Source organism: Meriones unguiculatus, assembly GCF_030254825.1.
Source record: "Meriones unguiculatus strain TT.TT164.6M chromosome Y unlocalized genomic scaffold, Bangor_MerUng_6.1 ChrY_unordered_Scaffold_25, whole genome shotgun sequence".
Lineage (NCBI taxonomy): Eukaryota > Metazoa > Chordata > Mammalia > Rodentia > Muridae > Meriones > Meriones unguiculatus.
The window spans coordinates 21,498,164-21,642,342 of NW_026843710.1; positions in this window are offsets into that span (position 1 = coordinate 21,498,164).

The following is a 144,179-nucleotide window of genomic DNA, read 5'->3' on the forward strand; positions in this document are numbered from 1 at the left end:
TTGTCAAATGCTTTCTCAGCATCTAAGGAGATTATCATGTGTGTGTGTATGTTTTTTTTTTTCTTTCACTTTGTTAATATGGTGGATCAAACTGATGGATTTCGGTATATTGAACCGCCCCTTCATACAAGGGTTGAAGCCACTTGATCATAGTGGATGATAACTTTAATGTGATCTTTTATTCGGTTTGCAAGTATTTTGTTGAGAATTTTTGCATCAATGTTCATGAGGGAGATTGACCTGAAATTCTCTTTCTTTGTTGGTTCTTTGTTAGGTTTAGGTACCAAGATGACTGTGGCTTCATAGAATGAGTTTGGTAGTGTTCCTTCTGTTTCTATTTTATGGAATACTTTGAAGAAAACTGGATTTAGCTCTTCTTTGAAGGTCTGGTAGAATTCTGCACTGAAACCATCTGGTCATGCCTTTTTTTTGGTTGGGAGACTTTCATTGACCATGTCTATATCCTTGGGAGATATAGGACTATTTAATTGATTTAGCTGGTCTTGATTCAGCTTTGGTAAGTGAAATTGATCAAGAAAATTTTCCATATCATTTAGATTTTCAAATTTTGTGGCATATAGAGTTTTGAAGTTATTCCTAATGATTGAATTTCCTCAGTGTATGTATTTATGTCCCCCTTTTCATTTCTAATTTTGTTGATTTAGATGGTGTCTCTCTGCCTTTTAGTTTGCTTGGCTAAGGTATGCCTATCTTTTTGAATTTCACAAAGAATCAGCTCATGGTTTCATTGATTCTTTGAATAGTTTTGTTTCTAATTGATTGATTTCAGCCCTGAGTGTGATTGTATCCAGCCATCTACTCCTTTTTTGTGTGTCTTCTCTTTCTAGTGTTTTTAGGTGAGCCATTTAAGATGCATGAATGAGCTGTCGCCAATTTCTCCTTGAAGGCGCTTAGTGCTATGAACATTCTTCTTAGCACTGCTTTCATTGTGTCCCATAAGTTTGAGTATGTTGTGCCTTCATTTTCATTGAATTCTAGGAAGACTTTAATTTCTTTATCTCCTCCCTTATCCAACTCTCATTTAGTAGCAAGTTGTTCAGTTTCCATGTGTGTGTACGCCTTGTGCTATTTCTGTAGTTGTTGATGTCCAACTTTATCCATGGTGATCAGATAAGATACAAAGGATTATTTTAATCTGGTTGTATTTGTTGAGGCTTGCTTGTGACCAACCCTATGTTCTGTTTTGGAGAAGATTCCATAAGGTGCAGAAAAGATAAATTCTTTTGTGTTTGGGTGTAAGGTTCTGTAAATGTCTGTTATGTCCATGTGATTCATCACCTCTTTTAGAGACACTGTTTCTTTGTTTAATTTCTGTTTGTTAACCTGTCCTTTGTTGAGAATGGGGTGTTGAAATCTCCCACTATTAATCTGTAGGGTTCTATGTGTGGCTGAAGTTTTATAAATGTTTCTTTTACAAATATGGGTTTCCTTGTATATGGGGCATAGATGTTCAGGATTGTGATGTCTTCATTGTGGAATTTTCCCTTGATGAAAATGAAATGTCTTTCCCCATGTCTTTTTATTAATTATTTTGGTTGAAAGTCTATTTTATCAGATATTAGAATGGCTACTCCTGCTTGCTTCTTGGGTCCATTTGTGTGGAAAGCCATCTTCTAACACTTTATCCTCAGGTAATATCTATCTTTGTGACTTAGGTGTGTTTCTTGCATGCAACAGATTGCTGGGTCTTGTTTATGCATCCATCCTGTTAGTCTGTGTCTTTTTTTTTCTTTTTTTGTATTATTAACTGGCCTTGCCTTTCTTTCACAAGTAATTTTGATTGAAGGTTATTTTGTTGGATATCAGAAGAGCTACAGAAACTTGCTTCTTAAGTGAATTTGTTTGGAAGTTATTTTCCAACTCTATGATTATTTTATCTTTGCTGTTGATATTTGTTTAATGTATTCTGCAGAAGTATGGACCCTGTTTTCATTTTTATATTTTGGTCTGTGTTAATATTATCATTATTATTCTTTCATGCATTTCATTGTAAATTCAATTTCCTCTACCTCTACTGCTCCAGTACCTCCTTGCCTTCCCTCCTTTCTTCCAGATCCAATCCTCCAGAGAGGGGCAGACTTCCCAGTGATTTCAACCAAACATGGTATAACAAGTTACAATGAGACTAGTCCAAATAATCTCATATCAAGGTTGAACAAGCAACCCAGGAGGTTGAAAGGGCTACCAAAAACAGGTAAAAGAGTTAGAGATACCCCCACCCACACTCTGCAGAGTCTCAAAAGAACACCACACTACACACTGGTATCATACATTTAGACAAGGTAGCTCAAAACCATATTGGCTTCATTTTTGTTGTGCCAACCTCTGTGAGCCTTGTTACTATTATTTCTATTACTTTTTATTGTTTCCCTGTAGTTGTTTTATTAAATTATTCTATTATTATAGTTTCTTTTAAATTTTGTATTCATTCATTTACTTTACAACTTGAGTGCAGCCTCCCTCTCCTTTCCTCCTAGCCACCCCTCCTAATCCTCTTCCCCAACGTCCCCTCTCCTTATACTCACAGAAGAAGGAGGTACCCCATAGGTACCACCATGCCTTGGCACATTATGTGTCAACAGAACTAGGCTTGTCCTCTCCCACAGAAGTCACACCAGGCTGCCTGGTTAGGGGAACAAGATCCAAATGACATCAGTGTTAGAGAGGATCTCTAACACTGTTGGGGGAACCATATGAAGAACAAGCGACACTTCTAATAAATTGTACATGGGGCTTACGACCAGTCTACACTTCGGTTGGTGGTTCAGTCTCTGTTAGCCCCCATAGGCTAAAGCCATTTGAGTGTAGGACTTTGTGTAGAATCTTTGACTCTCCTAGTCTCTCCATCCCTTTTCATTAGCTGTGGGAGAAAGCCCCCTCAAAGACATTTATGCCAGTCTCCTGTCTGAATGAATAGCAGAAGATTATTAATAGTGCCAAGATTGGCTCTTTCACATAGAATAGATCTCATGTTGGGCTAGTTACTTTTTATCCATTTCCACAATCTGCTCCATCTTTGTCCTCACACCACTTCTATGCTGGACAAATTTTGGGTTGAAGTTTTGTGGGTGGGTTGTTTTCTCCCTCCCTCCATTTCAAGTCCCACCTGGCAGAGGAGGTAGCCATTTCAGGCTCCTTATCAGCTGGGTCAAATTCTTAGACCCCCAGGAGCCTCCCTTGTCCCAGATTTGCACCCCTACAGATTTTCATTCTTTTCCATCCCCCTTCCCCTCACAATACCTGATCCTCAATCCCAAACCACAGCCCCCTCCATTCCACCTCTCCCATCTAGTTTTCTCCATCTATCTACATAAGAAACCCATTTTACTTTGGGGTGAGGATCTTTTTTTTTTTTTCCTTTTTTTTAAATTTTTCATCAATTACACTTTATTCATTCTGCATCCCCCCATAAGCCCTTTCCTCCTCCCCTCCCAATTCCACCCTCCCTCCTTCCTCTGCTTGCATGCCACTCCCCAAGTCCACTAATAGGGGAGGTTCTCCTCTCCTTTCTGATCTTAGTCTGTCAGTTCACATCAAAAGTGGCTGCATTGTCCTCTACTATGGCCTGGTAAGGCTGCTCCCCCACAGAGGGAGGTGATCAAAGAGCAGGCCAATCAGATTATGTCAGAGGCAGTCCCTCTTCACATTACTATATAACCCAATTCGACTCTGAACTGCCCTGGGCTACATCTGTACAGGGGTTTTGGGTTATCTCCATGAATAGTCCTTGGTTGGAGTATGAGTTTCTGGGAAGTTCCCTGTGTTCAAATTTTCTTGTTCTGTTGCTCTCCTTGTGCAGACCCTGTCCTCTCCAGCTCTTAAATATTTCCCTCCTGTATACAAAAGACAAAAGGGCTGAGAAAGAAATAAGGGAAACAACACCCTTCACAATAGCCACAAATGACATAAGGTACCTCGGAGTAACCCTAACCAAGGAAGTCAAAGACTTGTATGAAAAAAATTTCAAATCTCTGAAGAAAGAATTAGAAGAAGATATGAGAAGATGGAAAGATCTCCCATGCTCATGGCTTGGCAAGATTAACGTAGTAAAAATGGCCATCTTACCAAAAGCAATCTACAGATTCAATGCAATGCCCATCAAATTACCAACACAATTCTTTACAAACCTGGAAAGAAAAATTCTCAACTTCATATGGAATAACAAGAAACCCAGAATTGCTAAAACAATCCTCTACAATAAAAGATCTTCCGGAGGTATCTCCATCCCTGATCTTAAGCTGTACTATAGAGCAACAGTTTTAAAAACTGCATGGTACTGGCATAGAAACAGAATGGTGGATCAATGGAACCGAACAGAGGACCCAGAAATAAACTCACACACTTATGGACACCTGATCTTTGACAAAGACGCCAAAACCATACAATGGAAAAAAGATAGCATCTTCAACAAATGGTGCTGGTCTAACTGGGGTGAGGATCTTAAGCTGTCATCTAGAATGATCTTTTGCAAAGAGGCTCAGCTGAAATCTCTCACAGTTATAGTTAAGGGAAAATTTGGTCACAGGAAACACTGGACCTTAGCAGGTACCAGGTTTACTTAGAATTACAAAAGCAACATCTGTTCCCAGGAAAATGTTGATGATATACAGCAAGGTGGCCCTGAATGATATGCTGGGAACACACTGGATTAAGAAAAGTTGGTTGTATGTTTTGACCTGTCATGTGATGATGATAACTTACAGTTAGACAGTTCTGGGGAGCCACCATCCAAGGGAATCTTCAAGATGGGGAGAGTTGAAAACAATCACAGGTTTGTTTCTCGGCCAAAGTAATCAAATCTTCCTTTTTTTGGACAGTTCTTTTATTTTTTTATGTTTTGAGTACGTCTAAACAATTAGGTTCATTGAGGACTCTTGAGGCTCAGTCAGTAAGGATAGGAAGGCTACCTCTTGGTAGTAAAAATAAAATAATAATTTCAAAAGCTGCTTGATTTTGAAAATGTTTATGTTCGATGTATGTGTGTGTATTCCATTTATATATATATATATACATTCATTTTTATACTTATATTTGCAATATTATATATTACATACATATTAAATAGGTCTAGATAAGTTCATACATTACTGCCTATATACATTTCCAGTGTTCTGTATTTGGTGTGGAGAATCAAACTCTTCTGTTTGATTTAACCCCAGGGTAGATTACTTCTCCCTTAGTTTCCTGTAGTTCTTTCTGTAAGGATTTAAACCTAGTGAGCTTTTTCACTTACATTTTGTCTTGTTTCCCAGTTTTGTCCTTATTCAGGACATGTTGAAGACACCCAGACTGGGGACACTTCATGAATAACCACCCTCAGCAAGCTTTCTGTTCTATCCCTCACTTACAAAATGAAGCATGTGTCTTATGGATTGGAAATGTGCTGTATACAATGTTGGCTCATCTGCTATAATTTTAGGATACTGTAATATGATTATATAACTGCCCTCTTCCATTTTGTCCCTCCAAATATTCCCATATACACCACTTTGCTAGATCCAACTTTAGTACCATTTCATGTGTGATATGTATAGTAATACATATCAGTTGATATAACCTCCTAGTGTGTTGGTGGTTTTATTTTTATGGTCTATTGTGCTTAGGGTGAGCATTGTCATCCCCACTTAGGACACTGTCATTTACTAAAACACACACATGCACATACACACACACAGACATACACACCATGATTTAATGTATTTTAAAGTAGACACAATGTTATTTCAACAGTTTTTAGAAACTGATTCTTTGCCAGTTTCACATCACACACCCCAGTCCTCATCCCTCTGCCCTAGCATCCTCCCACCCCACCCAACACATACAAAACAAAGCAAAATCTCTCTCGGTGGAAGCTGTACTGTATCCCCTTTGTCACATAATATTCCCCTTTGTCCAAAAACCTTTTCTTACAAATGTCTGCAGGAATAGCCCCCTCACAAACAGTTGCAGTTAACATGAGGTGCCTCAAAATCCTGTTTCTGGCCCCGTGTCATAGCTGATTTGGTCTGCTGCAGCCACGAAGGACAACACATCTGCACTTTCCTTGCATGTGGTGGTGCCAGCTCACCCAAGTGCTGAAGTCAGTGAGGGGACATGGATAGGTCTCCTACTCTCAGGACCTTAGAACCAGTTCTCTCATGCTGCCCAGACTATGGGCAAGGCCATTTAACCCTCACTTGAGTGGTATGACAACTTATATCATTTCAGACATCCTTATTATGTTAAACTTCTCTTCCGATTTATCTCTCTCTCCCTCCCAAATTAAGACCCCTATTTTTAAAGTACTCTTTTTAGATTACTTGTGTCTTGTTGGTTTCCTCTTTATCTTGTTGGTTTTAATTTAACATAATAAATTTTAATGTTTTGGTTTCTGTAACTATTGCAGGTTATATATTCATATGGAATGATCTGATGCTAGGAACTGCAAAACTTGCACTCCCCATGCAGGGTCTCTGGACCGCTCCCTCCCCAAAGAGACTCACAGACCGCTGTTCTATGCAAAAGCAAGAGGCAGTTTATTCTGATCACAATGGGGGTCGCCCCTTCAAGGCAGGAGACGACCCCAAGCATACAAAGCACAGAGTTTTTATACCTAAAAATCAGGCCACACATGTATCTTTACATTGACTAGTCAGCAGAAAAGATAGCAGTTTTGGAGCTGGTAGCTTACAGCTTCTTCCAAGGGCAGTCCTCCCTGCCTCAGGTTTCTTATCTTAAAATAAGCTCATCCTGTCTTCTGAGGAGGGCTATCTGGTCTGGCCTCTACTCAAGATTTAGTATCCCTAATTTTCTGACTGTTCTTTCTTAGCTGGCCCTTATTCAAGGTCTAGTGTATTTTTTTTTTTCTAGTCTGGGATGGTTCCATTTCTCATTCCCCCCTTTTTCTTTGGCATAATTTTAACCCTAAAATTACAGGCTAGATTCAGCCTGCACCTCTACTTGTTGATACTGCTGTCAAAGCATAAGGACCTAAATGGTACTAATCCATTCTCTCATGAAGTTAAATACCTTGGTAAAAATGCAGAAGCCAAAGGATACAATCAGGAGAAGAATTAGCAAAGGGCTGAGCAAGGTTGAGACTAAAGTGTTCATCCATGGAGAGGAATTAAGCCAACCTTTAAACCACCCTAAGCTTTGGGCTTGTTTTTGCTTTTTCTTTTTTACACCCTCTTTGACCTTATCTAGGGTCTCAGTGACAACTCCAGTATGATCAACATAGAAACAGCATTCTTCTTTTAGGGCAGCTCATAAACCTCCTTGTTGCAGAAACAATAAATCTAAGCCCCTTTTATTTTGTAACACCATCTCTGATAATGACTGTAAGGAATCTCTTAGCTCTCTAATAGTGCTTTTTAATCTTTCTATGTCCTCATTAACAGCTGCCCTAAGTTCATTTAACCCACTATGTCAGAGGGCTGTAGCTGACCCTCCCACTGCTGTCCCTGCTGTTCCTAGCACTATCCCAAGCATTATGGCTAGGGAAATTTCCAAGTTTATTTTTGTTCATATCAGCGGTTCCCCCACAGAGTCCCAGTATTGAAAGGGCTCTTTATACAGGTGATTGGTAACTCAGGGGTTTACCTGGACCAGAACACAGTAGTCAGATGAATTGACAAGCACCTGAGTACTGACACAAGTAGTAATTCCTGTCACACAGGCCCACCATCCATTGATTGGTGGTATGAGGTACCCAGACAGGCCTGCAACATTATAGGTTTGGTTGCATAAAAAAATTATGACTGGGAGGGACCTTACCTACACAGAGTCCTTGCCCTTAAATGGCAGACAGGGAAAGTCTAGCCTCCCTTTGCATCCAATGGCAGGCTGTCGCCTCTTGGGTGTTACTTATTTTATCTATAAAGGCAATTCATTCATAATATGAGGGAGCAATTCCAAAGCATAACCAACAAGACTCAGTAACCTTTGGGTTGGTGTTATTTAGGACCTGAATGGTTCCCTGTGCTAGGGAAGTAATGTATGGTCCCGGAGGCTTAGGGGAAGAACAATCTTTACCTATTTTTGAGTTAGGAGTCAGTGAGGGGGTTACTGGATGTGGAGCCATAGTCTGGGGGTTTGATTTTACTGGGGGAACCAGATGAGGGCCAGCTTTATTTGGCCCTACTTCAGCAGATGGGGCTGTTATTTTTTATTTGATGGTGAAAAGTAACCCATCATCATATCTTTTTTATATATTAGTAGGCCCCAAGTGAACCCTGTCAACCAGTTAGTTGAAATCCGCTTTCCAGCGTCCATGAACCGGATTAGCAGGGGGTGGCACCAGGTGGTACATATTGGCTGATAAGACCATCTATTGTTTGGTCCCTGATCTGGAGGTTTGGCATGACTGTAATTAGCTTTAACAATAATGTAATCCCAACTGGAGGTAGGCTTCTAGTAAGTATGACCAGTGGTTTTACACCCCCAATTTTTGCAGTAGAAGTCATTTCCTCCCCCAGATTTGTTTACTAATTTAGGTTGCTGGTGGGGTCCTGGACATACATAAAAGGTTAGGTCTAGCAGTATACTGCAGTGGTTGGTGGTCCCACAGCCCCCCTCTCCCCCCAGGGATCTAAGTCCCTTCTCTCACTGAAAGACCCACTTCTAGAATCCCCAGTAACCACGTTGGGGTCTAGGTGGCTTTGCAAATCCCAGTTTGCAGGTGTTCCTAAAGCCATTTTACAAAGGTCGGGGTACAAGTCTGGCCACCATGTGAAGGGTGGGGCTATCTTTGATACAGACCTAATTATAATATGTCTCTGATTAGTTACTTCCCAAATCAAAAAAGTTTGGGATGGTGAGGACTGGAGCCCAAGCAAGTATTGTAAGTGCTTAACAGAGCCAAAAGCACCAGCAGTTTGTGGATATCACGGCTAACATTTTTAACAAGTATAAGTTTTAAGGGATTGTCATTGGGCTGGATTTTCCAGTCAGAAGTGGAGTAATCTGGAGCAGGCTTGATGTGTGATGCGTGGATCCAAGTAGTAATGCCTTCTACCTTCACGGCCATTGGGGTGGTGAGCAGGATGCAATAAGGACCTTTCCATTGTGGTTCCCCATTCTGACTACAGTGTCACCATACATAAACCAAATCTCCAACTTGGAACTGATGGGGCACCTCTAAGGTTCCTGGCGCATATGCACTGCCAACCTTGCTCCAGATTTTTTTTTAATAAGCTGTAGTCCCTTTAACCTGGACAACAAGTCAGAGTTTACTATTAGTTATGTCAAGAGGGTCTCCAAGGAGAGTTAAGGGAACAGGAACTCCATACAATAGTTTAAAAGGTGTAAGATTTAACAAGGAAGGAGTATTCCTGACCCTAAAAAGAGCCAGAGGGAGAAGTACCACCCAGTCACTATGGTCAATTTAGTAAGGGTCTCTTTTAGAGTTCTATTCATTCTTTCTACCTGTCCTGAACTTTGGGGTCTATAAGCACAATATAATTTCCAATTAATCCCCCAAAATCTGGCCAACTCCTGACTTACCTGAACAACGAAGGCCGGCCCATTGGCCCATTGTCTGACCCGATTACCTTTGGAACACCAAACCAGGGAAAGATGTCTTTTAAAATCTTCTTGGCTACAACCAGAGCAGTCTCTTGGTGGGAAAAGCTTCTAACCATCCTGAGAAGGTATCTACAAAGACTAGAAGATATTTATTTCCATACCTGGCTGGCTTGATCTCCATAAAGTCCACTTCCCAATGCATTCCAGGTCTAGTTCCCCTTAGCCGTTTTCCCAACTTTGGAAATCATTCCCTATGTTTACCTTTTGGCAGGGGGTCCATGCCTGAGCCACTTTTTCGGTTATAGCAGTGAGGTTTAGTATTCAGTAAGGAGATTGGAGAACAATTTCAGTCAATTTTCTTGCCCCTAAATGAGTCCATTGATGCATTTGTGCTATTAGTCTCTTAGCATCTTTCTGTGGCAAAATGATCTTACCTTTGGAATCAATCCATGCTCCCACATTAGCATCAAATGTCCCTTGTTTCCTCTGTATTTGCTCCAGGTCATCGTCTGAGTATTTTAGTTGTTCCTTCTCTGGCAACTCAGCAGTTAATATTATTGGAGTAGAACTTCCTCTAGCAGCTGCTTTAGCCTCCTGATGAGCCATGTTATTTCCCTTTGCCGCCTTGGAATTTCCCTTCTGATGTCCCGGGCAGTGAATTATGCTTACCTTGGTGGGCAGTAGTAGGGCATTGAGCAAGGCCAAGATTTCATTTTTATTTTTAATTTCTTTACCGGCTGATGTTAGTAGGCCTCCCTGCTGGTAGATAGCCCCGTGCACATGGACCGTAGCAAAGGCACACCTGCTGTCAGTGTAGATGTTTATCTTTTTGTCTTTTCCCAAAGTTAATGCTTGAGTTAAGGCAATTAGTTCTGCCCGTTGAGCAGAGGTGCCTTCTGGCAGCATTTGGGCCCATATTACCTGTTTCCATCCAACACCGCTGCTTCTGCTTTTCTTTTTCCATTTTTCAAAAAGTTACTCCCATCTGTATAATATGTCACCTCTGCATCTGGCAGAGGCTGGTCTTTTAAGTCCTTTTGCCATCCCTGTTCGTCTGCCAACACCTGCAAGCAATCATGCTCTGGGGGTTGTATCTCTGGATCTGGTAAAAGGGTGGCAGGCTTTAGTCCCCTTGCTGGGGCAAAAGCAATCCTGTCATTATTCAAAAGCAAAGTTTGGTAATGAGTCATGCGAGCAATTGTGAGCCAGCAATCAGGTGGCTGTCTGACCACACTCTCAAGGGCATGAGGGTAAGATCTTGTCCCAAGGTCAGCTTGTAAGCATCCTTTACCAATGTGGCGACTACTGGAATTATTCTGAGGCAGGTTGGCCATCTTGCCACTACTGGATCAAGCTTTTTAGATAGATAAGCTCCTGGTCTCTTCCAGGGTCCAATCTTTTGAGTTAACACCCCTTTAGTCATCCCCTGGTTCTTGGCCACATAGAGATGAAAAGGTTTAGTGACATCAGGATGTCCCAAAGCTGGAGCTGACATTAAAGCCTGTTTAATATTATCAAATGCAGCCTGTTCATCTTTTCCCCAGGAAAAACCCCGCTGTATGAAGAAATTCCCTCAGTTGTTTAGTAGTTTGTGGAGGGGAAAAATGAAACACAGCCTCTTTTCTAGCCTCTGATAATCATCTTTTTCCTTCTTTCAGTATATACCCCAGGTAACTGACCTATTTTCTACATATCTGGGCCTTCTTTGCTGATGCTCTATAGCCGAGTTTGCCCAATTTTTGTAACAGTTGGCTGGTGGCTTCGAGACAGGTTTTCTGACAATCTGCAGCTAGTAAGATGTCATCCACATACTGGAGAAGAGTTACCTGAGTATTTGTGGCCTGGAAGTGTGCCAGGTCTCAGTACAGGGCTTCATCAAATATGGTAGGAGAATTCTTAAATCCATGGGGAAGTCGAGTCCATGTTAGTTTACCCGAGACCCTGGAGTTGGGTTTTTATTCAAAAGTGAAAATGTCTTGGCTGGCAGGGCTAAGTTGAAGACAAAAGAATGCATCTTTAAGGTCTAGAACAGTATACCAGACTCTGTCAGGGGGAAGGGAGCTCAGCAAGTTATACAGATTGGGGACTGTTGGATGTAAGTCCATAACCTGTTTATTAACTTCCCTCAGGTCCTGTACAGGCTGATAATCATTGCTTCCAGGCTTTTGGACTGGAAGTAATGGAGTATTCGAAGCACATTGACATCTTTTTAAAACCCCTAGGTCAAGGAGTCATTGTATATGAGGACGAATCCCATCATGGGCTTCCTTAGACATTGGATACTGCTGCACTGCAACTTGGGCTGCCTGAGGTTTTAGCTCTACCTGGACTGGTGGTTGCTTTCTTGCCTTCCCTAAGCCAGCTGTTTCAGCCCAGGCCTCAGGGTATTTCTTTACCCACCAATCAATGTCTTTTTCCTCCTCTTTTAAATTTTTAAATAGCCGATATTCATCTTCCAAGTGAATTGTAAGCACGTGAATAGGATGCCTTCTTTTATCAGTAACCTGTGGGCCTTCTGGGTTAAAATATATGTGGGCTCCTATTTTGGTCAGGATATCTCATCCCAGCAATGGGTATGGGCAGTCAGGCATGACTAAGAATGAGTGGGATACCTTGCCCACTCTGAGGTCCACTGTTCTTTGGGTAGTCCATGTGTATTGCTTACATCCAGTGGCCCCTTGAACCCATGATTGTTTCTCTTTCTTAGCCCCTGAGTCTTTCAACAGAACTGAATACTGAGCACCAGTATCCACTAGAAAATGGACTGGCTTCCCCTCCACCTTGAGGGTTGCCCTGGGCTCAGGGAGGGAAACTGAACCCCATCCTCCCTAATTACTGCCATTGTTCAAGGTTAGGACCCGGGTCCCCATGGCTCGAGAATTTAGCTGCTTCTTCTTCCTTTTGGGGCAATCTCTCATCCAGTGTCTCTTTTCCTTGTAGTAGGCACACTGGTCCTTAGACAAAGGGCCCTTACATTTGCCAGGAACTCTCTCCCTTTCAGTACTAATTTCCTGAACCACAGTGGCCAGAATCTTAGTCAATTTTTTATCCTGCCTCTTGTCTCTCTCTCTTTCTCTTATCTCCTGATCTTTCTGTTTTCTCTCTTCTTTTTTCTTCTGTTTCTCAAATATAGAAGACTTTCTCTGCCACTTGCACTAAATCCTTTGACTTATCCTGCAGACCTTCTAATTTCTGAAGTTTCCTATGAATGTCCCTAGCTGACTGATCTATGAAAGATACAGCTACTGTTGCCTTGTGCTCATCTGAAGTAGGGTTATAGGGAGTAAACGGCAGAATGCTTCCACCAGTCATTCTAAGTAGGCTTCAGGAGATTCCTCCGGCCCCTGGACCACCTTATTCAAATTTGTGGGTCTTCAAGCAGCCCCACGGAGACCCTCCATTAGAGTCTGGTGGTAAACCTTCAAGTGCTGCCTACCCTCTGGTGTATTGTAATCCCAGTTAGGACACAAGAGAGGAAACCCATTATTAATCTCGTCGGGGAAAACTGTAGGCCTACCATCCACTCCCGGGACATTCTTTCTTACTTCTAGAAGAACTCGTCCCCTCTCCTTGGTAGTCAGGAGTGTCTGTAAAAGCTGCTGGCAATCATCCCAAGTGGGCTGGTGAGAGAAAAGGACAGATTCAAACAAGTCATTTAAGGCTTGGGGGTTCTCAGAAAAAGGGGGATTGTGGGCCTTCTAATCGTAGAGATCAGCTGAGGAAAAAGGCCAATACTGAAGAGGTTGATTCCCATCCCCATCTGGGAACCCATAGGCTCATAATGGGAGAGCCACCAAGTCTGGCTGAGTTGCTCTGCAGCTCCGTGTTCCAGCTGCTGGTCCCCCTTCATTCTGAGGGTCGGTTGGTGATTGCAGAGGGACCTCTGGTGGTGTCTGTGTCGCCAACTCTGGCGGAGTCTGCAGCAGCGGCACTGAGGGACCAACAGCTCCTGGTGAAGGCCCTATAAGGGGACTAGAAAATCTGCATGATAGCCCCACCCTAGGCCCCAAGGGAGAACTGACAGCCTCCTAGAGACTAACAGGGGAAACAGTCTAAGATCTTGCAGGAGAATAGGCCAAAGAGACTAACAGACCACTGTTAGACGCAAAAGCAAGAGGATTTTTTTTTCCGATTGCAATGGGGGTCGCCTCTTCAAGGCAGGGGTAGGGGCGATGGCTGGCAGATAAGGGGCGGAAGGTCAAAAAGGAGGAGATCTGCTTCTAGAGAAGTGAGCACTTTCTTTTTCTCCTCTTTTTTAAAGGCACAAACAGTTGTCCAAGGAGTCTCTGTGGGAAGAACAAAGGGGTGCACCCAGGGGGGTAGATGGCAAACAATGTCCCAGGTTAGGACATAGGGTACCTGATCAGGATGGCCCCCCTGTGCTTGGAGAGTCTTAGCCTTAACAGCAAGAATCGTGTCAAGGTGAAAGGTGCCCTCCAGTGGCCATCCAACCTGAAAGGCAGGCCACTCTGAGGAACAAAATGTTTGCCACTTTGCTTTTCTGACTTCCACTGAGAGGTTATGTGCCCTATCTCACACTTCGGAGAAATGGTCAAGCGTGAGGGATAAGGGTGTAGTCACAGTCTGTCCCATAATAAAATTGTGCGTCAGAAAAGTCAGAGAGGCAACAACAACAGAGACAAAAAGAGCCAGGCAAGCAATCAGACAAGGACACCCTTGTAGGTGATACCACAGTGCCCTAATGGAATGGCTTCCTGGCCTACGAAAATCAGACTCAGAAGGGAGGAGGATCCAACCTCCCAGCAAATGGAACCTGGAGCATCCTCCAGCTTCCCGCCACTCGATATTCTGATGGGTCTGTCAATCGCAATGGCCTTAGCAAACAAGCAGGATGGTTCAGACAGGCGCCTAACCAGAACCAAACAGAATCTGCAGAAACCTGAAATCTAAAAAACAAAATGATGGACCTGTTTCAGCCTGATCTCTGAGCTGGGTCTGGTGAGAGTCGGGAAGGACCTCATCAGTTTCCCAGCCAACGCACCACATGCAAAACCTGCACTCCCAATGCAGGGACTCCGTACTGCTCCCTCCCCAAAGAGACTAACAGACCATTGTTTGACGCAAAAGCAAGAGGAATTTTTTTTTTTTTCCGATTGCAATGGGGGTCGCCTCTTCAAGGCAGGAGATGACCCCAAGCATACAAAGCACAGAGTTTTTATACCTAAAAATCAGGCCACACATGTATCTTTACATTGACTAGTCAGCAGAAAAGATAGCAGTTTTGCAGCTGGCAGCTTACAGCTTCTTCCAAGGGCAGTCCTCCCTGCCTCAGGTTTCTTATCTTAAAATAAGCTCATCCTGTCTTCTGAGGAGGGCCATCTGTTCTGGACTCTACTCGAGGTTTAGTAGCCCTAATTTTCTGACTGTTTTTTCTTAGCTGGCCCTTATTCAAAGTCCAGTTGTTTTTCTTTCTAGTCTGGGATGGTCCCATTTCTCAGAACCTCACATAAGAACATTCACTGTTTGCCTTTCTGGGACAGTGAGCCACAGTCAATTTGATCTTTTCTACTTCATTGCAGCAACTGGGAAATTTCATGATTTTTCTTTATTAGGAAAGAGGATTTCATAGCTTCTAAGTACCTCATTTCCAGGACCAGTTTAACACATGTAGAACATTGATATTCTTAAATTTCTGAGTCATTGTGAATACAACTGCAATGAACATGGCTAAGCAAATGTCTGTGAAGAAGGATGTCAATGCTTTTGGCATATGCTAAAAGTAGTATGGCTGGATCCTCTGGTAGGATCATTTTTAACTCTGCACTCATTTCCACATAGCTTCACTGGCTTGCAAACCCAACAACAGTAAGCAAGTGTTCCCTTTATTGAATATCTCTTCTGACCACATTAATTTAACACTCCTAAATTTTGAGGCCATGGAAATGTGTATAGCATTACTATCCAAATGATTGAAACCTATGTTTCTGCCTTCCTTAATGCAGTGGTGGCTACGGAGAGTATAAGGAACTAAAGAAAATATCTCAGAGTAAAGATTTAATACATGTAAAAATTTCACACTATGTTTGTGCCTCTCCTCTGAGGAACAACAGATTGCTTACTGTCTAAAGAATGTATGACCCAGTACTAGGGTCTTCCTAAGTCCAACTCCAGAAACCCACTGCCATCAATCCTGTTACCTTCTTGATGGCCCACAGGTGCTCATCCATGACTGTCATGAGATGCCAATGTGACCTCTATTGATATTGTCATGATTTATCCAATCTTATACTGCCTAAGACTCCATGGTAAAATGGCATGGATAGCTTGAAACCACAGGTGGGTAGAGGACACCAGATGAGAAGGATCATTCTTCCAGAAACAACTGGTAGGTAACTAAACTTCTTCTAGCATCTAGGTACCTAAATTCATAGTCATCTTGACCTTTGCTCATTGATACACATTTTAAATATCTTTGTTTACTGGAAAATGGGTATATGAGGGAATTTTTCTTTTGAGATAGGAATCTAAAGTGCACAATTAAGAGCATGCCCATTGGCTGGATGTCCTAGTTGCCAGAAACAGAGTTTTCCACTGCAAATGTTGCGATATGTAAAGCATAGGCTTCAGAAGAGCAGAGATATGAATATATAAAAAGAAAGTTTGCACCAAGAAATGAAAAAAAAAATGATTATAAAATCTGCTGGGAGTCCAAGGATGGTGGTGAACAGATTGATGGGTGTTGGTCATTATGCCAGGAAATGAGCAATGGAAGAAGACTAAAGATGCCAGGCCAGACAACTTTACACTGAAAAACCATCAATCACAATTGATGCAGAAAACAAGATATTCCATGACAGAGACAATCTTATGCAATATGTATGTACTAACCCAGCCATACAGAAGGTAATAGAAGGAAATCTGGAAATCTTTGACACAAGGAAGTTAACTTCATCCTCCTCATTTCACCTCCCACCCAAAAAACAAACAAACAAACAAAAAACCAAGGTATAAATAACTGCAACAGCAACAACAACAACAACAAAAAAAAACAAATATAAATATGCAAACAAACACACTTCCACAAATTTAATTTAAAATTAAATTACATACCTGTCACTTGTCATTTATATCTCCCTCAATATTAATACAGACAACTATACAATAAAAAGACAAAGACTAAAAGAATGGACTTGTAAACAGGATCCATTTCTTTCTTCTGTATAGAAGAAATACACCTCAGCCACAATGATACATATTTTCTGAAATTAAAATATATATTTTAAAATGGTTTTCCAACCTAACAGATGCAAAAAAGAAAGCTCCAGTTTCCATCCTAATATCTAATGAAATAGAATAACAACCAAAATTAATCTAAAGGGGTAAGAAAAGACATTTCATAAACATCAAAGAAAAATCCCCCTAAGATTAAATCTCAATTTTGAACATCCATGCCACATATAACAAGCACAATCACACCTATAAAATAAACATTAATAAAGCTTAAGCCACACATAGTCCCTAATCATTAAAACTGGGATACCTCAACACCCCATTCTCAAAAAAGGCAGTTCAAATCAATAGACAAGAAAAATCAATAAGCAAGAAAAAAGAACAATAACATATGTTCTATATCAAATGGAACCAACAGATATGCAGAGAACTTTTCAAACAAATACAAAAGAATTTACCCTTCTGTTCATCTTTACATGGAATCTTTCTCAAAATTGATCATGTAGTTGGTCAAAAGGGAAGATTTAACATAATCAAGATGATGGAAATAATCCCTTGGAGCCTATCAGAACACAATGGAATAAAGGTAGACCTCAACATCAGAAATTTAAAAAGCCTACAGACTCTTAGGAACTAAAGAATTTTTTATTCAATGAACACAGGGACAGGGAACAAATAAAGAAATTAAAGATTTCCTAGTATTCAGTGAAAATGAAGGCACATAGTATTGAAAACTATGGAACACAGTGAAAGCAGTATTAAGTAAATAGTAAGTGCCTTCATATTGGAGACATCTCTTACAAGCAACTTAATGACACAAATGGAGGTCAGAGGGAGAAAGAAGATGCAGACATTCTCTAGGAGAGTAGATCCCTAGAGAAAACCTCAAGATTGAAGCAAATATGTTTCCTTATTATGTTAAACTTGTCCTCTTATTTATTTCACACTCCATCCCAATATAAGACAGTTGTTTTCCTATTACTCTTTTCAGATTACCCGCATCTTGCTTGTTCTGTATTTTCTTTGTTCTCTGTATTTTCTGTATTTTCTTTGTTTTAATTTAAAAACTTATAACATTTGGTTTCTGTAGTAATTCCAGGTAATGCATTCACATTCCATGTTGGAAACCTCAGATAAGAACATGCAGCATTTGCCTTTCTGGGTCAGTGCAGCAGAAAGAGAACCATTCAAATTATCAATGAAACCAAAAGGTACTTCTTTGAGAAAACTGAGAAGGTTAACGGACCCTTAGACAATCTAACTAGAAGGCAGAGAGACACTTTCCAAATTAACAAAATCAGAAGTTATAATGACAGGCACTGAGGAAATAAAAAAAAAAAAAATCAGTAATCCTACTTCAAATGCCGATATTCCACAATTTGAATAACTACATGAAACAGACAATTTTCTTGATAGAGACCACTTACCAAATTTGAATTCAGATGAGGAAAATAAAAATGTTCAATGAGTCTCAGTATCTACCTGCTAGGTGTGGTCTTTCAGAAGCACTCTGTGATAGGCTTCTGTCATGTATCCTGTTGTCTCATTCTTCAGATGTCCATTAAATTTACTGTTCTGAATGAGGATTGAGCATCTTGCCCGGGGTCATCCTCCTTGCTGAGATACTTTAGGTTTACAAATTTTAGTGTGTTTTATCCTATATTATATGTCTAATATCCACTTATGTGAGTATGTACCATGTGTGCCTTTCTGCTTCTGTGTGACTACACTCAGGGTGATCTTTCCTAGTTCCCACTCTCTGCCTGCAAATTTCATGATCTCCTTGTTTTTAATGGCTGAGTAGTAAGTATTTCATTGTGGAAAGATACCAAAATTTCTGTATCTATTTCTCAGTTGAGGGACATCTGTATTCTTTCCAGATTCTGGCTCTTTCAAGTAAACCTAGTACAAACATGTTTGGACAAATGTTCTTGCTGTATACCTGAACATTTTTGAATATTTGCCTAGGAGATGTATAGTGGGATCTTTTTTCCATTTTTTTATTTTAATTTTAATTAATTATACTTTATTTAATTTGTATCCCTCATAAATCCCTCTCTCCTCCCCTCCTAATCCCACTTTCTCTCCCCCTTCTCCATGCATGTCCCTCCAAAAGTCCACTGATAGGAGAGGTCTTCTTTCCTTCCTTCTGATCCTAGTCTATTAGAACTCCTCAGGAATGATTACATTATAATTATTTGTGGTCTGGTGAGGCTGTTCCCACTCAGGGAGTGGTGATCAAAGAGTAGGCCATTCCATTCATGTCAGAGGTAGTCCCTGTCACTGAACTACCTTGGGCTACATCTGTGCAAGGGTTCTAGGTTATCTGCATCATTTTCTTGGTTGGAATACAAGTCTCTTGAAAGACCCCAGTGCTCAATTTGTTTTTTGGTTTTGTTGCTCTCCATGTGAAGATCCTGTCCTCTCCAGATCTTACTATTTCCTACTTCTTTCATAAGGGTCCATGTACTCTTCCCAAAAGTTGGACATAAGTTTCAGCATATGCTTTGATAGTCTGCAGGGCAGAGCTTTTCAGAAGTCCTCTGTGACATGTTCTAAATTCTTTCCTATGTTCTTCTTCTTCTAATGTCCATCATCTTTACCCTTCAGGATAGGGATCTATCATTTTACCCAGAGTCCTCCCTCTTGATTAGTTTCTTTAGGTGTGCAGATTTTAGTAGGTTTATACTAAATTAAGTGTCTATATGAGTGAGTTTATACCATGTGTGTCTTTCTGCTTCTTCAGTAGCTCACTCAGGATGATCCTTTCCAATTGCCACCATTTACATACAAATATCATCATTTCCTTGTTTTTAATTGCTGAGTAATATTCCATTGTGTAAATGTACCACAATTTCTATATTCATTCTACAGTTTGAGGGCAGTTGGGTTGTTTCTAACTTCTGGATATTACGAATAAAGCTGCTTCAAACATGGTTGAGCAAATGTCCTTGTGTACTTGAGCCTCTTTTGGATATATGCCTAGGAGTAGTATACCTGGATCTTGAGGAATCACTGCTCTTATTTGTCTGAGAAAGCACCAGATTACCTTCCATAGTGGTTGCGGTGGCACACACAACTGTTAGGATTTGCTGAAGGAGGCAGAGGCAGGAGGATCACAAGTTCGAGACAAGCCTGAGATACACAGTATAGTTAGATCTTAAGGTATCACAATTCCTATTTTCCTGAGAAAGTGACAGATCATTATCAAAAGTGGATGTACAATTGTTACCCTCCCAACAGCTATAGAGCATTGTTCCCATTTCTCCACATCTCTCCATGTGTTGTCATTTGAGATGTCTTCTTAGCAAAATTTGGGCAGAATAATGATAATCTTATGAAGGAAGGTTAAATAGAAAGACACTGAGGGCACAGCAGTCCCACAAATTCTTCAATAGAACCAAAAAATATCACGGTTCTGGAGCCTTTTCTCACACTGATTTTCAAAATTAAGTTCATTCATGGAGATCATCTATTGCAGGGCAGCTCTGTCTCCATGTGGGTTTCCTAGCAAGGAGAACAGGGTCTGTTTCTGATATAAACTCAGTGTTTCGCTCATTGATGACCTCCCCCTGAAGGGGAAGGCAACCTTATGAAGCCACAGGAAAAGACAATGCAGCCAGTCCTGATGAGACCTGAAAAGCTGGGGTCAGATGGAAGAGAAGGAGGACCTCCCCTTTCAGTGTACTGTGGGAGGGGCATGGGAGGAGATGAGGGAGGGAGGGAAGGATTGGGAAGGACAGAAGGCAGTGGCTGAGATACAAAGTGTGTAAATTGTTTAAATTAAATAAAGGAAAAAAGAAAAAAATAAAAATAAAGGGAGAAAAAAATCCCATATCAGCTAAGGAAATAGAAGTTGTCATTAAAAGTCTCCCATCTGATAAACACATGACCACACATTTTATCAGCAGGCAATTAGAGCAGACTTTCAAAAAAGAGCTAATAACAATATTCTACCAATTATTCCACAAAGTACAAACAAAAGCAACCGTACCAATCTCATTCAATAACCAAGGTTGCCTTGATAATTAAACTGCCAATGATCAAAAAAGAAAGAAAGAAAATTTCCGATCAACTTCTATTTTGAGCAGTGATGCTACAATAGTCAATAAAATATTCACAACCCATATCCATAAACACATTAAAGGGATCATCCACAAGGACTATATTGTTTTTAATCCTATCATGCAGTTATTGTTCAATGATCAGAAATTCATCCACTGAATAAACATGATAAAGAAATCCACATGATTACCTTCTTAGATGCAGAAAAAAAGCATTTCATAAAACTAAACACACGTTCATGTTAAAAGACTTGGAGCAATCTGTAATTCAAGGCACATGCAGAGAAAGAGACCTTAAAACTCCAGGCCTAAATGGTATTTCTCTATGAAATTCTCTTTCCCCTTAGAGCTCTGGGAAGCCTGCAGGAGAGAAAGCAGTAAGAGTGTCATAAGTAGAGGGAATTGAGAACACAAGGAGAACAATGCCCTTAGAATCAGATCAGAGAGGATGCTGATGCCACCAGCCTTGATGAGACCTGATAAGCTAGGGTCAGATAAAAGAATGAGGAGAGCCTCCCTTATCAGTGATCCAAAAAGAGGGCATAGGTATAGAAGAAGGAGCATGAGTGGGACTGCAAGGAGAAGAGGGAGGGTGCTGTAGAGCAGATATACAATAAACAAATTGTAATAAATAAATACATAAAAAATAATAAGGAATGATGTATAGAGCTTGTCAGGAATGATGTCTACTTATTAGGGGTATTGCCAGGGTGTGGTAAGGATGAACTCAGTTTTCTTTTAGGGCGTTGGTAATGAGAATCTGATCACATTCCAATGAGTATATGAACCACACATACTTCCAATGAAGTATTTTAGAGTAAAACAAATTTTTAGTGTGACACATGGATAGAAATTTAAACCTGGATGCCATGGAAAAGGAGTGTAATGTATTTTATATGATATTTCCATATAATAATTAAAAATAATATGTTGACAATTTTTACAATGACTTTTAACATGGGGAAAATATTCTGTTACAGGAGGAGAAAGTTTGACTATATATGGCATACCTTCCAGGAAAACATTATGTAGCAGAGAAACCTAGCCATGAACTACTGGTTACCAAGCCACCTCAGACCCCATGAGCTCAGGTGACATGTCTCAACAAGCATTCTTGGCACTAACACTATCTTTAGAGGGCTTGTCTGTAGGACCATAGCAGGAAACAGAACTCCTCTTCTGTCCTCATCATATAACACATACACATTTCTCTGTCCTGAAGGCCAGTTTTAAATGTAAATGCTAGGATTGTTATGCCAGGTTCATGGGACCCTCAGAGACCACCAGGAGATGACTCCAATGCAATTGCAAGAGAGCTTTATTACAAGAGCCATCAAACTCGGGATCCAAGTCTCACTGGCACAGCAGTAGAGAAGTGGGACCCCAAGCTCTGAGTGAACAGGATTTTTAAAGGGAATGTCTATGAGCTGGGGGTTTCCATGGCAGCAAGCAGGAGGGCACAAGCCTTGGCATTACAGAATTGGGTGAAGTTTAGCAGGGCAAGGTGACCTTTTCTGAGGCACACAATCACAATGGCTAAGGAATATAATCACAATGGTTATTTTTCTAAACCACATCTGAAACATCGGGGAGAATTTTCCCACCAGATTCTCAACTGATTCCCACTGATTATTGCCAGGGAGTTTGTCTCTATTGTCTATGAAGCATTTATTCTGTTATATTTCCTGGAGGCTGTTGCTAGAAGAGTTAACTTTGTTTTCTGCCATGTGTACATTCTGTGAAACTTCCTGGTACCTGAATTCACTTCCCAGTCAAGATCTTTATTTCTAAATGGAGTTATATTTAGGCTATCTTAAGCTCTTCATTTCCCCCTTTCTATGTAACCGAAGAGGCCAATCTTGTGCTCTTACAGCTCAAGGTCATCTCCAAGCTGACTGCATTGGTTTTTTATTACCATGAACTGTATAGTTCCTAGTCTTTTCTAATATTTTAACAACTTGTCAAGCAAGCCTGATCCAAAAATGGCCAAAAGCAAAAGATTTTGCCCTTACGCATAATAACTCTAGCTTTGTACATCCAGTATTGTATTGCAATACCAGTTTCTGCACCAGCTAAGTAATACCCAAGATAATAGCTAATATCAGGGAGCCACCTTTGACTTAGCATTTCAGCCTGTAGGTGGTATTTTGGACTGGTGGTTTCCTCTTCTAAAACTACTTAAGCGCTGACAGTAGGAACGTTGTCTTCAGGGGCCAGGAAGGCTGAAATGCCAGTCAAAGGCTGGGCAATGGGGCATTCCTCAGAAATGTCTGGTTAGGTGGTCCAACCAAGAAGGCAGTGAGTAATCATGACAGCTTCCAGGAAGTTCAGATTCCAGCTTGCATTTTTAACCAGATGAAAATCTGCTGAGACAAGTTTAAACTAGAAACAGAAATTAAAATTTGTCTAATAAATGGGAAAAATGAGAAATCACAAGACCAGGGGAAACTCATCTGGGGTCTGTTTGAGCTATGTCAAATTCAGGTCTCATGACTTTTTGATTTCCTAAAACATTTTGTGAATAACAGGTAAAACTGCATCCAATGGAATGAGCAACAATTTAAGTGTATCCATGATCTGAAACTAACATTTTAACTGTGGATACAGCTGTTGGTAATCAGGCACCAATAGAGCTGGGCCACTATTTTTTAGATCTTCTTAGAAATTTATTTTTAGATCCCATCTCCATGTTACACTGGAAAGTTAGGTAGAAATACATTAGTGGCTTTAGTACTGCACTCTGGATGCTTGGACTTCCCTTAACAAAGCAACTAGAAAAAATAGATTTAAAATATTTTTAACTTCTGTATCAAAGTCTACCTCAAAAATGGCAAATATTAAAGATATAGTAAAAGTTTTGCCTTTTGAGTCAAATATACACATTGTGTTTAGCATGATGAAATACATTTTTATATTTTATCTCCAGAAAACCATCAAAGGGCAATTAAAATCTGAAACTTGTGACTCGGTATAAAACAATCAGCTTATCAGAACTCTATTAGTCAATGTCATAACTCTGGACTCCTGAAATCTTAAAATAACATAATCACAACAATAGCAGAGAGAGAGGAGAGAAGTCTAAAATATAAGATATCTCCCATTTTTAATATGCCTCAAATTATTTTTCTGTATCATTACAATTTATGTTTATATATTTTAAAACATCTATTTATATACTTCAATCTTTTTTGTATTTATAAACCCTGAAACATTTTCCCAAACCAAACAACATTTTCTAGATTCTCAAAACATAAACTCCTATATCCTCAGACCCTACATAAATTTCATTTTTCTATCTAGCCATCCATTATAAGACATAGATAATTAACATGAAACCTGTAGGCTAGGCAAACCTGGTTGCCTTCTTTAAATAGAAAACCTTGTACCTGGGAATTTTAACTAACTAATACATTAACCAATATATTAACAATGGTTTTAACTATCTTCTCTTTAATTGCAAGGCTACCATTATCTTAGCTTAGCCATCAATGTTATCAGAGACCTGAGAAGGATAAGTATGTACCAATCCATGTACCAATCAAAATGACAGTGACAACTAGTCAGTCCATCACTCTAGGCAGCTGTCCTTGGCTCCTGTGTTCTAAAGGCATCATGAGAAGGAAAGTCCAGCAATCAGGCACAGAAGATGAGAGACTGTTTCTGTGGAGAAATAAATGAGAGAATGGCCTCACCTCGCCCTTAGCAACTTGAAACATTGACTCTCCAGGTGTCCACAGTTTTGTCCACAATTTGGGCTGGGCCCAGGCAGTGGGCCAGTTGGGGCAGTCTTGCCCAGTGGCTAGCATACCATAATGAAGAGTCACATTTGCCCAAATCTTCTTGGAGACCTTGGGGAAGCTACTGCCAGGATTTTGGGACTCTGTCATAATAAACTTACACATGCTAAAATGCCATATTCATCAGATCTCTGACAAGATTGAGGGCCGGCATATCTGAATTATTTTTATCTCTCTTTAAATTATTTATTTTAAATTGCATCCTATGAAATAGAATGCCATAATCTCTAATTCTGGCATAATTTTTAAATAAATATTTTTAAACCCATATTTATTTTTAGTAGATCTATGTAGGCCAACTTTATAATTACCCATAAACAAAATACCAGATAAAATCCATTTTTATAACTAACTGCATTTATTAGGATTTACTTATATTTACATAATATAAATATATAGTTATATAGTTATTTATCTTTATTAGCATTACTTTAAATATCTCTCTGAACTAAAATCAAAGCAAAACTTTTAATCAAATACAATATATAGAAGGGCCAGAAAATCTTGTCATCCTATTATATTGTATTAAAACTGAACAGCAAAAAAACACAGAGGACAAAATTTTCATTGAGAGACAGCATTAAGTAATTTATATAGGAACTGGCAACCAGGCATATATTTTTATAATAATTAAAAATGAGTTGAATATAACCCTATATAAACCTGGGCTAAAAAGCATAAGAAAACATTTTGCATTGAAAAGAAACACTAGCCTTTCAAATGAAGAGCAATATATCTTACAGTTCTTTCTCAAATCATGCTTGCGGGTGTAAAAACCAAAGCAAATACAATTTATATCTTTTATAACAGTCTGTATATCTTAGGGTAGGCTTTTCCAAGCTCCATTCTTTTGATTTAGCCAGACAGTTTTTTAAATTCTTAAACCATATAAAAGTTTTTATCAGAATCATTTTTTTATTATTTTATCAAAACTGCAATTTTCATAATTGGCTCAAATAGTATAACTTGGTTTTATTTGGTAAAATTAACAAAACAAATATCAAAGTCTTTTGTTCTCCCCCAAAGGATTGAGAAACTGTTCCAAGTTCTCTGTTAGAATGCCTAAGGTCATTGTCTAAAATACCTGATAAACTTTAAAATGCTTTATTGCCTTAAATATAGTTTTTTTTAAAACCTGTTTTTGCAATATCAAAATAAGATACCCTTTTTAGGAATGAAGTCACAAAGTATAAGCATAATATTAAAAGGCAAAACCAAATTTTATCAATGCAAACAATTTAGTACTTTTAAAATCAATATTAAATGTATTATTTTGATGTTGGCTGCCGGCAAAAGAAGTTCCTATATATAAACACATGAAGGTGCACTTTTAATATTTTATATAAACATAGTTTTAAACCTTATTATTTTTATAATCCTGGTTTTTAAAACAGGACAGAAATTATGTGCAGTATTGATTATTAATATATTTAATAATAACATATATCAAGATATATAGAACCTAGTTAACGTATATATTCAAAACAAACAAACAAAATTACAAAACTTATTTTTATTCCCTTTAGCTGTAATTTCAAGGGCAGAATATCTTGTTACCTGTTAGATCCAATTTTTATGATCATAGATGCTTGCAGCCTTTTTTTTTTTTTTTTTTTTTTTACCTGAGAAGCTGCTCTTGCTCCTTTAAGAGCTGCCTGCTTGCACAGAAGACTTAAACATTTCTCAAAACTTGTTTTAATCCATTTCAGCAGTAGCATCAATCTTAAGGTTGGGTACTATAGGGGCTGGCATCCCATATGTAATCTCAAAGGAAATTAAACCTAGCTGGTAAGGGGAATTCCTAACCATATAAAGGGAAATGGAGAGGAGCATCACCCAGTCAATGCCAGTCTCCAAGGTCAATTTTGTTAAGGTCTCTTTTAATGTTCTGTTTATCCTTTCTACCTGTCCTGAACTTTGGGGCCTATATGCACAATGCAATCTCCAATTTGCCCCAATAAACTTAGCTACATTCTGACTTACCTTGGACACAAATGCTGGCCTATTCTTTCCTGTTTCTGTATATCTTGGCCAAATTAGTGGGCTGTCTTGTGATTGCCTTGAGACCTGCCAACAGAGCCTGATAGTAGACTAGGAGACTTTCCCTACCTGTAGTTGTGTTGTAATCACAATTGGGCATCTTATAGGGAAAGTAATAATCAATATGGGATTTGTAGTTGGAACTCCTGTAGTCTCTGAGACATTTTTGTGCACCTTTGAAATAATACATCCCCACTCCTCTTGGTAAACAAGACTTGTAAAAGCTGCTGGGAATCCTCCAGGGTAGGCTGGTGGGTAAAAAGCAGAGAACCTGGCAATCCGATTTCTCCAGTTAAACCTGTGATGTATTAGTATCTGGAGGGCCCCGTGGCCCATAAGGGAAGGACTGTAGAATCTGCCTCTGGTTCCCCAGAGGGAGAAGCTGCATGGAGGCTTTGGGTTCTTGGAAAGGAACAGGAGTTGGTTGAGGAGTGGGAGGAGGAGGAGATGGAAAAAATTATTTCCATGGGAGTCCTATCCTGTAAAACAGATTAAGGGGTGGTCTATGGAGCCAGGGCGGTGGCCTCTGGTTGCAGAGAGCCTGTGGAAGGAGAACTGTTAGTGAGAGTCAGAAAAGGCTTAATCTATGGAGGTAGATGAATAACTAGATCCTCCCAAACTACAATATGAGGCACTTGGTCTTGGTGCCTGCATGCTTTCTGAAAGACTCTATTTCCCATCGCAAGGCCAGTGTGAAGGTGGAAGGTTCCTTCTGGCAACTAGCTCACATTTTAGGTGAGCCTTTTTTTTTCTGAGCTGCAAAAAAAGTCATTATTTTTTCTTTTCTCACGTCAACTGAAAGACCGTGAGCACTAGTTTTAATTTCTCCAAAATGAGTCAGAGCCAAGTCAAGAGGTTTGGAGGTATTCAGTCCCATATTGTCAATCAGTCTATTCGTAAAGAGAATTCAGGAGAACGCAAAAGAAGTAAGGAAAACAATTTCAACAAATAGTAAATCACTCATACAGAAAAAAGAACCGGTTGTCTCAGACAAAAACGAAACCAAAGGCAATAACTTACAGCCTATACCCGGGCTAAAACTGAACTCACGGGAACTCAGTTTTGTCACGGGACAAAACTGAACTCATAGAAACGAAAACAGCTGCAGTTTTAAACAAAAGTAAAATCAAGCACTCTCAAGTAGACGCAAAACCACAAACAATTAATCACAAAAATTAAATAGTAACCCCGGGCACAACACCAACGGGGGGTGGGAACAATTAATCACACATAGAAACCAAGTAACATAGAAAACCTGGACTTCTCTGCCACAGAAGTTCCAGAAAACAGATCCTCACTCCAGTTCCCCTATCCCAGGAGTTCCAAGGAGGTAAAGACAGATTCTCACTCCAGTCCCCCTATCCCAGGGGTTCCAAGGAGGCAGAAACAGACAAAACCTGGACTTCTCTGCTACAGAAGTTCCAGGAAACCGATCCTCACTCCGGAGGCAGAAACAGATGCTCACTCCAGTCCCCCTATCCCAGGGGTCCTGAGGAGGCAGAAATTCCAGGACATCAAAATGTCTTTTGACGCCCCCACAGCATAGGCCCTGACACATCTGTCATACCTAATCTGGCTGCTCCAATAAGCACCTCGAGGCTTTTCAGGAAAAGAAACAAAGAATAAAGGCAAACAAACATTTAAAGCAGACAGACAACATAGAAGACATTACACTTATGCCCGGGACTAAGCTCTCCGGGTCAGGAGTCCTAGAGGTCCCGAGGCATCCCGGATGGACGAGCCCCCAAATGTTATGCCAGGTTCATGGGACCCTCAGAGACCACCAGGAGACTCCAATGCAATTGCAAGAGAGCTTTATTACGAGAGCTATCAAACTCGGGATCCAAGTCTCACTGGCACAGCAGTAGAGAAGTGGGACCCCAAGCTCTGAGTGAACAGGATTTTTAAAGGGAAAGTCTGTGAGCTGGGGGTTTCCATGGCAGCAAGCAGGAGGGCACAAGCCTTGGCATTACAGAATTGGGTGAAGTTTAGCAGGGCAAGGTGACCTTTTCTGAGGCACACAATCACAATGGCTAAGGCATATAATCACAATGGCTATTTTTCTAAACCACATCTGAAACATCGGGGAGAATTTTCCCACCAGATTCTCAACTGATTCCCACTGATTATTGCCAGGGAGTTTGTCTCTATTGTCTATGAAGCATTTATTCTGTTATATTTCCTGGAGGCTGTTGCTAGCAGAGTTAACTTTGTTTTCTGCCAGGTGTACATTCTGTGATATTTCCTGGTACCTGAATTCACTTCCCAGTCAAGATCTTTATTTCTAAATGGAGTTATATTCAGGCTATCTTAAGCTCTTCAGGATCAGGGGGAATTTTCACTTACCATCAAGGAAGACAGAGCTGCCATTCCACCCAGGTCAGCCAAGGCATTCCTACTCATAGAGGGTTGGCAACAGTAGTTTTGAAAAGTACCAGCTGTCAAAGAGTATATTACCCCTCATTTCTAATTTTACATACACTGAATTTTCTCTTTTTCAGCCCACACAGGAATTATCTGGTTTCCTTCTCTATTCCATGTTCTTAAAGACTGAATACCATAGGGAACCCTAGACCCTGTCAGCATATTATATCAAAAAGAATGTGAAGGTAAATAGGTGAGTACACCAGTAACTGCTTAGTTCAAAGTAAAAAATCTAGTAAATTTCAGATGCAAGACCATAGTAGGAGACCACCTTGTCATTCTGTATATCCCCCTAAATCTAACATCATTTATAAGCTTCCCTATTAGGAAACTGTGCAATTCAATAAACAGTAAATTTATATTTTCTACCTGACATTGTCACAGAGGTAAACAGGAGAAAATAGATAAAGGATTGAGATACAGGCTTGTTGGGTTTCACAAGAAAAAATTCATGTGTGTACAGGATCAGAGATAATGGACACTGAGGAAAGTTTGTTTATTCATCTCTATGGAAACATCAAGATTCTGTCAGTTGCAGATTGGCCAAGAGAGAGAACAATGTCACGAAACAGGTGAAAGCCAGTAAAAGACATAGGAGACAATTGTTATTCTCTCATGCAGGCTAAGTGGTCAGCCTGTATGAGAGAAAGGCTGAGCAGCCCTACATGTCTCAATCTGTGCTTCTGAAAGCACAGAACAAGGAAATGACAGTCCCTGTGTCCAAGACAATTAGTTCAGGAAAAGTGTCACATATTTCTTTCAAGTGTTCATTAATAAAGTCATGTTTCCTTGATATGTGACTTTAATGTTTTTACAGATTCCATTATTGTTTGTTAAATCCACAGAAATGTCAGTAGTACGTGATTTACTTATTGGAAAATCCTCCCTGGCCAAGGCAAAATCTTTGAACAAAAAGGGTCTTATTGGGACCTTGCTTATATTTTTACAGAGACCATCTTTGATTTCATGTCAGCAAGCAGTCATCTTGTTGTAGTCCTTCAGCAGAAGTGAGAGCTTTTCATACTAAATCATAAACAGCAGACAGAGAGAGGGAGATAGAGAAAGACAAAGAGAGAAATAGCTAGAGAGACAGATTCAGAAATAGAAAGACCAGAACCAACTGGAAAAAAAATATAAAGTGACAGAAACTGAGAGACAGAGAATCCATTCTGTATGATCACATTTATTGGATTATCAAACTCAAACCATTCCCTCCTATAACATAAATCCAATAGGAATTATATAATCTAAGAAGTTTGTACATCCTAATGCTACCCAGAATTTTTCTCACTGGGGACTTAAAATGTAAGTAGAGGAACTTCAAGGGGACTTTGCAATTCAAATTAGGAGGAATTGAAAGAAGTTGGAGGGATTTCTAGGCTAAAAGAACTTAGTTTGAGGGACAAGATGGAGGTGCCAGGTGAACACTGCATCTGAGGAGCAGGACAACATTTTCCATACAATGACAAAAAGAATGAACTCTGGGCCCTAAAACAACAGCAATCATGTTTCCTAGGTGATAGGAAATCCCCAGAATGTGGGAATCAGTCAGGTCCACCCTCATATCACCCATCCAGAACCCAAAAGAGATCCAGAGTCATGCATGCACTATGTCTTCAGAACGGAGCCGCACACTTGCATATCCTGATCACCTTCCCAGGCTGAATGTTGGGCACAAAACCCCCAGAGACTGGTAGTCCTGGTTGTGAGAAAAACCCAAAGGGAAGGAAGGCAATGGGACTGGCCTCAGGTCACCCACTCTTCACCTGAAAAAAGTCTCGCAGACTGGCAGGTGCAAGCCGCCATCACTGAACTGGGCTCCAGTGGTGAGCACAGAGAGTTGTTGCACACCCAGCTCTCCAGCACAGACAGAGCTGTGTGTCCCAGGGCAATAGAGACTAGGAGTCCCTATTGGGAGAAAACCACACAGGGAAGGTAGGAAATAATACTGATTAGGGTCACCCAGTCCTTCCCTGGAAAAATTCTCACAAAAATGGTGGGTGCAAGCCACCATCACTGAACTGAGGTCCCGCTAAGAGCACAGAGAGTTTTTGTGCACCCAGCTCTCTGTCACAGACAGAGCTGTGCACCCCAGGGCAACACAGATAGGGAGTCCCTGTTGGGAGTAAAATTAGGTCATCTAGTATATCACTCGAATTGGTCCCACAGACTGGCAGGCAGGCACAATGCCAGGTCAGAGACTTGCTCTGTACAAACTATGTCTCACAGACAGAACTGTGTGCCCCAGGGCACCAGAGACTTGGAGTCACTGAGGGTGAAATCCTCACAGGGAATGAAGCAAAGGGGAAAGACTTATGCCAGTCCTGGAAAACATCCTGCAGATTGTTCCAACCCAGGCACCTGCTGTGCACCAGCTAGCCTGCTGCTACTAGGATAGCAGTACTCACCTGTCACAGATTACTGCTTGGGTATTAGGGAACAGAGCCCCAACCTTAGACCTACAAAAGCCCAGGATCCCAATATCAACACCCTGATACTGCTCCAAGGAGCAACCAGTTATCCCTAACAAAACTGACCAAACAATAGGACACACAGGTTATAGTAGCAGCTCATTAAATTTACAGCAATAAACCCAGAAGTAGGGCAGCTGTCTCCAGGACTTCTCTGTATGAGAGGAGAGCCATCTACACTATAAAGGACCACTCAGGTCTCTACTCATGAGGTGAGCTGTGGCAACTCCTGAAAAACGCCACCCATAAATTGACCATACCTAAAAAGCTGAGGATGCTTCTTTCAGAAAAAACCATCTTCCTGCCAAGGGGATTCTCTCCACCACAGGATTCCAGGAACCACCAGAAACTAACTCCAAACACCTAAGGTTGCCCAATGGGTAGAGGCCACCATAAAAGCTCAATCAACAAAAGACAGAGCAATATGGCATCTCCAGAACCCAGTTATCCAGGAGCAAGTAGCCCTCGATACCTCAGCATAATTGAAATTCAAGAAGACCTAACATCTGTGCTCATGAAAAGGATAACAGAGGAAAAAAATTAAATGCATGAAGACCTAGAAGAAGATAAACTCAAACAAAGTATGGCCATCCCTAAAGAAATAGACAAAGTTGCGGGCAAAACGTTTGTGGCCTTTAGATAGGAATTGCTTAAATCACTGAAAGAAATAAAAGAAAGAAAGGATTGTTAAAAAAAACAGCTGAAGGAATTGAAGGAAAAACAGAAAAATACAGTAAGAAAGGTGAAGGAAATCAATAAAATGGCTCAATATCTGAAGATAGAATTTGAAAAATTAAAAAAATAAACACAAATGGAGGAAATTGTGGAAAGAAATTAAGAAAGAAAACAGGAAGTACAAAGGTTAGCATAACCAATAGCCTACAAGAGACAGAGGAAAGAACCTCAGGTGTGTAAGATACAATGGAGGAAATAAATGTATCTGTCAAAGAAAATGTTAAAAATAAAAAATTCCTGACACAGACTGCTACACTAACTCCAGGAGTCCTCTGTATAGCATAAAAATGTTCTATGAGAGCATAAAATTATGCAAACAGAAAGGAGATACAATTTCCATGGGAATAAAAGCTCTCTGGAGGAGGAGGGGCAAGATGGCAGCGCCGAGAGGACTCTCATTCTGAGCAGCAGCAGCAGGATCAGCACAGTGACCAGCAATCAGAACTCTTGACCATAAAATACAGTCATTGTGTTTCCCGGGTGAGAGGATACCTCATGGTGGGGTATTCAATCAGCTTTTAACTCACCCAGCGAAACCACGGAAGAGATCCCGGTTTCGCCTGACGCTTGGCTGCCAGCCACCAGCCCCAGCCCCAGCCCAGAGCCACAAGCCAGTGTCTCTGGTCACAGTCCCAGACTGAACCATGCACACCACACTATCAGAGACTGGAATTTTCAGTTGAGAGATAACCCCACAATACAGGAAATGATTGGGACCGAGCTTAGGTCACCCAGACATCCCATGGAAAAGACTCCGGTTCCACGGGCACCCCAGGAGCCAGAGCTGGGGACCCAGGCTCCGGCACAGAGCCCTGCCTGCCTGCACACCTGATTCATCACCTGAGATAGAACTGTGGGCACCAGGGCACCAGTGAATGAGTTTCACTGACCGGTGCAAACACACAGGGAGGGAAATGGCTGGTCTGATCTCAGAGCACTCAGCTGACATCCCTACCCTGAAAAGGTCTCGGGAAAATTATCCAGTTTAAGGCAAACACTCAGGTTCCCAAAGGCCAGAAAGGCAGAGACTGAACCACCATCACTCAGCTGTGCTCCAGACACAGGCAGTTTCTGCAGCCAGCCAGCTGACAGAGACTGAGCAGTGCACACTAGGGCAAAAGAGAGAGAGAGAGAGAGAGAGAGAGAGAGAGAGAGAGAGAGAGAGAAAGAGAGAGAGAGAGACTGATGAAAGTCCCTGTCTCCAGAGGATCCACAGGGAAGGAAGGAAACTGTACTGACTGACTTAAATTACCCAATCCTTCCCTGGAAAAAGTCTAGCAAAGACCAGCGGGGCCAAGCCGCCATCACTCAGCTGTGCTCCAGACACAGGCACAAAGAGTTGCTGTGCGCCAGATGTCCAACTGGGTCACAGCAGCTGATTATTAAATTTACAGCAAGAAACCCAGAAACAGGGCAGCTGTCCTCAGGACTTCCCTGGGTGAGAGGAGAACCCTCTCGACTAACAAAGATCACAGTTACCACTCAGGTCTCTATCCCTGAGGTGAGCAGCAGCAACTCCTGAAAAAACACCAGCCATCCAGGGACTATACCCAAAAAGCTGAGAAGACATCCTTCAGGAAAAACCAGCTTTCTGCAAAGGGGATTCTCTCCACCACACGATCCCCAGGAACCACCAGAAAATAACCCCAAACACCTAAGATAGCACAAAAGACCTACAAAAGACCAGGAACCCTGAGATCAACCCCCCCAGATACTGCTCCAAGGGGCAACCAGTTACCCCTAACAAAACTGACCAAACCATGGGACACACAGGTTACAGCAGTTGATCACTAAATTTACAGCAAGAAACCCAGAAGGAGGGCAACTGTCTACAGGACTTCTCCCAGTGAGAGGAGAGCCCTCTCAACTAATCAGGACCACAATTACTACCCAGGTCTCTATGCTTTAGACTCAACCAAAAAAGAGCTGTAGCAACTCCTAAAAAACACCGGACATCCAGTGACTATACCCAAAAAGCTGGAAAGGCTTCCTTCAGGAAAAACCATCTTCCTGCCAAAGGGATTCTCTCCACTACAAGAGTCCAGGAACAACCAGAAACTAAATTCAAACAACTAAGATAGCCCAATGGGTAGAGGACAGCGTAAAAGTCCAACCAACAAAAGCCAGAGCAATATGGCATCACCAGAACCCAGTTATCCAGGGGCAAATAGCCCTATACACCCCAGCATAAATGAAATTCAAGGAGATGACCTAACATCTATGCTCATGAAGAAGATAACAGAGGAAACAAAATATGAAAAGAATTAGAGGAAGATAAAAACAAACAGATCATGGCTATTCGTAAAGAAATGGAGGAAATTAAAGACAAGGAGATTATGGCCATCCGTGAAGAAATACAGGAAGCTGCAGCCAAACAGTCTGAGGACATTAGAGAGGAAATGCTTAAATCACTGAATGAAATAAAAGAAACAGTGGATTTTTCAAACAAACAGCTGAAGGAATTGAGGGAAAAACATGAAAATACAGTCAGACAGGGGAAGGAAACCAACAAAATAGCTCAAGACCTGAAGATAGATTTGGAAAAATTAAAAAGAAAAAACACAAATGGAAGAACTTATAGAGAGAAAGAACTTAGGGAAGAAAGCAGGAACTACAGAGGTTAGCATAAACAATAGGATACAAGAAATGGAAGAAAGAATCTCAAGTGTGGAAGACACAATGGAAGAAATAGTTGTATCTGTCAAAGAAAATGTTAAATCTAAAAAAATTCCTGACACAGACCGTCCAAGAAATTCCTCCTGCCACATAATAATCAAAACAGTAAGTATACAGAACAAAGAAAAAATACTAAAAGCTGCAAGAGAAAAAGGCCAAGTAACATATAATGGCAAACCTGTTAGAATCACACCTGACTTTTCAACAGAGACTATGAAAGCCAGAAGGGCCTGGACATGATATCATGCAGACCCTAAGAGAACACAGATGTCAGCCCAGGCTACTATACCCTGCAAAACTCTCAGTCCTCATAAACGGAGAAAACAAGATATTCAATGACAAAAACAAATTTCAACAATACCTACAAACAAATCCAGCATTACAAAAGACACTGGAAGGGAAAATACAACCCAAGAAAGATAGCTACATTCAAGAAAACACAGGAAATAAATAACGCCACTACAGTAAAACAAAAGGCAACCAAGCACACAACCATATGACCACAGCCAACATCAAATTCAAAGGATCTAACAGCCACTGGTCATTAATCTCTCTCAATATCAATGGAATTAATTCTCCAATAAAAAGACACAGACTAACAGAATGGATGCGTAAACAAAACCCAGCAATCAGTTGTATACAAGAAACACACCTAAGTCACAAAGATAGACATTACCTGAGGGTAAAGGGATGAAAGACGGCTTTTCAAGCAAATGGACTCAAGAAGCAAGCAGGAGTAGCCATTCTAATATCTGATAAAATAGTCTTTCATCAAAAATTAATCAAAAGAGATGGGGAAGGACACTTCATACTCATCAAGGAAAAATTCCACCAAGAAGACATCACAATCCTGAACATCTATGCCCCAAATGCAAGGGTACCCACATTTATGAAAGAAACATTGATAAAACTTAAAGCACACATAGATACCCACACACTAATAGTGGGAGACTTCAACACCCCACTCTCAACAAAGGACAGGTCAACTAAACAGAAATTAAACAAAGAAACAATATCTCTAACAGAGGTCAGGAATCAAATGGACCTAACAGACATTTACAGACAAAATCCAACATCGATTTATGTTTAAAGTATTGGAGAGATCAGGGATAAAAGGCACATATCTAAACATAGTAAAGGCGATATACAGCAAACCTATAGCCAACAACAAACTGAATGGAGAGAAAGTTAAAGCAATCCCACTGAAATCAGGGACAAGACAAGGCTGCCCACTCTCTCCATATCTCTTCAATATAGGGCTGGAAGTCCTTGCTAGAGCAATAAGACAGTTGAAGGAGATCAAGGAGATACAAATTGGAAAGGAAGAAGTCAAATTATCACTATTTGCAGATGATATGACAGTATACGTGAGTGACCCCAAAAACTCAACCAGGGAACTCCTACAGCTGATAAACACCTTCAGCAAAGTGTATGGATACAAAATTAACTCAAAAAAATCAGTAGCCCTCCTATATACAAAAGACAAAAGGGCTAAGAAAGAAATTAGGGAAACAACACCCTTCCCAATAACCACAAATGACATAAGGTACCTTGGAGTAACCCTAACCAAAGAAGTCAAAGACTTGTATGAAAAAAATTTCAAGTCTCTGAAGAAAGAATTAGAAGAAGATATGAGAAGATGAAAAGATCACCCATGTTCATGGCTTGGCAGGATTAACATAGTAAAAATGGCCATTTTACCAAAAGCAATCTACAGATTCAATGCAATGCCCATCAAATTACGAACACAATTCTTTACTGACCTGGAAAGAAAAATTCTCAACTTCATATGGATTAACAAGAAACCCAGAATTGCTAAAACAATCCTCTACAATAAAAGATCTTCTGGAGGTATCTCCATCCCTGATCTTAAGTTGTACTATAGAGCAACAGTTTTAAAAACTACATGGTACTGACATAATTACAGAATAGTGGATCAATGGAACCAAACAGAGGACCCAGAAATAAACCCATACACTTATGGACACCTGATCTTTGACAAAGGCGCCAAAACCATACAATGGAAAAAAGATAGCATCTTCAACAAATGGTGCTGATCCAACTGGATGTCTACATGTAGAAAAATGAAAATAGATCCATACTTATAACCCTGCACAAAACTGAAGTCCAAGTGGATCAAAGACCTCAACATAAAACCTGACACATTAAATCTGCTTGAAAAAAAAAAAGTGGAAAATACCCTAGAACTCATTGGTACAGGAGAAAACATCCTGAACAGAACACCAACAGCACAGGCTCTAAGAGCAACAATCAACAAATGGGAACTCATGAAACTGAAAAGCTTCTGCAAAGCAAAGGAGACCATCACCAAAACAAAGCGACCACCTACAGATTGGGAAAGAATCTTCACCAACCCTCTATCTGACAGAGGACTCATATCTAGTATATATAAAGAACTAAAGAAGCTGAAAAGCAGCAAACCAAGTAATCCACTTAAAAAATGGGGAACATACCTAAACAGAAAATTCTCTGTAGAGGAATACAAAATGGCAGAGAAGCACTTAAAGAAATGCTCAATCTCGCTAGCCATTAGGGAAATGCAAATCAAAACAACCCTGAGATTTCACCTTACACCCATGAGAATGGCCAAGATAAAAACCTCAAGTGACAACACATGTTGGAGAGGTTGTGGAGAAAGGGGAACCCTTCTCCACTGCTGGTGAGAATGTAAACTTGTGCAACCACTGTGGAAATCAATCTGGCGCTTTCTCAGACAATTAGGGATAGTGCTTCCCCATGATCCAGTCATACCACTCCTAGGAATTTATCCAAAAGTACACAAAAAGGACATTTGCTCAACCATGTTTGTAGCAGCTTACTTTGTAATAGCCAGAAGCTGGAAACAACGCAGATGCCCCTCAACTGAAGAATGGATGCAGAAATTGTGCATTGTGCTTTCTTTCCATCCCCCACCCAGAGAGTATGGCCATCCACAGCTGTGCCCACAGAGGAGACCCACTTTGTCTCAGACTAGTGATGTCAGGGTCACCCAGGTTTGGCCACATGCATTTCCTGTTTTTCCTCACTCTTCCACGACTCAGTTTAAACCCCATTCTCCTAATCAATTCAGAAAGTGTGTACACCTACACAATGGAATATTACTCAGCAATGAAAAATAAGGAAATCATGAAATTTGCAGGTAAATTGTGGGATCTGGAAAGGATCATTCTGAGTTATCCCAGAAGCAAAAAGAGACACATGGTATATACTCGCTCATATAGACATGCAACATAGGACAAACCCACTATACCCTTTGCATCTAAAGAAACTAAGCAAGAGAGAGGACCCTAACTAAAATGTCCAATCCCCATCCGGAAAGGCAAAGAGGATGGACATCAGGAGAAGAAGAAAACAGGAAACAACCTAGGAACCTACCACGGAGGGCTTCTGAAAGCCTCTGCCCTACAGACTATCAAAGCAGATGTTGAGCCTGATGGGCAAGTGTTGGGCAAATTAAATGGAATTTTATGTAAGAACTGGAAAATAGTCAGAGCTTGAGAGGACAGGGTCTCCACAAGGAGAGCAACAGAACAAGAAACTTTGAACACAGGGAACTTCCCAGAGACTCATCCTCCATCCAAGGTCTATTCTTAGAGATAACCCAGAACCCCTGCACAGATGAGCCCAGGGCAATTCAGAGTCCAATTGGGTTACATAGTAATGTGAAGAGGGACTGCCTCTGACATAATCTGATTGGCTCTTTGATCACCTTCCCCTGGGGGGGAGCAGCGTTACCAGGCCATACTAGAGGACAATGCAGCCACTTTTGATGTGAACTGATGGACTAAGATCAGAAAGGAGAGGAGAACCTCTCCTATCAGTGGACTTGGGGAGTGGCATGCATGCAGAGGGAGGAGGGAGGGTGGGACTGGGAGGTGAGGAGGGAGGGGCTTATAGGGGGATGCAGAATAAATAAAGTGTAATTGAGGAAAAATTAAAAAAAAGGGAGGAAATAATTTAAGAACCTTAAATGATTTTCAACTTTCAAAAGTGGAGCAAAACAAGGAGTTAGTCAATTTACATGGAGCATGTCTCGCCCCTGGGGGCAATGGTCTCCTGAACCTACTCAGACCTCGGACACCACCACTGCTAGTTCTAGAACTGATGGAATATGTTCCAACGAGGGAGTTAAGGCTTCTCATAATATTTCCTACAAGCCCAAACCTGTTTGTTTATATCCCCCATTTTCATTCATTTTTAGCCAGATAGAGCCAAGTAATTGTGGTGATGATACTTGCTTTTTTGCCCAATGCTGGAATGCTAGCGAATTTAGGTATGCCCTGGTTACTCGCATGCCTCGCTGGGTGCCTGAGCCCGTTGATGCCCCTCACGCTATGACTCTCTTCAGACAGAAAAGGGATCTTGGAATTACAGCTGCCACTGTTACTGCCATCTCATTGGCGGCTGTTGGAGCTATCACCATGGCATTAGCCATGAGTCATACTGTGCAGATTGCTCAGACCCTGAATAATCTTTTAGCCAATGTAGCTCATGCCTTAGATGTACAAAAAGGAATTAATGCTCAACTAAAAGGAGGCTTGATGGTGTTCAATCAGAGGATTGACCTCGTGCAGGAGCAAAAGTTGATACCCTATGACAAATGGCTCAACCAGGCTGTCAATGAAAGTATGCTGGACTTTGTGTCACTAGCATACAACATGAGAATTTTTCCTGTGCTGCAAATCTGTCTAAACAATTGTCTAACTATATTTTAGGTAATTGGACTGGAGAATTCGATACTACAATGGAGCAGCTGAGAGTGGCCATTATCACAGTAAATTCTACCAGAGTGGATGCAGGACTAGCCACAGGATTATCACCATGGATTGCTCAGCCATGAATCATCTGAAGGAATGGGCGGGCATGGGAGCATTAGCAGGCCTTCTGGTGTTGGTCTCCTTGGTGTGCCTGTGGTGTATATGCAAGATTAGAGTCTCACAACAGCGTAATGCAGCCATGATCATTCAGGCCTTTACAGCCATTGAAACAGGACAGTCTCCTCATGCATGGTTGGCTACCATAAAAAGCTAAAATGTTATGCTCAGGATGCGAGGCTAAGCACTGCACTCAGGGTCAGCTGCTTTGGACCCAGAGAAGAACATGTCTGATTGCATGCGGGTTGATGCCCCAGGTCCCGCATCTAAGAAAATAGTATTGGACGGGTCTGATGCTCTTTGGGTGTATGACACCTAAATGAACATCAGTACAAAGTCCCAATTTATTTCTAATATCAGAGATCAGACCTCTACTCTTTCCTGATGCATCTAAAACAAAAAGGGGGAACTGTAGAGAGCTGCGTAATACCGTGCCTTAAAGATGGAGCTGGTTTCTGCCTTCCACCTTCCCGATGGTGAGTGCTCTCTGTCACAAACAACTCCACATTTGGCTAAGGCTGAGGATCTGGCTTGCTTCCATGTATGTGCATTGCCCACATGGCATGTTGGGGTTGGCTACCCAGAGGCTATTTAAGCTGTGGACTGTCTTTCCCCAGGGTCCAATTATTGTTCAAGATTCCTGAATAAAGTGCATTGAAAAAAAAACAAAAACAAATTAGGGTAACAACACCCTTCATGATAGCCACACATGACATAATGTACCTTGGTGAAAACCTAACCAAGGAAGTCAAGAATTTTTATGAAAAAAAATCAAATCTCTGAAGAAAGAATTAGAAGAAGATGTCAGAAAATGGAAAGGTCTCTCATGCTCATGCTTTGGCAGAATTAACATAACAAAAATGGCCATCTTGCCAAAAGCAATCTACACATTCAATGCAATTCCCATCAAAATACCAACAAATTTCTTTACAGACCTGGAAAGAAAAATTCTCAACATCATATGGAATAACAAGAAATACAGAATTGATTAAACAATCCTCTACAATAAAAGATCTTCTGAAGGTATCCTCATCCCTGATCTTAAGCTGTACTATAGAGCAACAGTAATAAAAACTGCATGTTAATAGCATAGAAACATAATTGTGGATCAACAGAACTGAACAGAAGACGTAGAAATAAACCTACACACTTATGGACACCTGATCTTTGACAAAGATGCCAAAATCTTACAATGGAAAAAAAATAGCATCTTCAACAAATGTTGCTGGTCTAACTGGATATCTACATGTAGAAAGATGCTAAGGATCCATACTTATTAACCAGCACAAAACTAAAGTCCGAGGTGGTTAAAAGACCTCAAAATAAAACCAGACCAATTAAATCGGTTAGAAGAAAAAGTGGAGAAAATCCTAGAACTCATTGGTACAGGAGAAAATTTCCTAAATAGAACACCAACAGCAAAGGCTCTAAGAGCAACCATCAATATATGGGACCTCATGAAACTGAAAAGCTTCTATAAAGCAAAGGATACTGTCATCATAACAAAATGACTGACTACAGATTGGGAAAGAATCATCACCAACCCTTTATCTGTCAGAGGCCTAATATCCAGTATGTATAAAGAACTAAAAAAGGTGAAAAGCAGCAAACCAAGTAATCCAATTAAAAAATGGTGAACAGAGCTAAACAGAGAATTCTCTGTAGAGGAATATTGAATGGCAGAGAAAGACTTAAATAAATGCTCAACATCATTAGCCATTAGGAAAACGCAAATAAAAGAACCTTGAGATTTCACATTACACCCATCAGAATGTCCACGATGAAAACCTCAAGGAATAACATATGCTAGAGAGGTTTTGGACAAAGTCAAACCCTCTTCTACTGCTGGTGTGAATGCAAACTTGTACAACCCCTCTTGAAATCAATCTGGAGCTTTCTCAGACAACTAGAAATAGCACTTCCTTAAGATCCAGGCATAACACTCCTAGGCATATATCCTAAAGAGGCTCAAGTATACAGTATGGAGTTCTGCTCAACCGTGTTTGTAGCTGCTTTATTTGTATTAGCCAGAAGCTGGAAACAGCCCAGGTGCCCCAAAACTGAAGAATGGATGCAGAAATTGCGGTACATGTACACAATTGAATTTTACTCAGCAATGAAAAACAAGGAAATTCAGAAATTTGCAGGTAAATGGTGGGAAATGGAAAGGATCATCCTGATTGAATTGTCCCAGAAGCAGAAACATATATACAGTATATACTCATTCATATAGACATATAAACCTACTAAAATCTGTACATATAAAGAAACTAATCAAGAGTGAGAACCCTGACTAAAATTCTCAATCCCCATCCTGAAAGACAAAGAGGATGGACATCAGAAGAAGAACAAAACAGGAAACAAGCTAGGAACCTGCCATAGAGGGCCTCTGAAAGGCTCTGCCCTGCATACTATCAATGCAGACACTGAGATTTATGGCCAACTGTTGGGCAGAGTGTATAGAATCTTATGTAAGAAGTGGTAAAAAGTAAGGTTTGGGAAAGTCAGAAACTCCACAAGGAGAGCAACAGAACCAGAAAATTTGAACACCAGGATCCTCCCATTAACTCATATTCCAACCAAATATCATGGATGGACATAACCTAGAACCTCTACAAAGATGTAGGCCATGGCAGTTCAGTGTCCAAGTAGATTCCATAGTAATGGGAAGAGGGACTGCCTCTGACATAATCTGAGTGGCCTGATCTTTGATCACCTCACCGAGATGGGGGAGCAGCCTTACCAGGCCACAGAACATGACAATGTAGCCTCTCCTGATGAGATCTGATAGACTAGGATCAGAAGGTAGGAGAGGAGTACCTCCCCTATCACTAGACTTGTGGAGAGGTATGCATGAAGAAGGGGGAGGGAGGGTGAGATTGGGAGGGGAAAAGGAAGGGGCTTATGGGGGGTACAAAATGAATGAAGTGTAATTAATAAAAGTTAAAAAAGTAACCAAATAAACAAATTCAGTGAAACAGAAAAACAAAACAAGAGAAGGTAGTTATCCTGATAGTTTTTCTTTCAATATAATGATTAATGTCCCATCAACTTCCAAGTTCTAAAGAACAGGACTGACAATCTCCTTTAGGAAAAAATGTAGAATGTTTCCATAAAAGAGTATTATTCAGCTAAAAAATGACATGACATTTTCAGGCAAATGGATTGAACCAGGAAATATCATCCTGGGTGAAGTAACTAAAATGTAGAAAGACAAATATGAAATGTATACACTTATTAGGAGGTCTCCTAATAGTGAGGAATAAAGTTCCAAAAGGCCATCTATTTTGACCAAACTAGTCTTCCACTATTGTGATTGGGGTGCAGGTAATTCAGTTGTTGGGCAAGGCCATCCTATGGAAATTTCCAAGAAACCCAGTCTGTTGTTTTTAAAATATGTTGCTCACTGGCCCTAACTAATAGATCAGTGCAAGGTTCTTTGATCTACAAAGGTCTGCCTTCTACATCAAATAGTATTGCATGAAAAGACCTTCAATCCATTATTATGCATAATGAGAACTTAAAACACCCAGATCTAAGTCGGATTTCACAATGAAAATCTCCCTCCCCTCAGAGCTCTGGAAAGCCTTCATCAGAAAAGGCAGGAAATGTGTCATGAGCAGAGGGATTTGAGGACAGAAAGAGAACTATGTGCTGAGAATCAGGCTGCAGAAGAAGAAGATGCAGCCATCCTTGTTGAGATGTGATAAGCTAAGGTCAGATAGAAGGAGAAGGAGGATCTCCCCTATCAGTGAACTAGAAAAAGGACATTGGTAGAAGAGTGAGGTTGGGTGGGTTTGAAAGGAGATGAGGGAGGGGGCAGAAGAGGGGATACAAAGTGAAAAAATCATATGAATAAGTAATAAAATCTGTGAAAAAGGGATTGAAGTATAGAGCTCTTCAAGACTGATGGCTTCTTCTTTGTGGTAGTACCTGGCTCAGGCAAAGATGAACTCTGTTTTCTTTAAAGGACTTAGCACTGAGACTCTGATCATATTTCAATGAATATATGAACAACACATACTTCAATTGATGTATTTAAAGAAAAAAAATATTAGTGTGACACATGGGTAGAAATTTGAACCTGGTTTCAATGGAAAATGTGTGTAATGTGTGTTTTATGAAATTCTCACATAATCAATAAAATAATATTGTGACAACTTTTACAATTATTTTTAACATGGAGAAAAGATTCCACTACATTGGGGCAAAGAATGACTTTTTAAGGCATGCTTTCCAGGAACTCATTATGTGTCAGAGAATCCTAGCCATGAACTAGGGGTTACCCAGCTACCTCACATCCCATAAGCTCAGGTGACACCACTGAACAAGCAGTACTAGCATTAACCCTATATTTAGAGTGTTTGTCTTGAGTACTACATGGGGAAACATAGCTGCTCTTGTGTCTTAGCCATGGACCCATTTTTCTGTAAACCCCATGATCAGGTGAATTGTTCAGTTCAGTTACTACTGAGTAGGGCACAGCTGCTGATCCAGCCAGGGCAATAAAGAGAACCTTGCTCATTGAGGGTTGGCAAAACTAGTGTAGAATATCACCATCTCTCAAATAATATCTTGCCCTTCAGTTCTCCTTTTATACTCACCATTCTTTATTTCACCCAAAACAAGTACCAGGAATTGTTGGTTTCCATCTCTATTCCCTGCTCTTAACGAAGCAATACACCAGGGAACCCTAGACTCTGACAGTATATTATATCAATAAGAATGTTAAGCTACATTAGTGAGGACACAAGTAACTGCTCACTTTGATGAGTCCATACTTATTAAGCTGTCCAATTAAATAAATATTAAAGTATCATTTACTACCTGACATTGCCACAGAGGTAAAAAGAAGTAAAGTTGTGGGATCTGGATAAAGGGATGAGATAAAGGCTTGTTGTTCCACCCCCCCTAAAAAAATGTGTGCATAGAATCAGAATCAGAGATACTGGACACTGAGGAAAATTTGTTTACTCATCTCCATGAAAACCTCAAGATTCTTTCAGGTGCGATTGGCTGAGATTGAGAATGATGTCTTACAACAGGTGAAAGCCAGTAAGAGTTTCAGGAGCCATTTATTAAAAGGGCCAAGTGGACAGCTTCCTTAACAGAAAGGGTGAGCTTCCCTACATGCCTCAATCAGGGTAGCTGAAAGCACACAAACCAGAGATGACAGTTATTGTGTCCAAGACTCTTAGTTCAGAAAAGTGTCACATATTTCTTTCAAGTGGTCCTTAAAAAGCCACGTTTTCTTTACATGTGATTGTCATGTTATCACAGATTCCATTATTATTTGTTAAATGCACAGATATGTCCTCAGTCAGTGAATTACTTAGTGGAAAGTGCTCCTTGAGCAAGGAAAATCTTTAAACAAAAAGTGATAAATTGGGAACTTGCTTATATTTTTACAGAGACCATTGAATTTGTTATATCAGTAAGCACTCACATTCTTAGTCCTTCAGCAGAACTGAAAGCATGTTATACTGAACCGCAAGTGGCAGATAGAGAGGAAAACTGAAGAAGACAGAGTGAGAAAAAGCTACAGAGATAGTTTCAGAAATAGGAAGACTGAGACAATCAGAAACAAAGATATAAAGTTACAGAGACCAAGAAACAGAGACTCCATTCTGTATGGTCACTTTCTTTGGCATATCAATCTCAAAGCACACCCTCCTATAATATAACTCCAATAGGAATTATATTACCTGGGGAGTCCATATGTTCTAACGTTTCCCATTCATTTCTTCATTGGGGACTCAAAATGTTAAGCTTCAAGGGGACATTGCAATTGAAATCACCAGGAAGCAGAATAAGATGCAGATATTTTTAGGCTAAAAGAACACAGTTATCCTGAGAGTTTGACATTCAATAAAATGAGTAATGTCCCAGCAACTTCCAAGTTCTAAAGAACAGGACTGACAGTCTCCTTTGCAGAGAATATGGAATATTTCCATAACAGAGTATTATTCAGGTGAAAAAAATGACACCATGATATTTTGAGGCAAATGGATGAATCCAGGAAAAATCATCCTGTGTGAAGTAAATAACATTCAGGAAGACAAATATGGTATGTATTTACTTATTAGGAGGTCTCCTAATAGACGGATGTCCAAATAGGCCATGATTTGTGACTAAACCTGTCTTCCTCTAGCGGTATTGGGTGGCAGTAAATTGAGTCGTTGGGCCAGGGCATCCTACAGAAATGTTCAAGCACCTAGGCTGTTGTTATTAAAATATGTTACTCTCTGCCCTCAACTGATAAATCAGTGTGGTATTCTTTGGTCCACAGAGATGCTACCTTTGGCATCACATGGTATTGCATAGAGGGACCCCCACAGTCAAATATGATGCAGAGAGACCTTAAAACACCCTGCACTAATGGGATTTTACCAGAACCAGTGGGGAGAAAGGAAGGGTTATGGGGGGATACAAAGTGAATAAAAGTGTAATTAATAAAAAAAAAGGGATTTCACAAAGAAATTCTCCCTTCCCTCAGATCTCTGGGAAGACTGCAGGAAAGGAGACAAGAAGAGTGTCATAATGTCTCTAACATGAACTCATGGGCTGGCTCTTTGATAACCTCCACCTGAGGGAGGAGCAACCTTATGAGGCCACAAAAGTAGACAATGAAGCCAGTCCTGAAGAGACCTGATAGACTAGGGTTAGATGGAAAGGGAGAAGGACCTCCCCTGTCATTAGACTGGGTGAGGGACATAGGATAAGAAGAAAGAGGAAGGGTGGGATTGGGAAGGGATGGGGAGGGAGCTACAGCTGGAATACAAAGTGAGTATTCTGTAATTGATAAAAATGAAATAAAAAAATTTAAAAGAGAAAAAAAAGAAGAGTGTCATAAGTAAGAGGGAATTGAGGACACAATGCCCTGAGAATCATGCCTCAGGAAAAGATGACAAAGTGATCCTTGAGGATACCTGATAAGCTAGGGTCAGACAGAAGGAGGAGGAAGACCTCCCAAATCAGGGAACTAGAGAAATGCATAAGAAGTAGAGTTGGTGGGTCTGGAAGGAGGAGAGGGAGGGGGCAGCAAAGGAGATACCAAGTGAAAAAAATAATAATAGTTAAATACAGTAGAAAAACTGTGATCAAGGTGATGAATTATAGAGCTCTCTGGATTGATGGCTTCTTCTGGGGGATGGTGCCAGGGGGAGTGCAGGATGAACTTAATTTTCTTTAAGGGACTTTGCACTGAGACTCTGATCATGTACCAATGATTGTACGAACAATACTTACTTCAGTTGATGTATTTTTAAGCCAAAAAAATTAGTGTGAAGCCTGGGAAGGAATTGAACCTGGTAGCAATGAAAAAGGAGTGTAATGTATATTATATGAAATTTCCACATAATAAATAAAAATAATATGTTGACCACTTTTGCAATGACTTTTAACTTGAAGTAAAGATTTCACTAATGGAGGGTAGAGTTTGACTTTGTAAGTTATCCTTTCCAGGAACTCATTATGTAGCAGAGAATCCTACCCATGAACTAGTGGTTACCCAGGTATTTCAGCCCCCATGAGCTCAGTTGCTACCTCTGAACTATCAGTCCTGGCACTAACATTATGTTTAAAGGGTTTGTCTGTTGGACCACAGCAGGAAACACAACTGCTCTTGTATCATAGGCATAAAACATGGACCCATTTTGCTGTCCTGAAGGCCCTGTTTTAACCCCAGACCTAGGAGGATTGCTCTGACCACTCAGTAGGACATAGCTGCTAATCCAATCAGGTCAGCCAAGGCAACTCTGCTCTTAGAGGTTTGGCAACACTAGTGTGGAATAGTACCACCTGTCAAATAATATCTTGCTCCTTTTTCTCCTTTTACATAAACAGATCTTTGTCTGTTTCACCCAAAGCAATCCAAGGAATCTTCTGGTTTCCTTCTCTTTTCTCTGCTCTTAAAGTCTAAATGCCCCAGGGAACCCTAGACCCTGCCAGCTTATTATATCAATAAGAATGTAAAGTTATATAAGTGAGTACACCAGTAACTGCTTAGTTCAAAGTCACAACCTAGTAAATTTCAGACCCAAGACCACAGTAGGAGACCCTGTTGTCATTCGTTACACTCCTCTTAATCCCACATTACATTGAAGCTTCCCTACTTAGGAAGCTGTCCAATTCAATAAACACAAAAGTTTCATTTCCTGACATTGTCACAGAGGTAAACAGGAGTAAGTGTATGGGATATGAATAAAGGGATAAGATAAAGGCTTGTTGTGTTTCACAAGAAAATGTCACGTTTGCACAGGATCAGAGATACTGGACACTGATGAAAGTTTTTTCTCTCATCTCCATGGAAACATCAAAATTTTCTCAGGTGTTAATTGGCTTAGAGGGAGAAAGATGTCATACAACTGAAAGCCAGTAAGAGTTTCAGGGGACATTTCAATTCAAATCACCAGGACGTAGAAGAAGATGGAGAGATTTCTGGGCTAAAGGAACATAATAGGGGAAATCCAAGATGGCAGCGACTAGCTCATACAGTATTCAGAGGAAGTGAAAGTCAGAATTGGATGCATGTCAACTGCCAACATCTCTGTGGACTTCTCCTGGGGAATTGATTCCCAGGCACTTCCCCATAATGGGCAGAAGCAGCGGCAGAGGTAACCAATCCTGCTATGGAGGAGGTGGAGGTACTGCAGCCAACAGGGAGGCAGCAGCCGAGTTACCAGAGTTACTGCAACTAGCATCTGAAGCAGAGGAGACACCTGGCAGTGCACAGAGCTTGCCTGCACACAGTGCTGCCTGCTCCAAGCACAGATCTCCCTCCTTGATATTTGAACTGAGCACACTCAAACCCCTGCCATTTCCCCTAAAACCTCAGATCTCCAGCCTTGCCTGAGAGGGAAGCAGCAGAGGAAGCACAACCAACTCAGTGAGCAGAGCCCAGCCTGCTGTTATTACAGCTTCAAAAAGAGAGAACAGGACTGGACAAACAGAGCCCATAACAGAGTACTTGTCCTGCCTGCAGCATCAGCCCTAAACCTCAGAGTCCAGACTACAGAGCCCTACAAAGATTGGAGACCACTGGGTATTCAGGAAACATGCACAGGCACTTTGTGCCCATAGTCTGTGCTTGCTAACCACACCAGCATCCACATCCCCTTCTGCGCTTGCTTCCAACCCCCATATCCCAAGCACCTAGACTCTCTAGCACTCCCCTTTAAGATGCATGCACATCCGCGCACACACACACATGCACATGCTTACTCCCTCTCAACAATGAATCTGTGCCAGTGGCTTTTTTTTCCTCAGGTACAACTTAAGCAGCAACACATACTCTCAAACCACTGGACCTCCCTGATCTTCTTGAAGAATACTTCAGAGACCAGAGAAAGACAGTTCCGATCTGAATTTCAGACTCAAGGAAAAAAACAGTGAAGATCACATATAAGCAAATGGCCAAAGGTAGGCGTAAGTACTCACCCAACAAAAATCAGGACACCATGGACCCACCAGCAAACCCCAAAATCAAAGGATATTTTAATTCAGGGGAAACACAGGAAAATGACTTTAAAGCTATGCTTATGCAGCTATTAGAGGAACAAAAAGAGGAAATGAACAGAGCTCTTGAAGAAATACAAAAGACTATAACTATGAATGTCCAGGAACAATTAGGGATATTTAGAGAAGAAACAAACAAACAAAAAATAGGAGCCACATTCACTCAGATGAAGGAAATGGTGAAAAGCATGAAAACAGAATTAGAATCTATAAAGAAAACACAAACAGATGAATCCCTGAAACTAAAGAACTTAGAGAAAAGATCAGGCACCACAAAGAAAAGCGTCACCAGTAGAATACAAAATATGGAAGACAGAATCTCTGGTACTGAAGATACACTTGCTGAAATTGATTCCTCCCTCAACAAAAAGGTAAAATCAGAAAAGTTGCAAACACAAAACGTAGAAGAAATCAAGGACAACATGAAAAGACGAAACCTAAGAATAATAGGAATAGATGAAAAAGAAGACTCCAGGCTTCAAGGACCAGAAAATATTTTTAATAAAATCATAAAAGAAGATTTTCCCAACTTAAAGAAAGAGATGTCCATGACCATACAAGAAGCCTACAGAACACCAAATATATTGGACCAGGAAAAAAAAATTACGTTATATCATAGTCAAAACACTAAACTTACAAAACAAAGAAAAAATATTAAAGGCAGCAAGGGAGATGAAACAAGCAAAAAAAAAATAGGAGCCACATTCGCTCAGATGAAGGAAACGAAGCAAAGCATGAAAACAGAATTAGAATCTATAAAGAAAATACAAAGAGAGAAAACCCTGGAACTGGAGAACTTAGAGAAAAGATCAGCATCACCAATAGAATACAAGTGATGGAAGAGAGAATCTTGGGTGCTGAAGATACACTTGCTGAAATTGATTCCTCCCTCAAAGAAAAGGTAAAATCAGAAAAGTTCCAAACACAAAACTTATAAGAAGTCAAGGATGCCATGGAAAGATGAAACATTAGAATAATAGGAATATATGAAAAAGAAGACTCCAGGCTCTAAGGATTAGAAAATATTCTTAAGAAAATCATAGAAAAAAATTTCCCAAGTTAAAGAGATGTCCATAAATATACAAGAAGCCTACAGACCAGAAAAGAAATAGTTCATGACACATCACAGTCAAAACACTAAACCTACAAAACAAACAAAAAATATTAATGGCAGCAAGGAAAAAAGGTCAAGTAACATATGAAGATAGACCAATCAGAATCACACCAGACTTCTCATCAGAAACTATGAAAGCCAGAAGGGCCTGGGCAGAGATCATATATAATCTTTAAGGGAACATAGATGCCAACCTAGACTACTATACTCAGCAAAGCTTTCAGTCAACATAGATGGAGAAAACAAAATAGCTCATGATGAAACTAAATTTATGCAATACTTACACAGCAAACTAGCCCTACAGAAGATAATAGAAATAAAACTCCAATTCAATGAAAACAACTACAACAAAGAAAATATAGGATACAGATAATTCCCCAACAAAAAATTAAAAGAAAAAAAAGCAACTACACAATAAAAGGAACTAACAATCATTGGTCACTATTATCTATCAACATAAATGGACTCAACACTCCAATAACAAGACACAGACTAAGAGAATGGTTGCAGAAACAGGGTCCAACGTTCTGTTGCATACAAGAAACACACCGATGGAAAGAAAGAAAAAAAAAACACTACTTCTGAGTAAAGGGCTGGAAAACGTTTTTCAACCAAATGGACCCAGAAAACAAGAGGGGGTAGCAATACCAATATGGATACCAATACATCCTATGGAAAATGTAGAGCAACCAACGCTGTTGTTATTAAAATATATCATTCTCTGCCCTCAACTGATTGATGAGTAAAGTCCTCTTGGATCCACAGAGATGCTTCCTTTTTTATCAAATGGGATAGCATATAGAGCCACCCAGACCAATATTATTCAGAGAGACCTAAAACATCCAGCTCTAAATAGGATTTCCCAATGAAATTCACCTTCCTTTCAGTGCTCTGGGAATCTTGAAGGAGTGGAGGCAGGAAGATTGTACTATCTAACGGGAATTGAGGACACAAGGAGAACAATGCCCTGAGAATCAGGCAACTTAGGAAGATAATGCATCCAGACTGAGGAGACCTGATGAACTAGGGTCATATAGAAGGGTGAGGAAGACCTACCTTGTCAAAGAAATAGAGAAAGGTCATAGGAGGGTAGATGGGACTGGAAGGAGAAGAGGGAGAATGTAGCAGGGGGGAGAAACAAAGTGAACAAATCATAATATATATATATATATAAATTATAAATATGTTATATATGAGAATATATATTAGGAATATATATATGAAAAACTGTGATAAAGGAGATGAAGTACAGAGCTCTTCAGGACTGATGGCTTCTTCTTGAGGGTGGTTACAGAGCGCAGCAAGGATGAACTCAGTTTTCTTTAAGGGACTTGTCACTGAGCCTTTGATCATGTTTCAATGGGTATATGATCAACACATACACTTCAATTAATGTGTTTAAAGATATAAATTTTTTAGTGTGAAACATTGGTAGGAATTTGAACCTGGGAGAAATAGAAAAGGAGTGTAATGTGTATTTTATGAAATTCTCACATAAGCAATGAAAATAATAGGTTGGCAACTTTTACAATGACTTTCAACATGGAGAAATTATTCCGCTAAAGGAGGACAGAGTTTTGACATTGTATGGCATGCTTGCCAGAAACTCATTAAGGAGCAGAGAATCCTGGCCATGAACTAGTGGTTACCCAGCTACCTCATATTCCCTTGAGCTCAGGTGACACCTCTGAATAAGCAGTCCTGGCACTAACCAAACTTTTAGAAAATTTGTTTAGAGGACACACATGCTATATGTCCCAGACATATAACACAGACACATTGTGCTATCCTGAAAGCAAAGTTTTAACTGTAAACCCCAGGACCAGGAATGTTCCTTACTGACCATGCAGTGTGACACAGCTGATGATCCAGCCAGATCAGCCAAGAAAAGCCTGCTATAGAGGGTTGGCAACAGTAGAGGGGGAGAGCACCAGCTGTCAAAATGTTTATTGCCACTCAGTTCTTCTTTTATATACACCAATTATTCTGTTTCAGCCAAACCAGTCCCAGGGATTGTCTGGTTTCCTTCTCATTTTACTGCTTTTAAAGTTTCAATACCCCCAAAACCCCTAGACCCTGCCAGCCTATTACATCAATAAGAATGTGAAAATTCATATAGTGAGTATGCCAGGAATTGCTCAGTTTAAAGTCACAACCTAGGAAATTTCAGAAAAAAAGACCATAGTAGGAGATCACCTTGTCATTGGGTATATTTTCATTAATCTAACATACTTTGAAGCTCTCCTCCTTAGGGATATGTCCTATTAAATAAACTTTACAGGGAAGAGATAAAGGCTTGTGGGGTTTCACAAGAAAAATTCACAAGTGCCCAGGATCAGAGAGACTGGACACTGAGGAAAGTTTGTTTACTCATCTCCATGGAACCTCAAGATTCTCTCAGGTGCTGATTGGCTGAGAGGGAGAATGATGTCATGAAACAGGTGAGAGCCAGTAAGAGTTTAAGGAGCTAGTTTTTAAAAGGGCCAAGTGGACAGTGTGCTTGAGAGGCTGAACAGCCCTAAATGCCTCCATCAGAGCAGCTGAAAGCACACAACAGAGAGGTGACAATTCCTGTGTCAGAGATTCTTAATTAAGGACTATTGTCACATACTTCTTTCAAATGGTCATTAATAAAGTTGCATCACATTATCAAAGATTCCATTATCATTTGTTAAATGCACTGATATGTCCTCAGTCAGTGAATTACTTACTGATAAAAATATTCCCTGACCAAGGCAACTTTGGAACAAAAAGTGTTTAATTGGGACCTTCTTGATATTTTTACAGAGATCATCCAAGAAGTCATGTCAGGAAGATGTCATCTTGTTTTAGTTCTTCAGCAGAACTGAGAGCATTTCATACTGAATCACAAGCATCAGGCTGAGAGAGGGAGACTAAGAGAGACAGAGAAAGAAAGATCTGGAGAGACAGATTCAAAAATAGAGACCAAGACCAACAGAAACAAATAGACAGAGACTGAGAAAGAGACTCCATTTTGTCTGGTCACTTTCATTGGCATATCGACTTCAAAGCACACCTCCTGTAATATAATTAAAAATAAATTTTTAAAAATTTTCATTTTAATTTTTACAAATTACTGTTAATCACTTTGTATATCCCTATAAAACCCCCTCCCTCTTTCAAAACCCACTTCCTTTCCCCTTCTCCTCACATGCTCTTCCCCAAGTAAACTGAAAGGGGAGTTCTTCTTCTTCCTTCTGATGTTAGTCTATCATATCTCATCAGGAGTGGCTGCATTGTCTTCCTCTGTGGCCTGGTAAGGATGCTCCAAAATCAGAGTGAGGGGATCAAAGAGCAGGTCAATCAGTTCATGTCAGAAGCAGTCCCTGTTCCCATTACTATTCAACCTACTTGGGCACTGAAATGCCATGGGCTACATCTGTGCAAGGGCTCTAGGTTATCTCCATTCATGGCACTTGGTTGGAGTATGAGTCTCAGGAAAGGCCCCTATGATCAGATTTTTTGGTTCTGTTCTCTCCTTGTGGAGCTCCTGTCCTCTCCAGATCTTAACTAGTCCCCACTTCTTTCAATAGATTCCATGCACTCTACCCAACAGTTGGCCACAAGTCTCAGTGTCTGCTTTGATAGTGTGCAGGGCAGAGAATTTCAGAGACCCTCTGTGGCAGGCTCCTAACTTGTTACCTGATTTCTCCTTCTTCTGATGTCCATCCTCTTTGCCTTCGGGGGTGGGGATTGAGCATTTTAGCCAGAGTCTTCCCTGTTGATTAGTTTCTTTAGGTGTACAGATTTTAGTTAGTTTATCTTATATTATATGTTTGGTAGTGAGTACATACCATGTATGTCTTTCTCTTTCAGGGATAGCTCACTTCCAGTTCCCACCATTTACCTGCAAATTTTATTATTATCTTGTTTTTTATTGCTGAGTAATATTTCATTGTGTATTTGTATCACAATTTCTCTTTCCATTCTTCAGTTTGGGGGGGGGATCTAGGTCATTTCCAGATCTGGCTATTATAAGTTAAGCTGCTACAAACATGGATGAGCAAATATCCTTGTGAACTTTAGCCCCTTTTGGATATATGCCTAGTAGTGGTATAACTAGATCTTGGGGAAGCGCTATTCCTAGTTGTATGATAAAGTGCCAGATTGATTACTAGAAGGCTTGTACAAGTTTACATTCCCACCAGCAGCAGAGGAGGGGTCCCTTTCTCCACCAACTTTTCAGTCTGTGTTGTCAATTGAGTTTTTTATCTTGGCCATTGTGATGGGTGTAAGATAAAAATCTCAGGGTCCTTTTGATTTGCATTTCTCTGATGGCTAATGATGTTGAATATTTCAGTTTTTCTCTGCCATTTGATATTCCTCTATTGAGAATCTTTTTTTTTATTTGTTTCCAATTTTTAAATTGGATTACTTCACTTGCTGCTTTTCAACTTCTTTATTTCTTTATATATACTGGATATTAGCCCTCTATCACATAGAGGATTGGTGAAGATTCTTTCCCAATCTGTAGGCATTCATTTTGTTATGATTACACTGTCCTGTGTTTACAGAAGATTTTCAGTTTCCTGAGGTGTCATTTAATGATTGTTGCTCTTACAGCCAATGCTGTTGGTGTTCTGTTCAGGAAGTTGTCTCCTATGCCAAGGTATTCAAGCTCTTCCTCACTTTTTCTTCTAACCGATTTAATGTGTCTGGTTTTATGTTGAGGTCTTTGATCCACTTGAACTTTAGTTTTATGAAGGCAGATAAGTATATATCTATTTGCATTTTTTACATGTAGACATGCAGTTAGATCAGCACTATTTGTTGAAGATTCTATCTTTTTTCCATTGTATGGTTTTGACATCTTTGTCAAAACACAGGTGTCCCTATGTATGTGGGTTAAATTCTGGGTCTTCTATTTAGTTCCATTGATTCACCATTCTGTGTCTATCCTAATACCATGCACATTTTATTACTGTTGCTCTATAATACCCTTGAGAACAGTGATAGAGATGTATCCAGAAGATTGTAGAGGTTTGTTTTAGCAATTCTGGGTTTCTTGTTTTTCCATATGAAGTTGAGAATTTTTCTTACAAAGTCTGTAAAGAATTGTGTTGTTAATTTAATAGGAACAGCATTCAATCTGTAGATTGCTTTTGGTAAGGTTGCCATTTTTATTATGTTAATCCTGCAAAGCCATGAGCATGGGTGTTCTTTTCATCTTCTCATATCTTCTTCTAATTCTTTCTTCAGAGACTTGAATTATTTTTTTCAAAGGAGTCTTTGACGTCCTTGCTAATGGTCACACCAAGGTATTTTATGTTTTTGACCAAATACATGAACACATGAAAGCATTTTAAACACATCATTATTTATACATCATCCACTATGACCAAGAAGGGCTTCATCCCAGAAATGCAGGGGTGGTTCAATATATGGAAATCCATCATTGTAATCCAGCATATTAAAAAATAAAATGAAAGAAAAAAATAATAATGATAATCCCCTTAGATACTAAAAAATCATTTGACAAAATCCAACATCCATTTATGTTTAAAGTATTGGAGGTATCAGGGACACAAAGCACATAAGTAAATATAGGAAAGGCCTATAACCAACATCAAACTAAACTGAGAGAAACTTAAAGCAATACCACTGAAATCAGGAACAAGGCAAGGCTGCCCACCCTCGCCATTACTCTTCAACATAATTCTGGAAGTCCTTGATAGAGCAATAAGACAATTGAAGTAGATCAAGGGCATACAAATTGGAAAGGAAGAAGTCAATATATCACTGTTTGCAGATGATATGATACCTGAATGACCTCAAAAATTGTACCAGAGAACACCTACTCCTGATAAACACCTTCAGCAACGTGGCTGGATACAAAATAAACTCAAATAACTTAGCAGCCTTGCTGTATACACAAGATAAAAGGGCTGAGAAAAAAAAATTAGGGAACCAAAAGTAATTATATTATTTAACAAGGCCATATCTCCTAACCCTAACCAGATGTTTTCTCACTGGGGACTCAATTTGTAAACATAATGGTTTCAGGGGGAAAGTGCAATTCAAATCACCATGGAGTGGAAGAAGTTGGATGGACTTCGAATCTTAAAGAACATTGTTATCCTAAAAGTTTGTCATTCAATACAATGATGAATGTCCCAGCAAATTCCAAAGACTAAAGAACAGGACTGACAATCTCCTTCAGGGTTAATGTGGAATATTTCCATAATAGAGTATTATCCAGCTAAGAAAATGACATCATAATATTTTCAGGCAAATGGATGGAACCAAGAAAAAACATTCTGGGTGAAATAACTAAAATGCAGAAAGATAAATATAGTTTGTATTCAGTTATTAGGAGGCCTCCTAATAGTAGGGGATTAAGTTCCAAAGAGCCATCTATTGTAATCAAACCAGACTTACCCTAGGAGGATTGGATGGCAGTTAATTGAGTTGTTGCATCAAGGCATCCTATGGAAATTGTCAAAGATACCAGGCTGTTGTTATTAAAATATGTAGCTCTCTGCCCTCAACTGATAGATCGGTTCCATGTTCTTGGTTCCACATAGATGCTTCCTTTTGCATCAAATGGGATTGCATACACAGACCCAGAGTCCTATATTATGCAGAGAACGACATTAACACACCCAGCTCGAAATGAAATTTCCCTATGGAATTCTACCTTCCTCAGTTCTCTGAAATGCCTGCAGGAGAGGAGGCATGAAGACTCTCTTATGTACAGGAAATTGAAGATACAAGGAGAACAATGCCCTGAGAGTCAGGCTGCAGAGGAAGATAATACAGCCAGCTTTGATGAGACCTGATGAACTAGGGTCAGATAGAAGGATAAGGAGGTCCTACCCTATCAGGTAACTAGCTAAAGGGCATAGGGATATAAGAAGGAAGGTGGGTGGGAGAGGAAGGAGAAGAAGGAGGGGGTAGCAATGGTGATACAAAGTCAACAATTTGTAATAAATAAATGCATAAGAAATCTGTGAAGAAGGTGATAGATCTCTTCAGGACTGATGGCTTCTTCTTGAGGGTGGTGCCAGTGTGTGACAAAATGAATTCAGTTTTCTTTTAGAGACTTGACACTGACACTCTGATTCAGTTCCAATGAGTATATGAACAACACTTACTACAACTAATGTATTAAAAAATAGTATGACACGTAGGTAAGAATTTGAACCTGGGAGCAATAGAAAAGAAATGTAATATGAAATTCTCACATAATTAATAAAAATAATATGTCCATAACTTTTACAATAACTTTTAAAATGGAGAAAATATTAGACTAAAGGAGAGCAGTGTTTTATTTTATAAGGCATTCATTCTAGGAACTCATTATGTAACAGAGAATCTTTGCAATGACAGTGTTTACCAAGATATGTCAAACCCAATGAGCTCAGCTGGCACCTTTGAACAGTTAGTCCTGCCACTAACACTACGTTTAGAGTGTTTGTCTGGAGGACCACAGCAGTTAACATAGCTGCTCTTGTATCCTAGGCACATAACATGATCCCATTTCTCTGTCCTGATGACCCCGTTTTAACTGTAAACCTAGGACCAGGAAACTTGCTCACCGATCATTGAGTAGAATACAGCTATCCATCTAACCAGGTCAGCCAAGACAACCCGCTCATAGAGGGTTACCTACACTAGTGTGGAATAGCACCAGGTGTCATAATATCTTGCCAACTTTCAGGAATTATCTGATTTAATTCTCTTTTCCCAGCTCTTAAAGAATCTAATCCAGTGACCCCTAGATACTGCCAGCCTATAATATTTCAATAAGAATGTGAAGGTACATTTAGTTAGTGTGCAAGTAACTCCTCAGTTCTAAGTCACAACTGAGGAAATTACAGATACAATTCAACAGTAGGAGACCACCTTGTCATTTGGTGCATTCCCCTTAATCCCACATGACGTTGAAGCTTCATTTCCTATCTGACATTGTCACAAAATTAAACCAGAGTAAAGTTTTGGAATATGGATAAACGGATGATATAAAGGCTTGTTGGGTTCTACGAAAAAAAGTCACTTGTGCACAGGATCAGAGATAATGGACACTGAGGAAAGTTTGTTTACTCATCTCCATATAATCCTCAAGATTTTCTCAGTTGCTGATTTGCTGAGAGGGAGAATGATGTCATGAAAAAGGTGAAAGCCAATAGTGTTTCAGGAGCAAGTTATTAAAAGGGCCAAGTGGACAGCCTGCATGAGAGAAAGGCTGAGTATCCCTACATGCCTCAATCTGGGCAGCTGAAACCACACAACCCAGAGATGACAGTTCCTGTGTCCAAGACTCTTAGTTTAGGAAAAGTGTCACACATTTCTTTCAATTGGTCATTAATAAAGTCATGTGTTCTTGACATATGACTTCCACATTATTACAGATTACATTATTATTTATTAAATGCAAAGATATGTCCTCAATTAGTGAATTACTTACTGTGAAAAATGCTCCCTGACTAAGGCAATTCTTTGAATAAAATGCTTTAAATTGTGACCTTGCTTACATTTTTACAGAAAATCCACCCAGGAGTTTCAGACATCCAGGATGTGAGGTCAGCAAGCAGTCATCTTCTTTTAGTCCTTCAACAGAATTGAGAGTTTTCATACTGAAGCATTAGTGGCATGCAGAGAGAGGGAGGGAGACTGAGGAAAAGCTAGACAGACATAGTGAGAAATAGAGAGACAGAAACAAAGACATAAAGTAACAGACTGAGACAGAGACTCCATTCTGTCTGGTCAATTTCATTGGCATATCAACCTCAAAGCACACCTCCTATAATATAACTCCAATAGGAGTTACATTATCTAACAAGGCCATACCATCTAACCTTTCCCAGACATTTCCTCATGGTGGACTAATCTTGTAAACAAAAGAGCTTCCAGGGGACAATGCAATTCCAATTACTAGGAAGTAGAAGAAGATGGAGGAACTGCTAGGCTAAAAGAATGTAGTTATACAGATAGTTTATCATTCAACAGAGTTAATTAAAATCTCAGCAACTTCGAAGGTCTAAAGATGGGAATGACAATTTCCTTTGTGAAAAATGTAGAGTATTTCCATAATGGAATATTATTCAGCTAAGAAAATGACATCATGATACTTTCAGGCAAATGGATGGAACCAGAAAAAAATCATCCTCAGTAAAGTAAGTAAAATGCAGAATGACTGATGTGGTATGTATTTACTTGTTAGGAGGTCTCCTAATAGTGGGGGATAAAGTTCCAATTGGCTATATATTGTGACCAAGCCAATCTTCCACATAGGGGTTAGGTGGCAGTAAATTGAGTTAGGCCAGGGGATGCTATGGAAATTTTCAAGCAACCCAGGCTCTTGTTATTAAAATATGTTGTCCTCTGCACTCAACTGATATATCAATGCCATGTTCTTAGATCCATGGAGATGCTTCCTTCTGCATCAAAAGGAACTTTAAATGGAGATCCACTCAATGATATTATGTAGAGAGAGATCTTAAAACATCCAGCTTAAATGGGATTTCACTATGAAATTCTCCTTTTCGTCAGAGCTCAGGGATACCTGCAAAACAGGAGGCAGTGCAACTGTCATAAGTAGAAGGAATTGAGGACACAAGGAAAACAATGCCCTGAGAGTCAGGCCACAGAGGAAGATGATTGAAACAGCCTTATTTATACCTAATGAGCTAGGGCCAAATAAAAGGGTTAGGAGGACCTCCCCTATCAGGGAACTAGAGAAAGGTCATACGGGTAGAATAAGGATCCTGAGTGAAACTAGAAGGAGAAGAGGGAGAAGACAGGAGAGAAAAATACAAAGGGAAAATTGTAATAAGTAAATACATAAGAAAATCTGTAATCAAGGTGATGAAGATAGAGCTCTTCATGAATGACGGCTTCTTCTTGTGGGTTGTGCCAGGGTACTTTAAAGATTAACTCAGTTTTCTTTTAGGGACTTAGCACTGAGACTATGATCATGTTCCAATGAGTAGATGAACAACTCATATTTCAATTGATGCATTTAAAAAAAAAAATTAGTGTGAAACATAAGTAGGAATTTGAAAGTGGGTGCAGTAGAAAAAGTGTTATATTTGTTTTAAGAATTTCCCATATAATCAATAAAAATATATGTTGGCAATAATTACAATGACATGGAGAAAAATTCTGCTCAAGGACAGGCAGAGTTTGACTTTGTTAGGCATGTTTTCCAGGAACTCATTATGTAGCAGAGAATCCTAGTCATGAACTAGTGGTTACCCAGGTACTTCACACCCCAAGAGCTCAGGAGTCACCTCTGAACAAGCATTTCTGGCACTAACACTATGTCTAGAGTGTTTGCTAGAGGAAAGGTGCTCTTGTGTCCTAGGCATATAACACAGAACCATTTTTCTGTCCTGAAGATCCAGTTTTAAATCTAAACCCCAGGACCAAGATGGTTCCTCACTGATCACTGAGGAGGACACAGCTGCATATCCAGCCAGGTTAGGCAAGGCAACCATGCTTATAGAGGGTTGCCAACACTAGTATGGAAGAGCACCACCTGTCAAATATTTTATTTCCTTTTCTTTCTCCTTTTACACTCACCACTCTTTCTGTTTCAGCCAAAACACTCCCAAGAATTGTCTGCTTTTCTTCTATTTTCCCTGCTTTTAAAGACTCAATACCCCAGGGAACCTGAGGCCCTATAAGCCTATTATATCCATAAGAATGTGCAGGTACATTTAGTGAGTTCAGGAGTAACTGCTTAGTTCAAAGTCACACATAGGAAATTTCAGATCTAAGATCAAAGTAAGAGATTACCTTGTCATTTGGTATATTCCCCTTAATTCCCCAACAATTTGAAGCTTCCCTACTTAGGAAGTTGTCTTGTTAAATAAATATTAAAGTTTCATTTCCTACCTGACATTATCACAGGGGTAAACAGGAGTAAAGGTGTGGGATCAGGAGAAGGGGATGAGAAAGACACTTGTTGGGTTTCATAAGAAAAAGTCACCTGTGCACAGGATCAGAGACTGGATACTGAGGAAAGTTTATTTACTCATCTCCATGAGAATAAATATGTAAATTGATGAGCTTCCAGGGGATATTGCAATTCAAATCACCAGGAAGTAAAAGAAGATGAGGAGACTTCTTGGCCCAATTACTTCCCAGTTCTAAAGAACAGGACTGCCAATATACTTTTGGGAAAATGAGGAATATTTCCATAATGAGGTATTATTCAGCTAAGAAAATGAAACCATGACATTTTCAGGTAAATGTATAGAACAAGGAAAAATCATCCTGAGTAAAGTAAATAAAATTCAGAAAGACAAATATGATATGTATTCACTTATTATGAGGTCTCCTAATAGTGGGGAATAAAGTTCTAATATATATCTATTTTGGTTCTGTTATAACCAAAATAGTCTTCCAAAGGACTATTGTTGTGGTCCAGGGCTTCCTATGAAAAATGTCAAGTAACTCAGGCTGTTGTTATTAAAATATCTTGCTATCTGTCCTCAAATGATGGACCAGTGTCATGTTCTTGCATCCAAAGAGATATTTCCTTCTGCATTAAATAGATTGCATACAGATATCCACAGTCTGATATTATGCACAGAGAGAAATCTTAACACACCCAGCTCTAAATGGGATTTCCCTATGAAACTGTCACTCCCCTCAAAGGTGTGAGAATCCTGCAGCAGAGGAAGCAAAAAAGCATCATAAGTAGAGGGAATTGAGGACACAAGGAGAACAATACCCTGATATTCAGTCCACAGAGAAAGTTGATGAAGCCGTCCTTGGTGAGATCTGAAAAGCTAGGGTGAGATATAACCCAGAGGAGGACCTCCCCTATTAGGGAAATAGAAAAAGGGCATAGGGGTAGAAGAAGGACCGTGGGAGCGACTGGAATTAGAAGAGGGAGGAGGTAGCAGAGGGATAGAAATTGAACAAATCGTAATAAGTAAATAATTAAGAAAAATGTGATAAAGGTGATGATGTATAAAGCTCTTCAGGACTGATAACTTCTTCTTGGCGGCAGTCTTAGGGTGCGGGATGGATGAACTCAGTTTTCTTTAAGGGACTTGGCACTGAGATTCTGATCATGTTCCAATGATATGAACAATATATACCGGAATTGATGTATTTTAAAGAAAAAAAAATAGTGTGACACATGTGTAGGAATTTCAGGCTGGGAGCAATGGAAAAGGAATATAACGTATATTATATGAGATTGACAAATATTTAATAAAAATAATTGGTTGACAATTTTACCATGACTTTTAACATGAAGAAAAGGTTCCACTAAGAAGGGTACAGTTTGACTATATAAGGCATGCTTTTCATGAACTCATTATGTAGCAGAAAATCCTAGACATGAACAAGTGGTTAACCCAACAACTTCAGACACCATTAGCTCAGGTGGCATTTCTGAATAAGCAGTTCTCTAACACTATGTTTAGATGGTTTGTCTGGAGAACATCAAGAAACAATTCTTCTCTGTGTCCTAGGCCTATAACACAAAGCCATTTCTCTGTCCAAATGACCAGTTTTATTTATAAACCCCAGGGCCAGGAGGATTTCTCAATGACCACTGAGTAGGACACAGCTGCTGATTATGTCAGCACCTTGCCATGTCAGCCAAGTCAACCATGCTCATAGAGGGATGGCAACACTAGCTCGGAACAGCACCAACTGTCTAAAAGTTTATTGCCCCTCAGTTCTACTTTTACATACACATATATTTCTCTATTTCACACAAACCATTCCCAGGAATTGTCTGGTTTTCTTCTCTTTACCCTGCTATAAAGACTCAATAGTACAGGAAACCCTAGATCCTGCCAGCCTATTATATCAATAAGAATGTGAAGGTACATTTACTCAGTACACCAGGAACTGCTCAGTTGAAAGTCACAACCTAGGAAATTTGAGATCCAAGACCACAGTAGGAGACCACCTTTCCATTCCTTATGTTCCCCTTAATCCCACATCACTTTGAAGCTTCCCTACTTAGGATGCTGACTGGTTAAATAAAGATTAAAGTTTCATTTCCTACTTGACATTTTCACAAAAGTAAAGAGGAATAAAGGTGGGGGAGCTGGATAAAGGGATGAGATAAAGGCTTGTTGGGTTTCAAAAGAAAGTGACACATGTACACAGGATCTTAGATACAGGACACTGGGGAAAGTTTGTTTACTCATCTTCATGGAAACCTCAAAATTCTCTCAGGTGCTGATTGGGTGAGAGGGAGAATAATGTCATGAATTGGGAGAAAACCAGTAAGAGTTTCAAGAGCCAGTTATTAAAAGGGCCACGTGGACAGCCTGCTTAAGAGAAAGGCTGAGCTCTCCTACATGCCTAAATCTGGGCAGCTTGAAAGTACACAACCCACAGATATCTGTTCTTGTGTCCAAGAATCTTAGTTTAGGAAACCTGTTACATATTTCTTAAAAGTAGTCATTAATAAAGTCACATGTCCTTGATATGGAAGTTTCAAATTATCACAGATTTCATTATTATTTATTAAATGAATAGAAAAATCCTCAGTCAGTGAATTACTTTGTGGGCAAACACTCCCTGACAAAGGCAAATTTTTAACACCACATGTTTAATTAGGACCTTGCTTATGTTTTTATAGAGACCATCTAGGAACACATCTGCAAGCAGTCATCTTACTGTAATACTTCAGGAGAACTGAAAGCTTTTCCTAATTTATCACAAGGGCCATGAAGAGAGAAGTAGACACAGAGAGAAAGACAGAAAGAGAGAATGAGAGAGAGTTAGAAAGACAGATTCAGATAGAGACACCTAGACGAACATAAGCAAATATATAAAGTGACAGGGACTGAGAGACAGAGACTCCATTCTGTCTTGTGACTTTCATTGGCCTATCAACCTCAAAGCACACCCTCCTATATTGTAATTACAATATGAATTATATTATCTAAAAAGTTCATACCTCTGAACACTTCCCAAACATTGCCTCATTGGGGACTCCACCTGGAAATAGATGAGCATCAAGGGGGAATTGCCATTAAAAACACAAGGAAATGGAAGAAGATGGAGGAATTCTAGGCAAAAAGAACATAGTTATCCTGATAGTTTGTCATTCAATAAAATGATTAAAGGCCCAGTAACTTCCAGGGACTAAAGAACAGGACTAAAATTCTTCTTTGGGGAAAATGTAGAATATTTCCATAATGGAGTATTATTCAGCTAAGAAAATGACATTATATTTTCAGGCAAATGGATGGAACCAGGAAAATTCATTTTGGTTGAAGTAACTGAAATGATGAAAGACAAATATGGTTTGTATTCACTTCTTACAAGATATCTTAATAGTGGGTGATAAAGTTCCAAAAGACCATCTACTGTGAAAAAAAACAATCTTCTACTAGGGGTATTTTGAGGAAGTGAATTGAGTTATGGGACCAGGAGATCCTACAGAAATTTTCAAGAAATTCAGGGTGTTGTTGTTAAAATATGTTGCTCTCTGCCTTCAACTGATAGATCAGTGCCATGTTCTTGGATCCACAGAGATACTTCCTTCTATATAAAATGGGCTTACATATAGAGACTCACAGTTCAGTATTATGCAGAGAGAGACCTTAAAATATCCAGCTGGTGGGAATGTTGACTTGATAGGCCACTCTGGAAATCAATCTGGTGCTTTCTCAGACAACCAGGAATAATGCTTCCTGGAGATCCAGTCATACAACTCCTAGGTATATAGCCAAAAGAGGCTCAGGTACACAGTAAAGACATTTGTTCAACGATGTTTGTAGCAGCTTTATTTGTGATAGTAAGAAGATGGAAATGGCCCAGATGCCCCTCAACTAAAGAATGGATGCAGAGATTGTGGTGCATCTACACAATGGAATATTACTCAGCAATGAAAAATAAGGACATCATGAAATTTGCAGGTGGATGTTGGGATCTGGAGGGGATTATCCTGAGTGGGCTGTCCTAGAGTCAGAGAGACACAAATGGTATATACTCAGTCATATAGACATATAATATAGGATGAACCTACTAAGTTCTGTACATCTGGAGAAACTAATCAAGAAGGAGGACCCTGACTAAAATGCTTGATCCCTATCCTGAAAGACAAAGAGGATGGACACCAGAAGAAGAAGAAATAGGAAATGGGTTGTGAGCCTGCAATGGAGGGCCTCTGAAAGACTCTGCATTCTATCAGAGAAGATGCTGAGACTTGTGGCCAACTGTTTGGCAAAGTGCATGAAATCTTATAAAAGAAGTGGGAGATAGAGGGATCTGGAGAGGACAGGAGCTCCACATGGAGAGCCACAGAACCAAAAAATTTGAACACAGGGGTCTTTCCAGACACTCATACTCCAACCAAGTTCCAGGCATTGAGATTACCTAGAACCCCTGCACAGATGTTGCCCATGGCAGTTCAGTGTCCTAGTGTGTTCCATAGTAATGGGAAGAGGGACTGCCTCTGACATAAACTGATTGGCCTGTTCTTTCTTCACCTCCCCCTGAGGGAGGAGTAGCCTTACCAGGCTCAGAAGATGACAATGCAGTCACTCCTGATAAGATCTGATAGACTAAGATCAGAAGGAAGGAGAGGGGGACCTATTCTATCAATAGACTTGGGGAGGGCCATGCATGAAGAAGGGCGAGTAAGATTGAGATTAGGAGGGAAGGAGGGGAAGTTTATGGGGGGGATACAAAGTGAATAAAGCATAACTAATAAAAGTTAAAGAAATAAAATAAAAAATAAAAACACCCAACTCTAAATAAGATTTCTCTATGAAATTCTCCCTCCCATCAGTGCTCTGGAATACCTGAAGAGTGTCATAAGTAGAGGGAATTGAGGACACAAGGAGAACAATGCCCTGAGAATCAGGCTGCAGAGGAAGATAACACAGCCAGCCTTGTTGAGACCTGACAAGCTAGGGTCAGGGAGAAGAAGGAGGAGGACCTCTCATATCAGGGAACTAGAGAAAGGTCATAGGGGAAGAAGGAGGAGTGCGGGGTGGAACAGGAAGAAGAAGAGGGAGGGAGCAGCAGAGGGAATACAAAGAGAAAAAACATAGTAAATAGATAAGAAAAACTGTGATCAAGCTAATGAAGTATAGAGCTCTTCAGGACTGATGGCTCCTTCATGTGTGTGGGCCAAGGGTGTAGCAAGGATGAACTCAATTTTGTTTAAGAGATTTGGCACTGAGACTCTAATCATGTTGCAATGAATATATGAACAACACATACTTCAATTGATTTTAAAGTAATATAATTTTAGTGTGACACATGGGTTGGTATTTGAACCTGGAACAATGAAACAGTACCGTAATGTATATTATATGAAATTCTACCAAAATCAATAAAAATAATAAGTTGACAACTTTTATAATGACTTTTAGGTGCTGCTAAAGGAGTGCAGAGTTTGACTGTGTAAAGTATTTAAAGTTTTTCAGGAACTCACTATGTAGCAGAGAGTCCTAACTATGTACTAGTGGGTATGCACTTGCCTCAGATCCCATGAGATCAGGTGACACCTCTGAACAAGATGTCATGGCAGTAACAGTACATTCAGACTGTTTGCATGAAGGAAGCAGCTGCTCTTTTATCCTAGGCATATAAGAGGGACACATTTTTCTATTCTGAAGGTCCAGTTTTAACTGTAAACACCAGGACCTGGAGGGTTCCTCACTAACCACTGTGGAGGACACAGCTGCAGATCCAGCCAGGACAGACAAGGAAACCTTGCTCACACATAGGGTTGTCAAAACTAGTGTGGACAGCACCAGCTGTCAAATAGTTTATTGTCCCTCAATTCTCTTACACTCAACGATCTTCCTCTGTTTCAGCCAAACCTGTCCAGGAATTGTATGGTTTCCTTCTCTTTTCCCTGCTCTAGGGAACCCTAGAGCCTGCAAGCCCGTTATATCAACAAGGACGTTAGAGTACATTTAGTGACGATGTGAGTGAGTAACTGCTCAGTTCAAAGTCACAACCTAGGAAATTACAGATCCAAGAGCATAGTAGGAGATCACCTTTTCATTTGGTATGTTTCCCTTTATCCCACATCACTTTGAAGTCCCTTATTTAGGAAGCTGTCCAGTTAAATAAACATTAAAGTTTCATTTCCTACCTGACATTGTCACAAAGGTAGCAGGAGTGGGTGGGATCTAGATAAAGGGATGAGGTAAAGACTTCTTGTTTTTCACAAGAAAAAGTCACAGGATGTGCACAGGATGAGAGATACTGGACACTGAGGAAACTTTGTTTACACATCTCCATGGAAACCTCAAGATTCTCTCAGGTGCTGATTGGCTGAGAGGGAGAATGATGACATGAAACAAGTGAAAGCCCATAAGATTTTCAGGAGTTAGTTATTAAAAGGGCCAAGTGGAAAGACTGTTTGATAAAAGGCTGAGCAGCCCTATATTCTTCAATCTGGGCAGCTGAAAATGCACAACGCAGAGGTGAAAATCCTGTGTCCAAGACTCTTAGTTCAGGAAAAGTGTCACATATTTCTTTCAAGCGGTAATTTAAAAGTCATGTGTCCTTGACCTGTGAGTTTCACCTTATCATAGTTTCCATTATTATTTGATAATGTACACATATGTCCTCAGTCAGTGAATTACTTACTGGGAAAACACTTCCTTATCAAGGTAAATCTTGGGAAAAAAGCATATAATTGGGACCTTACTTATATTTTTACAGAGACCATCCAGGACTTCACATCAGTAAGCAGGCATCTTGTTGTAGCCCTTCAGCAGAACTGATAGAATTTCATACTGAACCACAAGAGGTAGGATGAGAGAGAGAGAGAGAGAGAGAGAGAGAGAGATTCAGAAATAGAAAGATCCAGACCAACAGAAACAAAGATATGATGTGACAGATACCAAGAGACAGAGACTCCATTCTATCTGGTCACATTTATTAGCATATCAACTTCCAAGCACAACCTCCCATATTATAACTCCAAAATGAATTATATTTTTTTAATATTTGTACATTTTAATTTTTATTAATTATCCTTTATTCACACTGTATACACCCATAAATTCCTCCATCTTCCCCTTCCAATCCCACCATCCCTCCCCCTTTTCCATGAAGGACCTTCCCCAAATCCATTGATAGTGGATGTCTTAATCTCCTTTCTTCTGATCCTAATCTATCAGATCTCATCTGAAGTGGCTGCATTGTCTTCCTCTGTGGCCTGTTAAGGCTGCTACACCATCAGGGTGTGGTTTTCAAAGACAAGCCAATCAGTTCATGTTAGAGGTAGTCCTTGTTTCAATTATTATAGAACACCCTTGAACACTCAACTGACATGGGCTACAACTGCACAGGGGCTCTAGTTTATCTCCTTGCAAGGTACTTGGTTGGAGTATGAGTCTCAGGAAATATCCTTGTGCTCAGATATTTTGGTTCTGTTGTTCTCTCTGTGGAGGTCCTGTCTTCTCGAGATCTTACTATTTCCCACTTCTTTCATTAGATTCCATGAAGTCTCCCCCAACAGTTTTCCATAAGTCTCAGTATCAGCTTTTTGGCAGCTCCTAACATATTCCCTGTTTTCTCCTTCTGATGTACATCCTCTTTGTCTTTCAGGATAGAGATTGAGCATTTTAGCCAAAGTCCTCCCTCTTGATTAGTTTCTTTAGGTGTACAGATATTAGTAGGTTTATCCTATATTATATATCTATATGATTGAGAATATACTGTGTGTGTCTTTCTGCTTCTGGGATCCACTCACTTCCAGTTTCCACCATTCTCCTGCAAATTTCATTTTTTTATAGCTTTTTATATTAACTATATATTTTAATGACAAAAGCTGAGAAAAATAAGACATAGACGAAAGAGGACATCTAGGTGAGTTCCCTGGGGGAAAAATTTAGATTTATGCATCATGATAGGTGATTTCCTTAGCACGCCAAATTATGTCTCTTCCTAATCAACATTTACATACAAGCACACAATATTTTGAACATGGAAACTTAAACATACATACGCTGATATCAAGGAATAAATGAGCTGTTGTAACTTCACCTGAAAAAATTTCTCCACTTTTTACAGAATAAAAATAAGAAAGAAAAAAAAACCTACCCCATTTTCTTATTAATTCCTATAAAATTTAACTATGTTTAAATTTTCTGCTTTTAATTATGGATATACATATATCCATAATTATATATATATACATATATATATATAATTTTTCTTATTCGTTACATTTTGTTAACTCTATATCCAGCTGTATCCTGCTCCCTCATTCCCTCCCAATTCCACCCTCCCTCCCTCATCTCCTCCCTGCCCCTTTCCAAGTCCAATGATAGGGGAGGACCTCCTCCTCTTTCATCTGACCCTGTTTTATCAGGTATCTTCAGGACTGGCTGCAAAGTCATCTTCTGTGCCCTAACAGGACTGCTCCTCCCTTGGAGAGTAGGAAGGTCAAAGACAAAGCCATTGAGTTCCTGTTAAAAATAGTCCTTGTTCCCCTTATTATGGGAAACTAATTAGTTACTGAGCTACCAAGGGCTACATCCAAGCAGAGGTTCTAGGTTATATCCATACATGGTCCTTGGTTGAGTGTCAGTCTCAGAAAAGACCCTGTGCCCAAATATATTTTTTCCTTGTGGAATTCCTGTCCTTTGCACATCATACTAACTCCCCTTCTTTCAAATGATTCACTGTACTCTGCCGAAGGCTTGGTTATGAGTCTTAGTATCTGCTTTGACACACTGTTAGGTAGAGTCTTTCAGATGCCTTCTGCAATAGATTCCTGTCATACGTTCAATGCACATCTCATTTGTCTTTCTAAATGATGAATGATCATCTTACCACATGTCTGCTTTCTTGATTATCTTTTTTAGGTGTATAGATTTCATTATGTTTATTATATAAGCGAGTATATACCATGTTTGTCTTTTGTCTTTCTTCTTCTGGGAAACTTCACTCAGAATGATCTTTTCTAGATCCCACCATTTGCCTGCAAATTTCATGATTTCCTCCTTTATGATTGCTGAGTAGTAATCTATTGTGTAAAAATACCACAATTTTTGTATCCATTCCTCCATTGATGTATATCTGGGTTGTTTCCAAGTTCAGGCTATAACAAATAAAGCTTCTATAAACATGGTTGAGCAAATGTCCTTGTTATGTACTTGAGCAAATTTTAGGTGTATACATAGCAGTGGTATAGCTGGGTCTTGAGGAAACACTATTCCTAATTGTCTGAGAAAGCACCAGATAGACTTCCAAAGTGGTTGTACCAGTTTATATTCCCACCTGCAGCAGAGGAGGGCTCCCCTTTCTCTACAACCTCTCCAGCTTGTGTTGTCTCTTGAGTTTTTCATCTTGGCCATCATGATGGGTAGAAGGTGAAATCTCAGGGTCGTTTTTATTTGCATTTCCCTGATGGCTAATGAGGTTGAGCATTTATTTAAATCTTTCTCTGCAATTCAATATTTCTCTATTAAGAATTCTCTGTTTAGCTCTGTTTCCCATTTTTTATTGGATTATTTGATTTGTTGCTTTTCAGCTTCTTTAGTTCTTTATATATAGTTGATATTAGCCCTCTGTCAAATAAAAGGTTGGTGAAGATTCTTTCCCAAGATGTAGGCAGTCATTTTGTTTTGATAATGGTGTTCTTTGCTTTACAGAAGCTTTTCAGTTTCATGAGGTCCCATTTATTGATTTCCACAATTTCTTTATCCCTTCTTCAGTTCGGGGGCATCTCAGTCGTTTCCAGGTTCTGGCTATTACAAAAAAAGCTGCTAAAATATGGTTGAGCAAATGTCCTTATTGTATACTTGAGCCTTTTTAAATATATGCCTAGGAGTGGTAGAACTGGATCTTGGGGAAGCCCTATTATTAGCATCTGATAAAGCACCAGATTGATTTCAAGAGTGGTTGTACAAGTTTACATTCCTAATAGCAATTGTACAATTTTACATTTCCACCAGCAGTGGAGGAGGGTTTCCCTTTCCACAACCTCTCCAGCAGGTGTTGTCACTTGAGTTTTTGATCTTGTCCATTCTGATGGGTGTATGGTGAAATCTCAGTGTCATTCTATTTTGCATTTCTGCTATGGCTAATGACTTGAGCATTTCTTTCAATGTTGGTCTGCCATTAGATATTCCTCTATTAAGAATTTTTTTTCAATGCAGTTTATTCAGGAACCTTGAACAATCATCTGACCCTGGGGAAAGCCAGCCCACAGCTTAAATAGCCTCTGGGCAGCCAACACCAGCGTGCCACGTGGGCAATGCAGATAGGTCCACATACATGGAAGCAAGCCAGATCCTCAGCCTTAGCCAAATGTGGAGTTGTTCGTGACAGAGAGCACTCACCATCTGGAAGGTGGAAGGTGGAAACCATCTCCATCTTTAAGGGGTGGCATTATGCAGCTCTCTACAGTTCCCCCTTTTTGTTTTAGACACATCAGGCAAGAGAATTTTTCTGTTTAGTTCTGTTACCCATTTTTTAATTGATTACTTGATTTGTTGCTTTTCAACTTCTTCTGTTCTTTATAATTAGTGGATAATAGCCCTCTGAAACATAAAGGCTTGGTGGAGGTTCATTCCCAATCTGTATGGATTCATTTTGATTTAATGACAATGTCCTTTGCTTTACAGAAGCTTTTCAGTTTCATGAGGTCCATTTAATGATTTTTGTTCTTAGAGCCTGTGCTGTTGGTGTTCTAGTCAAGAAGGTGTCTCCTGTGCCAATGAGTTCAAGGCTCTTGCCCAATTTTTATTCTAACCAATTTAATATGCCTGGTTTTATGTTGAGGACTTTGATCAACTTGGACTTTAGTTTTCTGCAAGCTGATAAGTATAGATATATTTGCATTTTTCTACATGTAGACTTGCAGTTAGACTAGCACCATTTGTTGAAGATGCTATATTTTTTTTCCATTGTATGGTTTTGGCATCTTTGTCAAAAAACAGTTATCCATACATGAGGGGCTTTATTTCTGGATCTTGTATTCAGTTCCATTGATTTGCCATTCTGTTTCTATGCCAGTACCAGAGAGTTGTTATTACTATTGCTTAATAGTATACCTTGAGGTCATGCATGGAGATACCTACAAAAGATCTTTTTTTTTGTAGAACACTTGTTTTAGAAATTCTGTGTTTCTTGTTTTTCCATGTGAAGTTGATAACTTTACTTTCAAGTTCTGTAAAGATTTGTTTTGGTAATTTGATGAGAATTGCATTGAATCTGTAGTTTGCTTTTGGTAAGATTGTCATTTTTATTATGTTAATCCTGCCAAGCCATGAGGATGGGAGTTATTTCCATATGCTGATATATTCTTCTAATTCTTTCTTCAAAGACTTGAAATTATTTTCATATGAGTCTTTGACTTCCTTCTTAAGGGTCACACCAAGGTACTTCATGCCTTTGACCAAATACAGGAACACATCAAAGAGATCATCCACTATGATCAAGTAGGATTCATCCCAGGTATGCAGGGGTGTTTCAATATATGGAAATACATGAAGGTGATCCACCATATTAACAAACTCAAAAAAAATAGCACATGATAATCTCCTAAGATGCTGAAAAAGCATTTGACAAAATCCATCATCCTTTCAGGTTTAAAGTATTGGAGAGATTAGGGATACTAGACACATATCTAAATATAGTAAAGGCAATATAAAACAAGCCTATAGCCAATATTAACCTAAACTGAAAAAAAAACTTAAAGCAGTCCTACTGATATCAGAAACAAGGCAAGTCTCATCACTCTCTCCATATCTCTTAAACATAATTCTGGAGGTCCTTGATAGAACAATAACACAATTGAAGGAGATCAAAGGGATAGATATCAGTAAGTAAGAAGTCAAAATATCACTATTTGCAGATGATGTGATAGTCCCCCAGAGTGACACCCAAAATTCTACTAGCTGATAAACACCTCATGCAAAATGGTTGGATATTATATTAACTCAAAAGAAAAAAAGAATCAGTACATCTCCTGCATAAAATAGAGAAAAGGGCTGATAAAGGAATAAGGAGAATAAAAGTAATTATATTATTTAACAAGGCCTTACCTCCTAACACTTTCCAGATATTTCCTTACTGGGGATTCCACATGTAAGTAGATGAGCTTCAAGGAGACATTGCAATTAAAATCACCAGGAAGTGGAAGAATATGGAGGAAATTCTAGGCTAAAAAAAAAACATAGTTATCCTCATAGTTTGTCATTCAATACAAAGATTAAAGTTCCTTCAACTTCTGAAGACTAAAGAACGGGACCAACTACTTCCTTTGGGGAAAGTGTGGAGGTTTTCCATATGGAGTATTATTCAACTAAGAAAATTACATCATTTTATTTTAAGCCAAATGGATGGAACCAGTAAAAGTCACTCTGGGTGGAGTACCTGAAATGTAGAAAGACAAATATGATATCTATTCACTTAATCCAAGGTCTCCTAATACTAGGGGATAAATTTTCCACAGTCCATCTATTGTGACCAAATCAATCTTCCACTAGGGGAATTAGATGCAGTGATTTGAATTGTGGTAACAGGGCATCCTATGGAAATTTTAAAGAAACCCTGTTGTTATTAAAATATGTTGCTCTCTGCCCTTACCTAATAGATCAGTGACATGTTCTTGTATCCACAGAGTTCCTTCCTTCTGCCTCAACTGGTATTACATACAGAGACCCACACTCCAATATTATGCACACAGAGACCTTAAAAACCCAGATCTAAATGGTATTTTTCTCATCAAATTCTCCCTCAGAGCTCTGGAAGGGCTTCAGGAGTGGAGGCAGGAAGAGTGTCATAAGTAGAGGGAATTGAGGACACAAGGAGAACAATGCTTTGAAAATCAGGCCAGAGGAAGACACTGCAGCCAGCTTTGAAGAGAACTGATAAGCTATGGTCAGGTATAAGGGGGAGGAGCAACTTCACAATCAGGGGAATTTTATAAAGGGAATAGGGGAAGGAGAAGGAGGTTGGGAGGGACTGGAAGGAGAAGATGGTGGGGGCAGCAGAGGGGATACAAAGTGAACAATACGTTATAAATAAACACATAAGACAAACTTTGATCAAAGTGATGAAGTATAGAGCTCTTCAAGACTGATGGGTGTGTTGCCAGGTTGCTGCAGGATGAACTCAGTTTTCTTTAAGGCACTTGGCACTGAGACTCTGATAATATTCCAATGAGTATATGAACAACATATACTTCAATTGATGTATTTTAAAGAAAAAAAATATTGTGACATATGGTAGGAATTTAATCCTGGGAGTAATGGAATAGGAGTGCAATGTATGTTATATGAAATTACCACATAATCAATAAAAATAATATATTGACAACTTTTACAATATCTTTTAACATGTAGAAAAAAGATTCTGCTAATGGAGGGCACAGTTTGACTTTGTACAGCATACTTTCCAAGAACCCGTTATTTAGAAGAGAATCCTAGTCATGAACTAGTGTTTACCCAGCTACCACAGACCCAAAGTGCTCAACTGGCCCCTCTGAACAAGAAGTCCTGGAACTAACACTATGTTCATTTCAGAGTGTTTGTCTGGAAGAGCACAGCAGGAAACACAGATGGTCTTGTGTCCTAGGTATATAATTCATACCCATTTATCTATCTTAAAGGAACATTTTTCTTTAAAAGATTTGGTGCTGAGACTCTGACCATATGCCAATGATTAGATGAACAAAACCTATTAAAATTGAGGTATTTTAAAGGAAAAAACAAACAAACAAACAAACAAACAAACAAAAAACTAGAGAGCCACATGGATAGGAATTTGACCCTAAGAAAAATGGAAAATAAGTATAATGTATATTATATCAAATTCACTCATAAGCAGTTAAAATAAGATGTTGACACCTTTTTTTTTTTTTTCAATGCAGTTTATTCAGGAACCTTGAACAATCATCTGACCCTGGGGAAAGCCAGCCCACACCTTAAAAGTCTCTGGGTAGCCAACCCAGCCGTGCCATGTGGGCAATGCATATAGGTCCAAATACATGGAAGCAAGCCAGATCCTCAGCCTTAGCCAAATGCGGAATTGTTCATGACAGAGAGCACTCACCATCGGGAAGGTGGAAGGTGGAAACCAGCCCCATCTTTAAGGCATAGCATTCCGCAGCTCTCTACAGTTCCCCCTATTTGTTTTAGACACACCAGGCAAGAGTAGAGGTCTGATCTCTAATATTAGAAATAAATTGGGACTTTGTACCAATGTTCATTTAGGTGTCATCCACCCAAAGAACATCAGACCTGTCCAATACTTTTTTCTCAGAGGCGGGACCTGGGGCATCAACCCGCATGCAATCAGATATGCTCTTCTCTGAGTCCAAAGCGGCTGACCCTGAGTGCAGTGCTTAGCCTCGCATCCTGAGCGTATTATTTTAGCTTTTTATGGTATCCAACCATGCTTGGGGAGAATGTCCTGCTTCAATGGCTGTAAAGGCCTGAATGATCATGGCTGCATCACACTGTTGTGAGACTCTAATCTTGCATATATACCACAGGCAAACCAAGGAGACCAACACCAGAAGGCCTGCTAACACTCCCATGCCCGCCCATTCCTTCAGATGATTCATGGCTGCAGCAATCCATGTTGATAATCCTGTGGCTAGTCCTGTGTCCACTCCGGTAGAATTTACTGTGACAATGGCCACTCTCAGCTGCTCCATCGTAGTATCGAATTCTCCAGTCCAATTACCTAAAATATAGCTCGACAATTGTTTAGACAGATTTGCAGCACAGGAAAAATTCTCATGTTGTATGCTAGTGACACAAAGTCCAGCATACTTTCATTGACAGCCAGGTTGAGCGATTTGCCATAGGGTATCAATTTGCTCCTGCAAGAGGTCAATCCTCTGATTGAACAACATCAAGCTTCCTTTTAGTTGAGCATTAATTCCTTTATGTTAACTAAGGCATGAGCTACATTGGCTAAATGATTATTCAGGGTCTGAGCAGTCTGCCCAGTATGACTCATGGCTAATGCCCTGGTGGTAGCTCCAACAGCTGCAAATGAGATGGTAGTAACAATGGTGGCTGTCGTTCCAAGATTCCTTTTCTGTCTGAAGAGAGTCATAGCGTGAGGGGCATCAACGGGCACAGGCACCCAGTGAGGCATGCGTGTAACCAGGGCATACCTAAGTTTACTAGCATTCCAGCAATGGGCAAAAAAGCAAGTATCATTACCACAATTACTTGGCTCTATCTGGCTAATAATGAATAAAAATGGGGGATATAGACAAACAGGTGTGAGCATATAGGAAATATTATGAGAAGCCTTAACCCCTCGTTGGAACATCCTGCATCATTTCTAGAACTAGCAGTGGTGGTGTCTGAGATCTGAGTAGGTTCAGGAGACCATTGCCCCCAGGGGCGAGACATGCTCCATGCCAATTGACTAACTCCATGTTTTCCTCCACTTTTGAAAGTCATTTAAGGTTCTTAAATTATTTTTTCCCTTTTTTTTAACATTTTTTCCTCAATCACACTTTTTTCCTTCTGCATCCCCCCATAACCTCCTCCCTCCTCCCCTCCCAATCCCACCCTCTCTCCTCCCTCTGCTTGCATGCCACTCTCCATGTCCACTGAGAGGAGAGGTTTTCCTCTCCTTTCTGATCTTAGTCTGTCAGTTCACATCAAAAGTGGCTGTATTGTCCTCTACTATGGCCTGGTAAGTCTGCTCCCCCCCCCCAGAGGGAGGTGATCAAAGAGCAGGCCAATCAGATTATGTCAGAGGCAGTCCCTCTTCACATTACTATGTAACCCAATTGGACTCTGAACTGCCCTGGGCTACATCTGTGCAGGGTTTCTGGGTTATCTCCATAAATATTCCTTGGTTGGAGTATGAGTCTCTGGGAATTTCTCGTGTTCAAATTTTCTTGTTCTGTTGCTCTCTTTGTGGAGACCCTGTCCTCTCCAGCTCTTACTATTTCCCAGTTCTTACCTAAAATTCCATTCACTCTGCCCAACAGTTGCCCATCAGGCTCAGCATCTGCTTTGATAGTCTGAAGGGCAGAGGCTTTCAGAGGCCCTCTGTGGTAGGTTCCTAGGATGTTTCCTGTTTTCTTCTTCTTCTGATGTCCATATCTTTGCCTTTCCAGATGGGGATTGGACATTTTAGTTAGGGTCTGCTGTCTTACTTAGTTTCTTTAGATGCACAGGTTTTAGTGGGTTTGTCCTATGTTGTATGTCTATATGAGTGAGTACATACCATGTGTGTCCTTTTGCTTCTGGGACAACTCACTCAGGATGATCCTTTCCAGGTCACACCATTTACCTGCAAATTTCATGATTTCCTTATTTTTCATTGCTGAGTAATATTCCATTGTGTAGATGTACCACAATTTCTGCATCCATTCTTCAGTTGAGGGGCATCTGGGTTGTTTCCATCTTCTGGCTATTACAAATAAAGCTGCTACAAACATAGTTGAGCAAATGTCCTTTTTGTGTACTTGAGCCTCTTTTGGATATATGCCCAGGAGTAGTATGGCTGGATCTTGAGGAAGCGCTATTCCTAGTTGTCTGAGAAAACTGATTTCCAGAGTGATTCTACAAGTTTCCATTCCCACCAGCAGTGGAGAAGGGTTCCCCTTTCTCCACAACCTCTCCAGCATGTGTTGTCACTTGAGTTTTTTATCTTGGCTATTCTCATGGGTGTAAGGTGAAATCTCAGGGTTGTTTTGATTTGCATTTCCCTAATGGCTAGTGAGGTTGAGCGTTTCTTTAAGTGCTTCTCTGCCATTCGGTATTCCTCTACAGAGAATTCTCTGTTTAGCTCTGTTCCCCATTTTTTAAGTGGATTACTTGGTTTGGTGCTTTTCAGCTTCTTTAGTTCTTAATATATACTGGATATGAGTTCTCTGTCAGATAAAGGGTTGGTGAAGATTCTTTCCCAATCTGTAGGAGGTCGCTTTGTTTTGATGACGGTGTCCTTTGCTTTACAGAAGCTTTTCAGTTTCATGAGGTCCCAATTATTGGTTGTTGCTCTTAGAGCCTGTGCTGTTGGTGTTCTGTTCAGGAAGTTTTCCCCTGTACCAATGAGTTCTAGGGTATTTCCCACTTTTTTTTTCAAGCCGATTTAATATGTCTGGTTTTATGTTGAGGTTTTTGATCCACTTGGACTTTAGTTTTGTGCAGGTGACAAGTATGGATCTATTTTCATTTTTCTACATGTAGACATCCAGTTAGAACAGCACCATTTGTTGAAGATGCTATCTTTTTTTCCATTGTATGGTTTTGGCGTCTCTGTCAAAGATCAGGTGTCCATAAGTGTGTGAGTTTATTTCTGGGTCCTCTGTTCTGTTCCATTAATCCACCATTCTGTTTTTAAGCCAGTACCATGCAGTTTTTAAAACTGTTGCTCTATAGTACAACTTAAGATCAGGGATGAAGATACCTCCAGAAGATCTTTTATTGTAGAGGATTGTTTTAGCAATTCTGGGTTTCTTGTTATTCCATATGAAGTTGAGAATTTTTCTTTCCAGGTCTGAAAAGAATTGTGTTGGTAATTTGATGGGCATTGCATTGAATCTGTAGATTGCTTTTGGTAAGATGGCCATTTTTACTATGTTAATCTTGCCAAGCCATGAGCATGGGAGATCTTTCCATCTTCTTATATCTTCTAATTCTTTCTTCAGAGATTTGAAATTTTTTTCATACAAGTCTTTGACTTCCTTCGTTAGGGTTACTCCGAGGTACCTTATGTCATTTGTGGCTTTTGTGAAGGGTGTTGTTTCCCTAATTTCTTCTCAGCCCTTTTGTCTTTTGTATACAGGTGGGCTACTTTTTTTTGAGTTATTTTTGTATCCGGCCAGTTTGCTGAAGGTGTTTATCAGCTGTAGGATTTCCCTGGTAGAGTTTTTGGGATCACTCACATATACTATCATATCATCTGCAAAGAGTGATAATTTGACTTCTTCCTTTCCAATTTGTATCCCCTTGATCTCCTTCAACTGTCTTATTGCTCTAGCAAGGACTTCCAGCACTATGTTGAAGAGATATGGAGAGAGTGGGCAGCCTTGTCTTGTCCCTGATTTCAGTGGGATTGCTTTAAGTTTCTCTCAGTTCAGTTTGATGTTGGCTATAGGCTTGCTATATATCGCCTTTACTATGTTTAGATATGTGCCTTGTATCCCTGATCTCTCCAATACTTTGAACATGAATGGATATTGGATTTTGTCAAAGGCTTTTTTAGCATCTAGGGAGATTATCATGTGTTTTTTTTTTTTTTCTTTCAGTTTGTTAACATGGTGGATCACATTGATGGATTTCCATATATTGAACCACCCCTGCATACCTGGGATGAAGCCTACTTGGTCATAGTGGATAAAATCTTTGATGTGTTCTTGGATTCGGTTTGCAAGTATTTTATTAAGTATTTTTGCATCAATGTTTATAAGGGAGATTGGCCGGAAATTCTCTTTCTTTGTTGAATCTTTGTGAGGTTTAGGTACCAAGGTGACTGTGGCTTCATAGAATGAATTTGGTATTATTCCTTCTGTTTCTATTTTGTGGAATAGTTTGGGGAGAATTGGTGTTAGCTCTTCTTTGAAGATCTGGTAGAATTCTGCGCTGAAGCCATCTGGTCCTGGGCATTTTTGGGATGGGAGACTTTTGATGACTGCTTCTATTTCTTTGGGGGATATAGGACTATTTAGTTGATTTATCTGGTCCTGATTCAGCTTTGGTAAGTCAAATCGATCAAGAAAATTGTCCATTTCATTTAGATTTTCAAATTTTGTGGCATATAGACTTTTGAAGTAAGTCCTAATGATTGTTTGGATTTTCTCATTGTCTGTAGTTATATCCCCCTTTTCATTTCTGAATTTGTTGATTTGGGTGGTGTCTCTCTGCCTTTTAGTTAGCCTGGCTAAGGGTTTGTCGATCTTGTTGATTTTTTCAAAGAAGCAGCTCTTGGTTTCATTGATTCTTTGAATTGTTTTATTTGTTTCCAGTTGATTGATTTCAGCCCTGAGTTTGATTATTTCCAGCCGTCTACTCCTTCTTGGTGTGTCTGCTTCTTCTTTTTCTAGGGTTTTTAAGTGAGCCATTAGGGTGCTTAAATGAGCTGTCTCGAATTTCTTCTTGAAGGCACTTAATGCTATGAACTTTCCTCTTAGCACTGCTTTCATTGTGTCCCACAAGTTCGGGTATGTTGTGTCTTCATTTTCATTGATTTCTAGAAAGACTTTAATTTCTTTATTTCTTCCCTGACCCAGCTGTCATTCAGTAACAAGTTGTTCAGTTTCCATGTGTGTGTAGGCTTCTTGTTATTTCTGTTGTTGTTGAGGTCCAGCTTTATTCCATGGTGATCAGACAAGACTCATGGGATTATTTCAATCTTCTTGTATCTATTGAGGCTTGCTTTGTGACCCATTATATGGTCTATTTTGGAGAAGGTTCCATGAGGTGCTGAGAAGAAGGTAAATTCTTTTGTGTTTGGGTGTAAAGTTCTGTAAATGTCTGTTAGGTCCATTTGATTCATGACCTCTGTCAGAGACATTGTTTCTTTGTTTAATTTCTGTTTGGTTGACCTGTCCTTTTTTGAGAGTGGGGTGTTGAAGTCTCCCACTACTAATGTGTGGGGATCTATATGTGCTTTAAATTTTATCAATGTTTCTTTCACAAATATGGGTGCCCTTGTATTTGGGGCATAGATGTTCAGGATTGTGATGTCTTCCTGGTGGAATTTTCCCTTGATGAGTATGAAGTGTCCTTCCCCATCTCTTTTGATTAATTTTGGTTGAAAGTCTATTTTATCAGATATTAGAATGGCTACTCCTGCTTGCTTCTTGGGTCTGTTTGCTTGGAAAGTTGTCTTCCAACCCTTTACCCTCAGATAATGTCTATCTTTGTGTCTTAGGTGTGTTTCTTGTATGCAACAGATTGCTGGGTTTTGTTTACGTATCCATTCTGTTAATCTGTGTCTTTTTATTGGAGAGTTGAGTCCATTGATGTTGAGAGAGATTAATGACCAGTGGCTGTTAGATCTCTTGATTTTGATGTTGGCTGTGGTCATCAGGTTGTGTGCTTGGTTGCTTTTTGTTTTACTGAAGTGAGGTTATTTATTTCCTGTGTTTTCTTGAATGTAGCTAGCTTTCTTGGGTTGTATTTTCCCTTCCAGTGTCTTCTGTAATGCTGGATTTGTTTGTAGGTATTGTTTAAATTTGTTTTTGTCATTGAATATCTTGTTTTCTCCATCTATGAGGACTGAGAGTTTTGCGGGGTATAGTAGCCTGGGCTGACATCTGTGTTCTCTTAGGGTCTGCATGATATCCGTCCAGGCCCTTCTGGCTTTCATAGTCTCTGTTGAAAAGTCAGGTGTGATTCTCATCGGTTTGCCATTATATGTTACTTGGCCTTTTTCCCTTGCAGCTTTTAGTATTTTTTCTTTGTTCTGTATACTTACTGTTTTGATTATTATGTGGCGGGAGGATTTTCTTTTCTGGTCAAATTTGTTGGGTGTTTTGTAGGCCTCATGTATTCTAATTGGCCTCTCCTTTAGCTTGGGGAAATTTTCTTCAATGATTTTGTTGAAAATATTTTCTGGGCCTTGGAGAAGGGAGTCTTCTCTTTCTTCTATACCTATTATTCTTAGGTTTTGTCTTTTCATATTGTCTTGCATTTCTTGGACGGTCTGTGTCAGGAATTTTTGGATTTAACATTTTCTTTGACAGATACATCGATTTCTTCCATTGTATCTTCTACACCTGAGATTCTTTCTTCCATCTCTTTTAGTCTGTTGGTTATGCTTACCTCTGTAGTTCCTGTTTTCTTCCCTAGATTCTTCCTTTCCATTATTTCTTCCATTTGTGTTTTCTTTAATTTTTCCAATTCTATCTTCAGGTCTTGAGTTGTTTTGTTTACTTCCTTCACCTGTCTGATTGTACTTTCCTGTTTTTCATTTAGTTCCTTCAACTCTGTTTCTATCATTTCATTGAGTGTTTTAAGCATTTCCTTTCTAAAGGCCATAAACTGTTTGGCTGCAGCTTCCTCTATTTCTTTACGGATGGCAATATTCTGTTTGAGTTTATCTTCCTCTATGTCTTTATGAATCTTATTTGTTTCCTCTGTTATCATCTTCATGACCATACTTGTTAGGTCATCTTCTTGGATTTCAGTTATGGTGGGGTGTCCAGGGCTACTTGCCTCTGGGTAACTGGGTTCTGGAGATGCCATATTGCTCTGTCTTTTGTTGCTTGAGCTTTTAAGCTGGCCTCTACCCATTGTGTTATCTTAGGTGTTTGGGGTTATTTTCTGGTGGTTCCTGGGGATCCTGTGGTGGAGAGAATCCCCTTTGCAGAAAGCTGGTTTTTCCTGAAGGATGTCTTCTCAGCTTTTTGGGTATAGTCCCTGGATGGCTGGTGTTTTTTCAGGAGTTGCTCACCTCAGGGATATAGACCTGAGTTGTAACTGTGGTCTTTGTTAGTCGAGAGGGTTCTCCTCTCACCCAGGGAAGTGCTGAGGGCAGCTGCCCTGTTTCTGGGTTTCTTGTTGCAAATTGAATGATCAGCTGCTGTGACCCAGTTGGACATCAGGCGCGCCTCAACTGTTTGTGCTTGTGTCTGGAGCACAGCTGAGTGCTGGCGCCTTGGCCCCACTAGACTGCTAGACTTTTTCTAGGGAAGGATTGTGTGATTTAGATCAGTACAGTTTCCTTCCTTCCCCGTGGATTCTCTGGAGACACGGACTCCCAGTGTCTTTTTTTGCCCTGGTGCACACTGCTCAGTGTCTGCCAACTGGCTGGCCGCAGAAACTGCCTGTGCCTGGAGCACAGCTGTGTGATAGTGGCTCAGTCTCTGCCAGCTGTCTGGTGCGCAGAAACTGCCTGTGTCTGCCTTTGTGGCTTTTGGGAGCCTGAGTGCCTCCCTAAGCTGGGTAATTTTCCAGGGACCTTTTCAGGTTGGGGGTGAGCTGAGTTCTCTGAGATCAGACACTCCTGCAGCGAATCAGGCGCGCAGGCAGGCAGGGCTCTGTGCCGGAACCTGGGTCCCCGGCTCTGGCTTCGGGCTGGCTCCTGGGGTCCCTGTGGAACCCGCCCGAGTCTTTTCCAGGGGATGTCTGGGTGACCTAAGGCCGGTCCCAATCGTTTCCTGTACCCTGGGGTTATCTCTTGACTGAAAATTCCAGTCTGATAGTGTGGTTCACACGGTTCAGTCTGAGACAGTGACCAGAGACACTGGATTGTGGCTCTGGGCTGGTGCTGGGGCTGGGGCTGGCGGCTGGCAGGCAATCGGCTGGCAGAACCGGGATCTCTTCTGTGGTTTAGCCGGGTAAGTTAAAAGCTGATTGAATTCCCCTACCGTGGGGTATCCTCTCACCTGGGAAACACAATGACTGTGTTTTATGGCCGAGAGTTCTGATTGCTGGTCACTGTGCTGATCCTGCTGTGCTGCTGCTCAGAATGAGAGTCCTCCCGGCTCCGCCATCTTGCCCCTCCTGATGTTAACAACTTTTACAATGACTTTAAATGGACAAAAGATTCTGCTAAAGCAGGGCAAAGTATGATTTTGTAATGCATGTTTTCCAGGAACTCATATGTAGCAGAGAATCCTAGCCATGAACTAGCTTACCCAACTATCTCAGACACTATAAGTTCAAGTGGCACATCTTAACCAGCAGTCCTGCTATACTAACACTATTTTTAGAGTGTTTGTCTGGAGGACTACAACAGGAAACACAGCTGCACAAGTACCCATTTTCCTGTCCTGATGGCCAAATTTTAAATGTAAACACCAGGACCTCAGGAGGGTTTCTCACTGACCACTTAGTAGGACATAGCTGCATGTTCAGCCAGGTCAGTAAAGGTAATCCTGTTCATAGAGAGTTGGTAACACTAGTGTGGAACAGAACCAGCTGTCAAATAGTTTAGTATCCCCCATTTCTCCTTTTACACTCACAGATTTTCTTTTTTTCAGCCAAACCAGTCTCAGCAATTGTCTGGTTACTGAATGATTGTGGTAATTAGAATTCTACCTCCTGGCCTTGCCAGACTGGTCTTATCTAAATTCTATGTCTTAGAGACTGTCCTTGGCAGTCTCTGCAAGAGGGTTATTCTGAGCCTAAGAAGTAGATAGCAAGCTCCTTGCAACCTTGGGATCCAGAGAACAAATTTGTTGTAACTATCAGTGAACTCCTGGATGCCTTGCCAGGTGGCACAGATGTGCTGCTTATGTAAAAAACATTTTGCTTGTACCCTTTGCTTTATACATGTTGTTTGCACAATCAGTAAACTGAAACATGAACAGAAATCTGTCTTGTGTCCATTCTTTGCATCTCTGCCCCCACCCCATGTACACTCCCTCTTTCAGGTAGACCCTATTAGACTAGCCTGCAGGGCTCTCAGGTTACCTTCTCTTTTCCCTGATATTAAGGACTCAATACCCCAGGGTACCCCAGAGCCTTACAGCCTATTATATCATTAAGAATGTATAGGTAGATTTAGTCAGTATGTCACTAACTGCTCAGTTCAAAGTCCAAATCTAGGAAATGTCAGATCCAAGAAAACAGTAGGATACCACTTTGTCATTCAGTATATTCCCCTTAATCTTATACCATTGTGAAGCTTCCTTCCTTAGGAAGCTGTCCAATTAAATAAATATTAAATATTCCTTTCATACCTGGCCTTGTCACAGAGGTAAACAAGAGTAAATGTATGGGATCTAGATAAAAGAATGAGGATAAAAGCTGTTGGGTTTCACAAGGAAGAGTCAAGTGTTCACAGGATCAGAGATACTGGACACTGAGAAAATTTTGTTTACTGATCTTCACAGAAACCTCAAGATTCTCTCAGGCACTGATGGGCTAAGAGACAGAATGATGTGATAAACCACATGAAAGCCATTAAGAGTTTCAGGAGGTAGTTTTTAAAAGGGCCAATTGGACAGCATGTTTGAGAGAAAGGCTGAGCAGCCCTACATGCTTCAGTCTGGACAGCTGATGGAACACAACCTAGATATAACAGTTCCTATGTCCAAGACTATTAGTTCAGGAAAAATGTCACACATTTCTTTCAAGTAGTCACTAAAAAAATCACTTGTCCTTGACATGTGACTTTCCCATTATCATGGATTCCATTAGTATTTGTTAAATGCACAGATATGTCCTCAGTCAATGAATTACTTACTGGAAAAATGCTCCCTGACCAAGGCAACTCTTTTAACAAAAAGCATTTAATTGGGACCTTGCTTATATTTTTACACAGACCATCCATGTTATGTTATCAAGCAGTCATCTTGTTGTACTCGTTCAGCAGAACTGAGAGCTTTACATACTTAACCACAAGTGGCAGCCTGAGAGAGGGAGACTGGGAGAGACACAGAGAGAAAGTGCTAGAGTGACAGATTCAGAAATAGAGAACTTCAGCAGGACATGGCAATTCAAATCACCAGGAATTAGAAGAAGATGGGGGGGCCTTCAAGATTAAAAGATTAAAGTTATCTATATAGTTTGTCATTCAATACAATGATTAGGTCTCAGAAACTTCCAAGTTCTAAACAGCAGGACTGAAAATCTCCTTTGGGGAAAATTTGTAATATTTCCATAACAGTGCAGTTATCAGCTAAGAAAATGTCATCATGATATTTTCAAATTGATGGAATAAGGGAAAATCATCCTGGGTGAAGTAAATAAATGTAGAAATACAAATATGGTATGTATTCATTAATTAGGAGGGCTCATTATAGTGGGGTATAAAGTTCCAATGGGCCATCTATTGTGACCAAACCATTCTTCCAGTATGGGGTTTGATGGCAGTTAATTGAGTTGTTGGGACAGGGCATCCTACAGAAAATTTCAAGCAAACCAGGCTGTTGTTAAAAAATATTTTGCTCTCCGCCCTCAACTGATAGTTCATTGCCATGTTCTTGCATCCACAGAGATGCTTTTTTCTTCATCAATGGGATTACATTCAGAGACCAAAAGTCAGATATTATACAGATAGAGAGAAAGAGAGTCCTTAAAGTACCCAGCCCCAAGTGATATTTCCCTATGAAATTCTCCCTCCCCTCAAAGCTCTGGGAAGCCTTCAGGAGAGGAGGCACAAAGAGTGTCATAAATACAGGGAATTAAGGACAATATAAAAACTATGTCCTGAGAAACAGGTCATAGAGAGAGAGAGATGATGCAGCCAACCTTGATGAGACCTGATAAGAGATACTGGACATTGAGGAAAGTTTGTTTACTGATCTCCATGGAAACATCAAGATTCCCTCAGGTGCTGATTGGCTGAGGGGAGAATGATGTCATGCAAAAGGTGAAAGCCAGTAAGAGTTTCAGGAGCCATTTATTTAAAGGGCCAAGTGAACAGCCTGCTTGAGAGAAAGGCTGAGAGGCCCTACATGCCTCAATCTGAGGAGCCTATAACAGAAACCTAGTGATGACAGTTCCTGTCCAAGAATCTTAGTTTAGAAATAGTATCACATATTTTTTTCAAAAGGTCATTAATCATTTTACCTGGTATGAGAGCAGATTGAAATTTTGACATCACAATGTTATTATGACATTGCAATGCTTTTATGACACCACAATGGGGTTATGTCCTCAATATGTTATTTTGCCATCGCATTGATATTATGACATCACAAGGCTATTATGATATCACAATGTTATTATTCATATGGTATGATTTCACAATGGAAATATAACATCATTATAATATATTATAACATAATATAACATAATAATGCAATTTGGACATCATAATGTTATCATGACATTACATTATTGTTATCATATCTCAGTCATTATGACATCACAATGCTATTACAACATCATTGTGGTATGACATCACAATGGAATTTTGACTTCACAATGTTATTGTTTCTTCATAATGATATTAAATTGGAACTGTGTTATGACATCACAATGGTATAAAGGCTTCACAATGGTATGTTGTAGATGATGATTCTTGTAGGTGATGATTAATATTTACTATTTGTTTAATTTTTATTAGTGCTTGCTGTTAAGTCTAAACAGCTGTATAACCAATTCAACACACAGAGACTGTGTTTATTTAGTTAACTTAGAAAACAATGCTGGCCCGTAGTTACTCCCTCCAAAAACTTCAAGCCCTCCTAGTTTCCTAACATTTAGATTTTACCCATTATACTTGCTTTTTGTGAAGTCTTAGGTCTGGTTCATTCTCGCCATGCTGTTCCAAGATCTCTGCTCTAGCTCTGCTCTCCAAGTTCTGCTCCCTCCCTCTTTCCTCCCACTCATTTCCTGCACTCTGGCTCCTCCCATTGCTCAACATTCTGGCTAGTTGCTTTATTTGGCCTGTTTACACAAAGTTGGGACAGGATGCTTAGAATAAGTATCACAATGCAATATCCAGATTGAAACCAGAGTTGAGGGCAGATATAAGTATTTGAATAAATAAGAGTAATGTTTTATTTATAAATATTTATATTTATATTTATATTTATATATCTTATTTATAAATAAGAGTAATATTTTAAATGAACATTATACCAACAATGGCATGACAATATCACAATGCTATTATGACATCACAAAGGGTTTATGATCTCAGTATGCTATTATGACATAATAATTGTACCATATCATCACAATTGTGTCATGACATTTCAGTGCTATTATGACATCACCATGATAATATGACATCTAAAATATATTATGACATCACAATAGTATTATGTCACCACAACTTTATTATTACATCTCAATGGTATCATGTCATCACAATGGTGTCATGATATCTAAGTGCTATTATGACATCACAGTTGTATTATGACATAACAATGGTGTCCTGATGTCCCAATGTTACTATGACATCACAATTCTATTATGACCTCACATTGTCATTATGACATCACAGTGGAATCTTGACATCACAATTTCATTTTTACCTCAAAATGCTATTATGACATCACTTGCACATATGGCATCACAGTGCAATTATGATATCACAAAGGTACTATGGTTTCTTAATGTTATTATGGCATCCCAATGCTCATGTGACATCTCAGTGCAATTATAACATAACAAAGATATAATGACATGGCAATTGTGTGAAATCACAAATGTATTATTTCACAGTGCTATTATGACATCACAATGGTATCATGACAGCATCACAAAGTTATTTTGAAATAGCAATGTCAATACGATATCACAATAGTATGACATTGAAATGCTATTACAACATGATTGTGATAAGATCGCTCAATGGCAGTCTATTATGATGTCATAATGGTATTATGACATCCCATCCCAATGCTATTACAGCATGATTTTGGTATGACATCACAATGGTATTATAACATCACAGTGGTATTATGTCTTCACAATGGATTTAGGACTTTACAATGCTATTATGACATCACAATTAAATTTTTACATCACAATGGTAAGACATATCAAATGTATCCTGAAAACACAATAATATGACATCACAATTTTATTATGATATCACAATTTTATTATGACATTACAATTGTTTATGATATCTCAATGGTGTTATGTCATCTCAATGGTATCATGACATCTCAGTGCTATTAAGACTTCACAATGCTATTAGGACATAGCTATTATATCATCGTGTTATATGATATCACAATATAATTATAATATCACAATAATAATATTTTAACATCACAGTGGTATTATGACATCAAAATGTATAATGACATCATGTTGGTATGTCCCCTCAATGCTATTATGACATCAATGTTATGACCTCAGTGGTTTTATGACTTCACAATGATAGAACATTGTGATGCTACTGTGACATCACAATGGTATCATGTCATCACAATTGTATTATGACTTCACAATGCTATTACATCACAATGATATGACATCACAATGCCATTATAATAACTCAATGCTATTATGATATTACAATGCTATTAAAACATGATTGTTGTATGTCGATACAATGGAATTTTGATATATCAGTGGCCTTATGACCTGAAAATGCTATTTTGACACCACAATAGTATTTTGACATCAGAATGATATTAAGACATCACAATGCTAATATGACTTCATAACGGCATATGTTCACAATATTATTATGATATCACAATACTATAATGACATCAAAATGTTATAACAACATGATTATGGTATGACATCACAATATAATGTTGATATCACAATGATATTATGACATCACAAAGCTGTTAGAACATCACAATGCTATTATGACATTACAATGCTATTACGACATGATTGTGGCATGACATCAAAATGGTATTTTAAAGTGACAATGATATTGTGATGTCACAATGATATTAAGACAAGATTTTGATATGATCAGAGTGGAATTTTGACATCACAATTCTATAACAACATCATAGTATTATGATAAGAGTTTTATGAAATCACAAGGGAATCATGAAGTCAATGCTATTATCACACACCAATGTTATTATGCCATTCAAAGGTGTGACATGTAAATTCTTTTATGACATGACAATGCTATTTTGACATCACAATGGTGTTATGACTTTACCATGCTATGATGACAATAAAATGACATGAACAAAAGGTTCTATTATGATATCACAATGCATTTGTGACATCACAATGATATTATACATTACAATGCCACTGTGACTTCAAAATAGTATTATGACACATAATGTTAATATGACATAACAATGCTAAGGTGACCTCACAATGCTATCATGACCTCACAATGGTATTATGATATGAAAATGGAATTTTGATATCAAGATGGTATTATGATTTCACAAATCTATGATGACATTACAATGGTATTATTTCATCACAATTGTATTATGATATCACAATGCTATTATGACATCACTGTGCTATGATGATATCACAATGCTAATATGACATCAAAATGCTATTACAATCTGGCAATGTTATGACATCTCAATACTTTTATGACAGCATAATGCTAATGCTAATATCACAACACAATTGTGTTATAACATCACAATGATATGATATCACAATGCTATTATGACATCACAATGGTATGACATCCAAATAAAAACTTCACAATCTTCACAATGTTATTACATCCTAATGTCATTATTATTTCATAATGTTATTATGATATCACAATGCTCTTATGACATTGCAATGAAGCAATGACATCATAATGCTATTATGCCATCACAATGCTATGATGATGTGACAAAAACTATGACTTTACAATGGTAATATGACATCACCATGCTATTATATCAAAATGGTATTACGACGTTATGATTGTACGACTTCACAATGGAATTTTAACATCAAATTGCTATCATGACTTCACAATATTATGATGACATCATGATGCAATTATGACATCAAAATTCATCATGACATCACAATGCTATTATGACATCATTGTGCCCAGATGATATCACACTTGTATGACATCCCAATTATAATATGATTTCACAAGGATTATGAAGTTATGATGTAGTCACAATGCTATTATGAAATGATTGTGTTATGACATTGCAACGAAATTAGACATCACAATGCTTTGAAAACACCACAATGCTATAATGACATCACAATGATACTATGATATCACACTGCTATTATGACATCACAATAGGGTTATGAGCTCCATATGCTATTATATCATCACAATGATATTATGACATCAAAGATTTTAGGATATAACAATGTTATAATGACATCACAATGGTATGATGATATCACAATGCTTTGATGACATCCCAAATGACATCAAAATGGTGTTAGGACAGCCAATGCTATGATGACATCTAAATGTTGTTCAGACCTCCAAATAGTATTATGATATCACAATACTATTATAAAATCACAATGGCATTATTACATCACCATTCTATTACAACATCACAAAGCTATTACTATATGATTGTGTTTCAACATCACAATGGAGTTATGATATCACAATGCTCGTTTGACATGGCAATTGTATGATGTCCCAATGTTATTATGACACCACAATGATGTGAGATCACAATATAATTATAACATTACAATTCTGTGATGACATGACAGTGGTGTTATGACTTCACAATGCTTTTATGACACCACAGTGCTATTTTGACATCACAATGTTATTATGATATCAAAATGATATGACATCACAGTGGCTATTATGATATCAATGTTATGATGACAAAACAATTGTATGATGATATCACAGTGGTATTATGAACTCAAAATTTATTATAATATCCCAATGCTATTTTGACTTCACAACGCTATGATGACATCACAGTGCTATTATATTATCAAAATGGTGTATGACTTCGGAAAGCTATTATGACATTACAATGCTATTATGGCAATACAATGTTATCATGACATTACACTGCTTTTGGGACATCATAATGTTATGATGATATCACAATGCTCTTATGATAGGATTGTGTTATGATATCACAATTGCATTATGATATTACAGTGCTATTATGACTTCACCACAGTATGTCTTTACAATGATATCAAGACATATCAATGCTATTATGATATCACAATGATTTTATGACATCTCAACGCTATTATGATATCACAATGCTTTATGAAATCACAAAGCTATATGACATCAAAAATCTTTTAAGACGTCACAATGGTATGACATCTAAATGCTATTTATGACATCACAATGAGATGACCTCACAATGGTATTATAACATCACAATGGTATTTTTGACTTCAAAATGCTATGATGACATAGCAATGCTATTATGGTATCACAATGGTGTTATGAATTAAAAATTCTATTATGACATAACAATGCTTTTATGACATGAGAATTATTTAATGACTTCACAATAGTGTTATGACATGACCTTGCTATTATGGCATTGCAATTGTATTATGAAATGATTTTGGTATGACATCACAATGGAATTTTGACATAAAATGCTATTATGACTTCACAACGGTAAGACATCACAATGAGATTACGACTTCAGATGCTATGATGACATCACAATGCTATTATGACATCACAATGACATAACAACATCAAAATTCATCATGACATCTCAATCTTAAATTGAAATCACAATGAAAGCCAATGGTGCTGATAGGCTGAGAGGGAGAATGATGTCATGAAACAAGTTAAAGCTAGTAGGAGTTTCAGGAGCCAGTTGTTAAAAGGGCCAAGTGGACAACCTGCTTGAGAGAAAGACTGAGAAGGCCTACATGCCTCAATTGGTGCAGCTGAAAGAACACAACTCAGAGATGACTGTTCCTGTGTCCAACACTATTAGTTCAGTTAAACTGTCACATATTTCTTTTAAGTACTCATTAATAAAGTCAGATGGCTGCTGTAAGAATCTATAAATATTTACTATGGATTTATCTTCTAATAAAGCTGCTGTTAATCCTAAAAAGCTGTATAACTAATTCATCACAGAGAGACTGGGTTTCTTTAGTTAACCTATAACACAATACTGGGCAATAGTTACTCCATCCTAAACCTCCAAGCCCTCATAGTTTCCTAACATTTAGATTTCCCACATTATACTTGCTTTCAGTGTTATCTTAGGTCTGGTTCATGCTTCATGTCTTAAAAATCTCTCCTCCAGATCCCTCTCTAAGCTCTCTTCACCTTTTCTCCTCCAACTCATTTCCTGCAATTTAGCTCCTTCCCTCTTTCTGTTCCTCTGGCTCCTTCCTTTGCTCAACATTCTGGCTAATTGTTTTATTTTGGCCTGTTGATACACAGTTGAGACAGTATTCTTACAATAAGTATCACAATGTAATTTCCAGATTGGAACCAGAGAGTGGGGAATAGAAATCAGCATTTGAATGAACAAGGGTAAGGTGTATATATTTCAAAAGAACATTATATAAACATTTCTCCCTTTAAGTCCAATAAAAGGCTGCTTTTTCTCTCAATACAATCGTAATTATGAAATTATGAAAACTATTAGGTAAAATCTCCATGTGCAACATCTAGTCCATGTGTGTTTAGCAACTTAAAGAAAGTATTTGATTATCCTATCTATCTTGACAAGCTAAAAGTTATATACCTAAATTAACTTTTATCCTTACTGGTATTACCTATATGAAATGATTTCTTAATTTTTAAATAACTTAATCCTAAATGTGACACTATGAGTATTTAGTCTTTAACCCCATCAGAGACTTGAGAAGAATAAAATTAGTTACTTGAGTAAATAGGAAGTGCATGTTAGCAGCTTCAAAAAAAAAATCTCAGAAACAGTTTGCTGTGTGAACAGTCACCCATAACTCTCTATAAAGTTGGAGCATCATCTTCAGCATTCTGGCATAGATTACTTGAGAGACATATTTGTGAAGCAGGAAATATTTAGGACTTGCTTACTGTGTCTTGGCAGAGTTTGGCAGTCAACTTGTCCTGCATTAGCTAATCCATTTTTGGCAGAATTTGTCTGTCAAGAAGTGAGGGAATTTTCTTAACCCAAGTGAGGGTATTTTCCAATAGGCCACCTATTATCATTTGCCAAATTTGAGGCCATCTCCATATAGAAGTTTTTCAATGCTAATTATCTTCTTTCAGGCAGATGGGGTGCTGCGAGGAGATGACCTGTCTCATTGTCAAAGAATCTTCAAAGTAATAAAAATATATGTAAATTCCATAATTTGTAGGTCTCTGAAGTTTTTTAAGACTACCTATATTTATATAATAAATAGACCTGTGTACAAATATCATATCTATTAAACCTGGGATATATACTCCTGTGATAAAGCATCTGACTCATAGAATCTGGGATGCCTATGAGTTCAATAACTAGCAAATAACTTTCATTACTTAATACCCTAACCAGTTTTTAATAGCAGTTTTAAAGTATTGGGAGTAACCTTGAGATTGTATCAATATACTAAAGCTAATACCAATGGATCAAAATAGACCTATTTTTTTCATCAATATGCAAAATCATATACCAGATTTAAAATTCACATTATTTGTGAATAACTAATAAAACCCTAAGTAGAGTAGATTCAATAATATTCCTTTTTTTCTATTCCTATAAGATATCCCTGTATATCCCTTGTTTCACTTTGAATAAGACCATTAATAATAAACATCGCCCAATGACTCTAAAATTTCATAGCCATAGCAAACCACCAACATATGCAACCCCTTTAAGGAAAATTGGACATTGTTCTCATGGATTTCTTCTAGCTGACATTTTGGACATTTAGAAATCATGTAAAGGTCCCAAATAAAATTGGGAAAACTGGATAATTAAGAAAGCAATAACATTTGTGTTCCAGTTTTTGAATTTTGAGAAAATTCAGGCTTAATGAATGTCCTCTTTGGAACAGTCTAAATGCTGGCCCAATTAAAATTAGTAGCTTTCTTCAAAGTTCTTTTGGGAACAGGCTTTGAGGAGAAACAGCAATTGAAGCAGTTGAGGAAGGAACAAGCAGAATGCTGGAACATGCAAGATGCAGGAACAGATTTGTCAGTTTCTGAGCATGCTGAAGAATGATTTTGTCATATTTGATCCAGCATCTCTGGTGTCCAGTTCTTTTGTTCTGCAAACATGAAATTTCTCACAAGCATTATAGAGTTCTAAAATTATGAATGTAAGAGATGTGAACTCAAAAATTGTACCAGAGAAATCCTACAGCTGATAAACACCTCACACACAGTGAATGGATACAAAATTAACTCAAAAAAGTCAGTAACCCTCCAATATACAAAAGAACAATTGGCTGAGAAAGAAAATAGGGAAACAAAAGAAATTATTACCATACCTCCTATCCCTAACCAGACATTTCCTCACTGGGGACTAAACATGTGAATAGATGAGCTTCAAGGAGATATTGCAATTCAAATCATCAGGAAGTGGAAGAAGATGGAGGGACTAAAAGGCTAAAAGAACATGGTTATCATGAAATTTGTCATTCAATACAATGTTTAAAGATCCAATTACTTCCAAGGACTAAAGAACAGGACTGACAATCTCTTTGGAAGAAAATGTGGAATATTTCCCTAATGGAGTATCTTTTAGCTAACAAAATGACATCATGTTATTTTCAGGCAAATGGATGAAACTAAGAAAACTCATCCCGGGTAACTAAAATGCAGAAAGACAAATATGGTATGTATTCACTTATTAGGAGGTCTCCTAATAGTGGGGAATAAAGTTCCAATAGGCCACCTATTATGATGAAACCAGTGTGCCCCTAGGAGGATTGGGTGGCAGTTAAATGAGTAGTTGAGTGAGGGCATCCTATGGAAATTTTCAATCAACCCAGGCTGTTGTTATTAAAATATGTTGCTCTCTTCCCTCAACTGATAGATCAGTGTCATGTTCTTGGATTCAAAGAGATACTTCCTTCTGCATCAAATGGGATTGCATACAGAGACCCATGGTCTGATATTATGCAGAAAGAGATCTTCAAACACCCAGCTCTAAATGAGACTTAGCTATAAAATTATCCAACCCCTCAGAGCTCTGGGAAGCCAGTTATTAAAAAGGTCAAGTGAACAGCCTTCTTAAGAGAAAGGCTGAGCAGCCCTACATGCCTCAATCTGGGCAACTGAAAGCACAAACCCAGAATTGAATGTTCCTGTGTCCAAAATTTGTACTTCAGGAAATGTGTCAAAAATTTCTTTCAAGTGGTCATTACTAAAGTCACATGACTTTCACATTATCACACATTACGTTATCATTTGTTAAATGCACAGATATGTCCTCAGTCAGTGAATTATTTACTGTGATAACCCTCACTGAGGATAGGCAAATCTTTGAACAAAAAGTGTTTAATAAGGACCTTGCTTATATTTTTACAGAGATGATCCACGATGACATGTCAGCAAGCAGTGATCTTGTTGTAGTCCTTCAACAGAACTGAGAACTTATCATACTGAATCAGAAGTGGCAGGCAAAGAGAAGGAGTCAGAGAAAGAGAGAGTGTGAGAAAGAGCTAGAGACACAAATTCAGAAATAGAGGTACCAAGATCTACAGAAACAAAGATGTAAAGTGACAGAAAATGAGAGACAGAGACTCCATTCTGTCTAGTCAATTTCACTGGCGTATCAACCTCAAAGCACACCTTCTTATAATATAACTCCAATAGGAATTATATTATCTAAGAGGTCCATACCTTCTAACCCTTCCCAGACATTTCCTTACTAGTGGCCTCAACTTGTAAACAGATGTGTTTCAATAGGATAGTACAATTCAAATCACCAGGAAGTGGAAGAAAATAGAGGGACTTCTAGGTTAAAAGAATATACTTATCTTTATAGTTTGTCATTCAATACAATTAGTAAAGTCCCAGGAACTACCAAGGACTAAAGAATAGGACTGTCAATCTCCTTTGGGGAAAATTTTTAATATTTCCATAACAGAGTATTATTTAGCTAAGAAAATGACATCATGATATTTTCAGAAAAATGGATGGAACCAGGAAAAATCATCCCTGGTGAAGTAACTAAAATGTAGAAGGAAAATTATGGCATGCATTCGCTTATTACAAGGTCTAATAGTGGGGTGTAAAATATCAATAGGCCATCTATGGTGACCTATCAAGTCTTCTACTAATGGGATTGGGTGGCAGTGAATTGAGTTGTTGGGCCAGGGCATCCTAACTAAATTCAAGAATCCCAGGCTAATGTTATTATAAATGCTGCTCTCTGCCGTCAACTGACAGAACAGTGCCATGATCTTATATCCACAGATATGCTTCCTTCTGCATCAAATGGAATTGCATATTGAGACCCATAGTCTGATATTATGCAGAGACCTAAAAAAAACACACTGCTCTAAATGGGATTTCCCTATAAAATTCTCCCTCCCCTCAGAGCTCTTGAAAGCCTGCAGAAGAGGCAGGAGGAGTGTCATAAGTAGAGGGACTTGAGTACACAAGGAGAACAATACCCTGAGAATTCGACCACAGAGTAAGATGATACAGCCAGCTGTGATGAGACCTGATAAGCTAGGTTCAGAGTGAAGGGGGAGGAGGATTTCCCTATCACAGAACTAGAGAATGGAAATAGAGGTAGAAGAAGTAGTGTGGGTTGGACTGGAATGAGAAGAGACAGTAGGCTGCAGAGGAGATACAAAAATGAACAAATCTTAATAAATGAATACATAAGAAAAACTGTTATCAGAGTGATGAATTGGGGGGCAGGGCAAGTTGGGGGTCATCACTGTGCATTGTTTCATTGAGCCAGAAAATTTGTAACTTCGAAACTGGTGAGTGAAGGGGCAACTGAAGTGTGTAAATATGATTTGTGACTTTCTGAAAGAGGGGGGACAGCATAGGAGTGGGGAACTCTTTGATTCAGGTCAGAGACGGACTTCTTGTGAACAGAAAAGGGCACTTACCTTCCTAGGCCCTCCCTCCACCTAGGGTTAGCAGAACCACAGCTCCGGTGATGCAGATCTTGCTACCAGAGAACTAAGAGAACAGAGGCGGTAACACTAGCAACACACCCTCAGCAGTCAGCATAACCTGCTTGCCAAACCCCAGATCTGCAGTAAAAGCCTTCCTGGTTCCCACTCCCAAGAGTGTCTGGCTCTATCCAGTCCACAGAGTCTGAATGTACTGCATGGGGCCACTTAGTCCCTCAGTGGCGGACAGAGGGCTGTGCAATAGGCTGTGTGGCAGTCCTGTAAAAAACAGGTGCACCAAGTGCTGAGCCAGGGAACTGGCTCCACAGGTATTCCTGGCAGGCAACTAGACACCCCAATTTTTCACCCGCAGCTGGACTTCTAGGTAGATGGGCTACAACACCACATAGGTGTCTGAGCACATATTTGGCTCAAAGAACAGGAGGATCCTCTGTGCTGTATGATTAAACTGCTAGAGAGTGAATGTACCGCTAGTGCCTGCAGAGCCCCAGATCCAGGGTGCTTCTAAACTAGCAGCCAGACATCAGAAACCTCCTACCGACACATCTACTGTGGGAAACAGAGTGTATCCTCAGACAGAGAGACTGGGACTCTGTGGCACCAACAGTAGAGTTTAGGCAAATACATTCTGGAGCTCAGTTAGAGACAAATCCAGTAGCCTGTAGTCCACTGACATACCCAGGAAATTTGCTCACAAGATCAAATCAGTAAATGCAATTACTTCAGCACCTGTGAACCCTTTGGTGACCTCAAGGTGCCCATCCCTCACACTGAAGTCCTCTGCATTCTCTAACACCCTGTCCTTCAAGGCAAACTTCCATGCACACAGATGTATATTTCCTTGTCTGCATCTGTCCTGTGCAAGGGGACTTCCCTCTCACAGGTACAGCTAAAGCACCAATGCACAGGCTGAAACCTTGGACCTCTCTAATTTCTCTGAAGAATTGTCCAGACACCAGAGAAAGATGGTGCCAATATGAGCTGCGGAATCCAAGAACACACAGTGAAGGTCACAAATAAAGAAATGCCTAGAGGTGGGCGACAGAACACACCCAACAAATATCAGAAAATCATGGCCTCACCAGCAAACCTCCAAATAAATGGATACCCCAGTTCTTCAAAAACACTAGAAAGTGACTGTAATGATATGCTTATTCAGTTATTAGAAACATATAAAAAGGAAACAAACAAATCTCTCAGAGACATAGCCATGCAAATAGAAAGACAAGTAAAGGCAACATTAGTGGCATAAAGGTAAGAAAACAAAACAAAACAAAACAAAACAAAAAAACAAAAACAAAAAACATAGAGATAGGAAGCCACATTCAAACAAATGAAAAAAAAATTGTACAAGACATAAAAATAGAATTAGAGTCAATAAAGAAAACACAAACAGAGAAAACCCTGGAGCTTGAAAACTTAGAGAAAAGATCATGGAACACAAAAATAAGCATCACCAACAGAGTAGAAGAGAAAAAAGAAAGAATCTCTGGAGCTGAAGATACGCTTGCAGAAATAGATACTTCTCTCAAAGAAAAAGCAAAATCAGAAAAGTCCCTCCCCCCCAAAAAAAAGAGAAAATCCTAGAAATCAAAGACGTCATGAAAAGGCAAAATCTAAGAATAACAGGAATTGATGAAAAAGAAGGCTCCAGTCTCCAAGGTCCAGAAAATATCTTCAAATCATAGAAGGAAATTTCACCAACTTAAAGAAAGAGATGTCCATAAACATACAAGAGGCTATAGAACACCAGACTAGACCAGAAAAGAAAACCCTCCTGTCATATCATTGTTGAAACATTAAATATATAGAACAAAGAAAAGATATTAAAAGCAGCAAAGGAAAATGACCAAGTAATGTATGAAGGTAGACCTATTATAAAATCACACTGGACTTCTCATCAGAAAGTAGGAAAGCCAGAAAGGTCTGGCCAGAGGTCATGCAGGCTTTAAGGCAGCACAGATGCTATCCCAGACTACTATACCCAGCAAAGTTTCAATCAACATACATGGAAAAAATATTCCATGATAAAACTAAATTTAAGAAATTTCTATACAGCAAACCAGCCCTACAGAAGATACTAAAAAAAATCAATGAAAACAACTATATGCAGGAAAACATAGGATACAAATAATGTTACAAAAATTAAAAAGAAATGAGCAATGAATCACAGTATGACCACTAGCACCACAATAAATGGAATTAACATTCACTGGTCACTATTATCTATCAACATCAATGGACTCAACTCTCCAATAAAAAGACACAGAATAACAGAATGGGTGTGGAAACAGGATTCCACATTCTGCTGCACCCAAAAAAACACACCTCTGCAACAAAGATAATCACTACCTTAGAGTGAAGGGCTGGAAAAATGTTTTCCAAGCAAATGCACCCAGAAAACAAGTTGGGGTAGCAATCCTATTATCTAATAAGAAGGATTTTCAACCAAAATCAATTTAAAAAAAAAGATCAGAAAGGGCACTACATCCTCATTAAAGGAAAAATCCACCAGGAGGACATCACAATTCTGATCAACTATGCCCCAAATACAAGAGCACCTACATTCGTAAAGGAAACATTATCAAAGCTTAAAACACACATTGACCTTAATAGTGGGAGATTTTAATACCCTACTCTCACCAAGGGATAGCTCATCTAGACAGAAGCCAAATAGGGAAATAAAGGCACTTACAGAGGCCCTAATTCAAATGGACCTAATAGATGTCTACAGAACTTTTCACCCGAACTCAAAAGAGTATACCTTCTTTTCAGCACCTTATAGAACCTTCTCCAAAATAGACCATATAGTTGGTCACAAAGTAAACCTCAACAGATACAAGGAGATTGAAATAATCCCTATATTCTATCTGAGCACCATGTTCTAAAGCTGGACCTCAACAGCAATAGAGATAAGATAAAGCCACACATGGAAACTGAACAAGTTGCTACTCAATGACAGCTGGGTTAAGGAAGAAATAAAGAAATTAAAGACCTCCTAGAATTCAGTAAAAATGAAGATACAACACACCCAAACTTATGGGACACAATGAAAGCAGTGCTCAGAGGAAAATCCATAGCATGAAGTGCCTACAAGAAGAAATTTGTAACATTTCATACAAGCAACTTAATGGCCCCACTAAAAGCCTTAGGGAAAAAAGAAGTAGATATGCCCAAAAGGAAGAGACAGCTGGAAATAATCAAACTCAGGGTTGAAATCAATTAATTATAAACAAATAAAGCTATTCAAAGAAGAAATGAAAACCAAGAGCTGGTTCTTTGAGAAAATCAAGATAGACAAAGCCATAGCCAAACTAACTCAAAGGCAGAGAGAAACTATCCAAATTAGCAGAATTAGGAATGAAGAGGAGGGCCTAATTATAGACATTGAAGAAATCCAAACAATCATCAGGTCATATTACAAAAGTCTATATGCCACAAAATTTGAAAAGCTAAATGAAATGGACAATTTTCCAGATAGATTCCATCTACCAAAATTAAGTCAAAGTCAGATTGAAAGATTGAATAGGCCTAAATGCCCCAAGTAAATAGATGCAGTCATCAACAGTCTCCCTTTATAAAAAACCCTGGTAAAGATGGTTTCAGCACAAAATTCTACCAGACCTTCAAAGAAGTACTAATTCTAATTGTATCCAAAATATTCCACAAAATAGAAACAGAAGGAACTTTACCAGTCTGATTATATAAAGCTACATTCACCTTGATACCTAAACTACACAAAAAACCATCAACAAAAGAGAACTTCAGACCTATACCACTTATGAACATTGATGCAAAGATCCTCAATAAAATACTAACAAACCAAATCCAGGAGCACATAAAAGAGATCATTCACCATGAACAAGTTGGCTTCATCCCAGTAATGCAAGGATAGTTCAATATATGCAAATCCACAGTGTAATCCACGATATTAACAAACTGAAGGAGAATAAAACACATAGTCATCTCCTTAGATGCCAAAAAAGCATTTGACAAAGTCCAACATCCATTCATTTTAAAGTATTGGAGAGATCAGGAAAATAAGGCACATACCTAAATATACTAAAGGCAATATGCAGCAATCCTATAGCCAACAACAAACTCAATTGAGAGAAACTTAAATCAATCCCAATGAAATCAGAGACAAGGCTAGGCTACCCACTCTCTCCATATATATTCAACATAGTACTGGAAGTCCTAGCTAGAGCAATAAGACAAATAAAGGAGATCAAGAGGATAGAAATCAAAAAGGAAGAGGTCAAAGAGTCACTTTTCGCAGATGACATGATACCATACTTGAATGATCCCAAAAATTTAAGCAGAGAACTCCTTCTGCTGATAAACACTGTCAGTAAAGTGGGTGGATACAAAATTAATTAAAAAAAAAATCAGAAGCTCTCCTGTATATCCAACACAAAAGGATGAGAAATAAATCAGGGAAACAACACCCTTCACAATAGCCACAAATAACATAAAGTACTTTGGAATGACTTTAATCAAGTGAGTGAAAGAGTTGTTTGAAAAAAAACTTCAAGTCTCTGAAGAAAATCAGAAAATGTAAAGATCACAGGAGCTCATGGATTGGTAGGATTAACATAGTGAAAATGACCACCATTCCAAAAGCAAACTACAGATTCAATGCAATTCCCATCAAAATACTGATACGATTCAGACCCTGAAAGAAAAATTCTTGACTTCATATGGAGAAACAAAAAACCCTGAATTTACAAAAATATCCTGTACGACAAAAGATCATCTAGAGGAATCTCCATCCCTGACCTCAAGCTATACTACAGAGCCATAGTAATAAAAACTTCATGGTCTTGGCATAGAAGCAGAAAAGAAGATCAATGGAACTGAAAAGATGATGCTGAAATAAACCCAAACACCTATGAATACTTGATTTTCAACAAAGAAGCCAAAACCATTCAATGGAAAAAGGACAGCATCTTCTCAAATGGTGCTGGTACAACTGGTTGTCTACATGCAGTAAAATGAAAATAGATCCATATTTATCAACCTGCACAAAACTAAATTCCAAGTGGATCAAAGACCTCAACATAAACCAAATACACTAAATTGGTTAGAAGAAAAACTGGGGAAGAACCCTGAACTGATTGGCACAGTAGATAACTTACTGAAGAGAACTCCAACCTCACAGGCTCTGAGGGCAACAATTAATAAATGGGACCCCATGAAATTGAACAGTTTCTGTAAAGCAAAAGACATTATCATCAGAACAAAACAACAGCCTACAGACTGGGAAAGAATCTTCACCAACCCTATATCTGACAGAGGGGCTGATATCCAGAATATATAAAAAAACTAAACAAACTAAAAAACAAAAAAACAAGCAATCCAATTAAAAAATGGGGTACAGCGCTAAACAGAGAATTATTTCCAGAAGAATTTAGAGAATCACCTGAAGAGATGCTAGATGTCCTTAGCTATCGTAGAGATGCAAATAAAAATGACCCTGAGATTTCACCTTCCACCCATCAGAATGGCAAAGGTTAAAAACTCAAGGGATAGCACATGATGGAGAAGTTATGGAAAAAGGGGAACTCTCCTCCATTGCTGGTGGGAATGTAAACTCATACAACCACTGTGGAAATCAATTTGGCACATTCTCAGACCATTAGGAATAGCACTTCCTTGGGATCCAGGTATACCACTCCTAGGCATATATCCAAAAGATGCTCAAGTACATAACACAGGCATTTGTTTAACCATGCTTATAGCGGCTTTATTTGTAATAGCTATATTTGTAATAGAACCTAGACACAACACAAATGTCCCTCAACAGAGGAATGCATACAGGAATTGTGACACTTTTACACAATGGAATACTACTCGGCAATTAAAACATCAAGGAAATCATGAAATTTGCAGAAAAATGGTGGGATCTAGAAAAGATCATCCTTATTGAGTTATCCCAGGAGCAGAAAGACACACGTGGTATATACTCACTTATATAGTCCTATAAGATATGATAAATATACTAAAATATGTGCACCTAAAGGAGACAAACAAAATAGAGGATCTGGGGTAAAATTATCAATTCTAACTTAGAAAGACAAATGGGATGGATATGGGAAGGAGGAGAAGACAAAAAACAGGACAGGAGCCTACTGCAGAGGGCCTCTGAAAGACTCTACCTAACAGTTTATCAAAACAGATGCTGAGACTCATAACCAAATCTTTGGTAGAGTTCAGGGAATCATATGATAAAAGGGAGAGTTAGTATGAATGGGAGAGAACAGGAACTCCACAAGGACAAAATATATCAGGGCACAGGATTCCTCTATGAAACTGTTGCTCCAGCCAATGTACCTGTGTGGATATAACCTAGAAGTCCTGCGCAGATGAAGCACATGGAAGCTCAGTATCCAAGTGGGTTTTCCTAGTAAGGGGAATGGGAAATATTTCTGATATGAACTTAATGACTGGCTCATTTACCAAGCTCCCCACCCCCCAGGTAGGAAACGCCTTTCTAGGCCACAAAGGAGGACATTGCAGCCAGTCCTGAAGATACATGATAAGCTACAGTCAGATGGAAGGGGAGAAGGACTTCTTGAAGGACTACCCTTCAAGAAGGTACTTGAAAAGGGACAGGAAGGAGATGAAGAAGGGAGGGTGGAACTGGGAGGGAATGAGGGAGGAAGCTATGGCTGGGATACAAAGTAAATAACCTATGATTAATATTAAAGAAATAAAAATTTAAAAAAAATAGTTAATGAAGAATAGAGCTCTTCAGGATTGATGGCTTCTTTGGAGTGGTGCTAGGTTGTTGCAAGTATGAATTTAGTTTTTTTTTTTTTTTTTCAATGCAGTTTATTCAGGAACCTTGAACATTATCTGACCCTGGGGAAAGCCAGCCCACAGCTTAAATAGCCTTTGTGTAGCCAACCACAGCATGCCATGTGGGCAATGCATATAGGTTCACATACATGGAAACAAGCCAGATCCTCAGCATTAGCCAAATGTGGAGTTGTTTGTGACAGAGAGCACTCACCATCGGGAAGGTGGAAGGCAGAAACAACTCCATCTTTCAGGCGTGGCATTATGCAGCGCTCTACAGTTCCCCCTTTTAGTTTTGGACGCGTCACGCAGGAGTAGAGGTCTGATCTCTGATATTAGAAATAAATTGGGACTTTGTACTGATGTTCATTTAGGTGTCATCCACCCAAAGAGCATCAGACCCATCCGATACCTTTTTCTCAGAGGCGGGACCTGGGGCATCAACCCGCATGCAATCAGACATGCTCTTCTCTGGGTCCAAAGCAGCTGACCCTGAGTGCAGTGCTTAGCCTCGCATCCTGAGCGTAACATTTTGGCTTTTTATGGTAGCCAACATGCTTGGGGAGAATGTCCTGCTTCAATGGCTGTAAAGGCCTGAATGGTCATGGCTGCATTACGCTGTTGTGAGACTCTAGTCTTGCATATATACCACAGGCAAACCAAGGTGACCAACACCAGAAGGCCTCCTATCGCTCTCATACCCACCCATTCCTTCAGATGATTCATGGTTGCAGCAATCCATGATGATAATCCTGTGGCTAGTCCTGCGTTCTACTCTGGTAGAATTTACCATGACAATGGGCACTCTCAGCTGCTTCAGCGTAGTATCGAATTCTCAAGTCCAATTACCTAAAATATAGCTAGACAAATGTTTAGACAGATTTGCAGCACAGGGAAAATTCTCATGTTGTATGCTAGTGACTCAAAGTCCAGCATACTTTCATTGATGGCCAAGTTGAGCAATTTGTCATAGGGTATCAATTTGCTCCTGCACGAGGTCAATCCTCTGATTGAACACCATCAAACCTCCTTTTAGTTGAGCATTAATTCCTTTTTGGACATCTAAAGCATGAGCTACATTGGCTAAAAGTTATTCAGGGTCTGAGCAGTCTGCCCAGTACGACTCATGGCTAATGCTGAGGTGGTAGCTCCAACAGCTGCCAATGAGATGGCAGTAACAATGGCAGCTGTAATTCCAGGATGCCTTTTCTGTCTGAAGAGAGTCATAGTGTGAGGGCATCAACAGGCACAGGCACCCAGCGAGGCATGCGAGTAACTAGCTAGTAAATTTACTAGCATTCCAGCATTGGGCAAAAAAGCAAGTATCATTACCACAATTACTTGGCTCTATCTGGCTAATAATGAATAAAAACGGGGGATATAAACAAACAGGTGTGGGCTTATAGGAAATATTATGAGAAGCCTTAACCCCCTCTTTGGAACATCCTGCATCAGTTCTAGAACTGATCAGTGGTGGTGTCCGAGGTCTGAGTAGGTTCAGGAGACCATTGCCCCCAGGGGTGAGACATGCTCCATGTAAATTGACTAACTCCATGTTTTCCTCCACTTTTGAAAGTCATTTAAGGTTCTTAAATTATTTTTTCCTTTTTTTTAAATTTTTCATCAAATACAATTTCTTCCTTCTGCATCCCCCCATAAGCTCCTCCCTCCCCTCCCAATCCTACACTCCCTCCTCCCTCTGAATGCATGCCACTCCCCAAGTCCACTGACAGGGGAGGTTCTCCTCTCCTTTCTGATCTTAGTCCATCAGTTCACATCAAAAGTGGCTGCATTGTCCTCTACTATGGCCTGGTAAGGCTGCTCTCCCTCAGGAGGAGGTGACTAAAGAGCAGGCCAGTCAGTTCATGTCAGAGGCAGTCCCTCTTCACATTACTATGTAACCCAATTGGACTCTGAACTGCCGTGGGCTACATCTGTGCAGGGCTTCTGGGTTATCTCTATGAATAGTTCTTGGTTGGAGTATGAGTCTCTGTGTTCAAATTTTCTTGTTCTGTTGCTCTCCTTGTGGAGACTCTGTCCTCTCCAGCTCTTACTATTTCCCACTTCTTACATAAAATTCCATTCACTCTGCCCAACAGTTGCCCATCAGACTTAGCATCTGCTTTGATAGTCTGTAGGGCAAAGGCTTTCAGAGGCCCTCTGTGGTAGGTTCCTAGGTTGTTTCCTGTTTTCTTCTTCTTCTGATGTCCATATCTTTGCCTTTCCAGATGGGGAATGGACATTTTAGTTAGGGTCTGCTGTCTTACTTAGTTTCTTTAGATGCACAGGTTTTAGTGGGTTTGTCCTATGTTGTATGTCTATATGAGTGAGTACATACCATGTGTGTCTTTTTGCTTCTGGGACAACTCACTCAGGATGATCCTTTCCAGATCCCACCATTGACCTGCGAATTTCATGATTTCCTTATTTTTCATTGCTGAATAATATTCCATTGTGTAGATGTACCACAATTTCTGCATCCATTCTTCAGTTGAGGGGCATCTGGGTTGTTTCCAGCTTCTGGCTATTACAAATAAAGCTGCTACAAACATGGTTGAGCAAATTTCTTTTTTGTGTGCTTGAGCCTCTTTTGGATATATGCCTAGGAGTGGTATGGCTGGATCTTGGGGAAGCACTATTCCTAGTTGTCTGAGAAAATGCCAGATTGATTTCCAAAGTGGTTGTACCAGTTTATAATCCCACCAGCAGTGGAGAAGGGTTCCTCTTTCTCCACAACCTCTCCAGCATGTGTTGTCACTTGAGTTTTTGATCTTGGCCATTCTCATGGGTGTAAGGTGAAATCTCAGGTTTGTTTTGATTTGCATTTCCCTAATGGCTAGTGAGTTTGAGCATTTCTTTAAGTGCTTCTCTGCCATTCTGTATTCCTCTACAGAGAATTCTCTGTTTAGCTCTGTTCCCCATTTTTTAAGTGGGTTACTTGGTTTGCTGCTTTTCAGCTTCTGTAGTTCTTTATATATACTGGATATGAGTCCTCTGTCAGATAAAGGATTGGTGAAGATTCTTTCCCAATCTGTAGGAGGTCTCTTTGTTTTGATGGTGATGTCCTTTGCTTTGCAGAAGCTTTTCAGTTTCACGAGGTCCCATTTATTGATTGTTGCTCTTAGAGCCTGTGCTGTTGGAGTTCTGTTCAAGAAGTTTTCCCCTGTACCAATGAGTTCTAGGGTATTCCCCACTTTTATTTCAAGCCGATTTAATGTGTCTGGTTTTATGTTGATGTCTTTGATTCACTTGGACTTCAGTTTTGTGCAGGGTGATAAGTATGGATCTATTTTCATTTTTCTACATGTAGACATCCATTTGGACCAGCACCATTTGTTGAAGATGCTATCTTTTTTCCATTGTATGATTTTGGTGCCTTTGTCAAAGATCAGGTGTCCATAAGTGTGTGAGTTTATTTCTGGGTCCTCTGTTCGGTTCCATTGATCCACCATTCTGTTTCTATGCTAGTGCCATGCAGTTTTTAAAACTGTTGCTCTATAGTACAACTTAAGATCAGGAATGGAGAAACCTCCAGAAGATCTTTTATTGTAGAGGATTGTTTTAGCAATTCTGGGTTTCTTGTTATTCCAGTTGAAGTTGAGAATTTTTCTTTCCAGGTCTGTAAAGAATTGTGTTGGTAATTTGATGGGCATTGCATTGAATCTGTAGATTGCTTTTGGTAAGATGGCCATTTTTACTATGTTAATCTTGCCAAGCCATGAGCATTGGAGATCTTTCCATCTTCCCGTATCGTATCTTCTTCTAGTTCTTTCTTCAGAGATTTGAATTTTTTTCATACAAGTCTTTGACTTCCTTGGTTAGGGTTACTCTGAGGTACCTTATGTCATTTGTGGCTATTGTGGAGGTTGTTGTTTCCCTAATTTCTTTCTCAGCCCTATTGTCTTTTGTATACAGGGGGGCTACTGATGTTTTTGCGTTAATTTTGTATCTGGCCACTTTGCTGAAGGTGTTTATCAGCTGTAAGAGTTCCCTGGTAGAGTTTTTGGGGTCACTCACATATACTGTCATATCATCTGCAAATAGTGATAATTTGACTTCTTCCTTTCCAATTTGTATCCCCTTGATCTCCTTCAACTGTCTTATTGCTCTAGCAAGGACTTCCAGAACTATGTTGAGACTCTGATCATATTCCAATGAATATATGAACAACACATACTTTAATTGATCTATTTTAAAGAAAAGATATTTTAATGTGACACATGTGTAGGAATTTGAACCTGGGATCAATGACAAAGGAGTGAAATGTATAATATATGAAATTCTACTTAAGGTATAAAAATAAAATTTAGACAACTTTCACAATGACTTAACATGGAGAAATGATTCCGCTAAAGGAGAGGAGAGTATGACTTTATAAGGCATGTTTTCCAGGAACTCATTATATAGCAGAGAATCCTAGCTATGGAACTAGTTTTTACCTACCTACCTCAGACCCCATGAGCTTAAGTGGTACTCCTAAAAAGCAGTCCTGGCACTAATACTACATTTAGATGGTTTGTCTGGATGACCACAGTAGGAAACACAGTGGTTCTTTGTGTACTAGGCATATGACATGGATGTATTTCTCTGTCCTGAAGGCCAAGTTTTATTTGTAAACCCCAAGACCAGGAGAAATACTTACAGACCACTGAGTAGCACAATGCTGCCAAATTGGAAACGTCAGTCAATGCAACATAATAACCCTAGTGTGGAACAGCCCCAGCTGTCAAATAGTTTATTGAGCCTTAGTTCTACTTTTACATACAAAGATCTTTCTCTGTATCACCCAATCCAGTCTCATGAATTGTCTGGTTTCCTACTGTTTTTGCTGCTCTTAATGACTCAATACAGCAAGGAAACCTATGCCCTGGCAGCCTATTATATCAATAAGAATGGGAAGGTACATTTAGTGAGTACACCAGTAACTTTTCAGTTCTAAGTAACAACCTAGGAAATTTCAGATTCAAGAGCACATTATGAGGCCACCTTGTCATTCAGTACATTCTACTTAATCCCACATCACTTTGAAGCTTTACTACTTAGGAAGCTTTCAAATTAAATCAACATTAAATTTTCATTTCCTAACTGACATTGTCACATAGGTAAACAGGATTTGTAATGGTGTGGGATCTGCATAAAGGGATGAGATAAAGGCTTATTGGATTTCATGAGAAAACCTCATGTGTGCATAGGATCAGATATATTGGACATTGGGAAAAGTTTTTTTACTCATCTCCATCGAAACCTCAAGATTCTCTCAGGTGCTGATTGGCTGAGATGTAAAAAGATACTATGCAAAAGGTGAAAACCAGTAAGAGTTTCATGAGCCAGTTATTAAAAGGGCCAAGTGGAGAGCATGCATGAGAGAAAGGCTGAGCAGCCCTACATGGCTCAATCAGGTCAGCTGAAAGCAACCAACACAGAGTCGACAGTTCCTGTGTCCAAGTCTCTTAGTTCAGAAAAAGTGTCACAAATTTCTTTTACGTGGTTATTAATAAAATCATATTTCTTTGACATGTTACTTTCACATTATTGCAGATTCCATTAATATTTGTTACATATACATATATCTCCCCTGTCATGGAAATATTTCTTGGTAAAATGTTATCTGACCAAGGTAACTCTTTGAACAAAGTGGATTAATTGGGAACTTGGTTATATTTTACAGAGACAATCAGGTATCTCACCTCAGCAATCATTCATATTGTTGTCATTCAGAAGAACTGAGAGCTTTCATGCTGGTCAACAAACAGCAGGCAGAGAGAGGAAGACTGAGAGAGATAGAGAAATAAATTGCTATTGAGACAGATTGAGAAATAGAGAGAATGAGACTGACAGAAACAAAGATACAAAGTCACAGAAATGGAGAGAGAGAAAGACTCCATTCTGTCTTGTAACTTTCATTGACATATCAACCTCAAAACACACCCTCCTATATTATTACTTCTAAAAAGAATTATATTATACAACAAGGCCATTCCTTCTACCCCTTCCCATACATTTCTTCCCTGGGGACTAAACATGTAAATGGCTGAGTTTCCACTGGACATTGCAATTCAAATCACAGGAAGTGGAAAAAGATGGAGGCTAGGCTAACAGAACATAGTTATCCTGATAGTATTTCATTCAATACAATATTTAAAGACAAATTACTTCCAAGTTCTAAGGAACAGGACTGACAATCTCCATTGGGGAAAATGTGGAATATTTCCCTAACAGAGTATTATTCAGCTAAGAAAATGACATCATGATATTTTTAGGCAAATGAATGGAACAAGGAAAATCATTCTGGATTAAGTAACTAAAATGCTGAAAAACTATGTTATGTATTGACTTATTATCTCCTAATAGTGGGAGATAAAGTTTCTTTGGGTCATTCTTTCTGACCAAACCATTCATTCACTAGGGGAACGGGTGGCAGTTAATTGAGTTTTTGGGCCAGGGAATCCTACCAAAATTTTAAAGCAACCCAGGTTGTTGTTAGTAAAATATGTTGTTCCCTGCCCTCCAATGATAGATCAGTGTCATGTTCTTGGATCTATAGAGATGCTTCCTTCTGAATCAAATGAGATTCCATACAGAGACCCACAGTCAGAGATTTAGCAGAGAGAGACTTTAAAACACCCAGCTCAAAAAGGATTTTCCTTATGAAATTCTTCCTTCCTGCAGAGCTCTGTGAAGTGTGCAGGAACAGAGTCAGGAAGAGTGTCATAAGTAGAGGGAATTGAGGACACAATGAGAACAATGGTCTGAGAATCAGGCCATAGAAGAAGAACATAAGCCAGCTTTTTTGATATCTGATAATCTGGGGTCAGATAGAAGGGGAAGGAGGACCTCCCCTATCAGGGAACTAGAGAGGGAGCATAGGGGTGGAAGAAAGAGAGTGGGTGTGACTGGAAGGAGAATTGTGAGGGTGCAGCAGTGGAGATACAATGGAAACAAATCTTAATAAATGAATACATAAGAAAAACTGTGATCAAGGTGATGAAGCATAAAGCTCTTCAGGACTGACAGCATCTTCTTGGGGTTGGTGTCGGTGCGGCAAGAATGGACTAAGTTTTATTTAAGGGACTTGGCACTGAGATTCTGATCATGTTCCAATAAGTATATGAACAACACATATTAGAATTGATGTATTTTAAAGAAAAAAATAGTGTGACTCAACGGAAGGAATTTGAACCTGGGAGCAATGGAAGAGGAGTATAATATATATTATATGATTCCCACATAATCAATAAAAATAATTTGTTGACAACTTTTACAATGACTTTTAACATGGAGAAAAGTTTCCGCTAAAGGAGGGCAGAGTTTGACTGTGTAAGCCATGCTTTCCAGGAACTCACTATGGAGCAGAGTATCCTAACAATGAGCTAGTGGTTACCCAGATACTTCAGACCCCATGAGCTCAGGAGGATCTTCTCAACCTGTGGTTCTGTCACTAACACTACCTTTAGATGGTTTTTCTGGAGGACTACATCAAGAAACACTTCTACTCTTGTGTCCTAGACATATAACACGGACCCATTTCTCTGTCCTGAAGGCCCAATTTTAACTGTAAACACTAAGAGCAGAAGGATTGTTCACTCACCACTGAATAGGACAGAGCTGCTGATCCAGCAATGTCAGTCAAGGAAACCCTGTTCATAAAGGGTTGCCAACACTAGTATGGAAAGGCACCAGCTGTCAGAGTTTATTGCCCCTCAGTTCTCTTTTTACATACACAGTTCTTTCTGTTTCACCCAAACCATTCCAGGAATTGTCTAGTTTCCTTCTCTTTCCCCTGCTCTTAAAGACTCAAAACCCCAGGGAATCCTAATCCCTGTCACCTTATTATATTAATAAGAATGTGAAGGTACTTTTAGTGACTACAGAAATAACTCCTCAATTCAAAGTCACAACCTTGGAAATTTCAGACAAGACCACATTATGATACCACCTTGTCACTGGATACATTCCCCTTAAGTCCCCCATCAATTTGAAGCTTTCCTACTTAGGAAGCTGTCCAATTAAATCATCATTAAAGTTTAATTTCCTACCTGACATTGTCACAGAGGTAAACAGGAGTATATGTGTGGGATCTGGATAAAGGAATGAGATAAAACCTTGTTGAATTTCACACACACACACACACACACACACACAAGTCACTTGTGCACAGAATCAGATATACTGGATACTGAGAAATGTTTTTTTTACTCATCTCCATGTAAACCTCAAGAATCTCTCAGAGGCTGATTGCCTAGAGGCAGAATGATGAAATGAAACAGTTAAAAGCCAGTAAGTTTGAGGAGCCAGTTATTAAAAGGGCCAAGTGGACAGCCTTAAGAAAAAGGCTGAGCAGCCCTACATGCCTCAATCTCTGCAGCTGAAAACACAAAACCCAAAGATATCACTACCTGTGTCCAAGACTCTTAGTTCAGGAAAGCTGTCACATATTTCAAGTAATCATTAATAAAGTCAAGGACATGTGACTTTCATATTATCACAGATTCCATTATTATTTGTTAAAAGCACAGATATGTCCTCAGTCAGTGAATTACCTAGTGGGAAAATGCTTTCTGACTGAGGCAAATCTTTGAAATAAAGTAATTAACTGGGACCTTGGTTATATTTTTACAGAGACCATCAAGGTACATGTCTGCAAGCAGTCATCTTATTGTAGTACTTAAGGAGAACCTAGAGCTTTGCATACTGTACCACAAGTGGCAAGCAGAGAGAGGTAGCCAGGTGTTGGGAGCCGCGTGAGCGTTACGCCTGCAGAAACGCACTCGACCACAGGAATTCTTCCACAGCAAAAACCTTTATTAGTCACACGATGAAAAGAGAGGAGAGAGAGAGCCCCCGATGTGGCGCTGTTTATATAAGCCTGGGTCGCACCTGAGTGATGTGTGAATACCCTGACTGGCTGCTTACTTTTACCCCGCCTGATGACTTGGGCCCATTATGCTTAGCGGGCCTGTGACGTGTCAATACCCTGATTGGCTGCTCACTCTTACCGGGGAGCCTACGCAATTCTTAGCGTGCTTACGCAATCTTTAGCGTGTTTACGCAATCTACGCATGCGCCCTGGAGGTTTACAGTTTTAAGGGCGAGATGTCAGCGCCACCTAGTGGCGTCTGAGTCTCGGCTCTCCACAGCCAGGGAGAGAGAAAGATAGAAAGAGTTAAAGAGACAGATTCAGATAGAGAGACTGAGACCAACATAAATATATACATATAAAGAGACAGATACTGAGAGACAGATTCAGAGAGACCAAGACCAACATAAACATATATATATATATAACGTGACAAAGAGAGACAGAGACTTCATTTTTTCTGGTCAATTTCATTGGCATATCAACTTCAAAGCACACCCTCCTATATTATAACTCGAACAGGAATCATATTATCTAACAAGGCCATACCGCCAAACACTTCCCAAACATTGCCTCATTGAGGACACAACTTGTAAATAGATAGGCTTCAAGGGGACATTGTAATTCAAATCACCAGGAAGTGGAAGAAAATGGAGGGTCATTTAGGCTAAAAGAACAGTTATTCTCATAGTTTATCCTTCAATATAATGATTAAAATATCAGCAAATTCCAAGGACTACAAAACAGGACTGACCATATCCTTTGGGGAAAATGTGAAATATTTCCATAATAGAGTATTATTCACCTAAGAATATGACATCATGATATTTTCAGCTAAATGGATGGAACCAGAAAAAAAGTCATACTGGGTGAAGTAACTAAAATGCAGAAATACAAATATTGTATGAATTCACTTATTAGGAGGTCTCCTAATAGTAGGGACTTAAGTTCCAATAGGCCATCTTTTGTCACCAACCCCAGTCTTCCACTAGAGCAAGTGGGTGGCAGTTAATTGAGTTGTTGGGCCAGGGCATTCTACAGGAATGTTAAATCAACCCAGGTTGTTGTTATGAAACTATGTTTCTCTCTGCCCTCAAATGATAGATCACTCTCATGTTCTTGGATCCAAAGAAATGCTTCCTTCTGCATAAAATATGATTCTATACAGAGACCCATAGTCCAATATTATGCAGAGAGAAACCTTAAAAATACCCACCTCTAAATGGGTTTTCCCCTTGAAATTCTTCCTCTCCTCAGAGCTCTAGGAAGCCTGCAGGAGAGGAGCCAGGAAGACTGCTGTAAGTAGAGGGACTAGAGGACACAAGGAGAACAATTCCCTGAGAACCAGGCAACAGAGAAAGATAATTCAGCCAAGGCTGTTGATACCAGATTAGCTGGGGTCAGTTAGAAGGGGGAGGAAGACCTTCCCTATCAAGAAACTAGAGAGAGGGTATTAGGTGTAGAAGATGGAAGACAGGTGGGACTGCAAGAAGAGGGAGTGGGCAGCAGAGGGGATACAAAGTAAAGAAACCATAATAAACAAATAGATAAAATAAACTGTGATCAAAGTGATGAAATACAAAGCTCTGCAGGACTGATGGCTTTTTCTTTGGGGTGGTGTCAGAGAGTAGCAAGGATAAACTCAGTTTTCTTTAAGAGATTTGGCACTGAAATTCTGATTATGACCAATGAATATATGGACAACATATATTATAATTGATGTATTTTTGAAGAAAAAAAGTAGTGTCACTCATGAGTAAGAATTTGAACCTGGGAGCACTGGAAAAGGAGTATAATGTATATTATGTGAAATTACCACACAATAAATAAAAATAATATAATGACAATTTTTACAATGACTTTTAACATGAAGAAAAGTTTCCAATAAAGGGGGGCAGAGTTTGACTGTGTAAGACATTCTTTCCAAAGAATATTAGCCATGAACTAGTTGTTACATAGCTACTTCAGACACCAAGAGGTCAAGTTAGATAGTTTGTGTGGAGGACGAGGTCAAGAAACATTCTGCTCCTGTGTCCTATGGATATAACATGGACCCAATTCTCTATCCTAAATGACCAGGACCCAGGACCAGGATGATTTCTCAATGACTACTGAGTGGGACGCAGCTACCTATCCATCCATGTCAGTCAAGGCAACCCTGCTCATAGAAGGCTACCAAAACTAGTAAGGAACAGTCCCAGCTGTCAAAGAGTTTATTACCCCTCAGTTCTCCTTTTACATACACCCATCTTCCTCAGTTTCAGCCAAAGCAGTCCAAGGAATTGTCTGGTCTCCTGCTCTTTTCCAGTTTGTAAAGACTCAATACCCCAGGAAACCTATACCATGCCAGATTATTATATCAATAAGAATGTGAAGGCACACTCAGTTAGTACACAAGTAACTGCTCCATTCAACACCTCAACCTAGGATATTTCAAATCCAAGACCAAATTATGAGATCACCTTGTCATTCAATATATTCCTCTTAATCCCACATAACTTTGAAGCTGCCCTACTTAGGAAGCTGTCCAGTTAAATCAACATTAAAGTTTCATTTCCTACCTGACATTGTCCCAGAGGTAAAAAGGAACAAAGGATGGTGGGGTTTCATAAGAAAAAGTCACATGTGCACAGGATCAGAGGTACTGGACACTAGGAAATTTTGTTTACTCATCTCCATGAAAACCTCAAGATTCTCTCAAGTGCTGATTGCCAGAAAAGGAGAATGATGTTATAAAAATGGTGAAAGCCAGTAAGACTTTCAGGAGCCAGTTACTAAAATGGCCAAGTAGACAACTTGCTTGAGAGAAAGACTGTGCTGCCCTACATTTCTCAGTCTGGGCAGCCGAAAGTACACAACTTAGAGATGACAGTTCCTATGACCTCTTAGTTCAGGAAAAGTGTCACATGTTTCTTTCATGTGGTCTTTCATAATGTCACTAGTCCTTGCCATGTGACTTTGACATTATCAAAGATTCCATTATTAATTGCGAAATACACAGATATGTCCTCAGTCAGTGTGTTACTTACTGGGAAAATATTCCATGACCAAGGCAACTCTTTGAACAAACAGCATTTAATTGGAACCTTTTTTGTTTTGTTTTGTTTTGTTTTTATTTTTTTATTTATTTTTTTTATTTTTTGGAACCTTTCTTATATTTGACAGATATCATTCCTGTAGTGAAATTACCAAGCACTCAACTTTTGTAGTCCTTCAACAGAACTGAGAGCCTTTTATACTGAAGCAAAAGTGGCAGGCAAAGAGAGGGAGACAGAGAGAGCAAGACAGCGAAAGAGCTATAGAAACAGATTAAAAATATTGAGAACAAGACTACATAAACAAAGATAAAAATTGACCTAGACAGAGAGACAGAGACTCCCCTTTGTTTGGTCACATTTATAGGCATATCAACCCCCAAGCATACCCTCTTATAATGTAACTCCAAAAAGAATTATATTTTTAAATATCTTTTATTTTAATTTTTATTAGTAACACTTTATTCACTTTGTATCTCCCCATAAACCCATTTTTTCCCTCCCCATCGCACCTTTCTCCTCCTTTTTCATGCATGCCTCTCCACAAGTCCACTTATAGAAGAGTACTAGCCAATCAAGTCAAAGACTTTTATGTAAAAAATTTCAAACCTGTGAAGAAAGAATTAGAAGAAGTTATCAGAAGATGAAAAGATTCCCCATGCTCATGACATGGCAGGATTAACATAGTAAAAATGTCCATCTTACCAAAAGCAATCTGCAGATTCAATTCAATTTTCATCAAATTACCAACAAAATACTTTACAGGCATTGAAAGAAAAATTCCCAACATTATATGGATAAACAAGAAACCAAGATTTGCTAAAACAATACTCTACAATAAAAGATCTTCTGGAGGTAGCTCATCTCTGATCTCAAGCTGTATTATAGAACAACAGTAATAAATACTGCATGGTACTGGCATAGAAACAGAATGGTGGATCAATGGAATAGAATAGAAGACCCAGAAATAAACCCTCACACTTATGGACACCTGAGTTTTGACAAAGATGCCAAACCGTACAATGGATAAAAAGATAGCATCTTCAACAAATGGTGCTGGTCTAACTGGATATCTATATATAGAACAATGCAAATAGATCCTTACATATCACCCTGTACAAAACTAAAGTCCAAGTGGATCAAAGACCTCAACATAAAACCAGACACATTAAATTGGTTAAGTGGGTTAGACCCTAGAAATCATTGTCACAGGAGACAACTTCCTGAACAGAAAACCAACAGTCCAGGCTCTATGAGAAACAATCAGTAAATGAGACCTCATGAAAATGAAATATAAAGCAAAGAATACTGTCATCAAAACAAAATGAATGCCTGCAGATTGGGAAAGAATATTTACCAAGCCTCTATGTGACAGAAGACTAATATCCAATATAAATAAAGAACTAAAGAAGTTGAAAAGCAACAAATCAAGTAATCCAATTAAAAAAATGGGTAACAGAGCTAAACTGAATTCTTGATGGAGGGATATCGAATGGCAGAGAAACACTTAAAGAAATGCTCAACCTCATTAGCCATCAGGGAAATGCAAATGCAAATGACCTAGAGATTTCCCCTTACACCCATCAGAATGGCCAAGATCAATAACTCAATTGACAACACATGCTGGAGAGGTTGTGTACGAAGGGGAACCCTCCTCCACTGGAGGTGGGAATATAAACTTGTACAATCACTCTGGAAATCAATCTGGTGCTTTCTAAGAGAACAGGAAATATCATTTCCTGAAGATCCAGCTATAACATCCTAGGCATATATCCAAAAGAGGCTCAAAAACATAATGAAGATATTTGCTCAACCATGTTCATAGCAGCTATATTTCTAATATACAAAACTGAGATACCCTTCAACCAAAGAATGGATATAGAAACTGTGATACATTACACAATGGAATATTACTAAGCAATAACAAAAACAAGGAAATCATGAAATTTGCAGGTCAATGGTGGAAACCAGAAAGGATCATCTTGAGTGAGCCATCCCAAAAGCAAAAAGACACACACAGTATATACTAACTCCTATAGACATATAATATAGGATAAACCTATTAAAATCTGTTCAAGATAGAGGACTCTGGCTAAAATGCTCAATCCCCATCCTGCAAGACAAAGAGGACTGACATCAGAAGAATGAGAAAAGAGGGAATAAGTTAGGAGCCTGCCACAGAGGGCTTCTGAGAAGCTCTGCCCTGCAGTCTGTCAAAGTAGATGCTGAGACTTATGGCCAACTGTTGGGCAGAGTGCATGGAATCTAATTATAGAAGTGGGAAATAGGGAGATCTGGACAGGACAGGAACTATACAAAGAGAGGAGCAGAATCAAAAATCTGAGCAGGGGATCTTTCTTGAGAATCATACTCCAACCAAGTACCACACATGGAGATAACCCAGAACCCCCATGCAGATGTAGCCCAGGGCAGTTCAGTGTCCAAATGGGTTCCATAGTAATGGGAAGAGGGACTACCTTTGACATGAACTGATTGGCCTGTTCTTTGATTACCTCCCCCTGAGGGGGAGCAGCCTTACCAGTACAGAGAAGATTACAATTCAGCCACTCTGTTGAGATCAGAAAGAGTAGGTTCAGAGGAAGGAGAGGAAGTCCTCCCGTATCAGTAGAATTGAGGAGGGATATGCTTGGAGAAGGCGGACAAAAGGGAGATTGGGAGGGGAGAAGGGAATAGTTTATTTGGGGGCGACAAAGTGAATAAAGTGTACCTAATAAAAATTAAAATAAAAAAAAATATATGACACTTTTTCTCAACTAAGAATATTGGACACAAAAACTGTCATCTCTGTGTTGTGTGCTTTCAGCTGCTCAGATTGAGGCATGTAGGGCTGTTCAGCCTTTCTCTCAAACTCACTGTTCACTTGGCCATTTTAATAATGGCCTCCTGAAATTTTTAATGGCTTTCACCTCTTGCATGACATCATTCTACATCTAAGCTAATCAGCACATGAGAGAATCTTGAGGTTTTCCATGGAGATGTGTAAACAAGCTTTCCTCAGTGTCCAGTATCTTTGATCCTGTGCACAAGTGACTTTTCTTGTGAAACCCAACTAGATTTTATCTCATAACATTATCCAGATCCCACACACCTTCATTCCTGTTTATCTTTGTGACAATGTCAGGTAGGAAATTAAACTTTACTGTTTATTTAATTGGACAGCTTCCTAAGTATGAAAGCTTCAAAGTGATGTGGGATTAAGGAGAATATACCAATTGATAGGGTAGTCTCCTACTGTGGTCTTGGATCTTAGATTTCTTAGGTTGTGACTTTGAACTGAGCAGTTAATCATGTACTGATAAATGTACCTTCAATTCTTATAGATATAAAAGGCTGACAGGGTCTAGGTTTCCCTGGGGTATTGAGACTTTAAGAGCATTGGAATAGAGAAGGAAACCAGACAATTCCTGGGACTGGTTTGGGTGAAACAGAAAGATCTGTGTATGTAAAAGGAGTGCTGAAGGGCAGTAAACTATTTGACAGATGGTGCTGATTCACCCTAGAGTTGCCAACCTTGTATGAGCAAGGTTGCCTTGGATTTCCTTGCTGGATTGGCAGCTATGTCTGATTCAGTGGTTAGTGAACAATTCTCCTTGTCTTGGGTTACAGGTCAAACTAGTCATTCAGGACCGAGAAATATGTCTGTGTCATATGCCTAGGACACAAGAGCAGCAGCGTTTCCTGCAGTGGTCCTGGAGCAAACCCTCTAAACACAGTGTTAGTGCCAGAACTGCTTGATCATAGGTGCCATCTGAGCTCATGAGGTGTAACTCATGAGGTATAGCTCATGACCTATAACCACTAGTTCATGCCTAGGGTCTCTGATACATAATGAGTTCCTGGAAAGCCATGCCTTACAAAGACAAACTGTGCCCTCCTTTAGCAGAATCTTTTCTCCATGTTATAATTCTTTGTAAATGTTGTCAACGTATTATTTTTATTGATTATGTGGAAAATTCATATACTATACATTATATTCCTGTTCCATTGCTCCCAGGTTCAAATTCCTACCCATGTATCACACTAATTTTTCTTTAAATACTTCAAGTATGTGTTGTTCATGTACTCATAGAAACATGATTCGAGTATCAGTGCCAATTACCTTAAAGAAAACTGAGTTCATCCTTGTAGTACTCTGGAACAACCCCCAAGAAGCCATCTGTCCTGAAGAGTTCTATACTTCATCACCTTGATCACAGGTTTTCTTATCTATTTAAAATTATGCTTTGTTCACTTTGTATCCCCTCAGCTTTCCCCTCATTCTTCTCCTTCCAGTCTCTAAAATCTTTCTCGAGTTCCCTGACAGGGGAGGTCCTGAATCTCCTTCTATATGATCCTAGCTTATCAGATCTCATCGAGGATGGCTCCATTATCTTCCTCTGTGGCCTGATTATCAGGTCATTGCTCTCCTTTTGTCCACAATTCCCTCTACTTATGACACTATTCTTGCCTCCGCTCCTTCAGGCCTCCAATAACTCTAAGGACAGGAAAATCCCATTCAGTGCTAGATGTTTTAAAGTCTCTTTTTGCATGATATCAGAATGAGGGTCTCTGTATGCAATTCCATTTGTTGCAGAAGGAATCATCTCTGTGGATCCAAGAACATTGCTCTTAACTAACAGTTGAGAGCAGAGAGCAACATACTTTAATAAAAACAGCCTGGGTGGCTTCTAAATTTCCACAGGTTTCCTTAGCCCAAAACTCAATTAACTGCCACCCAATCCCCTAGTGGAAGACTGGCTTGGTCACAACAGATGGCGTTTTTTAACTTTATCCCCCCAAATTAGGAAACCACCTAATAAGTGAATACATAGTATATTTTTCTTTCTGCATTTTAGTTACTTCACCCGTGATGATTTTTCCTGGTTCCATAAATATGCCTGAATATCAATGTAATTTTGTAGCTGGCTCAGGAAACTCTTACTAGCTTTCAAATTTTCCTGACATCATTCTTCCTCTCAGCAATCAGCACCTCATCATTGTGATACCATAATAGCATTGATATATCATGATGAATTTTCATATCATGATGCCATTGTGATGTCATAATAGCATTGTGATGTCATCAAAGCATTGGATTTCCTAATATTGTGAAGTCTTAATGTTGTGAAGTCCTAATTCCTTTTTATTTTAAAATTCCTTTGTGATATCATAACACAATCATGTTGAAATACCATTGTGAAGTCATAATAGCATTCTGATGTCATAATAGCATGTTTAATCATAATACCAATGGGATGTCATAATATTATAATATCATAATACCACTGTGATGTCAAAATACCTTTGTGAGGTCATACTAGCATTTTGATTTCCTATTATTGGAATTTAATAATTACATTGAGACATCATAATAGCATTGTGATATCATAAGAGAATTGTAATTTCATAATACAACTGGGATGTCTTAATATTGTAAAGTCATTGGTATATCATAATTCCATTATGATATCGTAACACAATCATGTTGTAAGAGCATTGTATATCATCAAGCATGTGATGTCATAATGGCATCATGATCTGATAATAGCATTGTGATGTGATAAGAACATTGTGAAAGGATAATATTGAGATGTCATAATATTGTGATGTCATAATAGCACTGTGATAACAAAATACCTTTGTGATGTCGTAATAGCAATGTGCTTTCATATCACTGTACTGTGTTAATAGCATTGTAATGTCATGATAGCATAGTGATGTCATAATAGCATTGTGATGTCATCGAAGCATTGTGAAGTCATATCATTATGAAGTCATAAGAGTACTTTGATGTCAAAATTTTATTGTGATGTCATACCACAGTCATGCTGTAATATCAATGTGATGTCATAATAGCATGGTGATGTCATATCATTTTGAAGACATTATAGCATTGAGATGTCATACCATTGTGATGTCCTAGTAGCCTTGTGATGTCATCAAAACACCCTGATGTCTTAATACCATGGTGATGTCACAATATAATTAAGATGTCATCATGGTATTATGATTTCCTAATACCAGTGTGATGTCATAAAATTGTGATGTCATATGAATTCATATGTCACAATGAATTCAACATTGTGAATTCATACTATCATTGTGAAGTCATAATACCATTGTAATGTCAAAATACCTTTGTGATATCATAATAGCATTTATGTATTATATCATGGCGATCTCATGATTGCATTGATATATCATAAGACCATTGTGAAGTTATAATACATTTGTAATGTTATAATAGCTTTGGAGGTCATAATAGCATTGTGATGTCATAATAGAATTGTAAAGTTGTAATACCATATTTATGTCATAATGCCATTTTGAAGTGATAACATTGTGACATTAAAATACCTTTGTGATGTCATATCATTGTGAGGATATTATAATATTGGTGTCTTACCATTGTCATTAAATAATTCCATTAGATGTCATAATAGTACTGTGATATCATAATGCAATTTTGATATTTTTTATGAAGCAATGTAAATATTTTTCATAAATGAAAATGTGACTGACATGTTGCTATACTTAAACTTTAGAAGAACAAGTTATTGTATTTATGATGGATCATAAAAAACATTACCATGGAACATACTTTAGTTTTTACTCTACAATTTTTGGCACATTGAGAGTGACAAATATACAAATTTTAGCCTATTAAACAATTCTGACATTTTAAATGTCAAAATATTAATTGTATACAACTATTGAATGTGTTTTATATTACATAAAATATATAATAAATTTCTACATTATATAAGTACACTACAGTATATACTTATATAATTATTGAAAGATTTCCTAAGACCTAACATTTGACACCACAGTTACATATATTTCCAAATAATAGCATTGGAATGTCATACTAATTTGATGTCATAATAGCATTGTGATGTAATAATACCATTGGGATTTCATGGCACCGTTTTCATTTCATAACACCATTGTGATGTCATAAAAGCACTTATATTTGATGAGAACCTTGTGATGACCTAATAACATTGAGATGTCATAATAAAGTTGTGATGTCGTAATACCATAGTAATGTGATGCCATCAATAAGATATCACATTACCATTGTGATGTCATAACACCATTGTGATAGTTATCATTATGAGGTCATAATAACATTGAAATATCATACCATTGTGATGTCATAATATCATTGTGATGTCAAAATACCATTGTGATGTCAAAATATGATTTTGAAGTCATTATAGCATCATGATATCATAATAAGATTGTGATGTCATAATAGAATTTTGAGGTCATAATGCCATTGTGATTTTATATGACAATCATTTTGAAATTGCTTTTTGATGTGATAATTCTATTTAGATATCATGACACCATTGTTATTTCATATTACCATTGTGATGCAATAAAAACAATGAGATGTCATGACACCATTATTATGACATGATACCCACTGAGATGGCATTATAAATTTGTAATCTCTAAATACCCTTGTGATATCATAATAGCATTTTGATATCATAATATACTTTTTATGTCTTAATGCCTTTGTGATGTCATAATACCATTGTAAGGTCCTATCAATGTGATATCATAATAGCATTGAGATGTCAGACCATTGTGATGTCAAAATAGATATTTAAGATCATAATGCCATTTGACATCAAAATTCTATTGTGAATACATAGAACAATCATGTTGAAATGCCATTGTGTTGTCATAATAAAATTATGTACTGTTATAATAACATGGTAATGTCATAATAGCATTGAAATGTCATACTTTTTTAAAGTCATAAGAGCATTGTGATCTCATAATACCATTGTGATGTCAAAATGCCATTGTGATGTCATAATTGTATTATGACATAATAAAATGTTATTTTATTTTGATGTCATAATAGTATTTTGATGACATAAACCATTTTGATGTCATAATACCATTGGGAAATCATAGTAAGTTTCTGAAGCCATACTAGAATTTTAAGATCATAATGCCATTCTGATTTCAAAATTCGCTTGTGATTTTATACCCCAATCATTTCAAAATAGGTTTGTGATGTTATAATTCCAATGGGATATCATGACACCATTATTTCATAAAACAATTTTGATGAGATTAAAGCAATGAGATGTCATGACACCATTGTTATGGCATAATACCACTGAGATGTCATGATAAAGTTTTAATGTCATAATGTCATTTTGATGTCATAATGCCTTTGTGATGTCATAATACGATGTGATGTTATAACACCATTGTGATGTCCTATCATTTTGATGTAATAATAGCATTGAGATATCAGACCATAGGCATGGTTTCATAAAAAATTAAAGTTTCATTTCCTATCTGACATTGTCACAGAGGTAAAAAGGAGTACAGGTGTGGAATGTGGATAAAGGGATAAGATAAAAACTTGTTGGGTTTCACAAGAAAATGTCACATGTGTGCAGGATCATAGATACTGAACACTGAGGAAAGTTTGTTTACTCATCTCCATGGAAACCTCAAGATTATCTTAAGTGCTGATTGGCTGAGAGGAAGAATGGTGTCATGCAAAAGATAAAAGCCAGTAAGAGTTGGAGGAGCCATTTATTAAAAGGGCCAAGTGGACAGCATGCTTGAGAGAAACACTGAGCAGCCCTCCATGCCTCAATCTGTACACGTGATAAAACACAACCAAGAAATGACAGTTATGGTGTCCAAGACTCTTAGTTCAGAAAAAGTGTCACATATTTCTTTCAAGTGCTCATTAATAAAGCCACGTGTCTTTGACATGTCACATTCACATTATGACAGATTCCATTATTATTTCTTAAATGCACAGATATGTCCTCAGTCAGTGAATTACTTACCTGAAAAATTATTCCTGACCAAGACAAATCTTTGAACAAAAACATGTTTTTTGACCTTCCTTATATTTTTACAGAGACCATTCCTGATGTTATATCAGCAAGAAGGCCACTTGTTTTAGTCTTTCAGCTGAACTGAGAGCTTTTCAAAGTGAAACACAAGTGGCAGGTAGAGAAACAGAGACAGAGAGAGAAAGGGAGAGAAAGAGCTAGAGAGACAGATTCAGAAATATTGAGAACAAGACCAACAGAAAAAGATACAAATTCACAAAGACCAACAGAGAGAAACTCACTTCTGTCTGGTCACTTTTATTAGAATATCAATCCCCAAGCCTACAGTCCTATATTCTAATAAATATATTATATTGTATATATAATAAATTCCAAGAAGAAATATATTTCTTTAGTATTATTTTAATTTTTTATTAATTATAATTTATTTACTTTGTATCTCTCCATAAACCCATAAACCCATAAACCCCTCCCCATTCCACTTTCCCTTCCCATTGTCCATTCACGCCCCTCCCCAAGTGCACTGATCAGGGAGGACTTGCTCTCCTTCCTTTTCATCATAGTCTATTAGATCTCATCAGGAGGGGATGCATTGTCTTCCTCTGTGACCCAGTAAGGCTGCTCCCCCATCATGGTAAGGTGATCAAAATACAGACCAATCAGTTCATGTCAGAGGCAGTACCTCTTCCCATTACTATGGAACTCCCTTGGACAGTCTACTGCCATGGGCTACATTGGTGCAGGGTTTCTAGGTTATTTCCATGCATGGTTCTTGGTTGGAGTATGAATCTCAGAAAAGACCCCTGTGCTCAGATTTTTTGGTTCTGTTGTTCTTCTTTTGGAGTTCATGTCTTTCTAGATCTTACTATTTCTCACTTCTTTCATTAGATTGCATGCACTCTGGCCAGCAGTTGGCCTTAAGGCTGAACATCTGCTTTGATAGTTTGCAGGGCAGAACCTTTCAGAGGCCCTCTGTGGCAAGCTCTTAATTTGTTCCCTGGTTTATCCTTCTTCTAATATCCATCCTCTTTGCCTTTCAGGATGGGATTCAGCATTTTAGCCAGAGTCCTCCCTCTTGATTAGTTTCTTTTTAGATGTACAGATTTCAGTAGTTTTATCCTATATTATATGTCTATATAAGTGAGTATATACCATGTGTGTCTTTCTACTTCTTGGATAGCTCAATCTTGATGATCTTTTCTAGTCCCCACCATTAACCAACAAATTTCATAGTTTCCTTGTGTTTTTATTGTTGAGCAATCTTGATGACTGAGCAAGCAGTCATCATCTTATAGTTCTTCAGCAGAACTAAGAGGTTTTCATGCTGATCTAAAAGCAGCAGAGAGAGGGAGGGAGCAGAGAGATACTGAGAGAGAAAGAGCTAGAGTGACAGATTCTGAAAGAGAGAGATGGAGACTGACAGAAACAATGATATAAAGTGACAAAGAAAGAGATACAGAGACTCCATTTTGCCTGGTCACTTTCATTGGCATATCAACCTCAAAGCACACCCTCCCACAATATAACTCTAATAGGAATTATATTATGTAACAAGGCCATTTTTGCATAACCCTTCCCAGACATTTCCTCTCTGGTGACTCCACATATACATAGATGAGCTTCAAGGGGGCATTACAATTCAAATCACTAGGAAGTGGAAGAAGATGCAGGGATTTTTAGGCAAAAATAACATAGTTATCATGATAGTGTGTCATTCAATACAAGGATTAAAGTTCCAGCAGTTTCTAAGGACTAAAGGACAGGTCTGATAATCTCCTTTAGGGATATGTGGAATATTTCCTTAATAGAGAATTATTCATCTAAGAAAATGACATCATGATATTTACAGGCAAATGGATTGAACCATAAAAATCATCCTGGGTTAAGTAACTAAAATGCAGAAAGACAAATATTGTATGCATTCACTTATTAGGAGGTCTCCTATAGTGGGAGAAAAAAGTCCACTAGGGCATCTATTGTGACCATACCTGTCTTCCACTAGGCACAATGGGTGGCAGTTTATTAAGTTGTTGTTCCTGGGCATTCTATGGAAATTTTCAAGCAACGCAGGCTGTAATCATTAATTTATTGTTTTGTGACAAGCATCCCTGGAGATGCTTCCTTCTGCATCAAATGGGATTGCATACAGAGACCAATAGTCCGATATTATGCAGAGAGAGACCTTTAAACACCCAGCTCTCCATTTAATTTCTTCCCCTCAGAGCTCTGGGAAGCCTGCAGGATAGAAGGAAGGAAGAGTGTCATAAGTAGAGCTAATTGAAGAAACAAGGAGAACAATGCCCAGAGATTCAGGCCACAGAGGAAGATGATGCAGCCTGACTTGATAAGACTTGATAAGCTAGGGTCAGATAGAAGGGAGAAGGACCTACCCTATCAGGAAACTAGAGAAAGATCCTAAGGGTAGGAGAAGAAGTGTGGGTGGGACTGGGAGGAGAAGAGGGAGGGGAAAACAGAGAGGATACAAAGTGAACAAATCATAATAAATACATAAGAAAAATACTTGATCAAGATGATCAAGTATAGAGCTCTCCAGGACTGATGGCTTCTTCTTGGGGGTGATGCCAGGGTGCAGCAATGTTGAACTCAGTTTTCTTTAAGAGACTTGGCACTGAGACTCTGATCATGTTCCAGTAAATATATGAACAACACATACTTCAATTGATGTTTTTTTAAAGAAAAACACATTGGCGTGACACGTGTGTAGAAATTTGAACCTGGAAGAAGTATAATGTATATTGTATGAAATTTCCACATAATTAGTAAAAATAATAGTTTGACAATTTATACAATGACTGTGAAAATGGAAAAAAGATTCCACTGAACAAGCAATCCTGGCACTAACACTATGTTTAGAGGATTTATCCGGAACACCACTGAAGGAAACACAGCCGATCTTGTGTCCTAGGCACATAGCAGGGACCCATTTCTCTGTCCTGAAGGCCCAGGTATAATTGTAAAGGTCCAGGACAAAGAGCATTCCTCACTGACCACTGTGTAGAACACTTCTTGCTTGAGATAAATGGTGAGCAGCCCTACATGCCTCAATCTGAGCAGCTGATAGCACACAACACAGAGATGACAGTTCCTGTAGAAGACTCTTATTTCAAGAATAGTGTCACATATTTCTTTCAAGAAGTCTTTGATAAAATCACCTGGTATGACAGCAGAATGGAATTTTGACATCACAATGCTATTATGATATCACAATGCTTTGATGACATAACAATGCTATTATGACATCACAATGGGGTTATCATCTTAATATGCTGTTATGACATCTCATTGATATTATGACATAAAAATAGAATGATGACATCACAATGCCATTATTATATCAAAATGCTATTATGACTACATATGGTATGATATCACAATGGAATAATATCACAATAATAATATAACATAACAATGCAATTTGGACATCACAATGCTATTTTGATTTTACATTATTGCTATCATATCACAATCATATTATGTCATCACAATGTTATTACCACAACATTGTGGTATAACATCACAATAGAATTTTAACTTCATAATAACAAGATATCAAAATGCTATTATATCATCACAATGTTTTATGACATCACAATGATATCACAATGGTATTATGACATCTCAGTAGTATGACATCACAATGCTATGATGACATCCAAATGGTATTATGACATCACCATGGTATGATGATATAAAAATGTTGTCATGATATCCCAAAGTATTATGATATACCAATGGTATTATAACATCCAATGCTATTGTATAATCACAATGATATGACATTGTAATGATGTTATGACATCACAAAGGTATAAAGGCTTCACAATGGTATGTTTTAGGTGATGATTAATATTTACCATTGGTTTATCTTTTATTAGTGCTTGCTGTTAATCCTAAACAGATGTATAACCAATTCACCACACAGACACTGAGTTTATTTAATTAACTTAGGACACAATGCTTGTCAATAGTTACTCTTTCCTAAACCTTCAAGCCCTCATAATTTCCTAACATTTAGATTTTACCAATTATACTTGCATTTTATGAAGTTTTAGGTCTGGTTCATTCTCTCCATGCTGTTCCAAGGTCTCTCTTCCAGCTCTCTTCTCCAAGCTCTGCTACCTTGCCCTATCTCCTCACACTCATTTCCTGCCCTCTGGCTCCTCCCACTCATTTCATGTCCTCTGGCTCCTCCCATTGATCACCATTGTAGCTAGTTGCTTTATTTGGCTTGTTTACACAAAGTTGAGACAGGATTCTCAGAATAAGTATCACAATGCAATATCCAGATTGAAACAAGAAAGTGGGGGTTAGAAATAAGCATTTAAATGAATAATGAATAATGAAATGTATACATTTCAAAAGAACATTATACCAACAATGGTATGACAATATCACAATGCTATGATGACATCAAATTGATATTATGACATCACAATGCTATTATGAGATCACAACTTTATTATGCCATCTCAATGGTATTGTGTCATCACAATGGTGTCATGACATCTCAGTGCTATTATGACTTCACAATACCATCAGGACATCTGCTATTATGTCATCATATGGTATGATATATCAATGGAAATATAACACCACAATAATAATATAACATATCAATGCAATTATGACATCACAAAGATATCCTGATATCACATGAGTATCATCTTATCAGAATGATATTATGACACCACAATGCTGTTTGACAACATATTGGTATTATAGTATCACAGTGGTATTATGACATTAAAATATTAAAATGATATCACATGGTATAAAGGCTTCAAAATGGTATGTTTTAGGTGATGATTGTAATGTCACCTCAATGATATTATGACATCACAATGTTATGACATCACAATGATTTTATGGCTTCACAAATCTCTTATGATATCACCAATCTATTATTATATCACAATGGTAATATGACATGATTGTGGTATGACTTCACAATAGATTTTAGACATCACGATGATATCATGACATCACAATGTTACTTGAACATCATAATGCTATTATGACAACACAATGCTGTTATGACTTCACAATGCTATTATGACATGACAAATTATTATGACATCAAAATGTTATGACATAACAATGCTATTATGATGCTACAATGCGATTATAACTTTAAAAGGTATTAAGAAATAACAATCTAACATCTAAATGCTATTATGACATCATAATGACATGACATCACAATGGTAGCATGATATCACAATGTTTTTATGATTTCAAATGCTATTATGCTATCTCAATGTTATGACTTCACAATGCTATTAAAACATTGAAATTATATTATGACGTCACAATGGTATTATAAATTCACAATGCTATTATGACATCAAAGTGCTATTATGACTTCACAAATGTTATGACAGGATCATAACACCACCAGCTGTCAAATACTTTATTGCCCCTAAGGGCTCCTTTAACATTCACTGATCTTTTACTGTTTCAGCCAAAACAGTCCCAGGAATTGTCAGGTTTCCTTCTCTTTTCCCTGCTCTTAAAAACTTGAAACCCCGGGGAAACCAAGATGTTGTCAGACTATTTATCAATAAGAATGTGAAGGTACATTTAGTGAGTACACCAGTATCTGCTCAGTTCTAAGTCACAACCTATGAAATTTCAGGTCCATGTCCACATTATGAGACCACCTTGTTATTTGGTACATTCCACTTAATCCCACATCACGTTACATCTTCCCTAATTAGGAAGATCAAATAAATATTAAAGTTTCATACCCTATATGACATTGTCACAGAGGTAAACAGGAGTAAAGGTGTGGGATCTGGATAAAGGGATGGGATAAAGGCTTGTTGGGTTTCATAATGAAACAGTGATGTGCACAGGATCAGAGACACTGTACATTGAGGAAAATTTATTTATTCATCTCCATAAAAAGTTTCTCTCAGGTGTTGATTGGTTCAGAGGGAAAATGGCTTAGCATTTCTTTAAGTGCTTCTCTGCCATTCGGTATTCTTCTACAGAGAATTCTCTGTTTAGCTCTGTTCCCCATTTTTTAAGTGGATTACTTGGTTTGCTGCTTTTCAGCTTCTTTAATTCTTTATATATACTGGATATGAGTCCTCTGTCAGATAAAAGGGTTGGTGAAGATTCTTTCCCAATCTGTAGGCAGTCGCTTGTTTTGATAACAGTGTCGTTTGCTTTACAGAAGCTTTTCGGTTTCAGGAGGTCCCATTTATTGATTGTTGCTCTTAAAGCCTGTGCTGTTGGTGTGCTGTTCAGGAAGTTGTACCAATGAGTTCTAGGGTATTTCCCACTTTTTTTTTCAAGTCGATTTAATGTGTCTGGTTTTGTGTTGAGGACTTTTATCCACTTGGACTTCAGTTTTGTGCAGGGTGACAAGTATGGATCTATTTTCATTTTTCTACATGTTCACATCCAGTTAGACCAGCACCATTTGTTGAAGATGCTATCTTTTTTCCATTATATGGTTTTGGTGTCTTTGTCAAAGATCAGGTATCCATAAGTGTGTGAGTTTATTTCTGGGTCCTCTGTTCGGTTCCATTGATCCACCATTCTGTTTCTATGCCAGTACCATGCAGTTTTTAAAATTATTGCTCTATAGTACAACTTAAGATCAGGGATGGAGATACCTCCAGAAGATTTTTTATTGTAGAGGATTGTTTTAGCAATTCTGGGTTTCTTGTTATTCCATATGAAGTTGAGAGTTTTTCTTTCCAGGTCTGTAAAGAATTGTGTTGGTAATTTGATGGGCATTGCATTGAATCTGTAGATTGCTTTTGGTAAGTTGGCCATTTTTACTATGTTAATCTTGCCAAGCCATAAGCATGGGAGATCTTTCCATCTTCTCATATCTTCTTCTATGACCCTAACTAAAATGTCCATTCCCCATCTGGAAAGGCAAAGAGGATGGACATCAGAAGAAGAAGAAAACAGGAAACAACCTAGGAACCTACCACAGAGGGCCTCTGAAAGCCTCTGCCCTTCAGACTATCAAAGCAGATGCTGAGCTTGATGGGCAACTGTTAGGCAGAGTGAATGGAATTTTAGGTAAGAACTGGGAAATAGTAAGAGCTGGAGAGGATGGGGTCTCCACAAGGAGAACAACAGAACCAGAAAATTTGAACACAGGGAACTTCCCAGAGACTCATACTCCAACCAAGGACTATTCATGGAGATAACCCAGAACCCCTGCACAGATGTAGCCCAGGGCAGTTCAGAGTCCAATTGGTTTACATAGTTATGTGAAGAGGGACTGCCTCTGACATAATCTGATTGGCCTGCTCTTTGATCACCTCCCCCTGGGGGGGAGCAGCCTTACCAGGCCATAGTAGAGGACAATGCAGCCACTTTTGATGTGAACTGATAGACTAAGATCAGAAAGGAGAGAACCTCCCCTATCAGTGGACTTGAGGAGTCACATGCAAGCAGAGGGAGGATGGAGGAAGGAGAGTGGGATTGGGAGGGGAGAAGGGAGGGGCTTATGGGGGATGCAGAATGAATAAAGTGTAATTGATGAAAAATTAAAAAAGAGGGAAAATGATGTCATGAAACAGGTACAAACCATTAAGAGTTTCAAGAGCCAGTTAATAAAAGGGACAAGTGGAGAGCCTGCTTGAGAGAAAGGTTGAGCAGCCCTACATGCCTCAAATTGGACAGCTGAAAGCATACAACCCAGAGATGACAGTTCCTCTGTCCAAGAATCTTATTTAAAAAATGGTTACATATTTATATAAAGTGTTCATTTAAATAAAGTAAGGTGGACTTGATATGTGACTTTCACATTTTCACAGATTTCATTATTATTTGTTAAATGCACAGATATGTCCTCAGTCAGTGATTTACTTACTGTGGAAATGCTCCTTTGACAAAAGCAAATATTTATATAAAAGTGGTTTAATTGGGACCTTGCTTATATTTCTACAGAGACAATCCAGGTTGTTACATCAAACAGTAAACAACGTATTGTTGACATACAGAAGAAATGAGAGGTTTCATACTTAACCAAAAGTAGCAGAGTGAGAGAGGGTCTTAAAAAGAGAGAAATTGCTAGGTAGACACATTAAGAAATAGAATGACCAAGGCAACAGAAACAAAGATATAAAGTAAAAAAGAATGAGAAACACTCGATTCTGTAAGGCCACTTTCATTGAAATATCAACCTGACAGTACACCCTCCTACAATATAACTCCAATAGGAATTACGTTATTGAACAAATCCATACCTCAGAACCATCTCTGACATTTCCATATTGCGGTTTCCACATGTAAATACATGACCTTCAAGATGAGAGTGCAATTCAAATCACCAGGAAGTGAAAGAAGATGGAGGGATTTCTATGCTAAAGGAACATAGTTATCCTGAAAATTTGTCATTCAATACAATGATTAAAGTCCCAGAAACTTCCAACGACTAAAGAACAGGACTGACAATCTCCTTTGGGGAAAATGTGGAATATTTCTATAAATGATGACATCCTTTCTATAAAGGATGACATCTATAAGAAAATGACATCATGATATTTTCAGGCAAAAGGATGGAACCAGGAAAAATCATTCTGGGTGAAGTAACTAAAATACAGACAGAAAATTATGGTATGTATTCACTTATTAGGTGTTCTCCTAATATTGGGTGACAAAGTACCAATAGGCTATCTATTGTGACCAAACCAGTATACTACTAAGGAGAATGAGTGGCAGTTAATTGAGTTGTTATTCCAGGGCATCCAAAGTAAATTCAACTCACCCATGTTGTTTTTATTAAAATATGTGGCTCTCTGCCCTCACCTGGTAGATCAGTGCCATGATCTTGTATCCATAGGAATGATTCCTTCTGCATCAAATGGGATTGCACATAGAGACCCACAGTCTGATATTACTCAGAGGAAGACCTTAAAACACCCAGCTCTAAACAGTATTTCCCTTTGAAACTCTTTATCTCCTTATAGCTCCAAGAAACATGCAGGAGAGGAGGCAAGAAGGGTGTTGTTAGTAGAAGTAATTGAGCATACAAAGAGAACAATGCCCTGAGAACCAGGCCACCGAAGAAGATGATACAGTGAGCCTTGATGAGACCTGATTAGCTAGGATCAAATTGAAGGTGGAGGAGGTCCTCCCCTATCAGGGAACTAGAGAAATTGAATAGTGGTGGAGGAATGAAAGTGGGTTGGGCTGGAATGAGAAGAGAGAGTAGGCAGCAGAAGGCATACAAAATGAACATATCTTAATTAATAAATACATAAGAAAAACTGTTATCCAGGTGATGAATTATATAGCTCTTTAGGACTGATGACTTCGTCTTGGGGGGTGGTGCCAGAGTGCAGCAAGGATGATCTCAGTTTTCTTAAAGGGATTTGGCACTGAGACTCATCATATTCCAATGAATGTACGAAGAGCACATACTTCAACTTATGTATTTTAAAGAAAAAAAATATGTTAGTGTAACACATGGGTAAGAATTTGAAGCTGGAAGCAATGGAAAAGCAGTGTAATGTGTAACATATGAAATTCCATACCAGCAATAAAACATGTTGAAAACATTTGTAATGACTCTTATGATGTAGAAAAAAAAATTTTGCTAAAGGAGGGAAGAGTTTGACTGGGTAAAGCATTTTTTTTCAGAAACTCTTTATGTAGCACAGAATCCTAGCCATGAACTAGTTTTACCCAGCTACCTCAGACCCCATGAGCTCAGGTGGCACTCTGAAAAAGATGTCCTGGCACTAAAACTACGTTTAGATGGTTTGTCTGGAGAACCATAACAGTAAACATAGCTGTTCTTGTGTCCTAGGCATATAACATGGATACATTTCTCTGTTCCAAAAGTCCAGTTTTAACTGTAAACTTCAGGGCCAGGAGGATTATTCAGTGAATACTGGGTAAGACACAGCTGCCAAACTAGACAGGTCAGTAAAGGCAACACATTCATGGAAGGTTGCCAACCCTAGTGAGGAACAGCCCCAGTGTCAAAGAGGTTATTACCCCTCAGTTCTCCTTTTACACTCACCCATGTTTCTATATTTCAGCCAAATGAGTCCCAGGAATTGTCTGGTTTCCTACTGTTTTAGCTCCTCTTAAAGACTCAGTAGCCCAGGGAACCCAAAGCCCTGCCACCTTATTATATCAATAAGAATGTTAAGGTACATTTAGTGAATACAACAGTATCTGCTCATTTATGAATCACAACCAATGAAATTTCAGATCCAAGACCACATTATGAGATCATCTTGACATTTGGTACATTCCACTTAATCCCACATCACTTTGAATCTTTCCTAATTAGGTAGCTTAAATAAACATTAAAATTTCATATCCTATATGACATTGTCACAGAGGTAAACAGGAGTAAAGGTGTGGGATCTGGATAAAGGGATGGGATAAAGGCTTGTTGGGTTTCTTAAGAAACAGTGACGTGCACAGGATCAGAGATACTGGATATTGAGGAAAGTTTGTTTATTCATCTCCATGGAAACCTCAAGATTCTCTCAGGTGTTGATTGGCTGAGAGGGAAAATGATGTCATGAAACAGGTGAAAACCATAAAGAGTTTCAGGAGCCAGTTAATAAAAGGGCCAAGTGGACAGCTTGCTTGAAAGAAAGGCACCCCTTTTAACAAAAAAAGGTTTAATTTTGACCTTGCTTATATTTTTACAAAGACTGTCCAGGATTTCTTGTCATCATGCAGTCATCTTGTGGTAGTCCTCGAGCATAACTGAGAACTTTTCATATTGTACCACAAGTGACAGGCAGAGAGAGAGGGAGACAGAAAGAAAAACTGCTAGAGAGACAGATTAAGAAATATTGAGACAGAGACCAACAGAAAGAAAGATATAAAGTCACAGAGACAGAGAGACAGTGAATATATTCTATCTGGTCCCTTTCATTGGCATATGAACCTCGAAGCACCCCCTCCTTTATTACCATTTCTAAAGGAATAATATTATCAAACAAGACCATACCTCCTATACCTTCCCAAACATTTCTTCACTGGGGACTAATCATGTAAATTGATGAGCTTCCAGGGGACATTGCAATTCAAGTCACTAGAAAGTGAAGGAAGATGAGGGGACTTCTAGTCTAAAAGAACATAGTTATCCTGATATTTTGTCATTCAATATCATGTGTACAGACCCAATTCCAAGCTCTGAAGAACAGGACTAACAATTTACTTCGGGGAAAATGTGGAATATTTCCATAATGAAGTATTATTCAACTAAGAAAATGACATCATGATATTTTCACGCAAATAGATGGAACCAGGAAAAATCATCCTAAGTGAAGTAACTAAAATGCAGGAAGACACATATGCTGTGTATTCACTTATTATGGGGTCTCCTAATAGTGAGGGATAAAGTTCCAATAGGCTATCTGTTGTGACCAAACCAGTATTCCACAAGTGCAATTGGGTGACAGTAAACTGAGTTGTTGGGACAGGGCTTCCCATGGTAATTGTCAAGAAAACCAGGCAGTTGTTATTAAAATATGTTTCTATCTCTCCTTAAATGATAGACCGATATCATGTTCTTGCATTCAAAGAGATTTTTTCCTTCTGCATTGAATGTGATTACATACAGAGACACATACTCTGATATTATGCAGAGAGAGAGAGGCCATAAAACACTGAGCTCAAAATGGGATATCCCTATGGAATTATCCCTACCCTCAGAGCTCTGGGAATCCTGCAAGAAAAGAAGCAAGAAGAGTGTCATAAGTAGAGGAAATTGAGGACACAAGGTGAACAATGCCCTGAGAATCAGGCCACAGAGGAAGATGATACAGCCATCTTGGTGAGCCCTGATAACCTGGGGTCAGATAGAACACAGAGAAGGACCTCCTCTATTAGGGAATTTAAAAAGGGCATAGGGGTAGAAGAAAGAGAGTGGGTGTGACTGGAATGAGAAGGTGTGGGTAGCAGAGGGGATACAAAGTGAAAAAATCATAATAAATTAATAAGAAAAACTGTGATCAAAATGATGAAGTATAAGGAAATTCAGGACTGATGGCCTCTTCTTGGGGGTACTGTCAGGGTGCAGCAAGGATGAACTCAGTTTTTCGTAAGGCACTTAGCACTGAGATTCTGATCATGTTCCAATGATTATATGAACAACATATCCTAGAATTGCTGTATTTTAAAGAAAAAAAAAATAGTGTGACACATGAGTAGGAATTCAAACCTAGGAGCAATGGAAAAGGAGTATAATGTATAGTATATAAAATTCCCACATATTCAATAAAAATAATAGATAAGTCCTCAGCCAGTGAATTACTTAGTGGGTAAATGCTCCCTGACAAAGACAAATCTTTGTTTAATTGGGACTGTTTTATATTTTTAGAGAGACCATCTAAGTACACATCTGCAAGTAGTCATCTAGTTTTAGTACTTCAGGAGAAATGAGAGCTTTTTATACTGTACCAAAAGTGGCAGGAATAGAGAGGTATACAGAGAGAGAAAGAGAGAGAGAGAATGAGTCAGAAAGACAGATTCAGATAGAGAGACTGAAACTGATATAAACAAACATATAACAACAAGCTAAAAGAAGATAGTTATCTGATAGTTTTACATTCAGTACAATGATTAAAGTAACAGCAAGTTCCAAGGACTAAAGAACAGGACTGACAAAATCCTTTGGGAAAAGTTGGAATATTTACATAATGGAGTATTATTCAGCTAACAAAATGACATCATGATATTTTCAGGCAAAAAAATGGAACCAGGAGAAATCATCCTGGGTGGAGTAACTAAAATGCAGACATAAAATTATGATATCCATTCATTTCTTAGGGGGTCTCCCATAGTAAGAAATATAGATCTAATATGCAATCTATTATAACCAAACCAGTCTTCCACTAGAGCGACTGGTTGGCAGTTAATTGAATTTTGGGGCCAGGCCATCCTACAAAAATTTTCAAGCATACCAGGCTGTTGTTATTAAAATATTTTGCCCTCCGCCCTCAAATGATCAATCAGTGTCATATTCTTGCATCCAAAGAGATGCTTCCATCTGCATCATATGTGATTGCATAAAGAGACCCATAGTCTGATATTATGCAGAGAGAACTTTAAAAACCCAGCTCTAAATGGGATTTCCCTTTGAAATTCTCCCTTCCAGAAGAACTCTGTGAATCCCTCAGGAAAGGAGGCAATATGAGTGTCATAAGTCCTCAGCCAGTGAATTACTTAGTGGGTAAATGCTCCCTGACAAAGGCAAATCTTTGTTTAATTGGGACTGTTTTATATTTTTAGAGAGACCATCTAAGTACGCATCTGCAAGCAGTCATCTAGTTGTAGTACTTCAGGAGAATTGAGAGCTTACAAGGCAAACAATGAGATTTGAGATTACAAGGCAAACAATGCCCTGAAAATCAGGCAGCAGAATAAGATGATGCATCCAGTCTTGTTGATACCTAATGAACAAGGGTCAGATTGAAGGTGGAGGAGGACCTTCCCTCTCAGGCAATTAGAGAGAGGGCATAGGAGTAGAAAAAGGAAGGTGAGTGAGACTCTAAGGAGAAGAGGGATTCAGCAGCAGAGGGGATACAAAATAAACAAAATGTAATAATAAAATACAAAAGAAAAGCTGTGATTGAGGTAAAGAAGTATAGAGCTCTTCAGGACTGATGGCTTCTTCTTGCTGGTGTTGCCAGGATGGGGAAAGGATGATCTCAGTTTTCTTTAAGGGACTTGACACTGAGAATCAGATCATGTTCCAATAAGTATATGTACTTTTTATCTCCCCATAAGCCCCTCATTTCTTCTCTCCCCCATTCCACCTTCCTTCCACCTTCTCCATGAATGCCCCTCCCAAAGTCCTCTAATAGGGGAGAAGTTCCTCACCTTACTTCTAATCCTATTCAATCGGATCAGGAGTAGATGCATTGTCTTCCTCCGTGGCCTGGTAAGTCTGCTTCCCCATCAGGATGAGGTGATCAAACAGCAGACCAATCAGTTCTTGTCAGAAGCAGTCCCTGTTCCCATTACTGTGAAACCCACTTGGGCACTGAACAGCCATGGGCTACATCTGTGCTGGGGTTCTAGGTTATCTGCATGCATAGTATTTGGTTGGAGTATGAGTCTCAGGAAAGACCCCTGTGCTCAGATTTTGGTACTATTGTTCTACTTCTGGAGCTCCTGTCCTCTCCACATCTTACTATTTCCCACTTCTTTCATTAGATTCCATGCACTCTGTCCAACAGTTGGACATAAGCTCAGCATCTGCTTTGATAGTCTACAGTGCAGAGACATTCAGAGGCCCAGTGTGGCAGGCTCCTAACTTGTTCCCTGTTTTCTACTTCTGATGTCCATGCTCTTTGTATTTTGGGATGGGGATTGAGCATTTTAGCCAGAGTCTTCCCTCTTAATTAGTTTCTTTAGGTGTACAGATTTTAATAGCTTCATCCTATATTATATGTCTATAAGAGTGAGTATATACAATGTATGTCTTCTGCTTCTGGAATAACTCACTCAGGAATGTTCTTTTCCAGTTCCCACTATTGACCTACAGATTTTATGATCTCTCTTTCTCTTTTTTTTTATTGCTGAGTACTATTCCATTGTTTACCACAATTTCTGTATTCGTTCTTCACTTGGTGGGCATCTTGATTGTTTCTAGGTGTGGCTATTACAAATAAAGCTGCTGCAAACATGGTTGAGCAAATTTCCTTATTATGTATTTGAGCCTCTTTGGATATATGCCTAGGAGAGGTATAGCTGAATCTTGAGGATGTGCTATTCCTAATCGTCTGGGAAAGTGCCAGATTGATATCCAGAGTGGCTGTACAAGTTTATATTCCTACCATCAGTGTAGGAGATTTCCTCTTTTTCCACAGCCTCTCCAGTATGTGTTTTCTCTTGAGATTTTGTGAAGGGTGTTGTTTCCCTAATTTCATTCTCAGCCCATTTATCTTTTCTATATAGGAGTGCTACTGTTTTTTTTTTTTTTTTTTTTTTTTTTTTTTTTTTTTTTTTGTGTGTGTGTGTGTGTGTGTGTGTTAATTTTGTATCTGGCCACTTTGCTGAGGTATTTATTAGCTGTAGGAGCTCCCTGTAAGAGTTTTTCAGGTCACTCACATATATTATCATATCATCTGCAAATAGTGATAATTTGACTTCTTCTTTTCCAATCTGTACCCCTTTATCTCCTTCAACTGTCTTATTGCTCTAGCAAGGACTTCCTGCACTATGTTGAAGAGATATGGAGAGAGTGGGCAGACTTGTCTTGTCCCTGATTCCAGTGGGATTGCTTTAAGTTTCTCTCAGTTCAGTTTGATGTTGGCTAACAGGCTTGCTGTATATTGCCTTTTCTATGTTTAGATATGTGCCTTGTATCCCTCATCTCTCCAATACTTTAAACATGAATGGATGTTGGATTTTGTCAAATGCTTTTTTGGCATCTAGGAAGATTATCATTTGTTTTTTTTTTTTTCTTTCAGTTTGTTAATATGGTGGATCACATTGATGGATTTTTGTATATTGAACCACACCTGCATACCTGGGATGAAGCCTACTTGGTCATAGTGGATAATATCTTTGATGTGTTCTTGCATTCTGTTTGTTAGTATTTTGTTGAGTATTTTTCTATCAATGTTCATAAGGGAGATTGGCCTGAAATTCTTTTTCTTTGTTGAGTCTTTGTGAGGTTTAGGTATCAAGGTGACTGTGGCTTCATAGAATGAGTTTGGTAATGTTCCTTCTATTTCTATTTTGTGGAATAGTTTGAAGAGAATTGGAGTTAGCTCTTCTTTGAAGGTCTGGTAGAATTCTGTGCTGAAACCATCTGGTCCTGGGCTTTTTGTTTTTTTGTATATGAGACCTTTGATGACTGCCTCTATTTTTTGGGGGGGATATAGGACTATTTAATTGACTTACCTGGTCCTGATTCAGCTTTGGTAAGGCAAATTGATAAAGGAAATTGTCCATTTCATTTAGATTTTCAAATTTTGTGGTGTATAGACTTTTGAAATAAGTCCTAATGATTTTTTGATTTCCTTAGTGTCTACAGTTGTGTCCCCTTTTCATTTCTGATTTTGTTGATTTCTGTGTTGTCTCTCTGCTTTTTAGTTAGCTTGGCTAAGGGTTTGTCGATCTTGTTGATTTTCTCAAAGAACCAGCTCTTGGTTTAATTGATTCTTTGAATCGTTTTATTTGTTTATAATTGATTGATTTCATCCCTGAGTTTGATTATTTTCATCTGTCTACTCCTTTTTGGTGTGTCTGCTTCTTCTTTTTCTAGAGTTTTTAAGTGAGCCATTAAGTTGCTCGAATGAGTTGTCTGGTTTTATGGTGAGATCTTTGATCCACTGGGACTTTAGTTTTCTGCAGGCTGATAGTTTATGGATGTATGCACAATTTTTCTACCTGTAGACATGAAGTTAGAGCAGGACCATATGATGAAGATGCTATCTTTATTCATTGTAATGTTCTGTCATCTATGTCAAAACTCAGGTGTCCATAAGTGTGTGGGTTTCTTTCTGGGTCTTTTGTTCCATTTATCTACCATTCTTTTTCTATGCCAGTTCCATGCACTTTTTATAACTGTTGCTCTATAGTACAGCTTGAGATCAGGGATGGAGATACCTCCAGATGATCTTTTACTGTGGATGATTATTTTAGCAATTTTAGGTTTCTTGTTTTTCTATATGAATTTGATAATTTTTGTTTTAACATTTGAAAATAATTGTTTTGGTAATTTGATGGGAATTACATTGAATCTGTAGATTGCTTTTGGTAAGATGGCCATTTTTACTATGTTAATCCTACCAAGCCATGAGCATGGGAGATCTATCCATATTCTTATATCTTCTTCCAATTCTTTATTCAGAGACTCTAAATTTTCTCATACAAGTCTTTGACTTGCTTGTTAAAGGTTACACCAAGGTACTTTATGCCTTTGACTGAATATGATAACACACTAAAGATATCATCTATTATGACCAACTAGGCTTCATACCAGGTATGAAGTAGTGGTTCAAAAAATGGAAATCCATCAGTGAGATCCACTATATTGACAAACTGAAAGAAAGAAAAAAAAAACACATGATAATATCCTTAGATGCTGAAAAAGCATTTGACAAAATGCAACTTCAATTTATGTTTAAAGCATTGGAGAGGTCAGGGTTACACTTCACATATCTAAATATAGTAAAGGCAATCTACAGCAAGCCTATAGCCAACATCAAACTCAATGGAGAGAAACTGAAATCAATCATATGGAAATCAGGAACAAGATAAGTCTGCCTGTTCTCTCCATATCTCTTCATCATAGTTCTCGAAGTCCTTTCTAGAGCAATAAGACAACTGAAACAGATAAAGTAGATAGAAATCAGAAAGGAAGAAGTCAAACTATCACTATTTGTATGTGATATGATAGTATATCTGAGTGACCTCAAAAATTCTACCAGGGAAGTCCTACAAGGAAACAACTTCAGCACAGTGGCTGGATGCAAAATTAAGTCAAAAAATCAGTAACCCTCCTGTATATAAAAGACAACTGTTTGAAAAAAATAGAACAAAAGATATTATTTTATCTAAAAATGCCTTAACTCCTAATTCCTCCCACACATTTCCTCACTGGGGAATCCACATGTAAATAGATGGGCTTCAAGGGAACATTTCAATTCAAACCACCAGTAAGTGGAAGAAGATGGAGTGACTTCTAGGCAAAAAAAAAATATCTTGAAAGTTTGTCATTCAATATAATGACTAAAGGCCCAGCAACTTCCATGTTATAAAGAACAGGACTGACAATGTCCTTTAGGGAAATTGTGGAATATTTCTACAATGGAGTATTATTCACCTAAGAAAATGACATTATGATATTTTTAGGCAAATGAATGGAACCAGGAAAAATGCAGATGGAAAATATGGTGTGTATTCAATAACTAGGAGCACCATCTCTCAAATACTTTATTGTCTCTCAGTTTTCCATTTACACTTAACAATCTTTATCTGTTTCCGCCAAACCAGTCCCAGGAATTGGCTGGTATCCTTCTCTATTCCCTGCTCTTAAAGACTCAATAACCCAGTGAACCTTAGACCCTGCCAGCCTATTATATCAATAAGAATGTGTAAGTACATTTAGTGAGGACATGAGTAACTGCCCAGTTCAAAGGAAATTTCAGATCCAAGATCACAGTAGGAGACCACCTTTTCATTTGGTACATTCCCCTTAATGCCACATTACTTTGAAGTTTCCTACTTAGGAAGCTGTCCAACTAGACATTAATTTTTTATTTCCTACCTGATAGTGTCACAGGAGTAAACAGAGTAAAGGTGCAAGATATGGATAAAAGGATGAGATAAAGGCTTGCTGGTTTTCCCAGACATTTCTTCCCTGTGGACTAATCTTGTACACAGATGAGCTGCAAGGGAAAATTACAATTCAAATCACTAGGAAGTAGAAGAAGATGAAGAGACTTCTAGGCTAAAATAAGATAGTTATCCAGATAGTTTGCCATTCAATACAATGATTAAAGTACCAGTAACTTTGAAGATCTAAAGAACAGGACTGACAATCTCCATTGGTAAAAATATGGATTATTCCCACAAGGGAGTATTAATCAGCTAAAAAAATGACATCATGATATGTTCAGGTAAATGGATGGAACCAGAAAAAGTCATCCTGATTGAATTAACTAAAATACTGAAACACAAATATGTATGTATTCACATCTCAGAAGGTCCTCCTAATAGTGGGAGATAAAGTTCCAATAGGAAATCTATTTTGACTAAGACAGTCTTCCACTAGGGAGATTAGGTGGCAATTAATTGAATTGTTCGACCAGGGCGTGCTATGGAAATTTTCAAGGAACCCAAGCTGTTCTTATTAAAATATGTTGCTCTCTGCCCTCAACTGATAGATCAGTGCCATGTTCTTGCATCCTCAGAGATGCTTTCTTCCACATCAAATGGAATTGCATATATAGAAGCTTGGTCCGATATTATGAACAGAGAGAGATCTTAAAAC